This window comes from Diadema antillarum, unplaced genomic scaffold, assembly GCF_040938485.1.
Source record: "Diadema antillarum isolate AM-2024a unplaced genomic scaffold, OU_Dant_1.0 seq00000251_RagTag, whole genome shotgun sequence".
NCBI lineage: Eukaryota > Metazoa > Echinodermata > Echinoidea > Diadematoida > Diadematidae > Diadema > Diadema antillarum.
In genome coordinates, this window is record NW_027271295.1 from 87828 (window position 1) to 232006 (window position 144179).

Consider the following 144179-nt stretch of genomic DNA (forward strand, 5'->3'; position numbering starts at 1 on the left):
CAAATACTATACAATTCTTTACAGTTTATATAACAAGGGGTAAAGGCCAAGCACCGTTCGGAAATGTCACTATCCGTCTTCGTGGTTACTGGACTATCTGTTTTCTTTCTTTTTGTCCCCAGTACAACACAAAAAACAAAATCAGGCAGACAAAAATAAGCCACCTTTGAATGTGATTACCAAAATGAAAATAAAAACAAAAACAAAAACACCATTCATTCACCATAAGGTTTGGAAGCCTTCGGTTACGTGAAATATTGTTGAACTCGCTGCTTATCACGTGTTTAACGTAATTTGCAAAAATCTCCTTGGCTTATAAACAGAATTCTATTCACTTGAATCAGAGAGGTGAGAAGAGAATTTAGGACAGCATGTCCCTTGACACAAACTTGCTTTCTTCTGTTACACAACAACCCCAATTCTTTCGGATGAGAGTCCCTCACCCCTTCTTCATTCTCACTGACCAGAATAATCTCATCAGCGAAATCTACCGTATAATTCTTTTTTCTTTATCTTGATAACAGATAATCAACCCATAGGGAGTTAGAACATCTTATCAGTAAAACGCGATCCATCCTGCAATGTCATGCTACGATACCACATTTCCACTGCTTCTTTATCTCTAAGATTATGTATCAGAATCACTGTAAAACATTCTTAGACTATGTGTCTTCAGTACAAATCCCCCTCAAAAAACACAAAGCTTCATTTGTTGTCTTTGTAACACATGGTGTTCATATCGCGCTGACACTGACACCTGTGACAATTGAACCACGTTCCGTGTACTATTCTTATCAAAATATTCCTAAAACAGACTAAATGCGAAAACACTGGTCTTCTCATACATTAAATTTTGAGCAATATCAAAGAAGTGTTAACCAACGATAAGAGAATAATGAGAAAAAAAATTAGCCCGAAGAGTGAATTAAGAAAACATACCACTCAAATGTGTTAAAAAAATTGTACCCATTAAATCAATATTACCGTCCGCGTATCAAACAGCCTATTCTTCCAAGAACTTATATAAGATGTAATTTTCTCAGAACATGATAATTATCGTATAATAAAAACCAAAAAAAAATAAAAAAAGGGGGACCTTTCTCAGCTTTTTATCTTGACGCAGTGGCTACAATGTACTCGACAGATGTTGTGTATCACAAATAGGGGGGGGGGGGGGTCAGAAACACCTCATCAGGTGTGTGATTCTCACATGAATATATCGCACCCATAACCTCATCTTTTTCACTTCATCTTAAAGTATTTACATTACAGTTTCTTCCTTTAACTTACTTATTATAGGTTTCCTTTGGTCTATACACCTTGCTTTTGACCATGCCTCTACACAGTCGAATATATAAAAGATTGTCATTTTTTCTCTGCATAAGGATACAAGGCAGTAATTGATTTTGAGAATGACTCAACTTTCAAAGTATCATATGATCAATAACAACAGCATTTTGATATCTACACCATTATGCATGTACACGTGTAACAGTAATGTAATGCATTCGCCTTTTTTTGTTAACGCAAACATATTCTGTTGATTACTTATAAATCTAACATAATCAAAGTGAATATTTAAAATATTTCTTTTTTTTTCTTCTTCTTCTATCTGTTCTTTTCATGGAAACAGTACTTATCGCGTTTCTTAGATAAACACTATCACATTTTCCCATAATATCATTATACTCTTTCCATTAACAGTAATATACTTATTTATTGAAAACATAAATTCATGCAATTATCTGACAATGAAACACTCTGATGGAACACAGCATTTTGCCAAAACAAATAGGGTTATGTGCAAACTCTGTTGTTTTCCATCAAATAAGCAGCACTATCTGTCTTGATTACCATTCTTTGACTCTTTTGTGGTTTGTTTTCCCTCTTCTCTTTCTCTCTCTCCTCCGAGGTATATGTGATAACTTCTATCTCATTTTTACTTACTAATCTTCCTCCTCGTAGGTCCATGCTGGTATAAATGTATCGGACAGTTGATACTCTCCTTCGTTGCAATTTTTTTCCTTCTTTGGCGTTAGCTTTCTCAACTTTTCACGCATCCTCGGTTTAACTCATGTCTCCATGGCCAGCGGTTTTCGGGTATCTTTCGGTCTCACCGCTGCTGCTTCTCCTCTCCCTGTTTGGTTTCCCCGTCTCGGAGCTGCCTGCGCAGCACCTGAAGTCGTGGATGGTTGTGCTCGGTTTTGGTTTCCTTCTCTTTCCATCATTTCCACAAACTTCCGTTGGTCCTTCTGCTGCATCCAGACCGAGTCTACGAAGAGTTTCGTCGGCTCTGTTCTTGAGAAGAAGGCTCTTTTCCCCGCTCTCCTTGCAGCCTTCAGTGCCGGCAGCTGCTCTTGTCTTGCTTCACGCACTCGACGAGGAAAATCATCTGATATGAAAATGTTTGTTCCTTTCAGTGCTTTTGAATGCTGTTGAATGAGCATTTTGTCTTTGAACCGCAGAAATCGTGCCTTTATTGGTCGTGGATGAGCCTTGGCAGGCACTCGATGGGCACGTTGGTACTCTATGTTCTCAACTTGCTCTGGTGTCAGCTTCAGTTTTTCGATGTACAGTTTTTTCAAAGTTTTCTCAACTTCTTCTACCCCGTTGACGTTTGGCCCTTCTGGAACGTTCAAGAAAACCAGGTTTTCCCGGGCAACGTACACTTCCAGTCTCTCCAGTTCGGCGTTGCAGTCCCTCTTCATAGCTTGTGCTTTTTCACTGATTTGAGTTATTTCCTCTCGCAATTCTTCCGTCTCGCCGGCATTAAAGTTCACAGCCTTTTTTAGTTCTTCAAATTTATGGTCCAAATCCTTCAGTTTATCATGGATGCATTTTTCTAGCTCACCAAGGCTGTTGCGGAAGTGATCTGTTTGTTTGTCAATCATTTGCTGGATCGAGGACAACAATTCGCTTGGCAGTAGAGAGCTCAGTTCCCGGTTTTCAGCTGCAGCTGGGTTACCAGAGGGAGGTGTCCGTGAAGGGCGGGAACGTTTGGCGATGCTCATGGCCATGGTCTCGTTACGTAATTCTGAACCTGGGGGTATTTCTCTCAAAACAGATTCTCCATAAGGTTAACACACGCGGGGGCACTGACGCAGATAGTGCGTCTTACTCGAACGGCAGCATAGTTAGGGGTTATCCCAGTTAACCGTCAGTATTAGCCAATAAGAAAGGGGTATTTACATTAAGAAATCATTTTATTACTTTTCATATCCGCTCGACCTACTCGTAGCATTCTGACATCAATTTTCTAATCTTTTTTCCTCCTCTCCTATTTTTTAAATCCTTCTTTTATCTTGAGCGCAATGGTAATGCAACCGAATAAAGTTGGTTTTATTTTCGGCAATCAAGACAGTATTCATTTCTTTGAACATTAACTATTAGGACTATGTACAATCATTTATTTTATTAGAGAAAAATAAGATCTTTCAAACATAAGTCCTCCTCAGATGCGTTTCTGTAGGGCCGGCAGAGCGTTCTCAAAAGTGTGGGGGCCACTTCCGGGTTTAATGAGTAACAAGCAAAAAAAAAAAAAAAAAAAAAAAAAAAAAAAAAAAAAAAAAAAAAAAAGTCGTCAGCTCATCTCTCCCCTTTCATTTCAGCTGACAAAATCTTTAGTGGGAATATTTAGTGCCAGTTACGTACTTCCGGGTTTAAAAAAAAGTGTGGGGGCCCAAAGTGATGACACCTTATGTATCCCTTTGTATGGTGCACAAAAAGTGTGGGGGCCCGAGCCCCCACGGCCCCCACGGCCCCCACGGTTCCGCCGGCCATGTTTACCATAAAGTGTTAATAACATAACCATTGCTTTTATTCTTTCCTTCTTTTATACCCGCTCTTCTGCAATCTTACCAATATGATTATGTAAACGGTATTCTTTGCACTATGATAACTATTCAATCCACTTTGAATCATTATCATAACTCGTACGGCATCATGGAATCTAGTCTGCCTGTGTCCACGATGGCACGCGTGTTGTGTTATAGTTTTTTTTTTCTTTTTCTTTTTTTTCTTGTCCTTCCTAATCTGCCGATTTAATCGTGTCAGTTGACATTGTTTCGGTTGATTTTGTTGTAATCCTTATAGTTTCTTTATTTCATATTATTTGCTTTCTTATCTGAGGATTCCATATCGTACACAGCGGCTTTGCTTTTTAAAGTGGGACCCTCCTCCATTTCCATTCCCGTCCTTATTTAATAACATGTGTTATGCATGTTATTAAGTATTAAAAATGCAATTAGGCCTATGTTTCATTCAGTTTACTCATTTTCAAGTGTATTTTGATAATACAATATGCTGAGCCTATATACATTGTATATAACTTCTCTATTTACTTGATAGAGATGAAAAAAAATGAACTTTGAACTTTGAAGTTTGAAACAGCCCTCGTATAGTTAATGGCGGTTTTACGCCGAGAAAATTTGCAATTTACCTAATTTAGGATCTCAAAACAGTGAAATAGCTTCAAAGTTTAAAAGGGCATCACTCTTTCCCATAATAGTTCAAGTAAATCAACTTTGTACAAAGTATAGCTATATCAATCCGGTTTTGTGTGTGTGTGTGTGTGTGTGTGTGTGTGTGTGTGTGTGCATTCATTTCAAGGAACACGCCAAGCATATTCGAGTGGGTCCCGCTTAGCGTGTTCCTTGAAATGAATGCACACACACCAAAAAAAAAAAAAACTTTGTACGAAATATAGCTATATCAATCCGTATTTTTGTTTAAATGTTATCAATTTCATCATTGATCATCATTGACGTCGATCATAATCACTCATAGGGCTATTGTTATAATATATTTATCATTCTTATTAGACGTTGTTTTACCATCATCATCGTCACCACCACCACAACCACCACATCACTTTTTAAATCACCATCATCATCATTATCATCATTAACGGCAGCAGCAGCACTGCTCAGCATCACTGGTTGAAATAATTAGTTCTGTCAGCTATTCAACCGTGTGTAAAAAGTAATAAACAGTGTCAAGCACTGTGGATGGGTGGATGTATCAACGCGATCGTCTAGAGTATACTGTACTTTAGGCTAATCATGATATTTGATTTTGCAACCAAGGAAGAGGTCAGTTGTCTTTGGCAAGTTGTATTTCTCAAGAATTATATATTCAAGAAATTGCACCATTAATTTCCACGGAACTATAGTGGGGCAGATATGTGAAAAAGATGCTCATATCCGGCGGAAAGTATGAAATTTTGCATATAGGGGTATTTTGGGGCGCTGATTTCAAAAATTGCCGGATCCAAGAGATCTGGCCACGGGGTCGGCCGCCATTTTGAATTCCAATATGGCCGCCGTCAAAGATCCCTATCTTCAGTTTTGAATGACATAAGCCATTGGAATTTGATACATAAAAGCATGGTGATATGATGACTTCAATAACAGACTTATTTGATATGTCTGACAAGCTGCACGGCAGCCAATTTGAATTCTTATACATAGTTGCCACGTTGGAGTGTTGAAAATCTCCATCTCGGGTTTGTAAATTAGGCTACCTGATTGAGCGCGCGTTTGTAACTGATTGAGTGCGTGCTGTGACGTCAGTGAAAGGTGCATTATGCTTCCTTTTTACTGCACTTTTTGACATGCTCGTGAATGTTAGTTGTGGTGTTTGTCTTCGTAGCCACATTGGAATGCAAAATAGCAGGCATTGCGTTTGTCAGACACATCACATTAGTAAGTGCTTTTACTCAGTATGTTAAAATACTTGTTTACCCTACACCTAATTTCAGCGTCAGCTTGCACTCACCACTTATAGAAATCGAGATAGGGATTTTGAATATTTCGTCGAGGCGGCCATATTGGAATTCAAAATGGCGACCATTCGATGTTTGTCAGATACTTCAAATCAATCTGTCATCGAATTCAATATGTCAAAACGCTCATGTGTACCAAATTTTGGTGCCACAGGTCATTCAGAACTGAAGATAGGGATCTTTAAATTTGTTTTGTAATGGCGGCCATATTGGAATTCAAAATGGCGGCCGATCCCGTGGTCAGATCTCTGTGATCTCTTGGATCCGGCAATATTTGAAATCAGCGACCCAAAATACCCCATAGACAAAATTTCATACTTTCCGCCGGATGTGAGCAGCTCGACCAAATTTTGTTACATATCTGCCCTACTTTCAAGTCGTCTGCTGCGCGAAAATCGTATACTGAGTAATACACACTCCATGTAGTACAGCATGCACGCGCGCTGCAAGCAAGTCGTGGTGCGCATTTAGCGCAATTAATTTATTCATTGGGAAAGTTCAGTCGATCACAGTCAAACATGCCAAGCGCACGCAGTGTGAGAAGCGCACTATACTTGATCTACTGTACAGTCAGCAGGCCAGCCAGAGCAGAGTCAGTAGTAAGTAGATTCTGTAAATCCGATGCTCCTGGTTATTGGAATACGACTATCAGTTCTTATTAAAATTTGTCGGCTCCGTGCAGTAATAAGAGTAATCTAGCTGTTTTTTTTTTATAGATCTAGAACTAGACCACTACCTGCTTTTTAATTGCGATGAGCCTCTTTGTCGAGAACATTAACATAGCCCCACCCGTTGAAATACAGGTTGGTCCATCTTTCGATTTTTGTTTGTTTGTTTGTAACCAGAACTACAGTTCTAGGATAGGATGATCTTCATCATCATCATCTTCTTCTTCTTCTTCTTCCTTCTTCTTCTTCTTCTTCTTCTTCTTCTTCTTCTTCTTCTTTCTTCTTCTTCTTCTTCTTCTTCTTCTTCTTCCTCCTCCTCTTCTTCCTCTTCTTCCTCCTCTGGTTAGTGATTCTGCGTCCTTCTTCAGACATTGATGAAGATAATTTGACTTTTACTAGAGTCTAGGCCTCAATTTACACCTATATATTCATAGGCGTGATTCATGTGCTGTGTGTGCTGTAATGTGCATTTGTAAAAAAAAAAAATAGGGAAGGAGTTCCTTTTGTCCCCCCCCCCCCCACTAGTTTGCGCAAACAAAAGATTGCTATTTTTTTAATTTTTTTTTTCACTAAATGGACTGAATAAAGGTTATGCCATTTATGCTATTATGCCTTGGAAGACTTCCCATAGGTATAACTGATATTTAGTTTATTATTAGTATAGTATGAGGAATGGTGGTTTGTTTATTTTGTGCAAGTTGGTGGGGGGGGGGGGGGGGGAAACATACGGAACTCTTTCCAAAAAGAGGCCTAACACAAGTCTTTTTAAAGGTCGGCTGGTGCAAAGTATAAAAAAATCGTCAACAACTGTCTGTGTCAACAGTCTACTGGCAAAACTGCTGGTTACTTTATAGTTATGTGTAGGCCTACGGACTGCATGCTAACGTTAGATAGCTTGCCATCATGCCATCAGGCATCAGCTTCAGTCGGAAGGGTTCCATTGATGGGCTGATAATAGTGATATGATGTCAGGGCAGGGGGCAGTGAGTTCCAAGTCCACACACAGTGTGTGGGAAGAAGGACGACTGCGATGACATTCATTTCTTGAGAGTGGCAGAGGATGGTGATTGGTAGGGTAGGTCTGCTGGTTCCTTTGTGGACTGGTGTGATCATAGTGATGTAGGGTGCAGTGCTGAATTCTGTTACTGTATACGCTATATATTTCGCAGGGGTTTTATTTTCGCGAATTTCGCGAGTCGGGAGCTATTCGCGAAATTAACAACACGTGAAAATATTACCTTCCAAAATGAATCCCTTGCCTTGATGATACGAACATTTCAGTACTAGTATCCATGTCACGGCTTACCGAACAGACCATACTGGCTATGCGCTAAGCTTGTTTACGCACGTCCACGTCTACTTACGAATACTGTAGAGAGCCAATCCATTATCACAAGGGGACCACTCGTCAGAAATCTAGCGCGATGGACTTAACCACTTCAAAAATGTTGAATTCTAACCTCCTAGTTCGCAGAGTTTGATAAGTTTTTTTTCATGCAGTGTATAACTAGTATCATTCTTATTTGCTAGTAAGTTGAAAATTCACACTTTCTTTGCCACTTCATATTTTCTCTGGTCCCCCAATCGCGAATTTAACCACTCGCGAAAATGTGTGATAGCGGCAATACGCGAAAATTTATGTACGCGAAAATTACAGCGTATACAGTACTTCTTCCATTGTAAAGACCGTATCCCTCTAATAGTAGAGTATAGTCGTACTGATATTTTAGTCATGTTATTTAAATGTATGATACCAAAGAACCGACCTATGACTACCTGGTGTATGAGCAAACTACAAATCTTATGGAACAATGAGCCAGTTTCATGAAGATTTAGTCCAGTCAAAATATGAAATGACCCCCAACTAATTGCAACAGAAACGATTCCACTTGCATTTGACCTGGAAGGGCAACTAAAATAACATATTAAAAGTTCCCTAAAATTCGAGTGGTGGATCAGTGTCTAATTTGCATAAATTCAAAATGGCCGCCATACAACCTATTTATGCCTATATCTCGGGATATATAACCCACAGAAAGTAAATTCCGGTGTCTAAACCTATGTTTTTTAGGTCAAGGAATACAATTTTGTTATCTGTAGCAACTTTCAAGCATCCCTTTATATAGTTTTTGCATATATTTGCATATAATTACATGCAAAATGGCCGCCATATTGCCTGTGCAAGCCCGTATCTTCGTATACCATTAATGTAGTACACTCAGGAATAAGTCGCTATATATCTGGACATGAAACCCGCAGAAAATAGATTCTGGTGTCTAATCCTATGTTTTTTTAGGTCGGGAAATACAATTTTGATATAAGCAGTAAATTTCAAACTTCCCTTTATACATTTTTTGCATATATTTGCATACAATTAGATGCAAAATGGCCGCCATAATGCCACTACAGGCTTATATTTCTATCTGTAAAAGGTACCTAGTGATGGTGTCTGTGGTCTTAATTTTACTGCTTAGAATCACTGATGTAGAATACGTTCCACTCAGGAATAAATACCTATATTTCACTAAAAATTTGCATATATTTATACATAAATCTATTCAAATTACTACCGAGAATATAATTTCAGATATACGAATATGAGCTGCAGAACGTTAATTGTACTGTAATGTATACATCCAAGATTTCAAGGGAAATTGTTATACCATTCACAACCTTGATGATTATCCTTACACCTAGTGTTTATATTCTTGCATTGATTAAAAGTATTGTATTACATTGTACTCACATTTTCTTGACATAAAGCCTCAGAACAGAAAACAATTGTAAGTAGCATCGAATAGAACATATCTTTCTTTATTAATAACTGTAATCTCAACTTAGCTTCCAAAGTGTGCTCAATAGGTACACAAATATTAAAGTCTCAAATTATGTAGTAGGAATCGTTAAAATATTTCATGTATATTCAATGTATTATATTTTGTAATTTGCCCTCATGTTTACTGCTTATACTTGTGTCTATGTTGCAATTCATTATTTATTCCTTCTTTTTTTTTGCCAAAGGGGGAGGAGGGGGGCATGTCATCAAGTTCATGATTATCAGTAAGCTACTCTACAAAAGTTTCATGAGTTTGGACATATTATCTCATATAGCTTTCAAAGTGTGCGATGATTTGTATCCATGTTTAGTCGATACTTGTGTCTTTTGTTGCAAAACTTTTGGTAAAGGCATGTTTATCTATGTGCAACATATTATGACACTGATAATTTGTATGGAAGTGGATTTTGTCATATTTTTGCGCGGTTTCACCAGGTGACCCAGTGACTTACTGAAAATGTAAAACATTGTGATTTACAGCCAGATTTAAAAAAAAAAGAAAAAAAGGAAATGCCTTAACATTTCTATTACTATTACTCTGGATTCATCAGTCAATCAATACAAACAGCATCCTTCTCACCGGCTTCAAGCTCGTACAACACGTATGAATTCTTATACGTTTACTTATACCATTTTTTCGCGTTGTACGTGCATCTCCAGCTTTATTAAAAGAAATGTTTCCTATTGCATTGAGGCTTCGCACTAATAGCATTTTCATCAACACACTGACTTTTTTTTTTCGTTAATGCGAGCAGCATGAAGACTGAATTCAATTTGCTGGCAAAAAAGCAGTCTTAAGTCAGATTAAAAAACAAAACAAAATACATAACATCATTTTCCGTTCCTGTTCCAAAAGTTCCCTTCCCTCCACTTCAGCAGCAACAGCTTTTCTTCATGTTAAACAGTAGAAGGGAAATGACATACAATCATTGGAATTTGGATGATTTGAGGAAGATGTTTAATCAAAAATATGTTCTGATCACTACAGACAAAGCTGCAGCTATTATGGAACTCCTGAAGGAAGTCTGATGCAATTGCAAGACAGGCTTTTAGCGACTGGCAGTGTATAGTTGCAGGGCAAACAGATTTGACTGCACACAACCCATACCAGTGGCAGATGTGGGCCATTCCGATTATATCAGACACTTGTAATGTTGTGTTTCTTAAATATGTGAGGAGTCAGGGGGCATTTCATGAAGCGATTTGGTCAGATATTTTTCTTACAAACTGTTACAAGCTACTAAAATCCTTGCATCTGTTTGGCTGAGAGCAAATTTGTCCGACAACTTTGTCGGACAAAATGCTTCATGAAATGCCCCCCCCAGATGATGCTGTTCTAATTGGTGACTAGGAATAAGAAGCATTCTCAAAAGACATCGACACAGCTTACAACAAACGTGAGACTTACCACGCTTCAGTATGAAATGGAGTCGAGATCCTGTTTGCTTTAAAGTTAATCAACTGCAATTTCACACTATCCTAGTCCAGAATTTGTGGTAAACGCATAGAACACTGTGAGTGTAAGCGAGTTGTGTGTGCTTGTTTTACACTTTTATCATTGATCTATATTTTCAGTGATCACATTACATACCTTGAGTATCTGTACTATAAGGTAGAAAATGAAAATAATGTACTGGAAATGAAAGAAAGTTTTCTTGAAATTAAGTGACTTTGATTCATGAGATTTTAAACTTATCTTAGCCAAAGGTTGAAGACAGCAAAAAAAAAAAAAAAAAAAAAAAAAGGTTCAAGCTAATATTGCAAATAGTCATCATTTATCTTCTGCCGTCCGGTCGTCAGTCATGCATAAATTTTCAAAAATCATTTTCAGATTCTCTTTAAAAACCCCATGTAATGACAGACTTTCAACAAACTAGGCAAGAAGCATCCCAAGGATGATAGACTTTCAAGGTGTTCAAATAGACACCATATCCAAAAGGTCCCAGAACCCCGAAATTAAGGAATCTATCATTAAAAAAAAAATCCCCCTCACACACACACACACACACACACACACAAACACACACACACACACAAAGTAGAACCAGGTGTAACAGAGCTAGGTATAATGTACAAGGTTGAATATCTTGGAGACTGCATAATTATATAGTTTTAAGTTTACTTTCGCAATTTTATCTTCTTTTCGAAATATTACACATTATATATGTATATATATACATATCATATATATATATATATATATATATGTATATATACATATCATATATATATATATATATATACACATATATATATATATATATATATATATATATATATATGAATATGATACTTGTAGTCTGCGTGTTGGTACCAGTACAGAAAAGATGACGAAGTAGAGTGGTAATGCATTTCAGTCCAACAGTGCTATTTAGCCAGACCAAATTTTCGACGATCTTTCTTCACAATTGTCATTGTCGACCCTGAGGAAGAGGAATGTATCCGTCGAAAATTTGATCTGAATAAATAGCACTTTTGGACTAAAATGCATTACCACCCTACTTCGTGTTATATATACATATTATATATACATGTATATATATATATATATATATATATCCCTAGTTGGCACCTTAGGGAGACATATTGGGGGGAAGTGTCTTCATTAGGGAGACAACTGGTCATTAAGGAGACAATTTTCGTGTCTCCATTGCGTAAATTGCCATTGAACATGTATTTTAAAATTTGCATATAAAACAAATGGAAATGTCTTCCAAATGACCCATCTAGGAGTATATATATATATATATATATATATATATATGTGTGTATATATACAGTGTATATGATATATTACGTGTGGGCACTATGTCCCCCTCTGAATTTAGAGTTGCTTCTTTTATAAAACATGCAGAGCATTGAGTAAATACATCAGTGAGTGTATAAGCATACTTTCAATATACTCATACTTGGGGCTAGAGCCAAATAGAAACCAATTTTCACACGTTCATCTTCACAAAAGGTGTGTTCAATTTGTTACCAAACTTGGCTAGTAGAATATTGGTAAAATGGGTACCATCTACCCCCCCCCCCCCCCCCCCCCCCCCCCCCCCCGATCACAGGATGCCCAAAGGCACCTAAAATCTGATCTAGGTGCGGCAGCCTTGGGGCTGGGACCAAATTATTGGGGACCAATTTTGATTTTTGATCCTCTTTTTGAAAACACATGGTCAAATTAATTATCAACAAACTTAGTATTGTAGGTGCATTTATCGCTAGTGTCATGTATATCATGAACATCATGCCTCCCTGGGCCCTGGAAGTCCCTAAAGTCTTCCAGATATGGCCCTAGGGGTTCCCAAAGTCTTCAAATTTCCTCTCTCCCAAGTAATAGTTTGTAAGAATGCATGGAAGGTGAACTTGAGATACTCGGGTGAGGGATGGACCCCTGGGTCCTTTATTCAGAAAGTGAGTGAGTGACATGGTACCCTGATATGACAAGAACATTCTGTAAACAAAATGTCCAAACTCATGAAACTTTTGTAGAGTAGCTTATGGATATAAGCTACTCTTAATTTGAATAGATTTATGTATAAATACATTGTGCAAATGTTTGGTGAAATATAGGTAATTATTCCTGATTGGAACGTATTCTATATCAGTGATTCTCAGCAGTAAAATTAAGACCACAGACACCGTCACAGGGTACCTTTTACAGATAGAGATATAAGCCTGTAGAGGCATAATGGCGGCCATTTTGCATTTAAATAAATGCAAATATATAAAAAAAATGTATAAAGGGAAGCTTGAAAGTTATTGTTTATATCATAATTCTATTCCCTGACCTAAAAAAAAAGGTTTAGACACCAGAATCTATTTTCTGCGGGTTTTATGTCCAGATATAGGGACTTATTCCTGAGTGTATATTAATGGTATACGAAGATACGGCTAGCACAGGCAATATGGCGGCCATTTTGCATGTAATTATATGCAAATATATGCAAAAACTATATAAAAGGGTGCTTGAAAGTTGCTACAGATAACATAATTGTATTGCTTGACCTAAAAAACATAGGATTAGACACCGGAATTTACTTTCTGTGGGTTATATATCCCGAGATATAGGTACAAATACGTTGTATGGCGGCCATTTGAATTTATGCAAATTAGACACTGATCCACCACTCGAATTTTAGGGAACTTTTAATATGTTATTTTAATAGCTCTTTCGGGTCAAATGCAAGTGGAATCGTTTCTGTTGCAATTAGTTGTGGGTTGACCCCCTTTTTGTCGTATTTTGACTGGACTAATTCGACTCTTCACCACTTTATGTGCCATGATGGAAACCCCGCCCGTGTGTGCCACATTATTCTGAGTACACCAACGTATAGTACTGCTTTGGGAAACATTCCGTTTTCCAAATCTATATTACTTTGATATAGAGATTTCTGTTTCAAAAGCTTGATACAATGTATGTAGTGAGAAATATAGAGAAAATGCCAAGCTTTGTTTGTTGTAAATTGAATGTCATCTCTTTGATTGTTTTTCATTCAAATGACCGGCAGCTACATTTTATTGCAAAGGCATGACTTTTGCACACGAAACAGTTACAAAAACTTAAAATTTGCAAGCAAATTCAGTAGGGAACACCGCTTTCTGGAAAATCACCACATAAAATGCAAACTATATGTGAGAGGAACGGAATCACAAGAAACACTTTCATTGCAGTGTAACATTTGGCCATTTATCTATCGGTTTGGGTGGGTTTGTGCTTTTGAGCAGAATATGCAAAGTTGGCAAGCCATCAACTGAGTCAGGCTTGTGAACATGGCACATAAAGAGTGAACTACTTGCATTGCGTAGCAATAGTAAATGAAAAACAAACAATTCAACAAACAAAGAAGACTCATACTGTGTGTATATGGAGAGAGGAATTCTTCCACACTTGTCTCTAGGTCCTTGTCCCAGGTCTGGTGCACCAGTTTCTTTCATTCTTGGTTGATTCCTGTTGTGTAATACTGGGAGGATTACTGTATAAAAGTAAAAATTTTCATGGGCAATGGGAGCTGCTTTCAATGCACAAGCGAGTTAAATGCTACACATTCCTGTCACATTGGAACTACAGTATGCCACTCTTGATATGCTTGTGAGGCAATTGTGAGACTCTGTAAACCACCAAGCTCTCGCAACTGAAGTTTTGGACATGTTCAAAACTTGATGGCAACCATGGTGATGGTAGCAATGATGGAGAAGATTTGAAGCAATCAATGTATACGTACTGTGTTTGTCTTTGTGTGTGTGTGTGTGTGTTTAGGTTTAGCGAGATTGAGGTATTTAGGTATGAGTACACACAGAGCCGAAAATCTCGTAGTCAAATGCGACAATTAGCATTTCTTCAATGCATATTTTCTGTGCTGACAGGTGCTGTTTGTGGTTTTCAAATGTACACAGGTGGGCAGCTATTAGATCAGACCACCCATTAATCCCAATGCTGTCGAGTCTTTAAAAGACATGTTGAATTAATTTTAGTGTAGTAATCGCAGAAATATGTAGTTTTCTATTCCAGTATCCAGACATCTATCTATCATGATCATAGCAACAGCAACTTACAAGGGTATACAGGGTGGTAATAAAACAGGTATACATATTAGATTTATATTTATATAATATATATATATATATATTAATATAAATCTTGTATATAATAAATATGTATATTTTGTTGGATAGATTGCCTTTTGAAAGATGGAAAGAAAAGATGAGGATGATACTTCTTACTGGACAGATGGAGAGGAAGAAGATGACACAAAATCTCACGATCTGGCAGAAAAAGTGGATGCTCGCGACGACCTCTACATGTCCAGCGACTTGTCCTCGGATGACAACAATGACGATGACACCGAAGACCCTTTACCACCGAAGTCACCAGACCTCGCATCCAAAGATTTGAAAGGTGGGAATGAGTTCATGTTTTACTTGTTTGAATGAAGCATCTCAGTTTTTTTTTTTTCGTTTTTTTTTTCTTTTTAGTAACCCTGGCATACACTGGATATTGTGTAGCAATCAAGTTGTATGTAATAAAGTTGTGATTTGATGTGACCCTTATTGCCCATTTTCAATTCTGACTTAGGTATTTTTTGATGTGGAAAGGTTCCACTTAATAAAAAATAATGCACAGCATTAAAATGTTAGCCTTTTTTAACAGCAGCTTTTTTATTAACTTTCTGATTCAACAGGTTATCAATGGTAACTACATCTGTAATAAAAATCTATTAAACATTTTAGCACCATGCTGTATTTTTCCAATCATGAAGGGGGATGTAACTGTCTTTATACTAACAGTATAATTATACCCCCGCCAAACGAAGTTTGAAGGGGGTATATAGGAATCAGCGGACGGTCGGTCGGGCGGTCGGTCGGGCGGTCGGTCCGTTGCAAATCTTGCGTCGCGAACTACTTCCTCAGTTTTTCAACCGATTCCCATAAAACTTGGCACAGATGTGTGCCTTGGGTTGTAGATGTGCAAGACGTATTTTTTTACAGTACCCAAAAGTACGTTGCCATGGTAACGGCATATTATGGGCAAAAATGGGTACAAATCTTGCGTCGCGAACTACTTCCTCAGTTTTCAACTGATTCCCATAAAACTTGGCACAGATGTGTGCCTTGGGTTGTAGATGTGCAAGACGTATTTTTTGACAGTACCCAAAAGTACGTTGCCATGGTAACGGCATATTATGGGCAAAAATGGGTACAAATCTTGCGTTGCGAACTCCTCCCACAGTTTTTGATCAATTTTTATGAAATTAGGTACAGATGTTCATCTGAATATGTTAATGTGCAAGACACATATTTCCGCAGTGGCAAAAAGTGCGTTGCCATGGTAACGGCATGTTATTGGTAAAATATAGGGCAAAATGCTTCATGGCAAAACTGCTTCATCAGTGTTCTTCCAATTCTCATGGAATTCATATTGAATGTTTGTCTTAGGATATAGGTCAGCATGATACATTTCTTGACAGTGACAAAAAGTATGTTGCCATGGTAACAGCTCACATATTATGAGCCAAAATGATGGAAAATTTTGTGTTGCAAACTACTTCCTCAGTTTTTGCCCAATTTCCATGAAACTTGGTACAGATGTGTGCCTTTGGTTGTAGATGTGCAAGACGCATTTTTCGACAGTACCGGAAAGTACGTTGCCATGGTAATGGCATATTAATGGCAGAAGATCAAGGAAAGATCTTGCGGATTTAACTACTTCCTCAGTTTTTTGACCAAAGCTTATCAAATGTTGTTTTGACCAAAACTTATGAAATGTTGTTTGGCGGGGGTATAACCAGTCGCTGTAGCGACATTTCTAGTTTGAGTAACTTTCATTAATTATTTTTTTTTAAAGGAGGAATGAAGTTTTTATGTATTTAAAGGACAAGTTCACCTTCATAAACATAAGGATTGAGAGAATGTAGCAATATTAGTAGAACACATCATTGAAAGTTTGAGGAAAATCAGGCAATCCGTTCAAAAGTTATGAATTTTTGAAGTTTTTGTGCAGTACCCGCTGGATGAGAAGACTACTGCTGTGTATGAATAACTTAGACGTCACATGCGTACAACAATATAAGGAAAATATAAAGAGAATTTCACAAAATTCCATCTTTTGAAAAAAGTACACATTACCCTGACTCCTTACCGACACATGTTATTGGTAATATTATTCCCCCTGCCTTTAGAAAGAGGCAAGTCAAGTGCTCTTTTATTATGCGAAAAAAGTGAAAATATGTTGAAGTTTCTTTTACATTTTCTTTATACTGTTGTACGCGTATGACTCACAAGCTGTCGTAGTCTCCTCATCCAGCGGTTCCAACACAAAAATTAAAAAAATTCATAACTTTTGCATCGATTGTCCAATTTTCCTCAAACTTTCACTGATGTGTTCTACTAATATTGTTGCATTTTCTCAATCCTTATGTTTATGAAGGTGAACTTGTCCTTTAAAGTCTGTGCCTGCCCTTTTCCTTCACTCACATGTACACAGGCTGGTAGTATAGTGTGGGAGATTGATGAGATTCCAGTATCAAATTACCTCCATTGTGACAATTTAAATCCATTTAAATGTAAACAGCACTTCAGACTTTTTTTTTCATAGGTTTAATTTTTCAGATTCTTCTTCTTCTTCTTTTTTGCAAGTACTCTCACAACCCTGGTTATTTTGAGTGAGGTACAGCTGTACTTTTATAGTGAATCTGATTTTTTTCCTTTTTTTTGCAATTTTCTTTCTGCTAGTTTTTGATTGTTTCACATACAGTAAGTTCACACAGTCAGGATGTATCCTTCAAACTTTGTGTATTCCACAAAAACAATCATGGGGCATCAATTCCACTGTTTGTTTTTGTATTCAAGTCTCTTTCCTCTCTGTGAAGCAAGATGTGTTCCAGATGATGAAACATTGTTTTTGAAGTTAAAGATGCTTCAAGCTATTATAAATTGAGAAGGTACCAATGTACTCTAGAATGGCCAATAGCACGCAGCTGTATACTGGTTAATATATCTTATTGAAATTGTTAATGAGGAATTTGGACAGTTCCTCGGAACAAGCAAATTTGCACAAGTGGTCAATTGCTGTGGGACAAAGAGTCTGCGTAGCCCCTACATGTTTATAATATGAGTTAAGTGTACTATCTTTTGTCATGTGTGTATACATATCCTCACAATGTGTCTACTTCGAAATGTTTCAGGGGGATATCCTATTCATTTTGTTTGCCTTCCCTGTCCCCTCCCCCCCCCCCCCACACACAGAGGAAGAAGGCAATGATGTTGACAACGATGACGATGATGACGATGATGATGACAATGCTCCCCCGACAAAGCGCTTGAAAATGGAAGACATCGATACACTGTCTTCCCCGTCTTCATCCCCTCCCCTCTCGCCAACCGGTAGTTTTTCTCCCGGTACGGCTTCCCAGGAGCACACCGCCAGTCCCTCTTCTCCAAGATCTGCAGATGTCAAGGTAGCCTCTAACTCAAGGGTTGAAGCCCAGTGCCCACTGGGCAACCTGAGCTTGCGAGCTAATGCGAGCTGTATGGGGCGCCAAGTGTCGTATCACCTATTTCGTTACGGAATCAGTCATTTTGTAACGAAATGATCATTTCGTTTTCCCTTCCTGTTTGTCATTTTGCCTCTGACGAAGATTCTGGTAGGATCGAAAGCTCAGGCCCCTGTTGACTCCATTTTACTCCATTGGCTCGCCACTATTGGATAAGCAGTTTTCAGCAACTTTTTTTGCTTAGATGAACATTTTATTGACGAAATGGTCATTTCGTTTACGAAATGACTGATTTCGAAACTAAATAGGCCATGCAACACTTGGCGCCCCATAAAGCTCACATTACAACGTAGCTTGCCACCAGCTCGCAGGCTTAGGTTGCACAGTGGGCATTGGGCTGTAGTCTGAGTTATACACACTCATTGACACTGAAGTTATCAACATTTTCAGTGCATCAGAGCCTGTTTAACCTCTTGCAAGGACTAGTAGAATTGTATTTTTTATTTATTTTTTTTTTTATTTTTTTTTTTCCAGGGAGAACTGTCACTTGCTTGTTCACTTCCAAAATTACAGCCAATATCAAATGAATCAAACTATGAATCTTTGCACTTGTAAATTTTGACAAATGCACAAGTTTCTATTAAAATCTAGCGCACCTATTTCCTTCTGGTTAGAAGAAAAAAAAATGATTTTTGCATTTTGAGCACACTCCTACTTTCACAATCTGGTAATTCTCTTTGTGTATAAATGGTTACTTTTGTTTCTCCATACTGTGTAAAGTGTTATGACAAAGCCTCTTTTGGGAATAACAGTATAAAGACACGATGATTGTTCCATGGATCGTGTGATTGCAATTTTATTACAGGCGACATCATGATGTACATTTTGTATGTGTTATTTAATGTACTCATCTAACTGGAGTTTTGAATAAGATTGACTTATGTTGTATTAAAGTCAAGCAAGGGTATCTGTGATAATCTGGATGGGTGAAAAGCTGCAGTAACATTGAAAGATGGGAAGGGGGATCATGCCCTCCGTACAGAGGAAGAACTGTTTGTAATCTAATATCTTCCTTTTTTTAAAGTGATCTACATGATCTCCTTGACAAATACTTTCACAGTAGTGCTAGAATGTTGGATGTCAAAGACTGGTACTAGATTCTTAATTTCTTGATAACTGTTTGTTGCTTCTCCTCTGGCAAAACCTTGACGTCAGGACGAAACTTCAGACGTGAAGCTGGATGCGACGAGTCAAGAGGGGGAATCCAGTGATGGACAGAACGTGGAAGAGTCCGGTGCAGAGAAGAAGCCGGAGGAGGAAGAAGAAGAGGGCAAAGAGGAGAAGGAGCACGGTGACGTGCAGCTGCCCCTCTTCAGCGGCATTGGTGGGAGCCTGGAGGACTCCATCGGGAGGTCCACGTTGCGCGGCAGCCTGGAGGAGGATGAGGGGTCGTCAAGGTTACGGGCTGGAAGTGAAGCTTCTCTGGAAGGCGGTGGAGGCAAATGCTCTATGAACACATGATACTGATTTGTATGCATAAAAGATAGAGTCAAGTAGGTCCATTAAGTCTACTCAAGGGAGACAGATATTGTGGCCTTCCTTGAGAGATACTGTAAAACGAGGAATGTTCATTTGCATTTTAATTTCACAAATTTCATGAGAGCCAAGATTTTCAAAATGAAAATGCACACAAAAGTTATTGTCTACACTATTTGCATTGAATGCCAGAGTCAATTCGCGAAGATTTAATGCCGCGAAAAAGACCATCGTCTCCTATTAGCAAAAATTTCTTGCCACAAAAATATCCTGCTTTACAGTAGTCCTAACCCTAACCAGGCTAGGCTTTTTTGGGTGTTCTGTGGCCGAAACATTTCCAATGTTTCATTGTAACAGTTGTTACAAATTTATCGTTAAACAACTGTATATCTGTTCATCATTGAATCTGTCCACTATTACAACAGCATGTCATGTCTATCAATTAGGTACACAGTGTATGGGAATTGCTTTGCCCATTGAGGACGAGTAGATTTTCATATAACACACAGTTCCTGTAGACACCTGCCTGAATGTACTTGGGACTAGTCTTCTATGGGTTCCGGTTAACTATGTATTCTGAGATCCTTCTTGTAGAGTTCAGTGTTTCATCATTTGTTGCATTGTAATACAGATGGTAGCGGGCCTTCGGGCGAGGGGAAAGGTCAGGGGTCGAGGAAGACTGGCGACGAGGCTGACCAGGCGTCGGGTTCCGCATCAACATCGAGGGCACAGCCCGACAACTCCCACATCGAAGCGCTGAGGAGGAAACGGCAGCTGGATGCAGAGGAGAGACAGAAGATGCAGTGAGTATAAATTGATATGATTTGTTCTCCCTTCTGTTCTGTGTTGATTCACTGACTGTTTATTGCAAAATTCTGCACAAGCGCTGAAAAATACAGTTGAACCTCTCATATCCGGACAAGTCGGGACCGGGGCTCATCCGGATAAGGGATTTGGCCGGATACGGGAGACTCAATGCTTTATACATAATTATGTACATAATATACATACACATGTATACAGTAGCCCATTGTAGTACCACATGTAGTAATGTGTATACTGCAACCTTTTCATTGTTACACTCAGTAACAGACCCCAAAATAGAGGTTCGTGTTTGCAAGAATGAAATCATTTTCTTTTATAAATTCTTGGGATTATTTACCTAAATAACTATTAAGAAATGTATCAAGTATATGTAATTCATGTGTGTTTGTGTAGGAGTTCTCAAGGAGTTGGGAATCCCCCTTTCCTCCGGTAATTATTAAAAAAAAAATCACGGCGAGATTGCGACAGTATAATAGAGAGATCCGGATAAAGGGAGGCCGGATAAGAGAGGTTCAACTGTACATACATTTCCTGCATACCTTGACAGATTAACATTCACTTCTTGTTTTCTCTCTCTCTCTTTTTCTCATGCATGCATTTGCTTGTTTGTACTGATTACGTTCACATTTGCTACCTACTCTTACAAGATCTTAACTCCATTTACATGGACTCTATGCATATTGGGTTTTTTTTTTCAGTTTCTGTTTTTATGCCTCCGCCACGAAGTGTCGCCGGAGGCATTATGTTTTCGGGTTGTCCGTCCGTCCGTCCATCCATCCGTCCGTCCGTCCTTCCGTCCGTAATCAATTTTATGGGCAGCATATCTAAAAAAAACGTTAGAGGTATCCTAATGAAACTTGGCATGTATGTGTATGAGTGGGCGAAGTTGTGCCTATCAACTTTTAGGTGCACCTGCTCAAGGTCAAAGGTCAAAAGGTCAAGGTCAAATGCACAAAATTTTACTATTTCCCCTATATCTCTGCAATACCTGGAGGTATTTTCTTGAAACTTGGTGTATACATGAACTGTCAAATAAAGATTCCCCAGAGAGAGTTTTGGGTCATGAGGTCAAAGGTCAAGGGTCAAAGGTCAAGTGAAAATCTTAACATTTCACTTTTTTTTCCATATCTCACAAATATTTCAAGATATCTTTGTGGAACTTAGTATATATGCATGTACTGACTGGCAGTTATCATGTAGGGAATTGAGGGGTCACAGGTCAAAGGTAAGGGGCAAAGGTAGAGGTCAACTCATCAAAATGTCATTATTTCCCTCTTATCTGTGCAATGCCTGCAGGATTTTTTCTTTAAACTTGGTGTATGCATCTATTACCCAATACAGATTCTCTTGGAAGTTTCTTGTCATAAGGTCAAAGGCCAAAAGGTCAAAGGTCAAGTAAAAGTGCTAATTTTCACTTCTTTAAACTTATGAAAGGGTCAAAAGTTTGGTACAACCCCCCCAATACCTGCACTCCTATTAGACAGTATAGCCATTCATCCAAATAAACCTAGTTCAAGGAAAGTTTCAATCAATGCATTTGTGACAAACCTGTCATTTTGATATTTTGCCAGTTATATGAAACTGTCGTCACACATTGTCAAGACATTGTGCTATAGACCTATTCGGAGAACCATGCATTATGGCGGAGGCATACCAGTTGCCATAGCGACATTTCTAGTTTGTCATTTATTTTTTCTATATCACCTTCATTTTTCATGCCTTTTTATTTTGATTGATTTCTGTTAGATTCACAAAATCTACCCACTGTAATATTAGCTTGACTTATCAACTCTGCATTTTATGGGTTATTTTTTCTTAATTTTGTATTAATGCCATCTTCATTTAGATTGAGAAAAGTTTGAGACATTGAAACTTTCCACCAATAACTTTTAATTCAATGCCTTTGATATTGACTTTTAATTCAGTACTTTTGGTGACATTTAAGTGCAGTTATTTTCAGAACTGAAAAGAGTGTCACATCTTGCTCATGATTTGTGATTTTGTTGGGTTCTTTGCTGAGGTCATTCATGGTCATACATGATATCTTAAAATTTGTTTCTTTGGGTGGTGGCAAATTGTGCAAGATGGTCAAAATGTACATTGTAATATTAGAATGACTTCACCCTTGCTTCCTTAATAAATTTTGGTTTTGCATGTTTCATTTGGTAGAAAATGAAAACTGGGGAGATTCTACACTGAATTGATCTTTCATTAAAACCCATCATGGTTAACATTTCTTCCTGTCTCTGTTTGCATTGATAGAATCCTTGTGTCGGCATTCTCCGAGGAGCAGCTGAACCGCTACGAGATGTTCCGGCGCTCCTCGTTCCCCAAGGCCGCCATCAAGCGCTTCATGCAGTCCATCATCAGCAGCACGGTGTCGCAGAACGTCGTCATCGCGATGTCAGGCATCGCCAAGGTGTACGTCGGGGAGATCGTGGAGCACGCCCTGGACGTGATGGAGCAGTGGGGCGACACCCCGCCCCTCCAACCAAAGCACATCCGGGAGGCGGTGCGGAGGATGACCAACGAGGGGAAAGTACCCTCTTCCCGGAGGACTAGAACCCTGTTCTCATGATGATGACCTCACTGACTCCAGCGATCGAGGAGGAGTCCGTGGATGTTGTAATTGCACTTCACACTGATCTGAAATAGCAGGTTTATTGCAGACCTGGTGTGCATGCAGAAAACGGTGCTTTTCAAAGAAAAATTACCACTTCCTCTCGTCATGGATTCCTTTAGAGGAGGGCATCATGACTGCTGGAAATGGTTGAATGTTCCACATGCATACAACAACCCTTCATAAAAGACCAAGGGTTGTCGCTTTTGAAGGGAGTGATGCAAATTTCCTTCTTAGGCAGGAACATTTCTAAGGAGTAGGTGTAGATCACCCAGCTCACATCACCAGACTGGATGGGCAACTCAGCTACATCCCACATGTCATTAAATCTATGTACAGAAGAAGAGAAAGGGAGTGCAGCCCTGTAGATAGGAGTGGCGTTTGTACAAATGACCTCATTCTGAAAGACATTCCTTTCAATGCGACAGAATTGCACAGGAGTAAGAATCGTATCATAGTGCTGTGCCCTGCTAGGGTGCTAGATTTGATAACCCACCTTTACTACTTCAGAGGCCATAGGAGTTAATTTTGTTGTTTTTGTTGTTGAATATCTGTGCAGATTTTTTCATACAATGTTATAGATATTGAATGCCTAGAACACTCCTTCTGCCGAGGAATTAACGGTATGTGCTAGATGACTGTAGGTACGTAAAATGCATTCATTGATTTCCATTTAAAAATTGTGTTTCATGATTGTGATAGTGCTCTGCTCTATTACCTACCTGTCGTGTGTTCAAATAGTATTACAAGCTGTATCACTCATGCATCAGTCTTTAGTTGATCTCGTAAAAGCCTAAATACTCTTCCCTGTAGGACTGAGTTCTTTGTCAACCTAAGGGGTGCATATATTGTAATTTTTTCTTTATACATCCCTTCTCGTCATCTGCAAGTATAGAGAAAAAAACACACCAATGTTTGTGAATTGCTTCAGGGACATTGCGGAGAACATTTGGTGCCATGATTTGAAGCATTTGATTTTGAATCTCAGGCGACACATATTAGCTTCTCCTTCCCTCAAGCCACTCATTCATCTTTGGGTTACATCATGCTCTTAGCCTGAAACGTTAATTGAAATTTGAATTTTCTTCTTTGTTTCGGAATCTCCTCACATGGCTAAACCCTGCTAAATAGTGTCTCCCTTCATCTTGTATTTTGTAGTACCTTGGCAATTAATGCACAGCCTACATATCATATCATTGGCAGGTAGCATTCCTAGGGGGATAGGGTCTCAATATGCTCAAATGAGCACCATACTCCCCTTCGGGCCTCCCAAATTAAGGAATATCCATAAATAGAAGCAGAAGTGATAGTCTAGCTTTTTCTATGTATAGTGTATTGGCAGGTATTTTTACGGGTGTGATGTGGAATATGCAAATGGACACCCTGCCCCCAGCTCTCAAAGTTGCCTTCACTTATGCCTCGACTTATTTTCCTGACATTATAATCCATATAACCAATTCTGTATAGAATAAAAAAGAGAAAAATTGATGACAACAATAATGAATGAATAAATTTTTAAAAATGAATAAATAAATAAATAAATAGATAAATAAGTAAATAAATTGATTAATAAATACTGTAAATAGATAATACATCCCCTTCCTGATGGAAAAAAAAAATTGCTGGTCATTAATTAACTGACATCTTGCCCCTTTTAGGCTTGCAAGATTTTCCTTGAGCTTTTCCACCAACCAGAAAAACTAATACATTGTATCTCAAAGAAATGTGTCGTCATGCTTGACACTCACATTAAAATCTCCAGTTGAAATAATTATCCTCTGTGTCAGCTCTATGATCTGTATTTATCTACGACTGACGATAAGTCTGGTTCTGCTATGAGATACACTGTAATTAATACACTTCAACACTTCGTGAGTTTACTGAACAAAAAATGCAGCTCTTATGCTATCTATTTTTCCAACAAGACTTCAAAAAAAATATATATATTTTTACAATACTTTCCCACAAAAAAAAAAAAACCTATTACAATTGCGTTCGTATTTACACCACAGAAATTATAGAAACGTTCAGGAGCAATCCAATGAGATAATATAATATGCTAATAAATCCTTTCCTCATGTAAACACATCCTAGACTAATCTTATAAACACATCCTAGACCCGGGTTGAATAAAATACCTGTGGCTCAATACTTTACTGTGCGCACGTGTGGTTTCAATGTATACTGTCCGACGGGAATGGGGGGGGGGGGGGGTGGTGTGAACTAGTCTGTGCGGTAATGCAGAAGTTGCCCGGATAATCGCGATGTCGAGGATGTCGTCCGGCTGGCGGGAGTTGTCGTCGTGTCGACCGAGATGCCACCGCTTGCACCGGAGGACTACCAAGGTACGGGAATTCTGTCAGGGTAGCGGGAATTGCCCTCACGCTAACCGAGATGCCGTTGAGCTAATGGTGATGCCGTCAATATGATGCCGTTGAGTTACCTGACGGTGATTCCGCCGAGCGTATTTGCTATGCCGTCGAGATAACGATGGTTCCGTCGAGCCCAGCTCGTCGGTGTCGATCTATATGGGGATATTATAACCACCTCTCATAACATTATATATTCACAGGGTAATCTCAAACATGAACCACAGTTCAATATTTCCTTATACTTAACCAATAATGCTCCTGTATACTTCCACCATGACAAACAGACCTATATATACATACTACAGAAATAAACCATCGCCATGTATATACTCATAACTCACTTAACATATAAACATGACAAATCATCTCATATAAACTATCTCAATCAAAAACCAGCTAAACTGTATTCTCTTAACATATATCCCTTTCTCATTATAACTAACCTTTAAATCCTTCAGCAACCAAAATTACATTTTAACTTATCACTTAACAAACTTCTAACTTCATTCACTTTAATTATGAACAACAAAACCTGGATTGTATTTTCCTGATACAACCATAGAAAACCAAAATATACTGTATCCACAAATATCGCTGTAAATTTAAACATTCCACCTATAACATTCACCTGCTGACTTGGCCTGCCTTCTTGCCAAACTAAAACAAATCCTATTTCATCATTATACAACCTTATTATCCAATCTGACATACAACATAATCTTTACTTTAACATCATTAATCCACATATTATAGTGAACCAGCGAACATAACATAAATCTCTATATACAAATATATATATATATATATATATATATATATATATATATATATATAACAAGAATGACGAACTCAGAATATTGCAAAAACAACTTAATACAGCTACAAAACTACTTACGTCTGATTTGGTGTTCAGACCCTGAAGTAATGGTGAGTAGGAGACTTCAGCTGTTGTCAGTGCAGCATGTCTTGCGCGTGCCCTGCCCTAATGCGTGGGGCTGCTGTGCCATGACTCTCCTGCCTGAAATGCAGCGCTGCGTTGTAGGCCGATCAGCTACCTCTCTACTCCTATCACCAGTGAGTTAGAAGAGCATGTCTTGCTCTGACAGATGTTGAGGTCCAACTGATTTTCCCTCCAAATTTACTTTCCTTGTCGCCTCTAATATAACTCCACCCTCTACTGTGCTTAAACTGGTTCCAACTAGCTTTCCCCTTTTTATTACATGTCCCTTTTCTTTCCAACTAATTCCTCCTTTTGGCTTTAAACCTATCTATCCCAACTATCTCCCCCTAACTAAATACCTATTCTCTCCTACCAACTCTCCCTTTCTACATTAGCCATTCTACCCTGACTCCACTGAGCCTCCCTCTTTCTTCCACACTGTCCTTTCTCCCTAACCACTTCTCTCCACCTGGCTTGCCCGATTCTAACTTTCTATGCTGTTTACGCCTGCTGTCCCCATTTCCCACCTGATGGCTTGCCTGAACAAAGGAATCTCACACATTCCACACTCGCACTCTCAGTCACATCGTGACATATCACCCCCTACTTCAAGAAATTAGTCATATCTAATTTTCTAATAACTTGTCGGTGATATGACACTTCTGAACATTTCTCAACAAACACACATCTAGACAGCATATCCTACAGCTACTAAATCATCACTCATGAGCTATTACTCGGTGAGAATGACAACAGTGTGACACTTGCACACCAAATTGTTGATACCTGAAATATATGCAACATCCTACCTATCTGCAAAATAATTCATGACTCGGGTAGTCGACTCAGATAGTCTGCGCCGACATTTTCACTACCTTTGACTGCAGTGATAAAGAAACTGAAGTTGATCGTCATCCAGCTCTGGTCCTATCTGTACGTCTCGAACCGTTTCTGATGAGGTGAGAGGTGGGAGGTGTACCAGCTCGCCGTTTGGTACTGAGCTGACTCTGTCCTCCTCCTCATCTTCACTCTCATCCATGCTGTCATCAACTACTGGCGTGCAGGCAATGTCTAGGACTCCTGCACGTTCCTGCCGTCTGAAGAACTGCTTCAGGAGGTTTGCATGGAAGGTTTTTACCTTGCCCCCTACATCAATCTTGTAGTCCATCTGACCTACCTTTCCAACCACTTTGAAAGGCCCTTTCCACTGCATGAGCAATTTGTTGCCATCAGTGGGAAGGAGGAGCAGTACTTCGTCGTCAATTTCAAACTTCCTGGCCTTGGCTTTCTTGTTGTACTGTCTCCGATACTTCTCTGCTGCTCTCGATAGGTTCTGCTGAGCTAGGTTGCAAGTTGCCTCTAGTCGGTCTTTTAGGTCCAGCACATATTGGTAGGTCGTCTTCGTTTCTGGCTCCTCACATCACTTGTCCATAGCTCCTTGAGAATGGTTAGTGGACCTCTAACCACCCGTCCATAGAGGAGCTCGAAGGGAGAGAATCCCGTACTCTCTTGCACTGCCTCTCTATACGCAAACAGAAGGGGATTGAGGTACCTGTCCCAATCTTTCGGTCTCTCCTCACACATCTTGCGGAGCATTGACTTGAGTGTGCCATTAAAACGTTCAACTAACCCGTTACAGGCAGGGTGGTAGGGTGTCGTCGTAAACTGGCGAATAGACAGGAGTCGCGAGATCTCCTTCATCATCTCCGAGGTAAATTGGCTACCCCTGTCAGTCAGCACTTCTCTTGGTATCCCCACTCTTGAGTAGATACCCATCAGTGCTTCTGCAATGGTTTGAGTGTCAATCCGCCGCAATGGTATGGCCTCTGGGTATCTAGTTGCGTAGTCGACAACTGTCAGAATGAAACGATGTCCATGACTAGTTGCTGGCTCGATTGGTCCTACCAGATCCATAGCCACACGCCGAAATGGTTCATCAATCAGTGGTGTAGATCCGAGTGGTACTTTTGTGACCTTCCCTTTTGGTGTTGTCCGCTGACATACCTCACACGACCTACAGTAGCGCACTACGTCTGCGTGCATCCCTGACCAGAAGAAATGAGTCTGAATCTTCTCACTTGTTTTCTTTGCCCCTAAGTGACCTCCTAGAATCGACTCATGAGCCAGTTTCAAAACTCTATCACGAAGCTTACCCGGCACAACTACTTGCAGCACAGTGTCAGACCCTGGCGTTGCCTCGACATACTCTCGATAGAGCACTCCCTTCTTATACAGTAGACGCGAAGAACTACCGTGGCGTCTCACCTTGACCTCTCCCGTCTCTGCTAATCTCTTCATGGGGGCTAATGAAGTATCGTCAACCTGCGCCTTGATAAGGTCGTCCACACTAACCACATCCTCCACTGGTTTGGGTACGATAAGTGGTGGCTGAGTTCTCCTTGCTCGCTCCTTCTGTCCTCTTGTCTCCACTGCGTGTGCCTGAAGCTCTGGAGGTGTCCACGATTGGTCGGGATTGGTTGGCTCCTTCACACCCGGTATGTTTCCGAGGATGACGTCATACACAGGCCTGGTCATGCATAGTGCCTCCACCTGTCCTCTGAAGTAGGGCGTATCAAGCTCTACGCGGGCTACTTGGAAGCTCTTGACAGTCCCGTCAATAAGAACACACGTCCTCTCCTCTGAGGTGAGTTGCTCATCTTTCACAAGGCCCTGTCTCACTACCACAGTCGAACATCCCGTGTCTCGCAGCACGTCCACTCGCTTGCCATTGACCCTGCCCTTGCAGACTGGCATCCTTCCTTCACTGGTACCACACGCGACCGCAGAGAGCACAGGTAGTGTACCTCCACAGGCCAATTTCACTTCGCTTCCGTCTTTGGTGAGATTTCGCTCAACAACCGGCGACCTATGTACCACAATACACATCGCACCTTGGTCATGGTGAGTTGACGAACTCCCCTTTCTAGTTGCCGGTGACTCCCCACCTGCCTCCTTAGGTGGGTCTCCCCTCGGTGAGTCTTCGAGGGATGCAGCCTTCTCTAGCCGCACTCGTCTTGCTCTGCAGTCCCTGGAGAAATGTCCGGCTTTCCCACAGTTGAAGCACACCTTCCCTGGTGCAGCATTTCCCTCGCTGGGTGCTTTGCCTTTCACAGGTGCATCTCCTTTTGGACTGCTACTATCCGACGGCTGGGCTCCATTTGGACGTTTCTCTTTCATGCGTCGGAGTCTCGGGTCTGCATGCGCTTCCCGGTACTGTTCCGCCAGACACAACAACTCTGGAAGCTTTTGCGGTCCCCGCTCTCGTAGAAACATCAGTAAATCTTTACTGCATGTCTCTAGAATCTGTTCCTGCAGAAAGAGATTCTTTAATCCAACAGCATCATCACTATATGGGCTAAGTTCAACCCATCGATCCAAATATTTCTCGATTCTATCGGCAAATTGACTGTACATTTCCCCATGATGTATCTTTGCATTCCTAAATTTCAACCTGTACCCTTCTTCAGTGAGGTCGTATCCCTTGAGTAACGCCTTCTTGACAGCCTCATACTGCATAGATTCTGATGCCGTAAGTCGAGACACAATACTCAGAGCTTTACCTGTCAACAGGGCTGATATAGCTATCCCCCAATCTGACTGCTCCCATCCTACACTGGTAGCGTGTCTTTCGAACCTACACAGATACGCGTCTATGTCGTCCTTTCCATCTTGGAACACCGGAAGAGGAGGAACACTTGGCCTGTGTGTGACACGAGTCGCACTGCTAGACGTTCCTATCTCATTCCTAAGTTCCTCGAGTTGAATTTGTTTGGCTATCAAATCAGTTTCTGATTGCTTCAAAGCCGCCTCTGCAGCTCTAGCTGCCGCTCTCTCATCTCGCGCTTCTCGCACACACGTGTCTACATACTCCTTTAATTTCATCCCTCTAAGTCCAAACTCTTTACCCTGTTCTATAAACCTGTCCCTATCCATTATGTTAACCCCAGCAATAAACTCACCCAACGCAGCACAGCGGTATCAGGCAGGCACAGGAGTACTGGCAACGGTGCTTGTATCAAAACTGGAAATGGCACTGCAGCAGTCGAAGTCTCCGTGCACCCTGTAACTATTTCTTGGTGAGAACATGCAAAACTGGGTTAACATAAGACAATGGAACACATACCAAATCTATATAATTAACAGTTTCTCAATCTAACCTAACCTATCAATGAAAGAAAAAAAAAATGTCCCTTCGTGGTCGCCATTTATGTCAGCTCTATGATCTGTATTTATCTACGACTGACGATAAGTCTGGTTCTGCTATGAGATACACTGTAATTAATACACTTCAACACTTCGTGAGTTTACTGAACAAAAAATGCAGCTCTTATGCTATTTATTTTTCCAACAAGACTTCAAAAAAATATATATATATTTTTACAATACTTTCCCACAAAAAAAAAACCTATTACAATTGCGTTCGTATTTACACCACAGAAATTATAGAAACGTTCAGGAGCAATCCAATGAGATAATATAATATGCTAATAAATCCTTTCCTCATGTAAACACATCCTAGACTAATCTTATAAACACATCCTAGACCCGGGTTGAATAAAATACCTGTGGCTCAATACTTTACTGTGCGCACGTGTGGTTTCAATGTATACTGTCCGACGGGAATGGGGGGGGGGGGGGTGGTGTGAACTAGTCTGTGCGGTAATGCAGAAGTTGCCCGGATAATCGCGATGTCGAGGATGTCGTCCGGCTGGCGGGAGTTGTCGTCGTGTCGACCGAGATGCCACCGCTTGCACCGGAGGACTACCAAGGTACGGGAATTCTGTCAGGGTAGCGGGAATTGCCCTCACGCTAACCGAGATGCCGTTGAGCTAATGGTGATGCCGTCAATATGATGCCGTTGAGTTACCTGACGGTGATTCCGCCGAGCGTATTTGCTATGCCGTCGAGATAACGATGGTTCCGTCGAGCCCAGCTCGTCGGTGTCGATCTATATGGGGATATTATAACCACCTCTCATAACATTATATATTCACAGGGTAATCTCAAACATGAACCACAGTTCAATATTTCCTTATACTTAACCAATAATGCTCCTGTATACTTCCACCATGACAAACAGACCTATATATACATACTACAGAAATAAACCATCGCCATGTATATACTCATAACTCACTTAACATATAAACATGACAAATCATCTCATATAAACTATCTCAATCAAAAACCAGCTAAACTGTATTCTCTTAACATATATCCCTTTCTCATTATAACTAACCTTTAAATCCTTCAGCAACCAAAATTACATTTTAACTTATCACTTAACAAACTTCTAATAGTGGGGTGGCTTAGTGAAATTATCGTGACACGGCGGACAAAAGCATGATTTTTTCACCAAAGGTACTTCATGATGTACCTTCTCAAAAAATAGGGTGCTCCAAGAAAATTGATGCTGGGAAGGAGGTTAGAGGTCAAAGGTCAATGACCTTTATTTGTGAAATAGGTTTTTTGGCTATTTCTCAGGTCAGGAATATCCAATCTGGATAAAACTTGGCAGGAAGAATATTGAGAACAAGTAAAATATTTTGATTGAATTTGGGGTGAAATTTCCAAAGGCCAAAGGTCAAAGGTCAATGAACTTTTTCTAAAAATCATGTTTTTGTTTATTTCTCCAGGTAGGAAGATTCAATTTTCACAAAATTTGATATGAACGTTGTATAGAAGGTACCAAGAGTATAAACCAGGGGTCAAATATAATTGTTGATTTGTGCGTTGCCATGGCAACCCAAAACTAGGGTTTTTAATTGAAGTTAGTTACAGGAGGCTATTTTCCAGTTTGGAAGAGATTCCATTTGAATAGGTACAACTGATCAACGGGATGTATAGAGGTTTGAAATACTTTTCATTAGTGTTAAGTGGTATGTTGCCATGGCAACTACATATATAGATTTTGGTTAAACTTAAAGGAGACTTCAGAACTTATGAATTTGAAGAGATTTCCATCAGGGTTGGTATTATTGATCAACAAAAAAGTCGCCAGACAAAGATTTGTCACCTTTATAGCATGTGGGTTGAGTGAATGCAGCAACAATAGTAGAACACATCAGTGAGAGTTTGAGGAAAATTGGACAATCCGTTCTAAAGTTATGAATTTTTGAAGTTTCTGCTCATGCAGTCGAGGCTGGATGAGAAGACTACTATACCTTGTAATATCACATGTGTACAACGATATAAAGAATGAATAAAGAAAATTCAACATAAATTATTTTCGCTTACAAAAGGATACTCGACTTCTCTTTCAGAAGGCAGGGGGAATAATATTACCCTTGACATACGTCACTAGCAAGTCAAAGAAACTATGTGAACTTTATTCAAAAAGTATGGTTTTGTGAAATTCTCATTTCATTTTCCTTAGAATGTGCGCATGTGACATCATACACTGTGGTAGTCTTTTCATCCAGCCGCGACTGTGCAGATACCTTAAAAAATCATAACTTTTGAACGGATTGTACGATTTTTTCCAAGCTTTCTGTGATGTGTCCTACTAATATTGTTGTATTCACTGAATCCACGTGCGCATGAAGGTGGACTTGTCCTTTAAGGACAGATTCTGAAAGAGCAGACTGTAAGCTTTAAAATGATGTATCACACAATTCAAAGGGATTCCCCTAACCTATCTAAATAATAATACCGGTACTGGAAAGAAAGCACACACTCTGGATAAGTATAAACTGAGAAAAGAGGCTGCATTGTCTATTTTAGCGTTTAATCTTTACCAAGCTGTCTCATGTCATTATGTTCATCTTTTCTTCCCCCCTCCAATTTTCATTTGAGTTTGTCATTATTAATTTTTGATGATAAGAACGATGCCACAAGGCATTGTTTCTTAAAAATGCTTCAACTGCTCCTTCAGGTCCAAAATCTACATCAATATATATTATTTTCCTGATCTCCTCAACATTTTCCAAAAATAAAGCATACACCTTTTATGCATTGAGTCCTCCTTTTTGTGGATAATTAAAGGCAAAAACCCAAAATTAGTGCTTGAAAATTATTCTTAAGTGTGAGTTACGGATAGAAAGAACCTCTGTAAAAAAAAAAATGAATCTGTATAATCAATGTTAAGTATTGTTAATAACACAAAATGTGAACAATATTTCTATGATAACATGTTTCCAGACTAAACCGTCCGCATTTATGCTTTAATGAGAAAAATACTGATATCTCTTTATATGTTTGCTTTGATTGCAAAAACTGTATATGGTAGGATGTCTTGTGATACAACAGGGGGGCATTTCATGAAGCAGTTTGGTCAGATATTTTTCTGACAAACTGTTACAAACTACAGAAATCCTTGCATCTGATTGGCAGAGAGCAAATTTGTCCGACAACTTGTCGGACAAAATGCTTCATGAAATGCCCCCAGACCTACACATATTATGCATAAAATGTGATATCCTGAACATTTTTTTCAAGTCACTCTCCCAAAAGTGTATATATAGGACCTTTAAGTTTTTCTTGTGTTTGTTCCTGGCAGATTACTAGTACACAAATGCTCCAATCCATGATGACCTAACGGAAATTAAGGAAATTAAAATGAATATACTGAAAACCAAAACTACAGATACTAATAACTTACTTCATTCTTCTCTCCCCACCCCACCCCTTCTTTTTGGTTTCTTGATATACTAGTAGATCTACCTGACTTTGATAATTGTCATTATGTAACATCATCTTCAATTGACAAGGCGATAAAACTTAACAATCATTTCATTATGCTGCTGGACTAATGGGGTTAGTTGAACTATATTGTTTTTAATGTGCTATACTTTTTCCTCCTATCAATCACATGTATTTTTGGGTGGAATGTATTTTGACATAAAGCATCATAGAATCAACCGCCTTTGGGGTCGGGAATTTTGTCATATCATATTGTGATTTAGATTCTGCTCTATGCCGATTTTGTTTTATTTCTATCAACTTTTTAAACTTCCCCATAGACTTTGTTCACCAGCCAACTACATCCCACCCTCTTTGGATAATGTGAACCAATCAAACATTGCTTTTACTTTTTAATAACATGTCTATACATAGCTATCAGACCAAAAATATTCAAACCGCTTTAAGTCTTTATGAGTGAAATTACAAATATCAATATATCTTTAAAAATATTCAAATTGTCTAAATTCAACTTTATCTATGAAAGCAGACTTTTAACTTTTTAAACATTTGAATAACCCCCATAAGAAATAAGAAACATATAAAGAGGGGAGGTGCGGACTATAAAAATTGCTTACGGGAACCAGGTAATCCCTGCGCTAAACCTATGGAATTCACACAATCTTGGAGGAAACGGGTTAAATTTGTTAGGAAATATGTAGGGCAATACCCAAAACCTTAAGTTCTCAATGGAATATGCAGCTCTTCTACTGGTAAACTAGTAGTTCTGGGAGAAAAAATGAACTGTGACATAGTCCTACACCTGGCTCAGTCATTGCCCAAGATTTAAAGTATCTGAGCCAGAGTCACATGTCACTCTTTGCCATTTCTCTACAGGAGGTAGACAGTACTAAAAAAATCCTTTACCAGAAATTATATGAAATTATTCAATGAAAAGGTGCTTAAGAAAACTGGACTATTCCAACACACCTCCCTCAGGTCTGCAACACAGACTAACCACCTGTTACCATAGGAAAACCAGTAAAAATGGTGTATTACTGTAAACATGCACATAATATGTCGTATTATGGGTCTGAATTTTAAGACTAGCAACCATGTACATTGCATTGCATTGTACAGAAACCTGGCGAATGCCCTGTGTATAGTCTTTGAATTCAGACATTATTGTTATGTACAAATTAAGGGCATTTTCTCATTTTTTCTGTTAGCGGATTTCTTGGAGCACCCCCTAATTTTGATCCTCATATATATACCAATGTCTGAGGAAAAAATGACACTTTTGTCCGGCGTGTCACGATTATCAGTATATTTGTCACTAAGCCACCCCACTATAACTTCATTCACTTTAATTATGAACAACAAAACCTGGATTGTATTTTCCTGATACAACCATAGAAAACCAAAATATACTGTATCCACAAATATCGCTGTAAATTTAAACATTCCACCTATAACATTCACCTGCTGACTTGGCCTGCCTTCTTGCCAAACTAAAACAAATCCTATTTCATCATTATACAACCTTATTATCCAATCTGACATACAACATAATCTTTACTTTAACATCATTAATCCACATATTATAGTGAACCAGCGAACATAACATAAATCTCTATATACAAATATATATATATATATATATATATATATATATATATATATATATATATATATATATATAACAAGAATGACGAACTCAGAATATTGCAAAAACAACTTAATACAGCTACAAAACTACTTACGTCTGATTTGGTGTTCAGACCCTGAAGTAATGGTGAGTAGGAGACTTCAGCTGTTGTCAGTGCAGCATGTCTTGCGCGTGCCCTGCCCTAATGCGCGGGGCTGCTGTGCCATGACTCTCCTGCCTGAAATGCAGCGCTGCGTTGTAGGCCGATCAGCTACCTCTCTACTCCTATCACCAGTGAGTTAGAAGAGCATGTCTTGCTCTGACAGATGTTGAGGTCCAACTGATTTTCCCTCCAAATTTACTTTCCTGGTCGCCTCTAATATAACTCCACCCTCTACTGTGCTTAAACTGGTTCCAACTAGCTTTCCCCTTTTTATTACATGTCCCTTTTCTTTCCAACTAATTCCTCCTTTTGGCTTTAAACCTATCTATCCCAACTATCTCCCCCTAACTAAATACCTATTCTCTCCTACCAACTCTCCCTTTCTACATTAGCCATTCTACCCTGACTCCACTGAGCCTCCCTCTTTCTTCCACACTGTCCTTTCTCCCTAACCACTTCTCTCCACCTGGCTTGCCCGATTCTAACTTTCTATGCTGTTTACGCCTGCTGTCCCCATTTCCCACCTGATGGCTTGCCTGAACAAAGGAATCTCACACATTCCACACTCGCACTCTCAGTCACATCGTGACACTCTGGTAGATAAAGATTGTATGCAATTTTCAGGCGTCTATACGGTCTCTCATCACTCGTTACTATCTCACACTGGGCGTCTGGATTTGACAAATGGGGGAAAGGAGTTTATCCATGCTGTCTGCATCGGCCTGAGTGATGTACAGGAACACCTAGCATGGAACCAATTTTATTCTGAGATCCATCGCATTCAATCATCAGTTTGCTATTGCCTGGTTAATGACAACTGCATTGTAACTCCTGCCCGCTGTTTTCCTGGTGCTGTAGTGGTGGCTGCGATTATGGTGTCTACTGACACCATTGTGCAGACTTATACCATATGGTGTGCTGACCCTTCACCTAAATGGACTACTCAGTATTATGCCTTATTCAAGTCTTAAGAAATTACCTCGTCAAAAGAAAATAAATGATGGGGTAAATTCTGTAGGATAGGGCTGCACAGAATTCTGTGGAGGCAAATTTTATCACCCACCAGATGCCGTAACTCAGTAACACCATTTCTTTTTAAGGAACTACTGTAGTACAGTATTGTATTTATTAAACCATGCAACTGTATCATGACTGTCTATCATGAACAAATCATTCCACATCATTTTTTTTCTTTTTCAACATACTTTGGTGCATTGTCTATACACTTGTTTGCGTTTCATTTTTAGCAGTTCTTGAAAAGCCTCAATATGCTGTGTTTATATTACTTTGTACTTATGTAAAGATGAAGCCAGTAAACTTTTGAAAGCATTAAAGTTTATATAAATGAATCACAAAATGTACTGACTCCAGTGTTCTTATTCGTTCATTCATTCATTCATTCATTCCAGCAGAAATATATTAAATAATTTGTAGAAGTTTAATGCATAAATTTGTTATAGAATGATACAGAGATTTTTAGTGGAAGAGCAAAGGATGAACAAACAAAACAAATGTTATTTGTGTATAGGATAGCGCCAAGTTGGTCTTCAAATTGCTCTTTCTACGCATGGCCTTGAGAGACACAGTTGTTAAAGTGGTTCTCTACCTATAAACCTATAACGGCTCTCTGTGAATGAAGATTATACGAGACTTACGTTGTTATTTCAAGTGTGTATCTGCTATATGCACATTATGTGAGTGTTATGGAGGGTGCATATTGTTTGATGATGTGTGTGGTGTAATATTTTGATGTTTGCATGGATGCCATATGATAGATTTAGCTAGACCTATATACCACAAGTGACAATACTTGCAAATGTTATTGATATGAACAGGGTAAGCGATTTCAACATCCACTCATTATTATATGCCACATAGAGGCCTACACATTGCTATTCTTTGTCAACTCTCTTTGTCAACAAAACAGTCAAAAGACGTGTACGCCAGTAGGCCTACATATTAATGTAAAACAAGGAATATTCACGTGCATTTTGATTTCGCAAATTTTGCTAGCGCCAAGATTCACGAAATTAGAATGCATGTGGAAGTTCTTGTCTACACTATATGCATTGAACGCCAGTATCGATTCTCGAACGTTTATACCACTAAAAAGGTAGTCGGCTCCAATTCGCGAAATTTCATGCCGCCAATATATCATGTATTACAGCACATGTACCGTTCATCCATGTAGGGCCTAGCTATAAGAAATGTATCTATCTACGCAACGTTCTTTAGCATAGACACGGATATAAAATCTCAGTGTACACAAGCGTGTAGGGTATCATACAATTTTTATTTTTCATTTACATTTTTTTAACCACACAAGTTGGAAAAATATTCACTCTATTTTAATTCTTCTCTCCTCTCTTTCTCTCTCTCTCTCTCTCTCTCTCTCTCTTACTTTCGATCTATATCAAATATAAGGCCTGTAAAACTGGCATCGATTGTTTTACATAATTAGGTAACTGCATCATAACTAGTAAGACCTATAATACAATCCTGTATCACATTGTGTTTTATGGGGTGTTAATTGTGTGGGTATAATGTTGAAGTTAACTTTAAGTGTGCGCGTGTGTGTCTTGTATCCTTGTTTTCTGGCTGTTGTTTTTAGCTGCTTTGGTCATTTGCATGAGAATATAAAATTTCCTGCAGACACTATATGCTCTTATATTATTCTTTCAGTAGTTTTGTTTCTCCCAAATGATTTGTACGTGGAATTTAAAATGATCAAGTAGCATTAACCGAAAAATGCAGTTTCTCTTCTTCCTACCAAATCGACTTTTGACTCAATCGAGAGCCGCAAATCCTTTCTCAATAAATGTTATGTTCACAAATAATGTCAAATATAACTCTGGACTATACAGTGTAATCTGTGCATTTGTCCGAAACCATAGTGATATATTCTCAGTATATTACATGTATGAGTAAATTCGAATCTCAACGTATAAAACCCATTTTGAGTGGCGGTATAGGCCTACTACTCAGTAGTTCTGTATTTGTTGGGCATGTGCTGTACCAGTAATCAAGGAGCTTCTTCGCTCAGCAAAAAAAAAAAAAAAAGAAAGCAAACACTTTTTCAAGCTCATATTTCTAATAGAATATCAGCCTAAATATTGATGTGTTGGTATATATACCATATGTTAAGCAATTTAATTGGCTGTCAACCTAGTAGGTCAATTAAAAGGGAAACTTTATGCATGAGTGAACACAATTGTTTTTCTCTTCCAAGGAACAAGAGTAGAAATTGCAAAAATAGACAAATTCTCATTCATGGGTATGTGCTCGTCCATATAACAATAAGAACAATTAAAAGACAGGTCCCACACTATTAGAAACAGAAATTAGTTTGGAAAAATTTCCCATTGATCTCTGTAATGTCTTTGTAGTCCCCAAAGATAAAGGAAGGTGAAAAATAATGGAGTAAATTAAGAATCATTTGTCAAATCCAAAATCAAATATGATGGCATTAGAGAAGAGGCAATATTAACGAATATGGTAGAAATTTGAAATGTTATTTGGAATTATGCACATTGAAAATGATTTTTTCGTAGTTCTTGATTTTTTTCTCATGAATTATTAAATTCCTTAATCAAAAGAATGAAAAAAAAGTCCATTTACCACCGTCCTTTGGATGTAATACTCCCTGAGATTTTTACTTTTGTGCCTTCAAAGACAAGTAGAATAAACGAGTGTGTTCACTCATGCGGAAAATTTCCCCTTTTACTATCCTTCTAATAGGTCGATAGCTAATTATAAAAAATAACCTTTAATATGGTATATGAAAAAGGTTTTATCAAAAAACTCCTGTGAAAAATATGCACTGGAAAATGTGTTTACTTTCTGTTTTTTTGCTGAGTGTATCAAAGCTCCTTTCTGCAATACATCTATAGGCCTACAGCGACCAATCCCTATGCACTTCTCGATCGTCGCTAACCAACGGTATACAATATGGCGGGCAGAGTGAAATATGCGACGGACTTGGACAAGACAGTTCTCGTGGGTAATTTCGACAAGAGAGGTTGGGTCCAAGTTGGCGGAGAAGATGACTGGAACTTTTACTGGTAAGAATTCTTGGGTAGATTACCCTCTTATCAAAATAGAGAGAGAGTGATAAGCGTGGCAAGGAAGGGGTAAGATTTGTTGACAAATTGATGACACCGGCGACAAGCATCTACTACTACGGGCGATCAAGCGAACAACCCCCGGGCCGGCCCGGGCAGGGACTCGGGGGAAGTAAAGAGAGAAGGGTATCGCGCTGCGCTGTACCGGGCCGAGGTAGAACACTATACAGTCCACCAACCACACATGACGCGTGGTCTGAAGCCACATATTGTACAGTAGCTATGCCCTACCGTTACACAAAGGTAAATTCTTAATTGTCAAAGTGATACACAACAAATGAGTAGCCAATAAATGCATTCCTGTGCTGTGTGAGCTGGTGTAGAATGCTGTTTATGCTCTGCCTCTGATGCAGGCTCGATCACCTATCCTACGTAACCCCGTCGCGGGGCGCTGTAACATAGTTTGTCCGTATGGGGTTGCTGCTGCAGTTACACCTAGCCTAGCCCTAAACTGTAGTGTTAACTGAGTGTTAGGAGGCTATTAAAGCAGGGGGAAACAAAAATTGAACAAATGCACTTGCATGCATGTAGGGGGGGGGGGGGGGGGGGAATGCAACCAAGCAGTATAACACTGACAACAGAGAATCTAACGTTGGGGTTTCTATTTATTATAGCTTGACCAGACGCCTTGACTTGCTGTGCATCGACAGGGCATCATGCAAGATCTTTGTCATTTTATAGTTAAGTTATCTAACGAGTAACGGTTACACTCAGACAGACAAAGAATATTGGTACAATAGACAGGTTTTTTTGTCATTGTAGTTTTTGTAGATCATCAGCATCAGTACCAGTGTACAGAAGTAGAATCTAGTAGGTAGTTGTTTTGTCGAGACTTTTGGTCGTTCCTTTGGGTTTTACATGATCCTACCTAAAACTTGGTGTATGTGCGTCATCTACACATATGTTGTGGGGGGGGGGGGGTAGTCTATATGATGCTCATTGTTTCACACTTAACAGCAATTTATAATGGCATTGCAATTTCTATGCTTCCTCTCTTTTCCTCCATGGCATGGATTCTAAAGGAGTACAGTGCAGACCACCCGAAACATTTTCAATGTTGACAGCGGCTACCGACTGCAGGACGATCAGTAAGTGTTGCGGGGTGAATAGTCCAAGTACAGCTCACTCATTTGCTATAAAACTTCACATGAATCTTCAAACAGATGTTTCTATTCGACTCCACTACATGTTCAAAGTTGACTGCAATGAAGAGTAGAACACAATGGAAGACTGGTAGAAGTTGTAGGAATTAAAATGAATAGCTTCTACAGAATATAAGAAAATTTTCACGAAACAGCAAAACTGTTCACAAGTTCTATTTCAAATTGGTTCTATTACTTCTGTGTCATCTGAACTTTACCAACACACAATTCAACTCTAAATCTGCGAGAAGAGTTTGCAATTAGTGGAGAGATGGGAAGACTGCTGTCTCGTTTTTGTTTTTGTTTTGTTTTTTTGGCGGGGGGGGGGGGGGGGTGTTAGGTTTGTTACTTAGCCCTTTGCTCTTTAGAGACAGGTTTGTACCGTCTGCAGATCAGACATATCAAATTCAGATTATTTACTTGCAAAAGAACAGAAAAAACACATCTTTCGTGATGAGATTGTATTATATCTATGGGAATTAAAGAAAACTTATTTTTCTAGTCATATCTGAAGATGGTGTATTACATACCATCAGACAAAATTTCCGAAATATTTCAATTTTGTAAACACAAAGTAGAATAATCTATATTGTTATAATGAGTTTTATTGACAATTATTCTCCTTCACTTTACAATTTGCAGGGTCCTTAATCACTTTCCCAATCACTACGAGTTGACCCGTAAAGACCTCATGGTGAAAAACATCAAACGTTACCGCAAGGAGCTGGAGAAGGAAGGGAGCCCTCTAGCGGAGAAGGATGAACAGGGAAAATACTTACACTTGGGTACGATGTCAAACCATTGTGTGTGTGTAGAAGTATGTCATCATGTATCTGTCGTTTGAAATTAGAGCCATGTGCCTGCATGTTGGTATTTTCACCTTAACAAGACCACACTTGAAAGACAATTTATTACTACTCAAGGGAAAACCTTGACTGCTGCTCTCTCTTGTCAAAGTACTTTAGATTCAAAGTTTAAAAATTGTGGATGAAACCACTAAATTGGAACAAAGGAGGCAGATATATGTTCTTCTCGGCACATTTACTTATTGGGCCATAAATCAGATTAATATTTAGAAAGACAATTTCTTAAGTTATTTTCATAAACTTATTTTGTGTGCAAAAAGAAGAAGAATTGTCCACAACTTGTTCCAACCTGAACCTACCCACTGCTGGTGGCTGCATCAAAAATCTTTCAGACGCATTTGTACGTAAGGATGCAGGAAAGAACTGAGAAAAATGTTAAAACATAATATATATGTGACCCGCTACAACAAAAGGATCGTAGAGTCGCTGACGGCTGAGCCGAGAAAATTGGGTGTGAAGTCACATCAAAATTGGTCAAAACAATCGCATATCTGTTTTTGACATGGTTTTGTAGTCTAATGTTTTGTCTACCATCTGCCGAAATTTGGAAGCTAAATGATCAAACAAAAGGCAAGAAATTAGCGTTTTTCTGGACCATGATTTTCCGACTTTCAACGTAACAGAAGCATGTCCGAAGATTTGGATTTAGCGCCACAATTAGACTCGGCCCCTAGCATAGAGGGAGTGATCTTATTGGTCAGTGCGTGGCATCCTGATTACTGATTGGTCATGCGTAGACCGGTGGCGCTAAGCTGGAATGAACATCGCGGAGGTGGCTAGGAGCATGCCTTTTATTGTCAAGCGGTGAAAACTGCCTTGCCTCCCCTTGATCATCAAGGCGTTTTTCTCAAAACTGATTTCCTCAACCATTTGACATGCGCTAATGAAATCAATGATATCTCCGCAACCTGGTACTTTTATGAGTTGTGTTATATATGAAATTAAAGTAGAAGAGTAAGGAAATAATGTGATGTCTTTTTCAGAAAATTGTCCTCTCCCGACTTTCGGATCCTTTTTTTGTAGCAGGTCACTTATGATACATATTTTCATGAAATATTTAGTGATTTGGTTGTACAAACTAAAAGGCATTAATAGAGGTCAACATACATTTGGATTGCAGGGACCCTTTAAGCTGATTGTTGTTTAGAGAAAAGTAAGTGATATCAGGTTACTTGGTCTTGTTGCCAAGGTTACACAGAGTGTATTCTTCATTTTAGTGGATTTGACCCTTGTGTGATTGGACTCATGCTTTGGTGACATACCCCTGTTTTATACTTTCCATTTCTTCCACTGCATAGACTTCATCCCAGTCACTTTCTTGCTGCCTGCTGACTACAATCTGTTTGTGGAAGAATTCAGGAAAAACCCCTCTAGCACCTGGATCATGAAGCCTACGGGAAAAGGTGGCATTTTTTTTTCTCTAATTCTCATTGTTCAGCTCTCTCTCTGTCTCTCTCTCTCTTTCTCTCTCTCTTTGAAGAATCTTGAGATTTCAGATTTGTAAATTGAAACAAACATGTAGAAGTGATTACAATATATAAGTAGATAAATTAAATAAGATATGTCAAATATTCCTTTATGATATCAGAGGCAGTAAAAATCCCAAGAACTGTAACATGTGAGCCTATGTACTTTTCCCCTTCTGTTTCAGTCTTTCATCTAAGTGTCTGTGTAGCTGTGTTTAGTTCAGCATGTAGCTGAGTTTGCATGAATGTGTCACTTTTTATTGTAGTCATGTATGGCTGTTATGATTAACAATACAAAAGTATAGAGTCAGACAAAGGTGCATAATTAGCAAAATGAAATAAAACAATGGTTAGGACAAGCAGTTATTACATGCTACTCGCACAATCTGTATAAGGTTAAGAAAAGAGTATTATGAGTACACATTAGAAGGGCTGCAAAAGTTGGCCTGTGCTAATATTGCGCAAGTAATTTGAAAGAGAAAAGAATTGATGGTGACCACTGTTTTCACTAACCGTTCTTTTTTTAATGAAGTTTGTGTTTCCATTTCTTGATGGCATGTTGTTTTTTTATGTCATTTTTATTATAAGTGTTACAATACTCAATTTTATTTTGTTTTTTGTTTCACATCAATGCAGCAAGGGGCATTGGGATTTTTCTCATAAACCGACTGTCACAGATCAAGAAGTGGTCCAGGGACAGTAAGACGTCATCGTAAGTTTGTGTCAGTGTGTGATTTAAGATTTATTCAAGATTTCATGCGTGTTCACAAAATAGGAATGCATACAAATGTATGCAAGTACATCTCATATAGCCAAGACAGAATATATACAATAACTATACATTGATAAGAAGCAGTTACAGGATAGTATACAATTCCACTAAGAGAGCTACATTATTCAAGGTAACGAACACGCAAAGGAATTGCAACATAAGCTTAAAGCTTGAAAATCGTTGCAACCCCCGTGCACACAATCTATATGCTTGCAAATAGTTTAAATGATACTTGATAGGAGTTGGGGGGGGGGGGGGGGGGGGTATTTACAAAGAGAGCATGGGAACATGAGGGGGAAAGAAGAAATGCATGTGTGGTGCCTATTTGTCCTGTCAGACATTGACAAGAGAGAGCAAGAAAAAGTCTAAAGTGTCAAGTCATTATAAACAAATTGTACTGATTAAATTGATTAAATTTCTCATAAATCCCAATCAAGTGTCGATTTCAGGGGAAATATATGATCACAGCAAGTTTAGTAGTTGATAGTATCCAGGAGTTCAGCGTGAAGCTGATAATAGAGTATGTTTGATCGACCTTTTGAAAGTAACTATTTTTTGTAAATTACGAACATGCTGAGGTAGCGCATTCCAGACATCAGGACCGCTGTGTCTGACTGATTTATGGGCTAGTGCAGTACCAGGGTTCACTAAATGTATCTGATGCTTGTCTCATGGGATACGAGTGAACTGCACTGTTAAGTTGAAACATTGTCGAAAAAGAGACAGGTAATAGGTCTTGCTTAAAACGAAACATGAAGAGGGCAGTCTGTAGGAAATGTATATCATCTACTTTTAAACATTTTAATTTCAAGAACAATGGGTCTGCATGTTCTAGGAAACCAGACCCTGTACATATGCGAATAGCTTTCTTTTGCAACAAAAGGATATTATCTGTCAAACTCTTTGACGTTGCCCACAGAATATTGCAATACGAAATATAGGGTAAGATAAGAGTGTTATATAACATCAAAAGCACTTTGTCAGAAACAAAACTTTTTACTTTATATAATATACCAATATTGCGGGATATCGGTGTAGCGATATGATTCACATGGTCACTCCAATTAAGTTTATCATTAATATATACGCCAAGAAACTTTGTACATGTTTTCCTTTCAATGCGGGTACCATCTAGATTGACATTAATTTGTTGAGCACCTGAGCATTTCCTCCCTTTAAAGTGAATGAAATTAGTCTTCTGCACATTCAGAGATAGTATGTTACTTCTGAACCATGATGTTAGCTTTGGTAATTCTGAATTAATAGTGAGTTCAAGGGTTCGAAAAAGCATTATGAGCTGAAGGAGATGTGTTTATGATATTCTGTTGATCCACAGGTTTTCACTCTCTCCCCGCACATTCTAGTCAATGTTGAGGTAAAAGTCAGTGTTTTTGGATGTTTTACTAGGAATTTGTTAAAACTGTTTTGAGCTTCAATGTCAGATGATTCTCAAGAAACAGCTTTGCACAGGAACTTTCTGCTTACTGTTTGGGTGGAAGAAATGTCATGTTTCATATATTTGGTAGTAATAAAGCATAAGTGTCACTGAATAAAAGTAACGCATCTTGCTTCATCTGTTCTCATGGGCAGACTGATTTTTATTACAAAAAAAAAATAAAGAAATAACAAACAGACAGTTTGATTGATAGTCGAACACATGCTTCTTTTTCTTCCAGGTGTTTTGAAGGTTTAGATTTATAATCAGATTTTCCAATCCATTATGAAAACCAAATTTTTAGCCTTTACAGTTCAGTACATACCTATCTGCAAGGAGATCTTAAAAAAAAAGCAACATAAAAAAAAGACATTATTTTCTGTCTGTAGAACTTTCTCAAATCAAAAGAAGCCAAAATGTGGTTGATTTGTTTGTTAGTCTGTGTCCCATCTAACATGTTACGACGCTAACCCGATTTTTTCTTCCTCCGGACTCAGATTCCAGGCGCCGTCCGCCAAGGATGCGTACGTGATCTCAAAGTACATTGACAATCCGCTGCTCATCGGAGGGAAGAAGTTTGATCTCCGCATCTATGTGCTGGTCACATCCTACAGGCCCCTGAAGTGTTATCTGTAAGCATTGAAGTTTGAAATATAATCACTTGTCACCATGGAAACTATAAAAAAAAGAATTATCTCCCTCAAGGGAAAAAAAAAGATCTGTGAGTCACAGACATTGTTAAACAGTTTCATAAAATAGGTTTTGAAAACTGCAATTTCATCGATGGAGAGCCGTTTGTTGATTTTCACTGACTGGCTGTTTGTGGTCACAATGTACTCATGAGATTACTGGCATAGAAATCATCGTAATTATGTTGGGTACACACAGAAAAATGTAAGACTTCATTCAAATCTAAATATTGAATGAAAGGGTCACTTATCCCCATTCCAGAGGTTGTGCAGTAGCACTCTCCAATCGAATGTGTCAGTCTCCTTTGCTACCTGGAGGTTATCTCAAGAGCCAGGAAACTGTAATGGAATTTGGTGTTGTTGTTTTTATTTTTGTTTCTCATTAAATGCATTCAGCAGCGTTTTACTGCAGTCTTGTGGGACGAGCTCCTAAACTTTCATTACTGTTGTCACTGTCTTTCATTCTGTTTGCTGCCTCTATCAGCTACCGCCAAGGCTTCTGCAGGTTCTGCACAGTGAAGTACAGCGCCAACGTGAACGAGCTGGACAACATGTTCATCCACCTCACCAACGTGTCCATCCAGAAACATGGGGTGGGTATTTTGCAGTATTGAGCGCCTACTTAATAACTATCCTATGTTTTGCTTTATATGGAAACTGCCTAATCTCCCTGATTCTGCAGGCTTCCTGAAGACTTTCATGTTTCACATTGTCCACATAGAATACGGAAAGCTCCCTGATTTGGTAAGGGTTTTTGCCCATTGAGATACGTGTATTAACTGTAACACACAAGCATCTCTCTGTTTTCTCTTTGGAATCTCCCCGATTCTCAGCGAGGGACTGTTGATAGCTCTGTAATATGCATGTGATGTGTTTTAATAGTGTACCTTCCAAAAGATATTCTTGTGTGTATAGAATATCATTATAGCACACATGTGACATGTTTCAGTTCCATGCAATCTTCAAAATACACCATAGATTTATAGAGATTAAAGTATGGGGGCACTGTGGTATAGTGGATAAGACTCACGACTTTCAAACACAGGTCCTAAGTTCGAACCCTGCCGAGTGCTTACGTCTTTGGTCAAGATAATTTTACCCATGATGTCCCTCTCGACCCAGGTGTAAAAATGAGCACCTTGTAATGCTAGGGTCATGACGCAAATCTCTCGTTTGAAGAGGCTACACCCCAGTAAATAATGCCAGTGCGTATCTTGGCAATCAATGACTTAAAGTCAAAGATATAAAACACCTGTTTCTTGACCCTGGCCTAATCTAAGCATCAGTCATCGCCACAGCGCCACAGGAGGGGGGGGGGGCACCGCGAGAGGAGGAGATTGTTTTGGTTTTGGCATGGGCCATGTAGCTCCATGGTGCGTGTGTGTGTGTGTACGTGTGTGTGTGTGAGTGTAGACATTCAGCGTATGCAGACAGAGCATGCCTGTACTGTAGTGACCGGAACTATTGTCATTCCATTTTGCTCTCCCCTTCTCCCTCCCCCATCTCTCCCCCCTCTCCCTCCCTCTCTCCCCCTCGCTCCCCCCCCCCTCTCTCTCTCTCTCTCTCTCTCCCTCTCTCTCTCTCTTTCTCAATGATCCAGTCAGCAGGCTGATTGTAACCAGGGAGGTAGTCTCACCTCCCCGTTGTAACTCACTGCCAAATAGCACATTGTCAGCACCGGCAAACTGGCAATGCTCTCCTTCTTATTCCTGTATTTTCGTTATTTACGGGTCGATTTTTTTCGTTCGAAATGTAAAATGGATGACCATAGAATTTCTCAATAGAATATAAAATTGAAAACTTTAGAAAGGATAGAGAAAATTGAGTTCACTTTGAATGGTCTGCCACAGGCAGATATCCTTATCATGCTCTTACGTAATACGACAGCTGCTTTCTCAAAGATCCAGTCAGCAGGCTGATTGTAACCAGGGAGGTAGTCTCACCTCCCCGTTGTAACTCACTGCCAAATAGCACATTGTCAGCACCGGCAAACTAGCAATGCTCTCCTTCTTATTCCTGTATTTTCGTTATTTACGGGTCAATTTTTTTCGTTCGAAATGTAAAATGGATGACCATAGAATTTCTCAATAGAATATAAAATTGAAAACTTTAGAAAGGATAGAGAAAATTGAGTTCACTTTGAATGGTCTGCCACAGGCAGATATCCTTATCATGCTCTTACGTAATACGACAGCTGCTGGAGTCATCAAACCCTGGCTTGGCCTCCAGGTTTGTCACGCCTGAGCAGAAAGTTTATTTGCAATGGACAAGTCCTTCGACTCCCAACTCCCAAACGACAAATATACGCACCCCACTTTGGGTATGCCCCAGTTGGGGACTCGCCTCAAACGAGGGATTGACGGCATGGTAATGAAAATGGCAGGGCCCTCTGGAAGAACAGTACTAATACCAAAGAGGCTACCCATGGTAGAATATACATGTGCAGCACACACTATTTCATTGTTGTTGTTGTTGTTATTATTATTATTGGTATCAATAATAATAATAATGATGACGATGATGATGATAATCATCATCATCATAATAATTATAATAATAATGATTATAATAAAAATAATAATTTTGATTTGATTTATTGGTTTCTGTATTATTTTATATGCACATACATGTACAATGTACATGTATTATGCATACATTAACATAAGTTGTTCATAGAATATTTTTTCTTCATTGCCTTTACACAATGTACAGCAAAACATGAGCAATACTACAGTGAATAATACAGTGGGGTTACAGCATAAGCGTGGCTTGATTTGCATAATAATGATAATATTAATGATAATAATAATGACAATAATAATAATAATAATGATTATAATGATGATGATGATGATGATAATAATAATAATGATAATAATAATGATGATAATGATAATAACAATATTATTATTATTGATATTATTGTTATCATTAGTATTTTTCATCATCATCATTATTATCATTATTATCATCATCATCATTGTATTGTTAGTATTGAAAAGCTCAAACTTACAGAATCATATTTATTACGCTTTGATGAAACCGTGAATAGCCATTTTGTGTATGTACTCTAAACTTTCCCCCCGTAGGATGAGTACAACTCACATCATGGAGGCAAGTGGACGGTGGAAAACCTCAAGCTTTACCTTGAAGGGACCAGGGGGAAAGAGGTGAGGGATCTAGTCTTATTTTCCAGTCACTTCACTGACTAGATCTGTGTGCACAACTTTTGATACTCCATTAACTTCAATAGAGTTAAATAATTACCCTGTACCAAGTCTCCTGCCAAATGTGTGTTGCCTGAATATCAAATTACCTCTGGTTTGTATGGTAACTTCAAATCAAATCCAAGAAACTATTAAAAGATGGCTATGGTCTACTCCTCTGTCATCTTATTACATGTCTGATTATTAATTTTCATTGTTTTAGTATTTCATGAAGTGGACTGAGGGAAAATCTATCATTTGAACCCTGTGTTGCTGCTCATATTATGTAAATATTTGTTTCAGATATAGAACTTTTGAAAGCTTCTCAATTGCTTCATTCATGTGATTCTGAAAATAGCAACATGTCAGAAGAAGATTACTGTAAAACATGATGTATTTGCAGCATGAATTTTTCGCGAATGGGAACCGACGGCCTTTTTTGCGGCATGAAATTTTCGCGAAATGCCACTGGCATTCAATGCATATAGTGTAGACAAGAACTTTTGCGTGCATTTTAATTTGGCGCTCGCAAAATTCGTGAAATTAAAATGCTCGCGAACATTCCTCATTTTACAGTATAGTTCTAATTCTTCTCTCAATTTATTATGAATTACTTAACCTACACTTAGTCAAATTTTGTTCAAAATCAATTTGGCAGTCTTGACAATTGTTTTGTTTGTTTGTTTGTTTGTTTTATACCTTGTAGTTTGTAGCATCACTCACTTATTCTGTATGCAGACAAAATATTTGATGTTTATTGATGGTATAATGTCCACCCCACCTTCAGGTTACAGACAAACTCTATGATGAGATGAACTGGCTGATAGTGCATTCCCTGAGAGCTGTGTCAGTAAGTCCACTCTTTAACATACTGACCCTTCAGCTGCCATAGATTTCATGACTCTTCTTTGCCCAAGTTATTGCTACACAGCCTCTTCAGAGGGGATCATCTGTGCGTGCAACAACTTTCTCTTCTTAGCATTTATTTCCAGTTCAGTGTAATGCAAAATCATGCTATTATTTCAACCCAACAAAAGATATTGCATAATACAAAGTGTACATTTGACAAATTATATCGTACATTGTATAGCAATTTATAAGAAGTACGAGTCATAAAGTGTAATACTTATGTATGAATGAATGTAATGAATAATAAGAGAAATGGTGCATACCTTGCAATGGGAAAAAAGTAAATATAGCAAAGGAAAAGGGTGATCTACTGAAAAGTGGAATTTTCCTATGAAGTAGATTACATGGATTTTTTTTTTCTCATCAGCATTAATATAAAAGTATTTCTCAATTCTGTTCCTTTTTTTTTTTTTTTTTTACTAAAGTGCAGATACCACACAGACTCTTCCATAAGCTCATTAGACAAAAGTGAGCTAATGCAATCAGCGTTTGTCAGATAACCATAGTGTGTTGTACAATGCCCGTTACTATTTCCTATTTTTTCCCATTTTTGATTCATATTGTCTGCAGCAGATGGTCGTAATTTCATTATACTTGGCAGAAATCCTTCTTGGAGGCAGTAGTTGGCAACACGTTTAACCCTCTGAGGACGAGTCCCGAATACACTCGGGCAGGTGTCTATGGGAAATGCATGTTGTAGCAAAATCAGTCTATCCTCAATGGGATAAGCAGTACACTAACGACAGGGGCAAGATTGTTTTTATAGATTTAAATCACTTCATCTCATACGAATACTGAAATAGTAAAATCAAGTTGTACTGCAGTTAGATACTTTTTACTCCAAGGGGAACATTTTACTGTACAGACGTACCAAATTCAAGCACATAGAATGTTTCACTGTTTCCCCATCAATCAATGTAGGAAAAGAGATCTGATGTGACCCATCTTTTCATTGGTGTATCTTGATGTACAATGGGTAATTTCAAGTTTGGTGCTAGTGCTAGTGCTAGTGCTATCTCAGCACTAGCACCGGCAATAAAACCGAACTTAAAATCAGTCAGTGTTAGGAGGTTGACTTCGAAATTATGACGCATTTCCAGTAGGTAGTGCTGGGCCCGGTGTTGAATGTCCTCAGCTGAACCGAGCTCCACTGTTTGTGTTAGCGATTTACATGCTTTTCGTTAATCTGTCCATTGGTGTTGGATCTCGATTTAAGGCAGTCATTTGGAGCTAGCACTAGCACTAGCACTAGCATTGAACTTGAAATCACCCAGTGTATCTCATTATGTTCCTTGTCCTTCCTGTAAACCCACAGACAGTGATGGCCAACGACAGGCACTGCTTTGAGTGCTACGGCTACGACATCATCATCGACGACAACCTGAAGCCGTGGTTGATTGAGGTGAGGTCAGAGGTCAACCTTAAGAATTGGCCTCTTTCATCTTTCTTCATACATAATAGCTTTTTCTTTAGATAAGTTGACGGTCAAAGCAATATGCTAGTGTTACTCTTGTTGACTTTGTCAATGGCAGAATGTTACAAAAATCTTTGATCATTACATTTGGTTTCTTCTTTGATAGATCATTTGAATAAAAAGTTATTGTTTGTTTGTTTTTTATGCGAAGCACTGGGCCACGCAAATGTATAGGGTTGAGTACATACTGCTTTCAAATGCTTTACACTTATATGTTGCAGTGCACTCAAACATGCTTATCTGCCATCTTTACTCAGAGAGTATTTATTCAAAGCAGTAAATTCACTTTGAAGGAAATCCTCCACTAATGTGTACATCAGGTCAAAATTGTCAATCTAAGACGTGCATTTTGAAAGAGACTTAGAACTTCTTCCATTAAATGGGATGTATCCTTGGATTGCATTCATTTCACTTGCCAATTTTCTTGAACATGCAGGTAAATGCAATCTTGTTATTTAGGTAAATTTTCTTTTTACAATGTGCTTCATGTCAAATTCATTGATCTTGGCATTGATCTTACAAGCCTGTAACTTTGCTTCTTGCGATAGACTTTAAAAAGAAAAAATCTTCCAGTAAAAATGGTGTGTTATCTCATTGCTTTGATTGTACTTTATACAGTGCAGGCTGTAGTCCTTGTATGTGCTAAATGCATCGCTTAAGCCTTTTTATCTTTTTGTTGTTCATGAAAAAAATTGTGTGCCCTGCCATCACATAACAATTTTCCTCTTGATTTATCATGTACATCACTCTATGTGAGACGATTTTTGCAAATATCACTGAATCAAATGAGGTGAAATTCATTCCTTGGGGTATGTAGGTAAATGCGTCGCCCTCTCTGACCTCCACGACGGCCAACGACCGCATCATGAAACACAACCTGATCAACGACACCATCAATATTGTCATGCCTCACGGCGACGTGCCAGAGTGAGTTATAGAGGAAGATTCCCTGGGGATGTTGAGATGATGATGATGATGATGATGATGATGATGATGATGATGATGATGATGATGATGATGATGATGGTGATGATGGTGATGATGATGATGATGGTGATGATAATGATGATGATGATGATGGTGGTGGTGGTGGTGATGGTGATTATGATGATGGTGATGATGGTAATGATTATCATGATTATTGTTGTGATGGTGATGATGAGGATGATAATGATAATGGTGATGATGAGGATGATAATGATAATGGTGATGACGATTGTGATGATGAAGTTGGTGATGATGAGGAAGAGGATGGGGATGATACTGATTACATTGATGGTGATGATATTGATGATGGTGGTGATAGTAGTGATAATGATAATAATGATAGTGATGATGATGTGGTTGCTTATGATGATAGTGATGACCATGATTTTCATGGTGGTCATGGTGGTAGTGGTGGTGATGATTACTATTGTAACACCTTTATTATGTAGTGTTGATGTTATCCTTCGATGGCGTACGATAGGCGGTGTTACATTGGTAAAGTTTCTCGACACTCGACGACAGCACACAGAAGAGACCACGATGACAATTTATATACCTCTACAATCCGGGTTCTTTATTTAATCACAGTAGGATATAACGCTTTGCAGGGATATCAATTAACAGGTACTCCCCATCAAGCGGCCATATATTGCCCCTAAAGAGGGATGGCAAGGGAGACCAACGCTTTGTGTGTCTCTACCCGAAGAGGGTGAAAGAGAGAACTCTTGACCAAAGCACATGGTCACTTTTATAATACATCTATACTCGAAGGAGGGGCTTAATAATGAGGGGCTTAATAATAAGGGGGTTAATAATGACCACTGTCAATCCATGGGTCACTGACACCAGTGACTCACATTTTACATGATGGGGATGATGGAAGAGAAACTTAGCACTGGTAGACAGTGGGGAGACAAGTTATCCAGAAATGTTTATGGGAGAGGTTAGGCTCCTAGGGAGGTAGGGTGTGTGGACTGACCACAGGATGTGATGACCAGTCGGGTTGGACAAAATTCTGGGAATAACAATGAAGGAGTTTTCCCTCATGTCTGTAGTGGTTGAAGCTCGGGTTTGTAGCAACAACACTCCTATATTTGATATATTACATTACTTCCATCTTTCAAAATGAAACGTCCTCGTTTCAAGGAGGTTTATTACAGTGGGACAGGTGACCTAAGAAAACCCAATTGAGAACATTCTCCAGTGAGAAAATGGGAGAGGGGACTGGATATAAAATGTAACGTATGTGTACACAATAATAAAACATACAGAATAATACAGCATGACCAAAGGAATGAAAGAAAGTGGAAAGAGGTAGAAGGAAACAAAAGAACATAGAAATATCAAATTCAACATGGTGTTAACATTACGACAAAAACATAAAGTGAAATCATAGTTAAAAGGCAATGAGCACATGGGAAAAATCATGAAACATTTTCCTGTTTCCGTGTTGCAATACTGAAAATTGTAAAACCTAGGCAAAAATCAAAGAATCGCATAAATACTGATTCAAACTATGAGGAAAAAATGTGTGCACAGTGAATTTAAACAACTTAACAAAAAACAGCTTCATCTGAACAATACTAAAAACTACAGTGTTGAACTTATTGATCCAAAACAATTAACTCATGTGTAATAGGGTGTAACACATGAAAAGGAATAAAAAGTTCCAACAAAATTGAATAATAACCAGGAAAAAAGTGATTGCGTTGGTCACTCAAATTCAGCGAATAAAAAGGTCAATAAAATAAACACATCTTGGTAATATAATGAGGTTCATGTTCCGAATCAGCATAAAAAAATTAAGCCAAATTTAAGAAATGGGAATGACAATGCAGTAATCTTGCATTTTAAAAATTATGGAATGAAAAACCTAAAATCAAAATATTGTTAGCATAACGTAATTAAAAAAACACACATTCAAACAGATATTAGAAATAGGCCAATCTATGGCGATAAGTTATAGAGACATGACTGTGTGAAATATGGAGATCTTACAAAAATGTGCTAAGAAAGCTTAGTAATTGGTCCACATGACGCTGTGGACAGGCAGAAATATGTTGAAAGCATCATGTGAAATGAAATAGAGCGGGGAGGAGATTCAAAAGCTGAGGAGTCAGAGAACAGGCAGAACATAAGAAAAATCAAAGCAATAGAAAGTCAATTATTAAAACTTAAACTACATAACACTCGTGTGGGACATGAGCAAGACATCGATGGTTTAAAAGATAATCACACATGAAATTATAGCAAATACGAATGTTAAGGCATTATAAATCGGTAGGAACTACACTTGTCTATAAACATAAATCATGACCTGCTTTAACTGTTGATGGTCATGAAAAAAATTATATACAAAGGAATGGCATTAGGAGGCAATACCTTCTTACTTTGCATTCAGAAATCAGACATCAGAAACATAAGTGAACATTAGCCAAATGACGCGATAAACTTCAAAATGGCAACAATCCTTAATAAAGGTTGTCTGAAAGTCAAATTAACCAAGGCCTAACGAGAGAAAGAGGTGAAATCTGAGGAGATGGGGTTACCATAATAATCAGGAGGGTGTACAATCCGGCCGCTTCGAGTGCGGTTCGGAGGATCATGGTTACGTGCATGAGCGTCATGGGATGGTGAGGGAGGATGGGGAGGCGCGTTGGGGTGACTGGGAGGGGACGCAACAGGTTGGACAGGTGGGGAGGGAGGTGGGACAAGCCATATATTAGTAGAGAGTGATGGTGGGGGTACTGGTGGGGTGAGGACATCGAGGGAAGGTGGTGGACTTGTCGGGGATGACAGAGGCAGGGGAGTGTCGAGATAGGGCTTTAGCCGATTGTAGTGAATTACTTTCGGCTGTGAAGAAGGGGAGGATGGGTCAATGAGATGGTATTGAATACCTTTTTCATCTCGTTTAGTGACACGATACGGGCCTTTCCACTGTGGGGCCAGCTTATCACGTGACACAGTAGGGTCATTCATCCAAACTACATCATTGACATTGTATGGGACAAAGCGTGTATGTCGATCATAATGGTACTTTTGCGTCTCATGAGCATGATCGGCCTTGGTGGCCGTCTGTGTGAAAGCAAAATCAAGGCGACTGAGTAAATCAGCAGCATAATCACCAGCAGAGGAGGATGGGAGGGTGGGGTTAGAGGCAGTAAGGAGGGAGAGGGGAAGGCGGGCTTCGCGACCGTGTACAAGGAAAAATGGGGTGTATCCTGTAGAGGAGTGAGGTGTCGTGTTATAGGACAACTCAACCTGGCCGAGAATCCGGTCCCATTCACAGCCAGCTTGAGGTAAACGCTTACCGAGCTCTCGTTTGAGGGTGCGGTTGAAGCGTTCTACCATACCATTTGATGAGGGATGATATGGGGTCGTTCTTGTTTTGGTAATCCCCATCTCTACACACAATGTCTGAACCAACTGGGCCTCAAATTGGCGTCCCTGGTCTGTGTGGATCGATTCTGGGATACCATGCTGACGCACATACTTGTCAAAAAGACATGTGGCAACAGTGGTAGCCTTCTGGTCGGGCAGAGGGAAGAGATTTACATATTTCGTGAAATAGTCCATTACAACAAGAACATAGCGGTTGCCTTGTGAGGTGAGGGGTAATTCGGTCAGGTCAGCGGCAATGCGTTCAAAGGGACGAGAAGAGGTAATGGGTTGAAGGGGGGCACGGAGAGCGGGAATGGGATTGCGACGTGCTTGGCACGGGGCACAGCGGAGACAAAAATCTGTAATGTCCCGGCGCATAGACTGCCAATAGCAAACCTTGTCAGCTTTCTGGATAGTTTTAGCAGCACCAAAATGTCCAGAAAATGGGGAACCATGCAAAATAGCCAATACATTAGGAACGAGAGAGTGCGGTATGACAACCTGACGATCGAGGGAACCATTTGAAGCACGTCTTAATCTACAAAGCAAGCCATCATGGAGCACTAGGCGATCACGTTCTGAGTGAAATTTGCGAAGAGCAGACTCATAACGAGGGATAGATGATTTGTGGGGAAATTTTCCAGATCTAACCCAGGACCGAACCTCACGAATGATGGGGTCCTGGTGTTGTGCTTGATGTAATCTGAAACCTTCATTAACTAACAAGAAACAGAGGTCATTACTATCTTCCGGGGTATGGAAATCTGGGTCATGAGTATCACAGGTAGACACAGGTGAAAAAGGAGGGATACTATCACTGTCAGATACTGAAGAAGTGAGGGGAGAAGTAGGAGGGGGTGGAGGATGAGGTTGGGGAGGTGGAGGGGGCGGTGGATGAAGTGGAGGAGGTTTTGGAGGTGGTGGCGGACGAAGTGGAGGTTGGGGTGGTGGAGGAGGTGGCGGATGAAATGGAGGAGGTGGTGAAGGTGGTGGAGGATGATGTGGAGGAGGAGGTGGCGGATGAAGAGAACACACAGATCCACTAGGTGGTTCAGTGGGAATTCGGGAGAGGGCATCAGCATTAGCATGCTTGGCTCCATCGCGGTGTTCAATGACCCAATCGAGGGGGTCAAGTTCAAGCGCCCAGCGACTTCGACGTCCAGTCTTATCAAGGGAGACGGGTAATTTGCGGAGGCTGACAAGAGGCTTATGATCTGTGACGATAATGAACTGATTATCTGAAAGATAATGCCTGAAATGACGCACTGCCCAGACAATGGCCCAAAGCTCTCTATCATACGTAGACCAATTTCGTTCAGCTTTGCTAAGCGCTCGGCTCGCATAGGCGATAACTCGCTCCTTACCATCAGTGAATTGTGTCAGAACAGCACCTACAGCAGAATTTGATGCATCAGTATGCAGAGTGAAAGGTTGAGAGAAAGTAGGGAAAGCCATGAGAGGGGGTGATATGAGGATATTACGCAACGTGTTAAATGCATTCTCACACTCATCAGACCAAACAAAGGGCACACCTTTATTAGTGAGATGGTTCAGGGGTCGGGCGATTTTTGCAAAATTTTGCACAAATCGGCGGTAGTAGCTGCTCAGACCGAGAAACGCACGAACATCTGTCACAGTGCGAGGGGTCGGCCAGTCTCTTACCTTCTCGATATTGGACGGATCAGGTAAGACACCATCTGGTGAGATGACATGACCGAGGAATGTAACCTTTTGTTGGAAAAAGTTACACTTTTCTGGGCGCAGTTTCAGACCTGCTGATCGGAGACGGGCGAACACTTCGCGCAAGCGCTGCAGCTTTTCATCAAACGTTTTGCCAAAAACAATTACGTCGTCAAGGTACACAAGAACCGAATCAAGGTGCAGTCCACGTAGAACAAGCTGCATCAGTCGCTGAAAGGTAGAGGGAGCATTACGTAATCCCATGGGCATGACTTTGAACTGAAACAAATCCGTACCAGTAGTGAAAGCAGTCTTGGGACTGTCGTTGGGATGCATTCCTACCTGCCAATATCCACTAGAGAGATCCATAGTGCTAAAATAGCAGTTGCCAGCAAGCGCATCAATTGTGTCATCGATGCGGGGAAGGGGATGGGAATCTGGGCGTGTCACCTTATTGAGTTTACGATAATCAACACAAAACCGATAGCCACCGGTTTTCTTCTTTACCATAACAATCGGTGAACTCCAGGGGCTTGAACTAGGTTCAATGACATCTGCTTCCAACAGGCGATCGCATTGCTCTTTTATTTCCTGCCTGATTTGGGGAGAAGGCCGATATGCACGTTGGCGAATTGGGTTTGTGTCGGGTGTGGGGATTTCATGTTGGACCAGGTCTGTACGACCATAATCATCAGCAGTGCGACTGAAAATATCAGCATACTCAGTTAGCAAATCCTGAACTTTAGCCTGTTGAGATGGTGACAGAGAAGTCGATGACAGATCAAAAGACAAGGTGTCTGAAGGGGGAGGAGTGGTAGGGGAAGAGGGGGAGGGGGCAGCAACAGCACAGTAGCCTTCACCTTGTCGGCCTATGACAGAATGAAATTCACCCAAAATCATACCAGAGTACAACGTAACATCACCTGTGGTTGGATTGCTAATCCGCACTGGGATTGTACCTTCATGCACAGAAGCTAACGTACATGCTACGACAATGGGAGTATCTGTAGATGGTTCGAGAACGCCATCATAGCTGACAGGGAGGAAAGAAAATGGTTCATTAGCGAGAGAGAGCGGTATTGTCATTTCACTCCATGCAGGCACTACAATTTGCTCCTTAACAACAGCATTACACACCAGTGGTGTGAACTCATGAGGATGCATGAAAGGAATAGTAGCATTGCCAATGATGAGGACACCTGAAGTGAGGTCAAGCTGTGCATGATAGTGAAGCAAGAAATCCCAGCCAATGATAAAAGGGGGATCAATGTCACGGGCCACCTGAAATGGAAATGTGAAACAATGAGAGGTCGTGGAAAAATTCACATCAATTGCACCTAATGTGTCAAGGGGGTCACCAGATACAGAATTAACCTTAACAGGTAATGAGTGGACAGGGCGTGTACGCAAACTAGGAATGGCTGAACGCAATTTATCACTAACAAGAGAGACAGATGCACCAGTATCTATAAGAGCAGGAATTTGCATGTTGTCAATTCTGACCAAGATACGAGGAAGGCAATCAGAGTGAGGAGAATCAGTGGGTCTATCAGGAGAGATGGATGCTGGTAGTCGACCCGCAGTACCAGCTAATACCTGTTTCCCGGCTGAGAAAAGGCATGCTGAGATCCATGGGGGCCGCCATTTTGATTGTCTGCAAATGAAACATGGCGAGAGGAAGTGGGGGTGCGGTAGTCATGGGAACGAAACGGGGAGTGAGATGGAGGGGAGCGAGCGGGACTATCAGTCCTGTATCGCATGTAATCTCGGCGTGAAAATCGCACGTCAGGTCCACCATAACTGGAAGACCGATCAGGAGAACGATATTCCCGACGGGAATACTGCCGTGAATTGTTAGGATGATATGGGGATGGGGAGCGAGTACGTGGATGGTGATAATAGGAGGATGAAGGAAGAGATCGAGTTGGTGAGTTAGAACGGGAGTACGGGGAAGGGGAACGATATGATGTATCCTGCCTGCGAGATGTAGATGAATGGGAGGGGTGTGCACGTGACAATGAGCGAGAGTATGGGGAGGGGGAACGATGTCGAGCGGCTGTATTGGGAGGGTGGTTGTGGTGCGAACGACTGTTGACAGTTTTTGCCAAATCACCTACTTGAACCTGAAGTTGAGCAAGCGACTCAACTACTGTGTTCAAAACATCTGCAGAGGGGGCAGCAACAGCAGCAACAACTGGGGATTGGGGGCGGTTATGGGGAAAGGGGAGACGAAGTGCCTCATCCGCTCTTTGGATCTGATGAGCGATGCGGAGTGCATCGTCGAGAGTTGCAGCGCCATGCTCATGGCATTTTCGCTGCAACTCCGCATCCAATCCTGCCAAAAATCGACGGAAAACTTCGTCGTCCCTCGCCTTTTCGTCAAAATTAGGGAAAGCAAGGGATGTTAATCTGGTGAGGTCTGCAACATAAACCTCAAGGGGTTCATTTTGGGCGCGGGGTCGGGCGTTCAACATTCGCTGGAATGTTGAAATTTCTGTTGTTTTAGAGAACACTTTGGACAAATGTGTCTTGCATTTTGGAAAATTACACTTGTCAGTAGCTGGCAAGGAATCCCAGACAGTGAAGGCAGAGCCTTCTAAGCGGGAGGGGAGGATTTTGGCCAGATCAATCTGACTACTGCCTGGCCATGCTTCTGCTGCTACTTCTAATCTCCTACACCACAGGGAGAAATCTTCTCTCCCATCGCCGCTGAAAGGAGGAGGGAGATCAATGCGGATGAGGGGTTGGGAGGTGGAAGGAGATGTAGATGTGGTAGGAGTGGGTTGTTCAGTAGCCATTGTTAGAAGTTAAAAGGTTTAACCAAGTCAAGAATGAGAAAGAACCAACTTAAAACTAACTTACTAGTATTGATTACACAGGAGAGAGAGAGTGAGAGAGAGAGAGAGAGAGAGAGAGAAGAGAGAAGAAAAGGGGCTGAAGACAACAAAAATATGAAGATGTGAATAAATCACCCTATGCAAACATAAAAAGGAAAAAAAAATCAGCAAACAAACTTATGCTCAATCAAGCATAAACTGACATACAAAACTAGCAATATATCATGAACCGTAATCAATGAAAGAAAAAAAAAAACAAGTAATGTCATCAACAAACAAACGCACGTCACACAATTACAATTAAATATGTAAGCCTATATCAACATGCACATAAAATGAAAGCAAAAAAAAAATGTTAAAACAACGGAGTATAATCAAGCTAATACGTACCAACACTCAGAACATCAAAAACAAATCTCATAAAACGAAGACAGGATTAAGACAAAAGAAAAAAAAACTATTTGCAAGAGAGTCTGTCTGAATTAAGTAATTAATGTTCAGTGAAAAAGAAAAAATGATATGAATAACAAGAACTCATCCAGATCCCTCGTAGATGACCGATAGCTCTGTACAGTCCATGTATGACGTCACTGGTTGATGACGACTGAACAGGAGGCACAGCCAGGTACAGCACAGGTAGACTCCCAGTAACAGCATTACACAGCACAAGTCAGCGATGGAAAAAAAAAGATCCAGGATGAAGAACCGCTCAGCACTGTAAAACAGCAAAGGTTGGTTCTCCAGCAGTGGCGAACAGCTTACATTAAAATACAGAACACTCCAGCATATAGATGATGATGCCACAATGACGACAGGATACAATCCGCTAAGGAGCACAATATCACGTCGCTTGAAGTATAAAACGGATATCAATCCACTGCTCCAAAATCCAGGAAAGTGATGAGGAATAGGTAATTCTGCAGAAGTCTGTTCACCGTGTGAAAATGCAATCTCACAGTGCAAAAATATATTGTGTCAGCAGGAGCCCTATACTGCACAAAGGCTCAAATTCAGTTCCGTAGAAGGCAGGTTAGGTCGCTGTCTCACGATGATCCACAAATAATAACATACAACAGTCCAGAAACAGCAAAATCCAAAGCGGTATGATGTGTAGATGGGATCGTTAATCCCACCGCTGCCACCAGAATGTAACACCTTTATTATGTAGTGTTGATGTTATCCTTCGATGGCGTACGATAGGCGGTGTTACATTGGTAAAGTTTCTCAACACTCGACGACAGCACACAGAAGAGACCACGATGACAATTTATATACCTCTACAATCCGGGTTCTTTATTTAATCACAGTAGGATATAACGCTTTGCAGGGATATCAATTAACAGGTACTCCCCATCAAGCGGCCATATATTGCCCCTAAAGAGGGATGGCAAGGGAGACCAACGCTTTGTGTGTCTCTACCCGAAGAGGGTGAAAGAGAGAACTCTTGACCAAAGCACATGGTCACTTTTATAATACATCTATACTCGAAGGAGGGGCTTAATCTACAATATTCAAATATTCAAAACAGAGGGATTCAGATTATAATAAAACAAAGGTGTAGGTTAATAATGACCACTGTCAATCCATGGGTCACTGACACCAGTGACTCACATTTTACATGATGGGGATGATGGAAGAGAAACTTAGCACTGGTAGACAGTGGGGAGACAAGTTATCCAGAAATGTTTATGGGAGAGGTTAGGCTCCTAGGGAGGTAGGGTGTGTGGACTGACCACAGGATGTGATGACCAGTCGGGTTGGACAAAATTCTGGGAATAACAATGAAGGAGTTTTCCCTCATGTCTGTAGTGGTTGAAGCTCGGGTTTGTAGCAACAACACTCCTATATTTGATATATTACACTATGAAATTTTTAGTGTTATAATCGTCTTTGTTATTCATTAATATTTTGTTATAATTGTCATTTTTCTTATTACAAGAATCATTAAGACAAAGACAGAAATATCACTGGAAATAATGGTAGATGATGTTTAATAGTATCATGTTGATACGTTTCTGAAGAGCTTTACATACAAAAAATATTCATATAAATGACATATATGATATATACAAAATGTGAGTTCCTGATACTGTAGTTACAGCATAGGAACACACAGGTTGTAAAAATAAATGAATAATCACATGTGTTTATTTAAAAGATATCAGTAGACTTTTGTTATACACAGCACTGATATAAAGAGAGCAGGTTTCTTTTTTCCCAAAATTCATTTTATCAGTTTCATTTTGTTTAAATTGTGGTATAACATATTTAGTTCTATATCACAGAATGATTTCACTGATCCCAGGGAGATAACTGTTACAAGAGTAGCCCCCCCCCCCCCAAGTAGATTAAAAATATGGTCTACAGACTGGACCCTCATGAATATTCATGCCACGCCTGTAATCGGTTGCCCTCATACTCTTTACCCTTGCAGCGTCAGGTGGAACAAAATACCCCCAAAAGAGGCCTACGGCTACTACGATCTGCTGTGAGTATCACTACCATTCGCACAGTACACCCAGTTTGTTGAAGAACGGTGAAGAGATTTGTGATAGCGATAATTGCATGGGAAACTCAATGGTATTGGGTCTGGTTTGTATTTTTATCTAGTTCATTTCGAGAAGTGATAGAATATATCCAGATGCAATGAGTTTGAGAGATTATGATTACAGCGAGTAGGTTTTTGTTTCATTTTGTTTGTTAACAAAGTGGTACACTTGTCAAGAGTACTATACTTATGTTCTCTTATATAAAGAAAGTACAATAAGAAGTTTCAGTCTCAGAAGAAAATGGATTTTACTACTTTGAGATTGATGTGTTAATTTTCACACATGTACTATGCATACATAAGGCAAAATGGATCTATCCTTTTGTGTTTGAATAGTTTGAAATGATCTTTGGATGTCTTTCTTCAGAACTGAATTCATCATTGACAATATAATGTTCCTGTTAATCAAAACAATAAAAAAATAAGGAGCATATAGGCTATACAATATATATACAAGAAATACAAAAGCAATTAGAATTGTAAAGGCAAACAAATAAAAACTACATGAGAAATAAGGACCCAAATAAAGATAAATTGAAAAATTAACAAATAAAAAAAAGCCATTAAAGAAATGAAACTGGTAAAAAAAAAAAATAATAATAAATGAAATACAAATGAATTTGAACCTTGACCCCCACAGGTATGATGAGGACCTGGCCCAGTCTGACCTCATGGACAGGGAGGTCAAAGGTCGGCCGGGTGCATCCACTCTCTTTGGAGGGAGGGCTCGAGACACAAAGTCAAGGACAACAACCTGGAAGTGATTTTGCAAGGTCGGAGTTCAGGAGCGATATACTGTTTGATTGAGACCAGGATTATCCAGAACACCTGGATGGTTTACCTTTTGAGGAGTAGCGAAAAGTCAGAGGGAGATGACCTACATTTGTAGTTTGGATGATGTTGTGTCCATGATGAAAAAAAGTTTGGGGTTTAAGACTTGAGACACACAAGCTGTGCACACAAGCAAAACTTTGCGAAGTTTGAATACTCGGGTTTTGCCTGTATGACAGAAAACTTCCCAAAGAAACTTCTTGTGAAATTTCTTGCAAAACTCCCAACTGAAGTTATGAAAATTTCCCTAGCTCACTCCCACAAATCTGCTTGAAGTTTGTGCATTCTGGATGCACAGAACTGAAACTTTGCGAAGTTTGCCACATGGCCAGTCCACTGCAGTGCCTCCAAAGCGCACGCTCATTGGGAATGTATGTGTGTTCATTGTTACATCACAATCATTAGCTGTCAGATGGCACGCTTTTCCATCTTTGTTGCGCTTGTACACCAGTCACCCTTATCCTGCATTTACACCATGTTCCCGGCGGCCACGGCAGCCCTGTTTGCCCGAAACTTAGTGCGCCGTGGGTAGATGAGACATTCTCCTGTTTTCACCTCTTCATATTCTAGTCTTGTTCATTTTTTTTAACAGTTTAAACATCTGACACAGCATCTGCGGCCTATCACGTTTGCCCATCCTGTCCCCCCACGTTGTCTCCCGTCCATCCCGTTTCGTCCGCGGTGGCCCGAAACGTGACTGCCGTGGCCGCCAGGAACGTGGTGTAAACACAGCATAACTTTTGAAAACTGAACTTTGATACAAATAGATGAGCAAACTTTGAAAAGAGTTCTGAAAGTTAAACTTCAAGAAGGTTTTTGCCAGTGTGACTGTGCCTGTTGATGGAGATCTCTTTATAGTTGCTCCTGTCTGCAAAACAGATGTACTTGGATCGGACCACTGGATAGTAGAATGGGGACAAGGCTTCCAGTGACTTACATCAACTACAGAATATGATGTCATCTATTTTGATATCCACTGAGGATGTTTTGTTGCTGACATTTGCTTGTTTGTTTGCCATTAGCAATATTACTCAAAAACTTTTGAACAGATTGTGATGGACTTTTCAAATACTAGTCGTACAGGTGTACTAATATATATTTGCTTTTAACCCTATTTCAACTGGGCTATTTGAGACTAAGTTTTTACGGGGGGGGGGGGGTCAATTTGACCCCCCCCCCCTTCAGATCTCGGCCGCTGATCGCGTGATTGCGGCAAAATTTTGCCTGAACATAGAGCCGGATGTCAAATACAAGATTACATGGTCATACTAAATGAACATTTTTATTTTCTATTTTTAGTAAATTAATTAAGCAAATTTACGCATGAAATCATATTTTCACCTATGACTCCATTAAAATGACTGAATGATTGCTAAATTTTTGTGTAAGAGTTCCTCAAGACACATTGAACAATTTTCTTGTAAAAAAATAGCACAATCAAAATCAGTTTCTTTTGTTTTTTATTGTTTTGTTAATTTCTTATGTGTTTCACTGTTTTTTGACCTTTTGTTTTCTATTGTTTTTTGGCCAAAATTTGTTGCAGGCACTTTTTCAAGCTTATCTACATTAAAATTGATTAATTTCAATGGTTAAAAGTTGAATTAAACTAATTTATATTAATTTTAACAAAAAACACAATTTGCATTGGATTTGCACACGATATCATGACTTTGAGCTGTTTTCGGGTTGACATGCATACGCAAAACATTACGTAACTTCAGAACGGTGTACCTGGACATCGCAAATTTGGTCTCAAAATATGCGGAAGACTTAAAAGAAAAAAGTTATGAAACGACGCGGCAAAATCTTTGCGCGTTGCGGAATCACGGTGCGAAATGTCGAGGGGGGGTCAAATTGACCCCCCCCCCCCAGTTAGAATAGGGTTAAATGATCCAGTTTGATGGCGTTATTGTGTGTAAAATCCAAACTTCGACCAACAGTTGTTCTCAGTCATCTAACAGTGTAAATTTGGCTTGTTATATGATTCAAGGCATAGATTTGCATTTACAACCAGAAAAAAACAGGCATCATTTGATGAATCCAGGAATAATGTTTCAAAATGGTTGATATCCACATCTCAACGTGTGAAATGTACAATCCAATTCTGACGATTGTCCTCCTTATGCAACGACTTCCGGATCACATTGTTATTGTACCATCAAAATCAAACACAAAGAAGGCATTAGGGCAGCCACCTCACACACACACACACACACACACACACCCTTGTTCTGGTCAAGTCTATACACTTGTATGTACCGAAAGTAAAATATCTTTATATTTCAGCTGCACATCCATAGATGACCATTTGGCCCGAATTCACGAAGGTGGTACAAATGAAACCATGGTTTAAACCATGGACAAAAACCATGGACAAAAACCATGGAGCGCCAAATGTCGCACAGAATATTTCGTCAAGAAATTGGTCATTTCGTCAACAAAATGACCGTGTCGTTAACAAAATCATCATTTCGTGGACGAAATGTTTATTTAGCTACAAAATGTCATTTCGTTACAAAATAATCATTTCATCAACAAAATGACTGATTTCGTAACGGAATATTCCATGCGACACTTGGCGCTCCATGGTTTTTGTCCATGGTTTAAACCATGGTGTCATTTGTACCACCTTCGTGAATTCGGGCCTTTGTGTACATTGAGGGTTGAGCAGTGCCTTTTGATTTGAGAGGAAAAGTAGGTGGTGCTGTTTATGTATGTCTTACAAACATCCTTTCCATTGACGTTCTACTGCATTGGGCAGTGCCTGTTGTTTGAAGCCCCCTGCAAATGTTAGTCTGCTTTTAGTGCACTGTCATTTTATCGAACACGTTTATAACAGAATACTCCTTGCAATAAAGTAAAAATTCAGGTCCTGAAATTTTCATCTGTATCTCTTTATATAATTTACTGTTTGGCTATAATGAAATGTTGATACAACAATTGAAGAAAATGCTGGTCCCAAGGACTTCCTTACAACTGGAGTTGCCTGTATACTGTACCAGCACACCAGGTCCCTGTTTCATAAAACTTGTCATCAGTGAAACTGTCACATTTCTGTGACAAATTTGCTCTCAGCCAATCAGATGCAAGGATTTCAGTAGCTTGTCACATCTATGACAACTTGTCACTGAAGACAAGTTTTATGAAACGGGGCCCCAGGTCCCTGCCTTCCAAGATTAGTAGCGATAAACGTTGTGCTGATTAAACAGCAGCACGCACAATATACAATGTACCAACACTATCTATCATTATGTGTTGCATTTTTGCCGACATAGCATCATACCATATTTATGTGTATATGTTATTTTAGAGCATTTGTCCATGTATTGTACGTTTTTTGAAAGTGTAAACTTTTCATACCATTTTGGTTGAAGTTTTATGTTGCTTTTTTCAGTCAATTAAATTTTGTCCAATATAGTGTACATACCCAAGTCTCACAGTGCAATAAAGTGCATTCAGCCTTGACAATGGCCATGTTTTTATAGCATTCATGATCTGCTTTATCCATCTGCCATATCATTGATATTATACTAATAATCCACAGTTGAGAGTGCATTATTTGAAATGCAACGCACTCAAGGGTATTTACAATGGTGAAACATGCACAAGGTGCTGCCGAGTGCATGTTGCATAGCATTGTGAATTCCAGAGAGTGAGAGCTGCATCTCTACTAACAGCAAAAATTTAAACCTGTGCATTTGTTATATAAAATGGGTCTATAAAGAACAACATTTTTATGTACCTTTATGGGTGAATACCGTTAGCTACATGTAAACAAGATGTCCATTCCAACACTCCAACACAAACTTTAAGTTGTTTACAGAAATGAGTGATTGAGAGCGTGCTAAAGTTCGCATTGTGACGTCAGTGAGCGTGCAGTTATGCTTTCAAGTGCTGTGCCATACAATAATACACCGTGCTGTTAAGCTCTTTCATTGCACATTTTGGGAACACTTGTGCATGTGGAAATCAAAAGAAAGAGTACACTTTGAGTATGACTCATTTTAGCTCTTCTGTTTGGCTACATTGCTGAACCCATTTTGTACAATTTTTTCATTGTATTCAAGCACCTCTTCAGTGTATCAAAAGTTGGATATTGTGGTTGAAAAAAGGTTACATAACCATAAATTATAATCAGACATTTTAAAGAGAGATAATTTCAAGAACACAAATCATGACACACACTTGATAGGTACACCATCACCACAATTTTATTGGGTAGAGTATATATTCACAGATGGTCAATGCATTGATGAAACCACTGAAACAGTACATTTATGTACATTTCATTGAATAATACACGAGATACAAAATGTATACTATACATTCATATGCATTACGAATGAGACACATCTGATATTTGTAAACGGTATATTGGGTATTAAAGGCATTTCACCCCCAGTAAATTAGTACTGTAATTGTACAAGATGGTTATGAAATCAACTCAACCTTTTTTCATATGTACAGAATATAAAAACTATTAAAAAAATAATCACAACCATAGATTACAAAATACAAACTGACGCAACTGGTAATGCTACACTTGAATGTATGGTTTTATGAGGCAAAATATGGCTATATGTAATGAAAACTGTTTGGCTTACAGTAAGATCAAGGAGGTTCGAGAGATGGAGTTACAACTGACTATAATTATTCAATCAGCTGTCCGTTTTCTATGGATGGACAAAAGAATTCCACAGGTGCATTTGTGCCTTTGATGTTCGATGCTTGAAGCCGCCATCTTTCTGAGCAATCTGAAGATTCATTTTTAACGCTAACATAATATCGGGTATGTGCTGCTCGTTTATATATCAAATACAATGAAATTTCACCTAATGATAAAGCATATAAAACAAAAGTCAATTCCGTTCGAAAATATGTGCAAAAGTGTAAATCTGAGCTGTATTTTGTGAAAGTGTTTGAAATTTTACCCTCATGTAAAGCCGGTTTTATCACTTTTCGTATTTCCGTGAAATGAAACTAATATGGTATCATCTTCAAGTATAGTTCTTTATAAATTGATATGTCAGATTAGCATACAGACACATACAGTCGAGTAATTTTGATATCTATTTCAGCAATATTTGAGCAATTTCATTCACGCACCCCCGTGCCTTTACCATTGTCTACCGCCCATCGTTTGTAAGTAGGGATAGCGAAAAGTAATTACCATCTTCCTTGGAAAGTGGCTGGTGATTATGCAATGAGACACGAGTCAATTGTCTTCGCACCTGAGTGGCAGATCCAGTTTGACACATACTTCAAATATTTTTGAGTGGCGGCTTCGAGCATGGGATCAAAGCGAATAAGACTGTTGTGACTCCATTTCTCGAACCTCCTTGGTAAGATCATGTTGCTCCCTATGGACCTCCTCTGTATCATCACGTTGCCTGGTAACATAGAGCCACACCCAATTAAACTGTGATAATTACTCTTCTTTCCAGGCTTGGATGGGAATGAAACCCAAGTGTATAATACAAATGGATTGAGTGAATACAGCAATACATGTATTACCGGTATTCGAACACATCAGCTTGAAGATAATCCGACAACCGATTCAAAAGTTATGAATTTTTGGAAGTTTGGTGCAGTCATTGCTGGTTGAGAAGACTGCAATACTTTATATGGTGTCATGTTTGGAAAACAACATCAAGAAAATATAAAGAAAATTCAACATATTCTGACTATTCTAGATCAATGATTGCTTTTCATAGAAATTTTGCAAAATTTCCTTTGGTTTTATCTTGATATCATATTACGTGGCGTAACAAATTGTAATAGCCTTCTCATCGAACAACGGCTGCACTGAAACTTTAAGAATTCATAACGTTTCAAAGGTTTATCAGATTTTCCTCGAACTTTGCCGATGTGTTCTACTACCCAATATTGCTACATTCACTCAATCAATGTAAAGATTTTGGTGTTCATTGCCCTCTAATTACATTCACACTACTCAGAGACACAATATGCATGGTATGTTCGACTATGCAAGTCGGTAATTGTAAGCCGAAAACATCACAAAACAGTGGTGTCTTTTTAAATGTAATTCTGGGATGATATCAGAGATGTGATGTACATTACACACTTGAGGCAATTGCTAATAATAACACTGATAGATAGATATCACCAAGCAAGTTCTACAGTGTGACGTTTTGTATTTTTAAAAATCCAAGACAGAGAAAAGAAAGGGAAATGTGAGAACAGGAGGTAAAAGAGAGAAAGAGAAAAAGGAAAAATTAAGGAAAGAAGCAGAAGCAGAAAAGATGGGCATATTAGTAGAAAAATGTGTAACAAAAAGAAAGAAAGGGAATAGGACAAAAATTATGTATATATGCATGTGTATGTATATAATACATTTCTATATACATATAGACTGTTGTTTTGATTCTGCTCCACCCCTAACCAAAGTCTTTTGCTTTAATACATTAATATGATACAAGGTGAACATCATGAATATGAAAAGATCATTTCGTGTTCTATAACTGGACAAGCGCATGTTGGGTATAATGTTGATACAAGTACAGAAGGTGCATGTACAAACATGCAAATCTCTCTGCAAAGTCAAGAATAACACATCGGAGGAAGAAAACAACATGGTTGAGGTCAGACAGCTTCCAGAATGACCACTGTACATGATTTATGGTGTTTGTGAGGTACTTATAGAACAAAGGTCTCTGGAGTTAGCAAATTGTAGTCCTAGCGCTATGAATACATAAATGGACATGATATGAGGTACTTATACAACAGAAGTATCTAGAGCGCACAAATTACTGTATAAGCTGTTATTTTTTGCGTGGTTTTAATTTTCGCGAATCACATATGGGCCGCAAATTTAACAACACGCGAAAATGTCACTGTGCGCTATAAAGGTAATACTGTAAACGTCAATATTTTCGCGCGATTAATTTTTCGCGCTGAGCGGCTCGAAAACATATTCGCGGGTTCTTAAATTCGCGCTCGGCAGCGGGTTAATACACAGTCGCTGTACAGCTGTTTTCATCCAGCGATGCCAGCGTACGATAAGCGACGTAGCGAGCGGCGCGAGTGCGAGTACAAGCGCTCAACTACGTAGTACATGTATTCTACTCGATACATGTTCTGTAGGACTAGTACCTGTAGTCGCGGGGATGTAGCACACCAATCGGCCGTGGGCTCGGTGCGTGCGGTGCGTGCGATGATACTGCTATATGCGTAAACATGTCTGTACTACGTAGCAGTTTCATCGATGAAGCGCACCAGGCCGTTCAAAATGTGCATAGAAAATTGCGAAGATATATTCGCGCGTTTTTGAATTCGCGCTAGCCGAACGTAGCGCGAAATCCGTGAAAATTAATGTACCGCGAAAATTTCCACGTTTACAGTAGTTCACATCTGAAGATCTCTGCATCAGTTCGCGAAAACAGCATCTCTCGAAAATGTCTGTGATCCTCTCATTCGCGAAAATAACAGCGTATACAGTATACTACTCTACAAATATGCTCACGAGACAAGGGAAATACCTTTGCCTACGCACTTGATATATTTACAAACACAAGAGTTCACATAGAGAGAGATATACGTATATACATTGTATATATTTACTTCACGCCGCTCTGGTTTGCTCATTATAGAATCGTAAACAATGCCACAAACCCACTGATATGGACAGCATGTAAATGCCATGAAAATGTTACAATTGATTTGTGGACGCAGCTATTATTGGCTAAATGCCAGAGGCTTCCAACAGACTTGAATGTAATGCGGACTAGCTCGACCCGTTATGCCCATAACATATCACAGCAAGAATTCTGTGCTGCTTCTGCAGTATGTATGTACACTGTACGGGTGCTGTTTGTTATTCCGAAGGTTCGCTATTCCGAAGGTTCGCTATTCCAAAGGTTCGTTATTCCGAAGGGTCGTTAATCCGAAACACGCAAATTCCCTATACCTACAGGTTCGTTAATCCGAAAATGAATACGGGTTCGTTAATCCGAAAATTTGTGGCATTATTCCGAAGGTTCGTTATTCCGAAGATTGGTTAATCCTTAAATGAAATTCGGAACAATGAACCTTCGAAATAACGAATCTTAGGAATAAAGAGCCTTCGGAACCTTCGGAATAACGAGCTGTAACCCATTGTACACGTATGTCTCAAAATAAGTCACTCCTTTATCGCAGAGGCATGAAAGCGTATCCACCTGTACACAAACATGATGTGCTTGACATGAAAAGGGATACTGTACAGCATAATTTTTTCGTGGCATGAAATTTTTTCGCGAATTGCAGCCGACGGCCTTTTTCACGGCACGAAATGTTCACGAGTTGCCTCTAACATTCAATGCGTATAGTGTAGACAAGAACTTTCACTTGCATTTTAATTTCGCAAATCTTGGCTCTTGCAAAATTCGTGAAATCAAAATACATGCTAACATTCCTTGTTTTACAGTAATTATGAAACACACATCTTTTTATAAAGAAGTAACAAGGTTCATTAATCTGCATAGACAAACTGGGCACGACTAGTAAAAATAACAACTTAGTGGATAATCAAACGGGTGATCACGGTGCTCTGATCACTCTCCATATAACAAAGGTGCAATAGCAGCTGGCACTGATTGCCTTTACTATGGGATGCCATAGCTATGTATAAAACTATTACTGTATTTGACTACTGTCCGCATAATCCTTGTACAATCTAGAGTCCATCTCGTGATATTTTGCTGGGGGTGTCATATTTTTTCCGAATAAGCATGATTTCAGTGATTTGGCAGTTTATTTCAAGCTCATACTCACTTGTGGAAGTGTCAATTATGATATAAGAGATAATAGAGGCTAAATATAAAACTGTCACACACCACACACACACACGCACACACACAAACTGACATACATTCATACATTTACCCCTCACATTCTTCATTTTTCAGGACAGTAACAGTAACATTACAGTGGAAACTCGGTATAATGATATCCTTGTAACCAAGACAATTTGTTCTTCATATAAGATATTGTTATAACCGTAATCAATAAACAATAAAGGAAATATATTCATTGGGACTAGAGAAATTTGTTTGTTACATCAGGTATTTGTTTCCACTGTAAAAACAAATAAACAGTCTGGCCGAGAATATTTACAAAGACTCACTGGTTGCATAATGGACAATATAACAAAAGAGTCGCCTACATACCAGAAAGAAACCATTCAGTATAGAGGTCAGGGCATCTACATGCATTGCTGTAGAGAGACCTTTTCTGGGTAGATCCCCACATAGGTCTTATAACCACAAAAACGTTGTTTGAATACTTTACGATCACTCACGCATTAACAGCAGTTCGATGAACAACCTCAGAGCAGAGATAAAACAAAGAGCGAGATGCTCTGCATGCAGATCACCACACATAGAGGAGGAAAAGAGAATCTTGTACTATGATGTTCATGGCTACATGCTTCAAGCAATCAAGTGAACAAGGGCAAGAGCATCTCAAAATTGAACAGAAATATTGGGAAACCACACGTGACAGGTATCAATAATACCCGCCAAAAATCGCCCCATCGCTCAAAAGATCTGCTTGAGGATATAATACAAGTACTGCTTTTCCACTACTGTGCTAACGTCAGATGCCTGGGATGCTAAACGGACGCGGCACAAGCACGAGTCTGGAGCGAGTCCGGTGTGAGCTTAACGTAAATGTCCTGTGAGATGCTCCTGAGGTTGTGCCGTGTTTACCCACGAGAAGGGAACTCTACTCTGAACGGTTGTGGGGTAGACAAAGCACACACATCCAGTGACCTGCCCCGTCCTCGCTGATATCCGCACAAGGGCGCACTTTTAACTGTGGCCCCTCTCTCAAGGAGTCACATGCGGCCACTCGTTTCCATAGAAACGTACCATGCCAACCTCACGGCAGACAAACATGAGCTTTAGAAGGGTGTCTCAGTTCTACCTTTCCTATACGTCTGGCATGTTCTTGCGAAGGTTCTCTGGGGTTCTTGGGGTATTAGGTACTCTAGGCGGGGTAACAGAGTCAAATGCTGCAGAGCCATGATTAACAACAACAACAACAACGATAATGCTATCATAAGTTAACAATGTCACTCACAAACTTACCTTTCATTCTCTCTTATATACTAATGGAAACAACTGCATTCATTCTTCTCTCTCTCTCTCTCTCTCTCTCATTCTCTATCTATCCCTCTTCCCTCCCTCACCCTAAACTTCTGGACAACAATGGAATACGACTCTTTAAAGAAATGCTGTAATCATCTTGCACAAACACAAAGTCCCTCAAAGAACGGTGTGTGCAAACACACACAGACAGTCTCTCTTTTCTCTCTCGCACGCTTTTTCTTTGCATCCTCCACTGCATGATGTATTCATAGAGTAACGGGATGCAAACTCAATATATCATTGTATTTTACAAGTTTCCTTCCAAAGGAGTATGTAGACTGTCTTTACACCAGGAAACTAAGGCAGAGTTTTTCCGTTAATACACTCTTCAAACATGTGTTACTTCTCCTCCAACCACATTGGTCCAAAGTCCCCACAATGTGTAATACCAGTTATCCAGCGGAAGCTCTGAAGGAGGCCTCCATCATTGTGACAAAAAAAGGGCTCCCTCTAGTGGTGCTCACAATTTATGCATGACGCTCCCGGAGGATGACGGGTTGCCGCGGTGACGCCGACGTCTGTGACCGCCGACCGTGCGAGGAGAGGACGTTCTGCTGGTGGGGCGGTCTGGCCGGGCTCCGCTGCGGCGGCGGCGTTGCGGCCACGCTGGTGCTTGACAGGATGCCGAGGATGTATTCGCGCTCCGATTGGTTCTCCCTACAGTGCAGCAGCGCTGGGAGCTTTTTAATGATGGCCACATCATAGACTGATATGAACCTCAAGTTCACTTCACGGTTTGCCCTGTACTCTTTCCTCATCTCTACAAACAAAGCCCTTGAGAAGGCAAACAGAAAGAACGACACCAATCAATGATTATGAGAGAAAATGGGACAAAAATTATGCAAATGACAACATACTGTAAAACGAGAAATGTTCGCGTGCATTTTAATTTCGCGAATTTCGCGAGCGCCAAGATTCGTGAAATTTCTTATCTACATTATATGCATTGAACACAAGAGGCAATTCGCGAAAATTTCGTGCCGCGAATATATCATGTTTTACAGTATGTAATCAACGGTGACATTAGAGCGTAACACTGCTGAGTATAACATATGCAAGGGCTCAACACTAACATTTTTCTCTAGTGGCCCACTCAGGCCAGAAAAATCTTTGAATCTGAACTTTTGGTGTCCTGAAAAAGATATCATCTGCTGAGAAAGATAAGGGCGTTGAGATAGCACTCACTAGTAAGACCATAGGTAATGGGAACTTTAATGCCCTTATCTTACACAACCCACGATACGTAGTGGCCTGAAATAAATGCAATGGTAATACAATGTAATCATTTATGAATCTTAGTGGCCAGATCAGGCCAACAAAAGATAACATTTCTTGAAATTTGGTGACCCAACACCAACATATATGTAGTGGGCCCGGGTCATCAATCCATCGCTAATGTCAATCCATGTATCGTTGCGTGAGAATGATAAGGGCGTTAAGTTGCCACTAAACAATAGTGTTTGAGGCCATAATGCCCTTGTAGATCATAGATACATACTAAATTTGAATTAAATTGCTCAAATACTGTGGAAGTAGCTCGCTCCACAAGGTTTTGGGAAAATTGTGGTTCACATAGCAACGCTTTCTCCGACAAACACAAAAAGCATGTTTTGCACACATATCTACACCTCAATGTTATCATGTGCCCTAAGTTTCATCTAAATTGCTTCAAAACTGTCGGAGTTCACGACGAAAGATTTGCAACAGACCGCCCAACCGACCACACGCTGACTCCCATTCCCCCGTGTAGTTATACACTTCGTGTACGCAGGGGTATAATAACAAGGTGGAGTCCTATGCCCCTCACCTCTCCCTTCCCAACAAAATGGCTAAGAGGAGTTGACACGTTAAAAAGAAGACTTACCCATTTTTGGACTGTGGGTTCCTGATTTCCCTCTCATACTCCGGTGTGTAGATCACAATCACCGATGTAACCTGGGGATCCAAACACGCAAGCACCCAAACCAATTTAAAGTCTACGACTTGCAGTAATTACTTCCGCAAAGCAATTTAGAACAGTATCACTATAATCAGTGATCATGACTCCTATAAAAATAAGAGCAACATCAGGAAAATGCACTGGAGTCTGAAGGAGAACAATTGTGGGTATGGCTGTCAGTGGGCATGTATGCTCATACAATATGTGACCGTGCACCTCAAAACGAACATAAAGTCGCACACACTGATTTTGCGTGAGGACTGAAAATAAGTGAAATGGGTCAACCTAGCCGAACTTGACTTTTTCATATTTTCGGAAAGAGCGGGTCTTCTTTTACATTATGCTAAAATTTGGTATCATAAAACGGGCAGGAAAGTGTGTTTTTTTTAGTAGCAGTATATCTCGAACATTTTTGGTAGAATAGTGTGATTAGGTGTGTCATTAGAATCCCTTTTTCATTTCTGAAAAACCTTGTCCACACTCTTCACTTTCAACTCCAATAACTTTTGAAAGAATAGTGCTACTGCTTTGAAAGTTGGCATTAATTATAGACAGAATGTGTTAATGAGGCATGCTTAATTTCACTTTAATTTGATAATCCCTTCATTGTTTTTACTCCGGTGGTTTACTTCCTGTTTTTTGTCCCATTCATCGCACAGCCAACACGGTTTGGTAAAGATTAAGCGCTTGAATAGACACTGTACTTCAGAGCCTCTTTTCTCAGTTCACACTTTTCCTGAGTTTGTGCTTTCTTTCCAATATTTAGATAGGCTAGGAGAGTCCATTTGATTTGAGTTAAATACATCATTTTAAAGCTTAAAGTCTGCTCTTTCAGAATATGGTCTTAACTAAAAATTCATGTCTGGCGACTTTTTGTTTGTTTTGAGGTGCAGGGTCACATATGTAAAGAAGTGGCCTGGCAAGGGTTTCACGCTATTGGCGATTCAACTCAAAGTTTGACAATTGATTTTTATCAATTTTATATCAATGTTAAAAGATGAAAATGTTGGGCATTCTTTGATAATAGCTGGTAACTCATTCCTGCATTTCCCTCCAACATATCCAATTGTAGTTGTTAAAAACTGTATATCTGTAAAGATATTGACTCTGTTACTGTCAATCTGTTTTTCCTGCAGCGCACAAGAAATAAAACAAAACAAAAACAAAAATCATCAATTCTGAACCCATCGATCAATACAGTACATTTCGTCGGGTGCCTGTGCATTGGCCGTTAACGCAATACAAATTGTATTGCATTAACGGCCAATGCACGGGCACCCGACGATTTGTACAGATATTGACTTTGTTATCATCAATTCAATTCAATTCAATTCAATTCAATTCAATTCATGGTCTATTCAACCATCTTCGCAGCTGAGTAGCTGAATCGCGATAATTGTGTATACATAGTAAAATGACATAAGAATAACATAATTTCATCAATTAAAACACAACATATAAAACATGGATTATACTTTTCAAATACTGTTTTAAATATAAAATCTAATGAATTCATATTACAAAATGTCATCATACCTGTAACTTTAAATGATATGAGTGCATCACGAAATAAAAACTGAATAAACTCAGAAATCCTTTCTTAAACAGAGCACAAAAGATATGAAGCAGTAACTAAAAAAAAAACAAAAAAAATTATCAATTCTGAGCGCCGATTGATCGATACAGCACCTTGTCAAACACAGGGACCCAGTTGACAAGACAGTGAAGGGAGTGAGTCTGGAGACCAGCCCTGGTGAGGATCCTAACCAGTTTGAAGCTCAAGTCCTTGTCCTCTGCACTGGTGGATGACACGACCAGGTACTCTCTCCCTGGTAGCACAGAATGCCGTCAGCAACAAACCGAAAAAAGAATAGGGCGAACAAAAAGCGCAGAACACATTGAAAACATGAGGGGGCTGAAAGTGTCAATTTGCTGCGTTTTCACTCAAACACGAAGGGGGTGGGAAGAGGGTAGGTGGAACAAACAAAGGACAATATTGAAGAAGGCTAATATCACAATTACAGGAGAATGAAATTTGGACTGAGCAAACACAGCAGCAGAAACACACAATCAAAGAGTTTTCAAAACAAAAAACAACCAGTCCATTGACACATTATGAATCTTTAAAATTTCAGTGCAGCCACACTGAGTACGAGACTTCTACAGTTTTTGGCATAACAAGAGCAAATGTGAACACTACGCTAAGGAGCATTGTGATCATTTTAGTCATTTTGTCCTCCCCCCCCCCCAATATTCCCACTGAAGCAGAATAAAATAGATAGCATGTGCACAGAGACTACTGTACGAGCTGAAATTTTCACGGACAGATATTTTCGCGAATTGCTATTTGGAGGACATTTTCGCGAGTTGTTAATTTCGCAGTTGCGAGGGTCTAACTGAACTAAGTTATTTGCGCGTTGTTATTTTCGCGGGTCAAAGGCAATTCGCGAAATTCGCAAAAATAAAACCACCGCAAAATTTGCAAATATAAAACCAACGCGAAAATTTCAGCTCGTACAGTATATGACAAACACTGAGTGCCCTCTTGTTTCTGTTCTGAAAGGTAATTAAGCACAATTTACTAGGCAGTGTATGCATGTAAATCAAGCTACATTGTAGATCTGTAAAAACTAAAGGCTGCTTTCACAGGTACTGAGTCTGCTTAATCTTAATGCTGCCTTACAAACACCACTGCAATTACGAGTCAAATCATTGTTCGTTCATATGACCGGGGAAGGCTTCACAGATTCTGCAGTTTTCAATTTCAGAGTGAGGAGGAGAGGTTCGGTTTTACTTCCAAGGTCCCATCAATCACTCTTAAACCGTCTTTCTGCGGGAGTGACTGGAAGGTCACCATAATATCCACCTCCCAAAACATGATTGGAGTTTCGTTTCCTTCACACAGTCATTTCGTTGCTTAAATCAGGCAAAACGTGATCGAAAAACACCTCGGACAGTCATTTGAAACACGACTGGAATTAAGTTTCAAATCACCCTCCATGATTTCAGTTTGCATTCACAGGGCAAGAATGCTTAATGATTTCAAACACAATTCCAGTGTTCCTTCCCTACAATCATGTTTCAAAGAAAGCAATCTTAGTAGCTGTGTGAAAGCTAGGTCGTTCGGCAGAGGACCATCCAACATGACAGAGCTTTAAAAATACAATGGAGGCAAGGTTGTTCTACGCTATCTGGGCCCCGTTGCAAGAAAGTTGCAATCAATTGCAAATAATTGCTAATTTTGAAACAACCATTCTGATTGGCTCAGGGTCTGCCCTATTAAGAAGACATGCATGCAACAATGATTTTGATTGGCCAGTGACGATCAGTTGTAAGTTGCGTTTAAACGCAAAGTTTCTGGCAACGGGGCCCTGGGCTATGGCTCCCATGTGCCGCTACTCACTCATTGGGATGGGGCCGGGGTTCGCGGACGCCTGGTTACCACCGTTTTGAAAGACGCCCGAGACGGAATGGAGAGAATGGAATTGGGCTGTGTGCTGGTAGGTCTCTGAATCCTCCTGGCTCCTGTCCCTCTCCTCCCTCTCTCTGGGCCTGGCACCCTGGGCTTCCTTTCCAATCTGCGGATAAGAAGTGAAGAGTTTACATTATGAAAACAACTTGGCAATTGAAAAGACAAGAATATATTCACCGAGCTCAACATGGCCTCATTTAAAGCAGTGAAAGAGTATTTTGTGATCCCTGGAAAAGGGCACAAACTTTTTGTCTCTTTTATTATAGTCAAAAGGGAAAGGTACATGTTGTACATTCACACCTACATATGCATAGGTAGAGAAGGACAAAACTTTTTCAAGGTGCATTATAAAATGGGCTTTAGAATCTCTGCAATCTGATTGGTCAATCATCTTGCATTGAATTTTTTACTGTTCCACACCGAGCCACGGGTCCGGTTAAAATCCAAACGCATGGCTCAAGCCTTGAACAGTGTTGTAGGTTTACCAAACGCAAGATGGGGGGAAAAAAAAGGTGAATTTCATGAATTTATGGGCCCATTTTAAAACACAAATGATGTACAAGCCTGTTTCGTGGATCAATGAGATTTGGATGCTCTCGTTTAACTTTGATATTCTGTCTAAAACCCACTTGCTGCACTCGTGGGATTTAATGGTTCCAAAGTTAAACTCGCCCATTCAATTCTCATAGATAAACTCTGTGCTGTGCATCATTTGTATAATAAAGTACCATTTTCAAGTTGGCCTACATTAAAAAAAAAAAAGAATAGAAATCAGATGAATAGAGCAGAGATATTTTCATCAACATCAGACCTACAATAATGTAGACATTGAATTCCAGAGCATCACATATAGTCAGGAAGGACCTATGGTAGTCGCAACCACATACCGTATGCAAACCAAAGGTTGTCATGTAAATCACCTCACAAACTTCCTATTGGTACATACATGTAGATTTAATAAGAAATCACTAGATTGGGTCAATACAAGTTTAATTCAGCTACTAAAGCCCACCGCAATCTATTCGATCAGACTGATCACACAACTAGGGAGGCAGGCCAGGTCATAGATGTACACTGTATGACCAGTCGCACAACTCTACACCACACACTATACGACTACACAGCTAGGCTTTCAACCGTTCTGGCTTCAGTACATATAATGCAGCGCGATGGGCAGAAAGCCCACAAAAATTCGACATAGTATGTCAAATCTCTACAACTGGCAACTAGCAAGGCTGGTGACATCACACTTCCACTCTTAAAGGACAAGTCCACCTTCATATACACTGTACATAAGGATTGAGAGAATGCAGCAATATTAGTAGAACACATCAGTGAAAGTTTGAGGAAAATTGGACAATCCGTTCAAAAGTTACGAATATTTTAAGTATCTGTGCAGTTACTGCTGGAAGAGAAGACTACTACAGTGTATGATGTCACATGCGTACAACTACATAAGGAAAATAAAAGGAGAATTTCACAAAACTTTACTTTTTAAATAAAGTGCACATTTCTTCGACTTGCTACTGACTTATGTTAAGGGTAATATTATTCCCCCTGCCTTCTGAAAGAGAGAAGTCGAGTGTTCTTTTGTTATGTGAGAAAAATGCAAATATATGTTGAATTTTTTCTTTATTCTTTCTTTATGTCGTTGTACTCATGTGACATCACAAGCTTTAGTCTTTTCATCCAGCCGTGACTGAGCAGATACTTAAAAAATTCATAACTTTTGAACGGATAGACCGATTTTGCTCAAACTCTCACTGATGTGTTCTACTAATATTGCTGCATTCACTCAACCCACATGTCTATGAAAGTGAACTTGTCCTTTAACAGGTCGTATAGTGTACAGCATGTACATGTACGACTGTTCAATCGCGGCAAAGTTGTGTAGTGTGCAATAACTTTCAAGCCCCTCTCCCCCCAAAAGTCACCATTACTAGGTTTGCTATCAAAACACTACATGGTGTAAAAAAACGGACACAATCTATTCTTTTAAATTGATGACGTGTAATATGAAGACTTCAAATGATGACATATGGTTAAGATTTGTGCGCAGGTCGACAGACATATAATAGGTGATCACATCACCCTATGGAAAATATGTATGTCAATGTGACCCAATGCTACGTGTGCTCACTTGAATACTCAACCAGTGGCACAATGTAACCAGTGTCAGATTGACTCTATGAGACTCAAAACCTGTGGTTGATGCATTCATGCAAAGGGGGTTATCACACACACAAAAAAGGAAATAAAATTCAATGGCAAGTGAATACTTTGGTGGGGGGCTATACAAACGATGCATTCAACCATGCATGTATACACAGTGTGTACCTTTCTGTACAATGCAATCTATGAAGGTCAAAGGGCATAGACAATGCATGTCAACTACATTGTACTTGTACCAGGAAACGCGAACACTGCATGCCGCAGTGTGTGGATAAATATGGAATATGACAATCTGCCCTGCAATTGTACATGTACCATAGATGTGCATTAATACATTGTATACCAGGTATTGTTGTATCCATGTACTTGCTCATTAATACGTGGCAAGTGAGGGGTTAAACTTTGGAATTCAATTCTTTTTCAACTTATCTGACTTGAATATGATAAGAGAGCACATACAATGTACCGTACAATACTTTATGTCATCTAATTTGTGTGTTATCCCCACTGACATACTTTCTGAGACAAAGTACAGATTTCCAAGGGATGTTCTGATGTAAAGTCCATTGTATACTGATATTTGCATTTACACGCGAGTGTAGAACTTTGATTCACCACACTTCACAATGCAAACATATCCCCTTCAATATAGGGCAAACAAACCTCATATGCTGCATTTGATCATGATGCCACAATGGGCAGACAGGACTGCTTTGAGCAGGAAATTCACCGCAAATATGTCTGATTGTGGATTCAGATAATGAAGACCGAAAAATCACCAGTACACTCAAATCACGTTTAAGGAAAATTGGCTAACCCGTTCAAATGTTACCACATTTTAAAGATGATGACAAATACATGGTACAATCATTGCTGAATAAGAAGACTACAAGATTTTTTTGTTTGTATTTTGTTTGTTTGTTTTTTTGGTCACCTTAGGACAAAACGCTCAAAAGATGGCAGAAAAATTCTTTTCAAACATACTTGTAGGAGCTGGGAATCACCCAATCTCAACAAATTGAAATGAATGTTTTGTTGTCAGATCTATCAATTAATACAACAGTTGGTTCCCTGTCCACACTTGGAATATGATGCTCAAACCGCAAGCAAACAGCACCAACTTTATTAGGCATTGAAAAGAGAATACCTTCACATGTTTCAATCGGCAAACTCCAGACATGCCTCAAGGTAAATGCATGCCCATCGGTGGTGTAATGTAGAACATGATCCTGCTTTTCTCAGGTCATTCAAAGACAAATACCAGGAAAATGTAAAGTACCTAGTGCACGCATAAATGCAGGTACAGTATGTACATGTATTAAATGCAATCTTGGACAGCAGGCAACTCTACTAACTCACAACACTGTCTGTTATTAAAGTGCTACAAGTACGTTTTGCTGGCCTTGGTTACGTAGTTTTAAAGGGGAATTCCATCCTGATATCATATACATGTATATTGCTTTGTTTGAAAGGAGAAAAATCAAAGAAGATGATCAGTGAAAAAAAGCCACCCCCCCCCCCCCCCTTAGCCCCAACGTTGGTACGGAACTAAGCAAAAATGTGCAAGTGTAAAAAGCGCTTTATTACAATTAATTTTTACCAAGAACAGATCTACAAAAAAAACATTTCTTGTGATAAAAATGAACATTTGTGACTTTGTGTTGAAGTACAAATGAAATGGAGAGCTGTTCAACATCTACATACATGTCACACACAGTTGCAAATTTGTCTCTAATACTCTCTTAATCTTATCAGAACTGTTCATAACTTTTTTGTGCCTCCGATATTTTCCCCAAATTTTCACCAATCTACATGTACTTTTCTTATTTTTTTTTTTTCCGAATGCAACATAATAGACAGGATTGCATTCCCCTTTAAATACAAGCAACCCAGAAACACTGGCAATTCCACATTAAAACCTTTTTGATACATAATGTACACTGGGTTTAAAGGGAGAGGCAGTACAGAGACAATGTGCATCATGATACATGTAAGTTTTGCTTAAAATATCTTTAAAACTTTTGCTCTCTTTCCCCTTATTTTCTTGTGTTTTGTTTTGTTTTTTGTCCGTGAATTCACACAACCCACGGGACATAAAGGTCAAGAACAGATCCCTCTATTTCGTAACAGTAACTACATACAAGTACAAGTATGTACAGTTGTGCATTGGGGCATTACAGCTGTTACTGCACAGAAGTACAAAGTGCAAACTAGTTTGAAGCATGGCACTGCAATCAAAGGTACCTACGGTAGACTGAGCAAATGTCAAGTTGCGCTGTCAGATGTCATTCTCTGTTAAGGCCCCTCTGCTCTTTTTTTTTTTCTTTTCTTTTTTTTTTTTGCATACAGTACAAATATGTGCTTTAACCCTAAAAAGGCCGGGGGGGTTGAATCAACCCCCCCTCGACATTTTTCGCAACTTCTCCGCCGCGTGAAATTTTTTGACCGTGTCGTTCGCTGACTTTCTACTTTCAAGTCTCGCGCATCTTTTGACACCATTTTCGCGAAAATCGTGCATACCGTTACGACGCTGCATAACGTTTTATACATGCCTGTCAGATCGAAAATGGCTCAAAAACGTGATTTTGTGTACAAGGCCAAGTAAAAAAAGAAAGTAGTTTCTCATCCGGGTTTTTTGAGCAAGGCAATGAGGGAGGTCCTTACTATTTAATATCTTACTATTTTTTCGAGGATTGTCAAAATGAAAGTAACATGTGTTTCTCGTCCGGTAATTCTGAGAAAGGTAACGAGAGAGGGCTTTACTATTTTCTACATCCAATTTATGAAATGAAATATCACTCTGGTATGCGGTAGCTGTGTTATGAGAGACCAGGTCCCAAGTGTATGTCTTGCCAGCACTCTGTGCATTTTCAAACAAATAGATATAAATATGTACCATACTTGAAATGAAACTTCATGCATGCAGAAATACATTTGCTTTTCCTTTCCACTACAGATGTCAAGGGAAAATGACCATCTTAATACTGGTATTTAGTGTTGTAATGGTATTTCTGATACCAGTGTACTTGCAATTCTGATGTATTGTGGTATTAATTGAAACAGGTATAAAACACTATCAACAAAATAAAATGTACGACTGAAATAAATTCTATGATATTCAAAACCTGTTTTATTTATCATTGGTGTTTATGACTTTTTGTGTCCACACAGCTGCGCTGTAGGCCTATCTGCATCTCTTCACAGTACAATTGTAGCACATTCAACTGGAAACTGGCTGGTACATGGATGTCAAAATGATACTGATATGACATTATAGCATTAAACATTTAAAAATGTTTCTTCATGTTCTAAAAAGACATTTGATAATCACTCATCATTTGGATGATGAATGATTCAATCACACTACAGGTGAGATATGACTCACGGCCGTGTCCATTAATTTACATTGTAAAGAAAAGTATCCCGCAGAAATACGAGACAAACCAGAATCTGTGGAAAAGCGCATTCATTCTCTTCAAAATAGAATACTAGTATATCGCCGTCAGATGCAACGTTACAGAGCAGAGTGTTTGGGCCTCTACACATTCGAATGTGTTCATGCGTGCGTGCAGACAGCTGACAGACCAGGGGGATGGGAACCCTGACAGCTACAGACACGCATACGCGGCCGGCACGGCCACTGCACTGGCACCGTACCTTCCGACACTGCACACACATGCACATAGTCACAATGACACGAAAATGTATACATACAAACTCGGTACAATCCTCACAAGCATTTGCACAGCACAATTCATCCGCTTAAAATATGAGAAACGGGGGAAAATACGAACAATGCGCGAAATATGCTTGGAATATCAGCGATTGTTCGAAAAAAATGTTGCCGCTATCGCGTCCACAACGTACCGAGTGCGCTGTACATACAGCCCAGGCCCGCCCGCCGCGCGCCCATCCAACTACAGTTCGACTGCTTTGTGGGTCATTCCTTCTTGCCGAGCTCGCAGTGTGAAATGCATGCGTTATTTTACATACCCACTACAGAAGCTACAGCTGTACTAAGTAGAGGATGCAAGGAGTATTTAGCAATGAGAAATCACGATTGGTAGGTGAATTGTCGATATCTTTTTTTCTTTTCTTTTTTTCGGCGGCCGAAAAAATAGTAAATATAAAAAAAGTCGAGGCGGCAACTGAAATTCGATGCGGGCGGGGAACGGGCTGGGACGAGAATTATGAATTTCTTGGTACAATACATATTTTCAGCGCCATTTTGAAAATAGTAAATAGTAAAAAAATCGATGCGGCGGCCAAAATCGATGCGCGCGAGGACGAGAAACTGGTTTCTTTTTTTACTTGGCCTAAAGTCTATGCAAATGGAGTTTTCTCTTCATATCCATAAAGATCTGATTATTTTCACTTTTATAGGCTGAAACTAATTAATTCTAGCATAATTATGCTTGATATAGGTTCTGTCATAAATTTTGCGGAAAAAAATGATAAAACAAAAGGTCGAAAAACAAAGAAATACATAAGAAATTCATAAAACAATAAAATACATAAGAAATTGATTTTGATACCAATTTTTTTTTCAAGTACATTGTTAGGAATGCTACAAAGAATGTTTTCACCAAAAATTAGGATTCTAAGAGCTTTAATTTCTGATTTAGAGCAAAATGTATGATTTTATGCATATATTAGCATAATTAATCATTTAAACAAAAATTTCCATTTTCTTTTGTATAGCTTGGTAGATTACGCCACAGGTAATGCGCATGCCAAATTTCATGGCGATTGCGCGATCGACGGCCGAGATTTCGGGGGGGGGGGGGGGGGGGTTGAATCAACCCCTCCCCGGCCACAAAACACCCAAAAAAAGCCCGGCCTGGTTAGGGTTAAGTTGATTCACGTCCAACACACAACAAAACTAGAAATGTCGCTATGGCGACTGGTATGCCTCCGCCATAATGCATGATTCTCCTAATAGGTGTATAGTACATGTGGACAATGTGTGATTACATTTTCACAAAATTGGCAAAATATCAAAATGACATGTTTGTCACAAATGTATCGAATGTTCACCTTCCTTGACCTATGTTTAATTGGATGAATAGGAGAGCATGTATTTCGGGATTTAAGAACTTTAACTTCGACTTTGACCCTTGCATAAGTTTACGCACTTGAGTAATTGTCAAGGTATAAATTGTATGGAGAAAAAGTGCAATTTCTGTATTGAACAATAAATTGTTATCATTTTCATCTGGCCTTTGATTCATAAGAGAATCAATGTCAGGCAGAACATACATAATTATGTACTAAGTTTAAAGATAACTTGAGCCACTTCCGAGATATGGAGAAAGAAGTAAGTTCAGCACTTTCACTTGATCTTTGACCTTTTGACCTTTGACCTTCTTGGCAAAAAAAAAGAAGAAAATCCCAGAGAATCTCTAGTGGGTTATACATGCATACATCAAGTTTTTAAAAAAATAATCCTGCTGGCATTGCATAAATATAAGGAAAATAGTAAAATTTTGAAGTATTGCCCTTGACCTTTGACCCCTGACCTTTGACCACATGAACCCCAAATTCCCTAGATAACCACTGCCAGTCAGTACATGCATATATACTTTGTTCCATAAAGATACCTTGAACAATTTCCAAGATACAGAGAAAAAAGTACAATTTTAACATTTTACTTGACCTTTTGACCTTTGAACTTTTGACCTCATGACTTCAAACTTTCACCAGAGAATCTTAATTGGGTAATACATGTATACATTAAGTTTCAAGAAAATATCTTCAGGCATTGCATAGATATGGGGGAAAAAGTAAAATTTTAAGTATTTGACCTTGACCTTTTGACCTTTGACCTTAAGCATGTGCGCCCAAAAGTTGATAGGCACAACTTCACCTCCTAATACACATACATGCCAAGTTTCATTAGGATGCCTCAAAAGGTTTTGATAGTTACCCTGTCCACAAAATTCATTACGGACGGACGGAAGGACGGACGGACGGACGGACAGACGGACAGACGGACAACCCGAAAACATAATGCCTCCGGCACCACTTCATGGCGGAGGCATAAAAAACAAACATACTTTCAGATTTCCAGCCCACCATCTCTCATATATACAATTTTGCAATAAATTATTGAAATAAAAAATTAACATTTCCTCCTCTTTTTCCAATGTGTCTGAAATTCTTTCACATCATGAACAAATGTAAGTACCAGTATTAGTCTTTAGCATTATATCTAATCTTATTTTATCTAAAAAAAAAAAAAAATCTCCTTTTCTATGGCACAAAAAAAAGCCAAGGTTTTTGTAACAAAGGTAAACAGAGGGTAATATAATGGATGATTTCAGTTCTTGTTATTTCAGTCGCACGGCCGACCTGCGCTTCCCATTCGTGATTTGATGACAAGGACTGCGGTGACAATACAATGTACATGTACACCAGTGCTTCCTTTAGGTGAAATCTTGGTCAGACCTTGGGAGGGCACACAATAGCAGAGTATGGGTAACATTACGAATGCAATGTACACAAAGAGACTGCCTGCTAATAGACAGTCACAGGAATGTACCATCGTGGACTTTGCACCGCCCACAATGCGGCTGGATCGTTGGCGAAGAAATGATGCTCGCAACAATCAGGGAGACTGACAATACAATAGGCTGGTGGTTTGCTTCGTTATCTGTGTATATCACTCCTACACGTTTGAACAAACAAGCGCACACAGAAGCTTCCTGAGCACAGAAAAGCTTTTCACACACTCTTTTAGTACCACAGCATGGTCAAAATATGTGAATTCTTGTTGAGACTTTCATCTATTAAACAACCCTCAGCCCTATCAACAACAAAAAGATGGTCAATAAAACATAAAACATGACTGCCTGTGGTATTAATTCAACAGCAGGTTCAAAGCGATTCTATAATAAAATAAATTCCATTTACTTCAATAGCAGCAGCAGAGTGTAATTCAGCTGTGCAATCCAAAACAACTGACTTTATTCATTCGCTATAAAGTCTTTTCCTTTCACATTGTAACAAAAAGTCACATGCACTCGCATGCACTAATTGGCCTGGCAGGCTAGAATGCATGCACATATAAACCATACTAGTGTAAACATTGCCACGTTTAGCTGGTTGCACATTTTGGCGGCTAGGAGAAATTGCACAACAAGCTTTCCATTATTTTCTATGGTTTGGGTTCCTGCTAGGAATTTGTGACGGTCAACTTTGAAAACGGAAGTGTGGAAACTTGTGTTGTTGCTTTTCTTTTTTCTGCTGTTTTAGGTGTTTTTCAGCATAGTTGCCCAGCATTTTTCAACGTGATGTCATTTTCCAGAGGCGGTGCAGAGCATTACCCTATTAACCCACAATTGTCTGAAAGTTACCAACTGATTGAACCTCTTACCTCACAATCAAATGTTAGGTAGTCAAGTGAAGGGTCATAGATCTAGCTTGACCATCTGGACAAAGAAGAAAATAATGTCCATAGGGCATAGATAGATAGACAGAGATAGAGAGATAGACTGATAGAATGACAGGTAGACAGATACAGTGTAGCTATGCAATCTACAGTACATATTGTTACAGATGATGCAGGAATAGACATTCAAGATAACATACCATGATCTCCGACGTGCTGCTCGTCATATTCCTGGGTTGTTCTTGCGGTAAGGGGTCGCTATACCTCTGTTGGGCATTTGGCGAGGGCGATTTCCGTTTGACGGGGTCAGACTTCGGCACTGCCTGCTGGAATGCATCTCTGACCGGTTGAACACTTGGAGTTAACAGGCCTGTGGTGGACGTGACCTTGTCGTCAACTTGACACGAGAACGGAGGTCTGTAGGGCTCCAGGAGCTTACCAGCTGCAAACGAGGCGAGACCAAAATTGATCATGGGGGACCAATTGGTACCAACCATAGCTGCCTATGATTCCTACATACCACTAGTTTGGTTTGAGTTTATATCATACAATAAATGCTTTTAAGAACACAAAAATATGATTGTCTATACACAACACACAACAAACTACATTGTACACGGGACAGACATATTCACAGATGAAATTTTCTACAAAATTGTAGTTCCACATCACATTTTCTTTGAGCGATGTTGCAATTTTATAATGCAAATTACAAGAGGTATAAAGAAATAACGAGTTGTCATTTGCACCCCCTCCCCCCTCCCTTCAATCCTTGATCTACAAAAAAATGGCCTGTGGCCCCATTCAAAATTATCAGGGAGGTTAATATGCTCTGGCACTGTTCTACTCCTGGTACAAACCTTCGTATTTCTCCTCGGTCCAGATGTCCGTGACAATGTCCCGGCGGCCGATGGTCAGGAGGTGACTCCTGAACTCTTCAAAGTTCACTCCGCCATTCTTCCGCTGGTAGATAAGCAGCAGGTCTGATGCTGGGGTGTGCCCTTCCTTCTGTTGAGCCACTCTCAGTGACTGTAGAACAGGAAAGTCACAGAGGATTATACTGTACACTGTACGTACTCTCATGGTTGGGTGTACATTTTATGCATCACTTCTGGCATACACATTGTAGTTGGAGTGGAAATAAACAGCTCGCCTGTACAGTACGTCCCCCCCCCCCCCCAAAAAAAAAAATATATATATATATATATTATGTATATGTATATATGTATAATCGGATTCTCACATTGACAACTTCCAATATGATTAAATTGTCTGAATGGTGTACTTCAAGGTCTTAAAATATAACATCTTTCTTTAGCTATATTTTGCAGAATACTCCATTCAATTTGGTTTATTAGTGGTCACAGAGAAATGTGGATATTTGTAAAGCACATGTTATTGGTCTGATTCTTCCAAGTTGGTAATAGCACTTGGATGCTCTTGGAACTGCATAATGTGTGAACACAATAGACAGAACTTGGAGGGAAGGGATTCCAGACATGCTCTACGAAACTCCTCATTTCTCTTTGACCACTGCTTGTCAGCTGAAGAAACCCAGAAGTGGCACCCTACAGAAACTACAGAAGTTGTGCCGAAGATCTTTTTTTTTTTTTTTTTTTTGCTGGTTAGCTGATGAAACCCGTAAGTGGCACCAGAAGTCTGAAGTGCCCCCACTTTTGATAATGTGGTGCCGACCATGCAATGAGCCTTCCCGTTGATGCACCTTTCACCAACTGGTGCCATTCATGTTTTTTTTTTAACATACCCCACTGGGTATTGAATGAATTGGACAATCCATGAATACCCATGCTACCCGGTCTTTTTCAAAAGGTCACTACTGGCCATGACCGGTAGAAGTATAAACTAGAAAATCTAGGGAGCTTGTACTGTATATTAAGTTTGAAGACAAAAACAGAGATTTTCCCTGCTTCTTCATAGATTTGCATTGTTGCACACATATTTTTCTTCAGGAACGTGGTCTATCGTACGTACAGTAAGATATTACATTTCCTGACACAGTATGTTCACTGAGTAGGCCCTAGATATCAAGGTATGACATAGCAACATATCCTAAAACAACCATGGTAACTTTTAATGGCAGGCAAAGAAACACCAATCAAATCAATGTTGGTGAAAGTCACAACATTGCTTTTAGGTACAATGTAAATAGATTTTGGCCTTGATGCCCCCCTATTAAAACTCTACCGTCATTCCTCCTTATCGATAAATCTCAAGCACATATTAAGAGAGTACAGTGGCTCTTTGTTGCTGGGTGTACATGCTGTGTGTAAGAAATATGACATTGTGTGTACCTACATAGTACTACTACCAGTAGTTGTTTCTGTGTGTTGGCCCTAGTGGGAATGTTATGCTTACCAGTACACATGTGTACATGCCATACATTGTTGATCTATCTTGATACTTGCACTGCACTGAATACTACAAGTTAACCTAGCCCTGGTGTCAAATTGTGATAAAATCTCGCAAAAATGCATGTGCCCTCCTCATTCGCAAAAATATATGTACTAGATATGTAAAAATAACAGCTTTTACAGAAAATGGGTGTACCACTTCATGGGATCAGAAATATTGCCCCTAACCCCATCCAAATGTAGCACCGAGTTTATTATACAACTGTACTTACCGCCACCTCGTTACCATTGAAGTCCAACTCTCCAGCCAGGTTCCGCCAGTTTCCCGGGATGTCCCCGTTCCCGAGAGCGATCGACAGCTCCTCCAGTACGCGCACGGTGAAGTAGAGGCCACCGCCGCTCCCTTCGAGTGACGCAGCCATCTCGGCAACTCAACTGTGAGGGTGCGGTACGGCAATGATGCCCATCTGTAAGCAGGAAGGAGACAAAGAAGTCAGAAGGTTCTGACATCCTGGCCATATATATGTTGTCATGGCAACAGCTACAGTATATCACATTATTATGGTAAGCCATACTAGCAACCCAAAGACAAAGCACAGACATTTGACCTTTTGTATCTACCATACATGTACAAACAATCTAAGTTTTTATTCATTTCTTTCGTATACTTGTACGAAGGTACAATATACCATTCAACATTCAAGACTGCAATTATGGATCCATCTTCCATCATACAAGACATACGGCAAAGTTCTGACCTATATGTAGAACTGTTTGTCATACCATTACAATGTCATGCAATTGTCTATACAATGTAGATGTACAATGTACAGTGTACTGTAAAAGTGGTTTCTTTCGCGTACAGAAACTTTCGCGGTTTCCATCGGTGCGGACTTTTGTGTTTAAATTCGCGGTCGGTAATGATAGCATTGTACAAGCGACGAGTTCAAAACATTTTCGCGTGATGTTAAATTCGCGGTTCAACCTCACAGCGCGAAAAGCGCGAAAATAAAACCACCGCGAAAGAAACCACTTTTACAGTATACCTATTATCCTTCCTAGGACATGATTTGAAGCAAATGTTCAATGACCTTCGATTCATGTCTGAACTTCAGGGACTTTCCTCTCAAATTCACTATCCCACATATGCTTTAATCGACATTGACAGAGTATCAAAACATCCATCAGATATCCCCCCCCCCCCCCCCCCCCCCTCTTCTGGACAACAGTGCAGCATAAAGGATGGACAACCAAAAAACGTAATACCATCAGCATCCAACAGGGAAGAGGCATCATTTACCACCACTTTCCACCAAGGAGGTAATTCTTTTGTCGGCATTGGCTTGTTTGTCCGATTGCAAAAGATCTCCAGAAGTTGTGTTCAAACGGATTTGGATGAAACTTACTGGAAAAGTTGATACAAATGACACACAAGGAACCGATGATTGAATTTTGGTAGTGATCGAGAAATAAATAAATCTTTCAAGGATTTTTTTTTTCTATTAGCAAATGGGTCAGTGAACTTCAAATTTCAAGTTGCGCGTATTTGAGGTTTGCATGTACAGTACATGTATGCGCACTATCAAAAACACATACTCTACTTGGGGCACCATGCAGCAGGAAGCTGATGAGGGAAACATTTCTAAGACTTCTTTTAATCATTGACATGGGAAATTGGCCTATGACTCAGTGGAAATGGGCTGCTTGGTGGAGGTCTGCACTCTCAGAGTGCTTTTCTAGTTTAAAATCAAACACGAAACAAACACCAAAAGTACAGTACCGGTATATAAAAACTAGCCTGAATGTCTTTTTTCTCTCAAGTCTGTTGAACAATGTACTATTCTTTTCAACAGTGATTAGTTACATCTTGTATTTGAGTTACAATAATCATCAAAACAATCAGTATAATCTATACAAAATTTTGTAAATCACATATAGGATACTAAAAAATCATGTACAAGTCAATTCTGTATGAGTCAATTGTATGGGTGGCATACATGTACATGTACATGTACATGTACACTTTTTATTGATAGCTATTGAGGACACACATTTATTGCACTTTGATCAACTAAAAACATACAGACGTGCAGCATTTCATTTGAAGTTACGGGTTTGTTTGTTCTACAGTACTTGCTTTCTGAGAACTGATTTTGTTCAGATTTACACAAGTGACTGAAAATTTAAAGAGCTCTACCCTGTAGCCATAGGCTGTGACTTTGGTGCAATTTGGTTAGCTGGATTGCCTGGAATTCGAGATCTGACTACACTTGTGGTACAAAGTATGTGAATACAAATGTACAATTGTACATCGTAGTGCTCAGAAAAATACATTGTAGGGTCTAGAGATGTTTATTTGTGCCAATCAATCTTGTGTCTAAATGCCAGATTGTACATTGGATTTCCTAGTCATACAACACATCAAACATGTAAACTTTTCTGATTTTCTTACAAGACTTCTTTAACCCTAATCCAACTGGGTTTTTTGAGGGACTTGAAAATAGGGGGGAGGCTCTTTTGGCCCCCCCTTCAGATATCGGTTGTGGATCGCGCAATCCTCGCAAAAATTTGCACTATAAAGGTACATTGTAGAGGCCAACGTAATCTACAAGACAGTATGGCCTTTTTTACGATCAGTGGTGTAACTTTTGTACTCGGAGGGTCAAAATTTCAAACAAAATATTTTTTCATATTTCTGTTTGATTCCTGTTGGAAAGTATTCAAATTTTTGAAAAAATAACATTTCAGACCTTAAAGCTGAAGAGTTATTGGTGTAATTTAAGGAAAACCCTGGCACCTGAAGTAAATTTAAGCAAAATTTTGTTTTCATGAATTGCACCATAATGACAAAACTCTGTAGTCAAACTTCACCATGCAAAGTTTATATGGTTAACAACAATATATAGTTTGTGAATCAAAACTATTTGGGGGTTGAATATAAAGTGAATTTTTAAAAAAATACATGAGATTTATAAATTTTTGGTAAAAATACCAATTGACATGCAATTTTTAAGATTTTAACTATTATTGGAGGGCAAGCCAGGTCAAACTCTATACTATAACAAGTCTTTAAGAAGGGCTACCTTCCTATGTAGGTTAAATGAAATTCCAATCATTTCTTTAAATCGTGGATTTTTCACACATGGATGTTTCGGAGGTGACAGTTAACATAATAGAATGTTTCGGAGGTGACATTAATATTAACACTCAGTTTTTTTTAGAACAAGTGACAATAACACAAAACTTCTTCTTTTTATCAATGTTTTTAATAATTATAACTCGAGAACAAGAAATTAACTCCTGTTTCAAGCAGATAAACCACACAGAACAAGTGTTTTTTTACACTTCATTAATTAGCGTGGGTACCGGTAGTTTGCCATCCATTTGGACGAAGGTTGTAAGCTAAATATTGTAATCTGAAGAAACATGGCAATCCATTTTCTACCTTAAATTGAGATAAGGGTGTGAGATCATTTTAGTAATGTTTCTTTGCTCTCAGAACATTTTATTCCGCAACACCAGGGAAGAATCACTTCGTTTCGGAGGTGACATTCAATGTTAACATTGTGTTGAAATATTCATTTACAGTATAGAATATGACGGACATAAGCTAGATATTGTAACCTGAAGAAACATGGCATTCCATTTTCTACCTTAAATTGAGATAAGGGTGTGAGATCATTTTAGTAATGTTTCTTTGCTCCCAGAACATTTTATTCCACAACACCAGGGAAGAATAACTTTGTTTCGGAGGTGACATTCAATGTTAACATTGTGTTCAAGTATTCATATAGTATGATTAAATCAGCTAAAATCTACTTTGGGGTCTTAAATCATAACATCTTAGCTCTATTTTGCAGAAAGCCCCAGTCAATTTGGTTAAGTGGTCTCAAAGAAATGTGGATTGTTATAAAGGATGTCAGGAGTCTGATTCTTCCAAGTTTAGCACTTGGATGCTCTTGGAACTGCATATTAATGTGTAAACACAATATACAGAACTTGGAGGGAAGGGATTCCTGACATGCTCTACAAAAATCCTCATTTCTCTTTGACCTCTGAAGCAAATTGAATGGGGTTTTCTGTAAGGTGTGGGCAATGAGTTATAGTTTCAATCCCTCAAATTGTATTTTAGATTGATTCACTATCTTTAAAGTTATCATTGCGGAAAGTATCATTGTAATGTTTTGGTGGGGACATACGTTCTGAATGCCAAAAGCAAAAATTCTTATTTGACTTTTGCTGTATTATGTTTTTGTTTGCACATAGTATTATAAATAGATTATTTCAAGGATGTTCATGAATTCTTCATCATTCTTGATAGCCACCATACAAATGTTATAATACTGGTGAAAGGTGTTTGGTTCATCTGGGATAAATTTTCTACATACCAGATTCATTTAAACTGTTGACATTACTAAAATATATTTTATGTATCTTTCTGAATTGCTTGAAAATTACCTGCAAATCATATATATTAGTCACTTTTGAGAGTAAAAAGTATAAGATAAGAAAAAATCATTTTATTGTTTTGGAGGTGACACAACACAGAGACAACCCAACTTCTCAGGTGTTAACTAATAATATATTGTGAACATTCATGTCTTTCCTCATGGCTTTAATTTTCAAATATAAGCTCTTTCTTTCAGTTCTTACTTGTTATTTTGTTTAGTTATTCTCTTTCATGATAGTGGATACCAGCTCATATTTTGTTTTAGATTGTAATTCATACTAATCTTTAGCAAGTTTTTACAGTTTGGTTAAGACAACAGTTTGTGTTTCCCAGCTGAAGAGAGCAGCATAATGCTTTTGTTTGAACTTATGGGGATTTTTTTTTTGTTCAGTAATTTTCCCCATCAACTTCACAGAAGGTCCCGGACACAAACTGGTCTCAAATAACCCTATAAGGGACCGAAAAAGGACAAGTTCACCTCAATAGACATGAGGGTTGAGTAAATACAGCAATATTAGTAAAACACATCAGTGAGAGTTTGAGGAAAATAAGGCAATCCGTTCCAGAGTTATGAATTTTTGAAGTTTCTGCTCAGTCAAAGCTGAATGAGAAGACTTCTATAGCTTGTGATGTCACACGTGTACAAGGATATAGAGAAAGTATCAAGAAAATTCAACATATTTTCACTTTTCTTGCATAACAAAAGAACACTTGACTTCTCTCTTTTGGAAGGCAGGGTGAATAATATTGCCCTAACATACATCAGTAGCAAGTTGAAGAAATGTGCACTTTTTTCAAAAAGTAAAGTTTTGTGAAATTCACTTATATTTTCTTTATATCGTTGTATGCATGCGACATCATACACTGTCGTAGTCGTCTCATCCAGCAGTGATTGCATAGATACTTTAAATAAAAAAAACCATAAATTTTGAATGGATTGTCCAATTTCCCAAACTTTCAATGATGTGTTCTACTAATGTTGTTGCATTCACTCAATCCACATGTATATGAAGGCGGACTTGTCCTTTAAGAAACCATTTTCTTTTCCTTGAAATTCCAGTACTTAAAGCCAAATTCTAAGATAAAACATAATAACAAAACAAGGTAAACACGTCATCAAAATTATATTGAGATAGAACTACAAATCTTGTTTTTGGATCTTTCCCTTTCCAGTCCTGGTGACTTGTTCCTCTGTTCACTTTAGTTGTCAGAGAACTTCAATAATCTTAAAAAATACAATGTCATAAACAGTTGGTTCAACTTGGAAAATGTAATAATTATTGTCATATTTAAAAAAAAATCACATAATTTTGTTTATGATTACCACGTTGTACATGGAAAAACAACAACTAAGAATTCAAGAACAAGTTGTGCACCAGCTATAGGCATGTGGGCTTTTTGTGGAGTTTGATTATTTTATGATTTTTTTAAGATTGTGGACTAGGGCATGCATGAACTGCCACATGTATCACTTTGGTATCAAGGGAATTCTGGTGAGCTAGGTATACAAAAGTCCCTTCTATTGTGATGATTTTGTAGATATTAAATGTATTTGAAAATGTTGATAGATAGTGAAAAGGAACTGAAGTCTTGCCTTTCACTATCACATAACAATATGGTGTTAACAAACAATGTCACCTCCGAAACACAAGAAAAAGCAACCTACATGGAAAGCTGTGATTGGTAAATCTTCACAACTAAATTGCTTAAATTGGAAATCAAGCTTCTAAGATGAAAGCATCTATATGTTTACTTCACTAAAGCAGAAGAATTGATCTTGATTACAATATTACAAATACAACAGATGGGTGTATTTTGTGCATTCTCTTTGTCAAAAAAGCGAAAAAATGTAAATTTGCCCTAAAACCTACAGTATAGTAATAAAAACAAGAGTGAGAGTGTGTTAGTTGATTTCTCCACTTTGAGACTTATGTTAATGAAATAAATGAGACCATTGGTGTACATAATATGGTTTCTCTTCAATAGAAATGAGCAAAAACTCTTGTTAACAGTGTTTTGTCACCTCCGAAACAGTAATTTTTAGTTTTTATTAGATCTTTTATTAATATCTAGAAAATTCTTACTTCCTGTTGCCATATTACAATTTTCATCCAAAAGAGATTCCTGTCAATTGGACAGAATCAAACAAAATTGCTTTGTCTTCGAGAAATTATCAAATATAATATGCTTGCTGTTTCGGAGGTGACGATTGTTTCGGAGGTGACAAGTGTTAACGGAAAATTGTAAATTGCTCCGAAATGAAAACAACAGGCTATATTTCTACTACCTTCCTTCAGAGATAATGTGAGGGGATATGTTACATTTTTGTAAATGTAATGTATAACTGATGTCAAGAATAAAAAAATCAAATACATAAATCTGTTGTCTCGGAGGTGACAGAAAAGTTAACGGAAAAGTTGCATAAATTTATAAACACTCACCAAAAAATGATAAGCTATTTGAATCAAATAATCTTTGGATCGAAGTCAAGTCAGATTGATTACTATTTTGTTTTGATGGAAATTAGCAAAGTTGAATTTTATAATTGTGAGCAAGAGCTAACTCAAAAGAGGGGTTAATTGTTAACGGAAAATGTCACCTCCGAAACATAAAGTTTAGACAATTTCAGTCTTTAAAGAAGACAAAGCAGAACCTGGTAAACATAATAGTTCTTAATGTTGGATACCTGTCTATCACCACAACAACAAAAATAATGAAAAGGAATAAACAATTTAATATGCTAGGTCTGACAAAAAAACCATGTCAGAGTGCATACACCAAAAGTGTTGGATTTCAAGCATGTAAGTGCATGCCACATCTGAAAGAAAAAGAGAGGAAAGTTCATTAAGGTACCCAAGGTAGACACTGCGGGTGGTAAGTTTATGAGAAAAAATAATGCATATCTGTCAGTGTATAAGAAAGTTGTACACCAATTAGTGCCAAAACCGTGTTTTACACCACTGATTGTAAAAATGGCCGTATAGTTACATTGTAGATTTTTCACATTTCAATTTATGTATCTTATATTAATTGATTTATGCTACTTTATGCAAAAATATTTTTTTTTTGCCTATAAATAAAAAAAACAAAGCTCCAAGACTTCTAATTTTTGGTGAGCATATTCTTTTCAATATCCTTAACAATAATATTGAAGCAAAAATTCAGCTTCATAATCATTTCTTATGTATTTTACTGTTTATTGAATTTCTTACGTATTTCTTTGTTTTTTACTTTTTGTTTTTGTTGTTTTTTTCGCCAAAATTTGTCGCAGAAACTTTTTAAAGCATAATCAGGCTAAAATAAATCGTTATCAGCCATTGAAAGTAAAAATATTAATTTTTATATGAATTAATTGCAAAAACACATTGGATTTGTACACAAAATCATGTTTTTGAGCAATTTTAGGGTCGACGAATTTTTGTCAAGGGGGCGTCGCTTCAAAATAGTGTTCCCGGGAGCGACAAATTTGGTCTCAAAAAGTTGCGCTATACTCGAAAGAAAAAAGTCATTAAATGTCGCGGCGAGAGCATCACGCGTTGCGGAATAATTACGCGAAACGTCGAGGGGGGTCAAAATGTCCCCCCGGTGGAAATAGGGTTAAAACTGAAATGAAGACTCGATGATGCATCCAAAAATAGGAAATGTACACAGCTCTGTTGCTGTTCTCACATAGTCTATAGTGTAGGTCCGGTCCTACTGGACCTGCTGCTGCAGAGAACAGAAAGTCAACGAGTAGCACAGTAGTCACAGATAAGTATGTTGGTAGCTAGTCCACAACCAACCACCACTGTCCCTGCGTTGTGACTAGTTTCCCTTTCGACAATGTTGGCAGACATTCAAAATTCAGAATTCCTCAGCCTAGGAGCTCTCCTCTTTTGACAGAACACGTGGCCTAGATACAGTACATGTACTGTAAAACATGATATATTCGCGGCATGAAATTTTCGCGAATTGGAGCCGACGACCTTTTTCGCGGCAAGAAATTTTCGCGAATTGCCTCTTGCGTTCAATGCATATAGTGTAGATAAGAAATTTCGCGTGCATTTTAATTTCGCGAATCTTGGCGCTCGCGAAATTCGCGAAATTAAAATGCACGCGAACATTTCTCGTTTTACAGTAATACTTATAAATGTACATGTACTTTGCAGAGTCTACTCTTCACCTTAATCAGCATACCTACTTGTAAACTACTTAGCAGTGGCGGATCAAGAGGAAGTGCATCGAGCGCATGCTCCCTCTTTAAAAACAGAAGAAATGCGTTGTGACTAGTTTCCCTTTCGACAATGTTGGCAGACATTCAAAATTCAGAATTCCTCAGCCTAGGAGCTCTCCTCTTTTGACAGAACACGTGGCCTAGATACAGTACATGTAATACTTATATATGAACATGTACTTTGCAGAGTCTACTCTTCACCTTAATCAGCATACCTACTTGTAAACTACTTAGCAGTGGCGGATCAAGAGGAAGTGCATCGAGCGCATGCTCGCTCCCTCTTTAAAAGCAGAAGAAATAAAAAGAAAAAAATGGGGGGAGGCAGCAGCCGCCCCCATTATCAGCGCCTCCCCTTTACGGAATTTTTGAATCTGCCCCTGCTTTATTATAGAGACAGACGAACAGTCTACCAACTACCTTGTTCTTGAAAAGTCTGTTTTATTGTTAGATTTTACATTAATAAAAATGTTTTACATGTATAGTGAGGTACCCGCACCCCGTCACGGGCCCTAATATTGACACCCTTGGTAAAATCTCTACAAGCGCACTGAACAAAAATGTACGCCCGGGACTGTGTTCAATTGTTCAATGCGCTTGAACTTTGCAGGGTTACCACAATCAAGCAAACTGAGGTGAAAACCAAACATTTTTTTCTTGAAAATCTTGAATGTAAAATTTTTATTTTCAAAAGAGAATTTCACAAAACTTCACTTTTTGAATAAAGTGCACATGTCTTTGACTTGTTACTGACATATGATTAGGGTAATATTATTCCCCCTGCCTTCTGAAAGAGAGAAGTCAAGTGTTCTTTTGTTATGCGAGAAAAGTGAAAATATATTAAATTTTCTTTATTCTTTTTTTATATCGTTGTACACATGTGACATCACAAGTTATAGTAGTCTTCTCATCTACACCTAGCCTTGACTGACCAGAAACTTCAAAAATTCATAACTTTTAAACCGATTGTCCGATTTTCCTCAAACTCTCACTGATGTGTTGTACTAATATTGCTGCATTCATGCAATCCACATGTCTATGAAGGTGAACTTGTCCTTTCATGAACAGCGAATTTTCTCGTTTTCCCCATACATCCTCATCAACAGTCAAAGCCAATCTATTTTTATGTGCTCTGCGCACAGTGAAGTGCGTACTAAGCGTTCTGTGCGCCAATACTACGCGGTCGGTTTCAATAAGGACGGTCGATATGTAGTAGGGTTACCATACACGCTGTAGGCCCCTAGATATGATATCGACAGTAACGTTGTTAAACAGTATCACTATCAGTAAACATGGCATGGCAATAAAAGAGAGATTTAGACTCAAACGTTACACTGTATGTTACATATATCTAATAGAATGTCTTTATCCCATCTCGTAGTCATATTCAAAGAGTGCGACAACCAGATTAGAGCGACATTCACCACTCATCTCCGGTCCTAACCGTGTTAGACAGAAAGATCCGTCTGTCCAGAGCCGCGGAGGAGTCTTTTTTTTTTTTTTTCGGGGGGCGGGGGCCGGGGCATTCCGTAAAGTCAGACGCAGTCTCGTCTCCGCGGAACATGTACATTGTATCCCCGATGACCAGATACAGACCAATCTTTCGGTCAACTCCGGTCCCTGCCCGAGTGCAGTATGCATATATATAAATTTACAGGAGACATAGTGGTTAATTAGTATCTAGGGAACAATCACATGCATGCTTGATGTTAAGTTAGTAGAAATCTACAATTTACCTGCACGTATGTGACTGTGAGCTGCGTGAGCTGTGCTGACTTTTTACGAGAAACGCCTTCACAGCATGAAGCGTATACACCACACACGTAACAGGTTACACGGTTCGTCGCGACTTTTTGAGCCACAAATGAAAGATAGGTCACGCTGATTCGCAGGATGCTAGAGGAGACCGAGAAGGCAAAAATCGTCCGAATCGTCCTCCATCTAGCTAGGGGCTGGTGCAGAGCGAGTTAAATTCACGAGAAATTCTCCCGTGAACGTCGAACCTTGCACCAGAGTCCGGAAACCGGAGTGGTTAGGCCTCCTTCCAAGAGCTAGCTAGCTAATCGGTCGGTATGTATCTGTGTGAGTTGAGTAGGGCCAGTTGAGTATATTTTACGTGGTAGCAGTAGTACGTATGTGTGCATCATAACACTATACACACAGTAGCCTTGCGGATGATGGCGTGAGCTGTTGATTTTTGTCACTTACTTCCGGCCGCACTAGCCCTACGTATGAAGACAAACATAGAGGGCGCTACGAGGTTCGAAAGGACAGTGCCGTATATTAAGAGAGTCTGGCCAACTCATAAATTGGACGCCATGTCGTTACCCAGCGTACAGTGCGCTTAAAGGGACTGGGGAGGAGTGTTGGAACCCAAAATGCAAAAGTGCTATTTCATGAAGTGAAACAGGCAAAAACAAGGACCAATGTCTATCAAAGGACTAAGCAATGAAAAAGAATCGATGAAAAATACGGCATTATGAAGATATCTATGATTTTTTGAAGAGCGTTACATGTAACGCTTGTCAAAATCACGGGGGGTCGGCTTAGAGGCTCTCCGTTCAAGTGTTGTTTTTGCCTCCCTCTTTTGTCCGATTTTGGCACAGCGTTAATGTATTGCCTTCTCCTCCGCGAAAAGTAAGCCCAAGATATCGCCCCTATTGCGAGGCGAAACCCGGGTGCCTGTTCACTGGCTAGCGAGCGTTATCGGTGCATTTCCCGGGATCCGCCCGGCAGCTTGTAGCTGGCACGGGTCGCCCGCTTGAACTCTAATCTGCTGGCTGCGTATAAATACAATGTACCATCCACACTAACAATGGAGCCGCAGGTGGAGAGCGAGAGATCTGTCTCCAAGAAGAGGAAGACCATGAAAACCAGTGACAGAGTATGGAGATGGTGACAGAAAAATAAAATGTAGAGTCCCAATTCCCCTCAAGACACTAGAAGATAAGGGGCTGAACGACAGAGATGTCATTTCACTTCGGCTGGATCGGTAATAAATTTGTGAAACTCGGAAGCATAGTCATACTAGTTCAGTGTGAGTAGGACCTATAACAACTGTTACAGTGTTTAGTGTTGTTAGTGTAACATTAATTGATAGAGATGTCACTTAGAGGATCTACACACACTATTGGCCTACTATTTAGTAATACTGATAGTAGGCCTAGATTAGTAATTTTGTTAGGTGTCCTATGCCACACCCTAACATTTTTCTATTAAACTAAAAGATATACTTATACTAGGCCTATCAGAGTTTGCCTGAGATTTTTAATACTCACATATGTGGAGAAAGGCTACATGCAGATTCACAAGAAGGTGTATTCAGAATGCGATTGAGGTATGGTAGGTATCTTAGACCTATGTATTTTGAGACCCATAATTTAATGACATAAAAGTAGAATAGGGCAACATAATCCAGAATACGGTAAAATAGGAATTCGCGTATTATCTACATGCAAAACACTTTATTAGCGTGCCATTTCTTAATGTGAACAGCGATTTATGTGTAATTAATAGAGAAGCACATTTCAAAAAGGAGAAATGTTGAGCCAAATTTGGGATGTCATTCATAGGCAAAAAAATGTCCAGTTATGGTAACTATACACAGCCCAGTCGCTGTACGTACGTAGCGACAGGATTCGCACAGTGTACTTACAGCGTGTGGTCGGGCTACAGCTATAATGGCAGAGAAAAAGGGCCTCGGACTAGGAGTGGTAGACGCTGTAAGTACGGTACGCTGTGCGAATCCTGTCGCTATATGTACCTACGTACAGCAACTGGGCTGTGTATAGTTACCATAAGTTAACATGGAAATTTTTTTGCCTATGAATGACATCCCAAATTTGGCTCAACATTTCTCCTTTTTGAAATGTGCTTCTCTATTACACATAAATCGCTGTTCACAGTAAGAAATGGCACGCTATTTGTGTTTTGCATGTAAATACGCGAATTCCTATTTTACCGTATTCTGGATTATGTTGCCCTATTCTACCTTCATGTCAAATTATGGGTCTCAAAATGTCAAAATAAGAAAGTTACGACACTCATCAGAACTGACGTTTGTTACAAATTGGCGATAGGCGAGAAATCCAATTTTACGAAACGACACTGAATGAATGAAAGTGTCAGCAAATCTGGTAACTCTCGGTTTTTACAAAATACTTTGTGGAGACTCAACTGTGTATATGTTGTCATCACAGCTATGATCGGACCAAAAACGTGAATTCACATGTTTGGTAAGGTACCAGTACCTTGTTATTGTCTCCGGTACACATGGCATTGCAAAAATGTTGATTGAAGTGTATCTATTGTTTGACATACATAAGTGGCTAATGGCGTATATGCATTGTAGCGCAATTCACTCAGTCTCTATAGTGTAGTGGTTAATGGTGTATGCTTTGTAGCACAGTAGGTGCTAATTGTTGAGAAAGGTCTGTCAGATATTATTGTGGGTATCTTTTGTAGAGCAACAGCCAGCATCGCATTCAAGGACCATCCTGACTAGGCAGCTCAGTGAAGCCAGTGACAGCCCCTCTGGTCAGTTGAGACCAGCCCTCCCAGCTACCCAGCTTGATGAAGCCAGTGAAATTCCCTCTCGTCAGTTTTGACCAGCTACCCAGCTCGGTGAAGCCAGTGACATCCCCTCTCATCAATTGAGACCAGCCCTCCTAGCTAACCAGCTTGATGAAGCCAGTGACATTCCCTCTCGTCAGTTTCGACCAGCTAGCCTATACCCGGCTTGGTGAAGCCAGTGATGTCCCGCCCTCTCATCAGTCGAGACCAGCCCTCCCAGCTTGATGAAGCCAGTGACATCCCCTCTTGCCCATTGAGACCAGCCCTTCCGTTGGTACAAAAGGTTTGTACAAACTAACTTTAATTACCTGGTACTATTTTAGTACACCTAGATCCAACAACTGTTTTGAACCTGCAAATGAAAGTTAATGTTGATATTTAGTACACAAAACATCAATAAATTGAATAGATAACTCTGTGTTCTCAAACGATGCTGTTCTTATTCTTGCTGTAATTTAACTTATAACATTTTTTTTTTTTAACCCAAAGCTGTGGTAGTGGTTAATAAGATTATGGTTGTCTTGATCATTACTTTTAGGGTTACAAGTTACATAGTTTGTATATTGCAGCCACATATAGGCCTACTATATGATTGTATGTGGAATTATACAGACCCCCAAATCCCTTGCATGTGGCTGGATTGAAAGACATCATAGGCCCGATATGAGGTTGTATACACAACATATAAATAAATAGGGCCTACTTTGTAGATGGGTAATTCCATGAAGTTGGGGCAGTGTCCATGTATGTAGCATCGTGATATTGACAAAATACATGTCAGCATAACTCAATATCAATTATGCTATACATTTATTGTTTGTAGGCTTTACATTTGCATTGAGGCCACACATTTTCCTGGAAATTTTGTGCCATTCAGACTCAATTTTAATGAAGTTATTAAACAATATGTAACACTGTGTCCTGGAGCATCGTGACGTGTCCACGTAGCATCGTGATATTTTAAAATTTGGTCCAAAGAGACAAATTATGGCAATGAGCTTGACCAAAATTTGATGCAATATGCATATTTACAAGGTATGAATAAGATAGCTAAATATCTCAAATTTCCTGTACACAGTTTCAATTTTAAAAGAAAATTACAAAATGTATCACGATGCTATGCGGTGTCCTTTTTTGTGTAAAACTGTGGAAAGGAGAGTTAAGATATTTAGCTATCTAACTAATCTAGTAATTATGCATATTATATCAAATTTTGGTCAAGCTAATTGCCTTAATTTGTCTTTTAGGACCAAATGTTTACTATCACGATGCTACATGGACACGTCACGATGCTACAGGACACCATTACATATCGTTTTAATAATTTCATCAAAATTGAGTCGGAATGGCACAAAATTTCCAGGAAAATGTATGGTCTCAATACAACTGCAAAGCCTATAAACAATACATATATAGCATAATTAGTATTGAGTTATGCTAAAATGTCACACTTCGTGCCCCAACTTCACAGAATTACCCAGATGCACAATGAGAGGCTGAGGTCATCCCGACGTCATGTGCAGTGTCAACTCATCAAAAATTTGGCTAGGGTCTCTGTAGGTCTTATTTTCCTTTTTGCTATTTAAGTTCTACAGTAGACAGTCTATTTCTAACATATTTCATGGAGTTTTCTCTGTTGCATGTATGTGAGCACTACAAGATAAAGCTACCTGGTAGACTCTACACTGAAATACATGGGATAGCAAGTTCTGTGACTAAATTTACAGATTGGTGAAGAACTAACGGGACTATCCTAATTGCAAGTCCGTGTTAATGCCTTTCATTGTGTCTGATATACAGATGAACTCCAGTCCAGATGCCCCTGTGAAATGGAAAAAGGACAAGTTCATGAATGCCGTTGCCTTCTCCAATTAGTTGTGGAGGAAAATGCTACTCTGAGGAAAGGACTTGGGTCAAATTGAAGTGGATCAAAACCTGGTGAGAGTGCTGACAGATATTGATTTTATCAGAGCCTGGGCAGATGTAAGGAGATAACAGGTTACTGTAAAAGTGGATATTTTAGCGCGACTAATTTTTTGCGGTCGGCGGGGTAAGAAGAGCTTCGCATGTTTATAGTTCCGCGGAATCAAGACATCAACTACTTGAACAAATGGCGAGCAAAAATATTCGCATGCTTTTATTTTTGTGCTAGTTTCGGCTTATGCGAAATGCGTGAAAATTTCAACCAACACCGCAAGAAATTTCCACTTTTACAGTAGATGATGAAGACGTCCCTTTGGCATGCATATTAGGGAATTTTTATGTAAATATCATAAATAAAATGAGCTATTTTCATTGGACTTTCAGCATATAACATAATTGCTTTCATCAGTACTAAACTTGTCATTGCTTGAATGATAGTCTTTAAAGAGAATATTTACTATGTGTATTACTGAATAGTTAATTGAGTCTATATGAGTAGTAAAATAATTTTTCATTGTAAATGTGTAGTAGTTACTTTATTACCAACATTCAGTCATTAGATGAGAGATCAATAGAATGTGCTTGTTGGCCTCTATTGCAGTGGAACAGCTAGCATCACATCCAAGTGCCATCACAGATATCCAGGTTCTTGAAGCCAGTGACACCCCCTCTCGCCAAATAAGACTGCCTCTTCTAGGCTACGCAGCTCGGTGAGACCTGTGACATCCATCTCGCCAGTGGAAACCAGCCCTCTCTGCCACCAAGCTCAGTGAATCCAGTGACATCCCCTCTCATCAATCAGAACCAGCCCTCCCAACTACTTAGCTCCATGAAGCCAGTGACATCCCCTCTCATGTTCTTCTTTGTGGCTAGCAAATGTTTGAAAACTGAACTTGGATGACTTCAATATCATAATTATGTTGAGTGCATCCAAGTGATGGCAATGATAATAGCTCTGACACCAGTTCTTCCTGTAGGCCTACTGTCAATTTATGCCTTCATTGTGTATTATAGCAAAAGACATGTTAGTAATGAAAAAGCTGCACCTTTGTACCAGGATTGTTGGGGATTCTGATAAATGCACATTGAACATGAATAACATCAATTCCAATCATAGACTACATTCATGTGATGGCAGTGATAACTGATATGACACTACATTTATATCTCTGAACTCTCTATTTCTGTCTTTCCTGTGAGGTAACAACAAACATGTTAGTACTCAAATGTGTGAATCAGAATGAAACAGTGAATTGATTGCCTGGAAAATTTGTTCTTGCCCCATGTAGCAAGTAGGGAAAATAAATCCTGTAAACTCCTAAACTGCATGTGCGTTAAACTGTTACTGGAAACTGAAAGGGCTGCAATATCCAGGCACAAAGTGTTTTGTCCTTTTTTAGCTCACCTGAGCCGAAGGCTCAAGTGAGCTATTGCGATCGCTCTTCGTCCGGCGTCCGTCGTGCGTAAACTTTTTACATTTTCATCTTCTTCTCGAGAACCCCATGACCGATTTTCACCAAACTTGGCAGGTAGCATCCCTAGGGGAATAGGATCTCAATTTGTTCAAATGGGCACCATGGCCCACCTGGGGGGCCCCAGGGGGGCCCAGGGGGGCCCAAACACCCTAAAATTAAGGAATCTTTAAAAATCTTCTTCTCTAGAACCAGAAGTGATAGGGCTTAATTGATGCTATGAGTAAGTACATTGATGACTGTAGTTTCAAGTTTGTTCATGGGGGAATCAGGGGTGCCCCCCTTGGGACCCAGGGGAGGGGGGTGGGGAGGAGTCCTAATGGGGCCTAAATTGTACATTTTCATCTTCACTTTGAGATCGCCATGTCTGATTTTCACCAAACTTGGTAGGTAGCATCCCTAGGGGGATAGGATCTCAATTTGTTCAAATGGGCACCATTGCCCACCTGGGGGTCCCTAGGGGGCCAAACCCCCTAAAATTAAGGAACCTTTAAAAATCTTCTCTAGAACCAGAAATGATAGGGCTTAGATGATACTATATATGAGTTAGTACATTGATGACTGTAGTTTCAAGTTTTTATTCATGGGGTTGGCGGATTCATTCCCCACCCCCCCCCCCCCCCCCCCCCCCCACGCCCTTAGGACCCAGGAGAGGGCTGGGGAGAAGTCCAACACTTGTAATGGAGCCTGAATTGTACATGTTCATCTTCTTCTTGAAAACCTCAAGATGAATTTTGACCAAACTTAGCAGGTAGCATCCCTAGGGGGATAGAATCTCAATTCCTTCAAATGGGCACCATGTCCCTCTTGGGGGCCCCCTAGGGGGCCCACCCCCCCCCCCCCCCCCCCACATTGAGGAATATTTAAAATCTTCTGCTCTAGAACCAGAAATGATAAAGCAAAGTTAATACCATGAGTTTGAACATTGATGACTTTAGTTCCAAGTTTGTTAATTGCAGATTCAGATCCAGGACTGCCTGCCCCTCCCCCCCCCCTACCCCCCCCCCACCCCCCCCCCCCCCCCCCGAGTTGAGGGGGGGGGGGGGGGAGGGATCCATATGCAGACCTAAAGTTTCCAAAGTTCTCAGGTAAGAGTGTGCAAGAATGCATGGAAGGTGAAATTGCGATACTCAGGTGAGCGCGTGACCCGCGGGTCTCTTGTTTTTCATTTGGTCTTTTTTCCCCCTGTGTTTCCCAGGTGTTTCAGAGGTGAAAAACTACAATTACTCCGTTACGATAAAATATTGCATCAGTGTTTTAAAGTGAACTTAAGCAGGGCTGTCATGCACAACAGTGTATATCACTGAAGGGCCTTTCACACATTTCATTATTGCTCTAACTATTATTATTATTACTACTACTACTATTGTTGTTGCTAATTTTTTATTACTATCATCATCTTCATAATGATTATTATCCTCATCATTTATGTGATCACTGATATCATGCCATGTGTTACATTCAAGTGGCACAGCAGGTCCTACACAGTAGCATTGTCCATCAGCATTTTGGAAGACACTTTTTCAGCACAAAATTTTGTGATAACTCTATCAAATCACATTATTATGAGGACAATATTTTTGTGGTAAATGGAGTTTGTGCCCTTGTAATATTCATTGCATCTATATTTTGTGGCCAAAAAAAAAAGTATGAATTTTGACAAACAAATGTGTTGGAAGTGCTTCAAACAAGATGTTCAGTTTTCATTCACATAGATATACAAATACATTGTAATATACATTTTGGTAGGTCCCTACATGATGTTCTACTGATATAATTGTATATGCTCAAACCCTAAACCAATTGTGTTTTGACAATGCAATATGTAGAAGGTCTCCACACTGAAATAGTATAGTGTTCTTTGTACTTGAAGTCATTAACCCTGTGACATTGATTCTTGGACTTTCACTTCAATATTTTTTCCCTGCAAATGTGCAAGTTATTTGAAAGTGGTTGCATTTGTAAGGTTCTTTAATTTACATGTTATAGTATTATTATCATAATTGTTCAATATGATAGGAGTATAATGTGTAGATGCCCAAATTGACTAATGACAGAATGCTGAGCAGTTTCTTTTTTCTTTTTTTTTTCTGCAAATGATTACCTTACCTGTGTCAATTGGCAATCTTTGCTTTACAACTATTTCTATTATGACATTTTATATTTAAAAGATATAGGCCTACATGCAAGTAGCCAGCACAGATTTGTTAGATGTATCTCTACATTGTATATCACATCACATTACTGTGAGAGCAGTTTCTAAATACATGTAGCACATTTGCAATTAGAACCTGTGCTCATGATGCAACACCAAATGCAAATGTATGCAAAGATAAAAGAAAATGTAAGGTCAGTGTACCCTGGTACACACAACTTCTAATGTAAGTCCCATGTACACATGCAATTTATATGTGCACATGAAATTTGTATTAATGCATGGTAGTATAACGTAAGTGTAGGGATTTATTTTGAACCTTTTATTATAAGTGTATCCCCCCTTCTGTTATTACAGGTACCACCCCTCTACACATAAATACGTCAACCCACACATACAGTACCGGTACCGGTATTCACATCCACAGGCATCCGCACACCCCACCTACAATTGTATCACAGACACACCACATATCACATGACATTTTCCACTCTTTCACTTCTCACCCATTGTTCCCTGTAATACTGAAATCATGCCTAAATCACCCAAGCCTGCACATCATTTACATATTATTATGAATATTTAGTTTTAACCTTTGTTTCTTTATTTGCATGTTCTGTTATGTTGATTTTGTGTATGCATATTTATGTAACAACCCACATTTACATGTAAACCCATGCCAAATTATGTGAAGAATAAACTGGCTACAAGTTAGTTAGCCAGGGGACTCCTTCCAAGTAAGACATGTGTGCTGCCCTAGTTTGCTTTTAGTGTGATGAGTGCTAGAGAGCTAAGTGAACCCTAGCCCTACATAAGTAATGTGTTAGATTTAGATTCACTGAAATATCACAACGAGATATTACCTGTGTATACAGGCCTAATTGTTAAGCATCAATTTACCAATGAGAAAAAAATGTGTTTGATGATAGAAACCTAATCAGGGTTCTAGATAAAAACTGAGTGAATGTTGTTGACCTATGTGGAAATAATTGACTTGAACAGATTATTCCTTGTGTCTTGATTTTCTCCTTGTATAGGTGAACAAGACATTGCATCATGCATGGTTGCATTGTACAATGTGTATGATAAATAAGAAAATGTATAAGATAGCCTCAGAAATTGTTGGATTGGTTATTAGACTATTACAGGTATCACATTATTCAGTCTAGAAGACTGAAAATGATCTGATTCCCAACATTTTTGTGTGTATCTGTGAAATAATTCCAATTAACCCTATTTATACAGAAAATAGGTAGGCCTAAGCCATACCAATGACCAACTTTCTAACCTAGTATGTGCATGTGTCAATTGTGAAGAAAATCATCCACAATAAATGTTACAACTATTAAAGTCACATGAAATTACAAATACATGACAAGTTGTACCGGTAATAAAAATGAACTATTGGTTAGTTCCAATGCAAGTTTAGATATAACATTGTACCGGATACTTCGAATTCTCTGGCCTACTCGGTACTTGTGTTTCAAATCTTTGAAGAAAAAAAAAAATGGGTTTGCCATGAAGATTGCATTGAATTGCATGTACATGTAATAACACAACCCGTTTGTGTTTCATGTAATAATTACATGAATTGTAAATTATTGTAAATTGAGATTTCGTTGATTTTTTTTTCTACGTAGCCCGACCAGACGCCGTGCGAAGCACGGCAGTTACTGCGTACAAGGTACCGACCTAGCGCTGGGCCGGCTGTGTCCGTCCTTACCCGGAAAAGTTTCTATGTACGTACACTCACAGCCCAGTCGCTGTACATATAGCCCGCCCGGCGTCTGGTCGGGCTACGTATTACTTTACCGCATTCACCTATCCCGCTTTCGGTACTTCTCAACGAAGAATCTTGTAATAAATGGAGTTTGATGGCTTTTAGGATACGTAGCCTACCGAGTCTTCTGACGATAGAACTAGCTCTCATAATATCTTGGAAGAAGGACATGTGAATCTGAAAAGGAGGAGTCCTTTGATTTTAGGTTAGCGCTCTCATGAAATGAAAACACGCAAGATCGTACAGCAGCTCGAGCTTAGAAGCACTAGCACTGGACTCTGTGTATGATGATGCGATCGAGTTATGGCAAGTGAAGTGCGGCCAGCGCTCGCCGCGCCCATAGCACAGCCAGCCGTAGAGCTAGCCACAATTGCTCTACGTATAACTACTAGTAGTTCCGCAGCTCACTCGGCATGTTGGCTTGATTTCGCTGTAAGTTGGCTTGATGTTCGCAGTCAACAAGCAGTATTCCGCAATTCAAATACGTATCGCCATCGTATCGAAGGGTCTTTTTCCAGAAAAGTATGTTTTGTTTTTCGCTTTTTAAAACATTTGAGAAGATTCCGATTTCCAAGATATTTTCACACATGTTAAGTTACATATCTACCTTTCATTTTATACCCAAAGCACCTTCTCTTTCGCATGTTTTGCACAACCGAACACTCATCCCCAGTCCCTTTAAGGTTTTAGCGTGTGCGCTTGGGGGTTAGCGTTACGCGCAGGCGTCCCAAAGGCGCAAGGCACTGTATTGCTTGACTTTTTTTTTTTATTATAGAGAGAGAGGGAGAGACACACAGAGAGAAAGGGTGTAGGTTGGGGGAGGGACATTCTTTCATTCCATCCATGTTGAACAAAGCCAACAATCGTCAATCATTTTACACATTTGAATAGACCATTGCAGACACAAGCACCCAGGTATAGGGAAGCTGTCTAAAGGACATAATTCTTGAATATAAATATATATTTTTTTTTGCTGTAAAAGTAAAAGAAGAATTCACAGTATGCCGTGTCATACACTTTCACTAGATTGTATGCTATATTATATTAGCAAGCTGTCCAGGGAACAAGAATATTGTACAACATGATAAATAAATTTACAATTCTAGCAGTGCACAGGCAATAGACGAATTCCACAGTTATTAACTTATTACTGTTTAGCACGTAAATAACCCTCAATTACCATCCTATTTAGTACCATATAGTTATGTATGAAACAGACATGAAGGCCTTCTAGGTAATCCAAAAGGAAAACGCCTATGTACAATGTACAACATGAAACGTCATCGGCAAGTGCTTATTATTTGAGATCATTTCATATACCTTAAAGGTATGTAAAATGATCTCAAATTGTTTAGAAATAGTTTTTAAAAAGACCTGTAATTGAACGAAAGCACAAATACCTGGATAACATATGATGATTAGGGATATCCTCAGTGACATCCGTACCAAATATAAACTACACGTTCAGGATCATTTAACATAGATATAGTTTAAAAACAAATAAAATTGTCCAAATGGCTACCGGCGTATACCTCAGCCATAGCAGGTGTACAGTATATCCCCCCCCCCCCCCCCCCCACCAAAAAAAAAAAAAAAAAAAAAAAAATTACAATAAGATTTTCGCATTGATAACACCCAATAGGATTAATCTGTTTAAATGCTACTTCAGAGTCTTAAAATACAATATCTTAGCTCTCAATTTGGTAAAGCGGTCACAGAGAAAAGTGGATTGTTGTAAAGCATGTCATGAGTCTGATTCTTACGATGCTCTTGTGTGAGAATACAATATACAGAACTTGGAGGGAAGAGATTTCTGACATCTTCTACAAAACCCCTCATTTTTCTTTGACCACTGAAGCAAATCGAATGGGGTTTTCTGTAAATAATGTGGGCAATGAGTTATAGTTTCATACCATGAATTTGTATTTAGATTGATTGACTATTCTTAAAGATATCAATGCGGAGAGTCCCGTTGTAATTTCTTTTTCTTTTTTTTGGTACATACGGTAGAGTACGTTTTGACAATGTTACACGTCAGTTTCATAATTGACAGAAAAAAAAATGGCATGTTTGTCATAAGATATAATACGTCGAGTGTTTACTTTCCTTGAACTAAGTGTGAATGGATGACTTTTATTGTTTAAGAGAGCAAGTATTAAGGATATTGAGAATTTTTTACTCGTCAGTTGACCTATCTATACTTCATGGCAATACCTTGAGTGGTTATTTTAAAAAATATGTGGAAAATCTTGTCATTTTACTATTTTCACTTGACCTCTGACCATCATGGCCACAATCTTTCCCTATAAATATACGCGTAACTGTGTAGTAATGATGGCATGCGAATACCGTGTTTGGTTTTAAGTTTTTGCATTGGGTAATCTCCAAGGTACGGAGGAACTGGGTAATAATATCCTAACAATAGATACTAGAATTTTAACATTTTACCTGACATTGATCCTTGACCTTTGGCCCCCTCCCATGACCCCCACCCCTACCCCCCCCCCCAATAAATGAATAAATAAATAAATAAATCACAAGAGAATCATAGTCGCCGCAGTAAGTTTTGTCTGGAAATACATGTATACTCACCTTCAAAAATTGCATGTAGATATGTGGGAAATAGTAATATTGTTTTAAGAATTTAACCATTATGTACATGATTTTGACCTTTCACTTTCACACAAAAGTTTATAAGCTAAAGACAAAACTTCGTCCACTCACACATAATTATACATCTTATGTCAAACAGTTTCATTACAAACGGTGTCCAAAAATGATTACGGAGTGAAGGACAGACAGAAGGACGGACGGACGACCAAAACAGATGCCTCAGGCTACACTTCGTACGTTATGGCGGTGGCATACAAATGTAAATCAAAACTTGGATAGTCTGAAAGACACCGTGAGGAATCCAAAGAAAACATATCATACAGTTTTCCCGTCGCACACTGATTTCTCATCTTTTTTTTTTTCCTTCGTTTTTGGATCTGTCGGAAAGCGGTGCATCATTACACATGAGTCAGGTGGTTCAAGCAACGCCATGCTGGGCAGGAATTTAGGCATGACAAATCTTCAGTTTTTTCGCAGAAACATATCAAAATAACTTTAAAATCATATATTATATACCTTCTACTTCAATAAAGTAGACAACGGCAATGACAATTCATTATCCCCACTGCACCGTGACTGATATTGGGGATTTCCCAAAGGCAAACAAAATTAGCGCGTAGCTGCGCGTAATGAACAATGGGCACTGCGTATGAGCTTTGCTCGCGCCCGCGTGATTGACTTTGGTAACGACATGGCGCCTGTAGATCACGGGACCAGCTTTTGACCAATCACAGGCTTCAAAATACATAAGCCAAAAACCGAGTTGGCCAGACTCTCTTAATATACGGCACTGCGAAAGGACAGTGCCGAACTCATAAATTGAACGCCATGTCGTTACCCAGCGACATTAGAAACATTAGAAACCAGGGGCGTCACCAGCTTTTTTTCAAGGGGGGTGCGTTTTGACCCTAATGTAACGATTTTTTTTTTTTTGACAGACATTTGGAATATATAGGAAGCTCTCAATCCCTAGACTTTTACTGTTTTTGAGGGAAACCAAGCGGGGAAAGGGCACTGGCGTAGCTAGGATTTCATCTGGGGGGGGGGGGGGTGTTAGTATGCGAGGGAGCGAGCAAGGGGGGGGGGGAGAGGGTGTGGAAGTGCCTGTTGTCCCCCCCCCCCCCCCCCCACGGTGAGAACTTTTTGCATTTTGATGTTGTAAATGGTGCAATTTGATGCAGGCTCTTTGCGTGTTTTTATCGACTTGAAACAGTCCCACTTGTTTAAGGTAGCAGTACATTTTGATGGAATTTGTTGTTGAACAATGTGCCTATAAACTATATCATTTCAATAAACTTCTTGCATTGATTCTTACAGCTACACTAAAATGTCATGAACGCGACCGAGCCCGAGCAAGCGGAGAGAGCGAGGGGGATTTGATGCATGTTTTGCTTGTTTTATTGACTTGAAACAGTCCCACTTGTTTAAAGTAAAGCAGTATATTTTGATGTAGATTATTATCATCGAACAATTTGCCTATAAAATGGTATCATCCAAACAAACTTCTTGTTTTGATATTTACACTGAATATCATGAACGCGGCCAAGCAAGAGCGAGAGGAGTGAGCGAGGGGGAGGATGTGGGAGGGAGTGTCCTCCTCCCACGGTGAGCACTTTTTGCATTTTGATGTTGTAAATGGTGCAATTTGATGCAGGTATTTTGCGTGTTTTATCGACTTGAAACAGTCCCACTTGCTTAAGGTATCAGTACATTTTGAAGTAAATTGTTATTTAACAATTTGCCTATAAAAGGTATAATTCAAATAAACTTCTAGTAATAATTCTTACACTGATGTCATGAACGCGACCGAGCCCGAACAAGCGGAACGAGCAAGGGGGAGGTTGTGGGAGGGGTTTGGCCCCTATAAATGGATTATGGAATGACGGTGTGAAACTACAAATTACTGGCAGCAATATCGGGAGAATGGCTTAACGATTACATGCGAGCGAGCGGAGCGAGCGAGCTTTAAAATTGTGACATTTTACAGTCCCAAAACTGCCGTTTGTAGCCATATTTTTTTGCTTTGGAAATTAAGGGGGGGGCGCACCGGGCGCAACTGCTGGCAATTACTGGCAGCAACATCAGGTGAATGGCATAACGATTAAATGCGCGTAAGCGAAGAGAGCGAGCTTGAAAATTTGTGACATTTTTACAGTAAAAAAAAAAACTACCATTTGGAGCTATATTTTTTCGCTTTGGAAATAAAGGGGGAGGGCGCACCGGGCGCAACTGCCGGCAGTTACTGGCAGCAACATCGGGAGAAAGGCATAACAATTAAATGCAAGCGAGCTTGAATATTTTGACATTTTACAGTAAAAAAAAAAAAAAAAAAAAAACCTGCCGTTTGTTGCTATATTTTTTCGCTTTGGAATTTAAGGGGGCGCATCGGGCGCAACTCCTAGCAATTACTGGCAGCAATATCAGGAGAGCATAAAGATTACATGCGAGCGAGCGGAGCGAGCGAGCTTGAAAATTTTACATTTTACAGTCAAAAAGCTGCCGTTCTTAGCCATATTTTTTCGCTTTGGAAATCAAGGGAGGGGGGCGCACCGGGCGGAACTGCTGGCAATTACTGGCAGCAACATCAGGTGAATTGCATAACGATTAAATGCGAGCGAGCGAAGAGAGCGAGCTTGAAAATTTTGACATTTTACAGTAGAAAACCTGCCGTTTGTTGCTATATTTTTTCGCTTTGGCATTTTAAGGGGGTGCATCGGGCGCAACTCCTAGCAATATCAGGAGAGCATAACGATTACATGCGAGCGAGCGGAGCGAGCGAGCTTGAAAATTTTACATTTTACAGTCCAAAAGCTGCCGTTCTTAGCCATATTTTTTCGCTTTGGAAATCAAGGGAGGGGGGCGCACCGGGCGCAACTGCAGACAATTACTGGCAGTAACATCAGGGGAATTGCATAAAGATTAAATGCGAGCGAGCTTGAAAATTTTGACATTTTACAGTCCAAAAACTGCCGTTTGAAGCTACAAAATGTATATCTTTTTTGCTTTCGAAATTAAGGGGGCGCACCAGGCACAACTGCTGGCAATTACTGGCAGCAATATCAGGAGAATTTAAATGCGAGCGAGCGGAGCGAGCGAGCTTGAAAATTGTGACATTTTACAGTCCAAAAACCGCCGTTTGTATATTATAGCTATATATTTTTTTTTTTTTGCATTAAGGGGGGGGGGGGGGGCGCACCGGCTGGAACCGGCTGGAACCGGCTGCAATTACTGGCAGCAACTTCAGGAGAATGGCATTACGACTAAATGCCAGCGAGCGGAGCGAGCGACCTTGAAAATTTCGACATTTTACAGTCCAAAAACTGCCGTTTGTAGCTATACTTTTTTCGCTTTAGAAATTAAGAGGGGTCGGGGGGCGGGGGGGGGGGGGACGCCCGGTGCGCCCCTCCCCCTGGATCCACCACTGGTAGTCAGGGGTGTCGGTTTATGTTCATGACTGGGGGAGGTATGACCAGCGAGATGGCGTCGAAGTGACCAAGCATGGGAAGGATGTCCAAAATCTATCTAAATAGTAAACACTGTATAGAATACACCAACTTGTACGAGTAGATATGTATAAAATCAGTGCTGCCAGAACCAGGGTTGCGAATTGTTTTTGCCCACGATTTTTTTTGTTTTTTTTTTTTGTTTGTTTTTTTTTTTTTTTTGTTTTTGTCCCGGATGCAAAAAAAAAAAAAAAAAAAAAAAAGATAGATATTAATTATCATTTAAGGTCCGGCGTTGAGGTCGCTCGCAGACTGATTTTTTTTTTTTTTTTTTTTTTTTTTTTTTTTTTTTTTTTTTTTTTTTAGGGTCTGAAGGGGGTTGCGTTCGCACCCAACGCACCCCCCCTGGTGACGCCCATGGAAACGGTGTACATTAGAAACGGTGCAACATTTCCTCTTAGAATGTCCGGGTTATAAAGAATACAGAAATCAGTTGCAAAGTTATCTAGGAGTAAGTAATCTTACTATAGGTAATATATTGAATCATCCTCAACAAAAATATATCATATGTTTTGTTAGATGCACTGGTAAATATTGGATATTATAGTTTGTATTGATATGTTAACACTAGTTGATTATGGAATAGCATACATAATGATAAAAGTGCCCGGTGTGTATGCCTCAAAACCAAAATCTGTTTCAGGTTGACAGCAATTTGTTTTAATTAACCACAAATATAAAGTTATTTATGCTAATACAAAGAAATAAAATATTTGCCGGGAGCTGTTGCGCAGCAAGGACACAGAATAAAGAGCGCCATCAAACGACTTCAACCAGCAGTGACGACGTGACACACACGAACCAGGGGGGTGTTTCATAAAGCTGTTCGTAAAGTTACGAACAACTTACAAGCGACTGGTGATCAGTTCTGATGTGCTATACTTATATAGCACATCAATACTTATTTCAATAATTCAGCACAAGAACTGATCACCAGTCGCTCGTAAGTCATTCGTAACTTTACGAACAGCTTTATGAAACAGGGCCCAGGACTCGACAAGCCAACCCATACACCCACCACCCCCAGCCTCAGCCCAGTCAGTTAGCCACTGTACAAGTACAGCTGCAAACGCACCGTACAGAGTGGCGTAAATAGTCAAGTCTGACTGAAAAACGCCAATAAACTCAACAACAACAACAACAACAATACCCAGCGTACAGTGCGCTTATGGTTTCAGCGTGTGCGCTTATGGTTTTAGCGTGTGCGCTTTGGGCTTAGCGCAGGCGTCCCAAAGGCGCAAGGCACTGTGTTGCTTGACTTTCTCTCTCTCTCTCTCTCTCTCCCTCTCTCTCTCTCTCTCTCTCTCTCTCTCTCTCTCTCTCTATATATATATATATATATATATATATATATATATACATATATATATATATATATATATATATATATATATATAGAGAGAGAGAGAGAGAGAGAGAGAGAGAGAAAGGGTGTAGGTTGGGGGAGGGACATTCATTCATTCCATCCATGTTGAACAAAGCCAACAATCAATCATTTTTACACATTCAAATAGACACAAGCACACAGGTATATAAACAATAGAGAAGCTGTTTAAAGGACATAATTCCTGGATATGATAAATTATTGCTGTATACATAAAAGAAGAATTCACAGTATGTCGTGTCGTAAACTTTCACTAGACTGTAGGCCCCTATGCTATATTGTATATTTAGCAAGCTGTCCAGGGAACAAGAATATTGTATAACAAAATGATATAATGTATATATATTTACAATTCTAGCTGTACTGTGCACAGACGATAGACGAATTTCATAGTTTTACTGTTTCGCACTTAAATAACCATCAATTACCATCCTATTTAGTACCATAAACTGACATGAAGGCCTACTAGTATAAGTAGGCCCTAATTCAAGAGGAATACACCTATGTACAATGTATCAATTGATTACAACATGAAACGTCATCGGCAAGTGCATAGTATTATATTGGTATGTAAAATGATCTCAAATTGTTTACAAATAATAAAAAAAAGACCTGTAATTGAACAATTGAACAAGCACACGTGCCTGGATAACATAATAATCATGAGGAATATCCTCAGTGACATCCGTACCAAATATAAACTATGACCAGGACCATTGAATGGATATGAAATGAGTTTTAAAAAATGAAAATGTCCAAATGGCGACCGGTATACCTCCGCCATATTACATTGTTCTTAGCAGATGTATAGAGTACGCCTTGACAATGTTACACGACAGTTTCACATAAAAATGGCAGAAAAATTTGTCACAAAATTTAATGCGTCGAGTGTTTACTTTCCTTGAACTATACAGGTGTATAAATGGATGAGTTTTATTTAAAAGAGAAGTATTAAGGAATTTGAGCATTTTTTACTTGTAAGTTGACCAATCTATTTTCATGGCAATACTTTAAGGGTTATTTTACAAATCTGCGGAAATTACTGTCATTTTAGTATTTTCACTTGACCTTTGACCATCATGGCCAAAATCTTTCCCTATGCGTCATTGTGTAATGGTGGCATGCAAATACCGCGTTTGGTTTTAAGTTTGTGCATTGGGTATAATCTCCAAGGTATAGATGAACTGGGTAATAATATTTCAACAATAGATAGCAGAATTTTAACATTTTACCTGACATCGATCCTTGACCTTTGCCACCTCCCATGACCCCCAACCCCAACCCCTTAACCCCCCCCCCCCCAAAAAAAAAAAAAAAAAAAAAATCACAAGAGAATTACGGTCGGGCAGTAAGTTTCGTCTGGAAATACATGTACTCACCTTCAGAAATTGTATACAGATATGGGGGAAATGCAGTATTTTAAGATTTTAACCATTATGACTTTGACCGTTCACTTTGAGCATGTTTACACAAATGTTATTATGCTAAAAAAAAACTTCGTCCACTCCCACATGCACACAATCATGTCAAGTTTCATGGCCAACGGTTTCAACAAAATTGATTACGAATGAAGGACAGACAAATGCCTCAGGCGACACTTCGTACGTTATAGCGGTGACATACAATCTTAATGTGAATCAAAACTTGGGTAGTCTGAAAGACACCGCGAGGAATCCAAAGAAAAAAAAATCATATAGTTTTCCCGTCACACTCTAATTTCCTACTTCTTTCCTTCGTTTTGGATCTGTCGGAAAGCGGTGCATCATTACACTTGAGCCAGGTCGGTTAGCGCAACGCCATGCTGCGCAGGAAAGGCATGATGAATTTTCAGTTAAATCGCAGTAAGATATCAAAATATCTTTCGTATACTTCAATGAAATAGACAACGGCAAGGACGCTGCACCGTGACTGATATTGGGGATGTCCCAAAGGCAAGCAATATTAACGCGTACCTGCGCATGTTCAACAATGGGCACTGCGTATGAACTCTGCTCACGCCCGCGTGATTGACTTTGGTAACGACATGGCGCCTATAGATCACGGGACCAGCTTTTGACCAATCACAGGCTTCAAAACACATAAGCCGAAAACAGAGTTGGCCAGACTCTCTTAATATACGGCACTGCGAAAGGATACGGCGCTGCGAAAGGACTCGACGTGAGCAAAGAGATTTTTCTCCTCCCCACCCATCACGTCTGGGGAAAATCTCTTTGCTCGTGAGCCAGATTAGAAGCTTGTAGCTGCAGTAACGTAAGCACTGTTGGGGCACCCATCCCGCTTCATCATGAATATCAATGCTATCATCTATACCATCGGTACGTAATACCGTTGAAATACACGATTTTTACATTTCCCGGCAGCGTTTTTACATTTCCGGCAAAACTGAACATTTTTCCATCTCCCGACGAGACGTTTTTACATTCCCCGTTGATACAATTTTTCGAGATTTTTACATTTCCCGTCGATACGTTTTTACATTCATCAATGTTCTTATGGCACCAGCCTAGCTATCCAGCGTTGTGGACACTTATCTTACTGCCTGATGAATATTCATGATGAAGAGGGACGGGTGCCCAAACAGTGCTTACCCAGTGAAACCTATCTTAGATAGTAAAATGAAATAATAGATAATTTGTGATCGACCTCTGCTGCATTTCTCGAAATAAACAAATCCGTTACGCTTACAGTATATTTACATGCATGTATCGCTGTGTAAAATGTAGGGGCCTACTGATTACATTGTCAAAAGACCTTCCGTTAGTTTTCACGAGTTCATTGTACATCGATTGGCCTATCTTAGCTAGCTGACTGGAATTATCATAAGGTCTCTGTCAGGAGGGCGAAGAGAGGATAAGTTGCCCCCCCCCCCCCAAAAAAAAAAAAAAAATCAAACCACAACCTGTTTCTTTATACTCGGATGTAAGTTTAAATTTGATCAGTATACTGAGAAATCTTGTAGTTTTTTCTTGTATTTCCTGTTTTTGGTAATTACATTTCTCGCCTCTCTTATCTCAGTTCGACACATTATCGAGATATCCTATTTGTTACTATCAGTGATATTATGATCGCCATATGCACATATGCACCTCCGCGTTAACTACAGGAAAGACATAGGTGTCACGCGGAACAAGATGTGACAGATTCCACGAAAGCCAATCATATTGTCCTTCGATATGTGTTTTTCTCACTTTTTTTAATGAAAATTTTCTGAGAATGTCACTAAAAGTGTGCACCACGGATGATTAAATTACAATTCTAAAATGCAAAGGTTCCAGCTCGTGTCGGAGGGGGAACCCTCTCTACTCCCCCTGCCTTTTAACATGTTTAACATATAGCATGCAGTGAGTGAGGCACATTATGACGATTATTAAGCAGGAAAAAAACACGATTTAATAGGCACTCACGTTGTCCTGAATATTCTATTCCTCGATAGTAATTTTGTCTTACCCATATTTCCCTAAAAGTGTGTACCACATCGTTGAAATCAAGTCTAAAAATACAGAATTTTAGCTTCCTCGTGTGGAAGGGGAGATAACACCTCCCCCCCCCCCCTCCATATCCAAAGACTGATATTATGCTATTAGTTACAGTGAAAACGCAGACGCGGAAAAAGAGGTGACAGATACCATAATATCACATATTCACATATTTCTTCGGAGTAGTCATTCTTCTTACTATTTGATTGACAATTTAAAAAAAAAAATTCTAGACTGTGCACCAGATCGTTGAAGTTAAAGGGTGTGTACAGTTCTGGTCGAGGTGAAGATTTAGCTTTTAACGTTTTGTGAGATATTCAGAAACCACTCTATGAGATGTCAAAGAGCATGCGATTCTAAGGGGTATCAAAAGTTTATTCGATGAAAATCGGTTTTGAAATGGCTGAGATATCCCAAAACAAGGTGAAACAAAGAGTTACTAATAAAGTTGGGGCATGTCGCCTTTTATTATTAGCACTTTTTTGGATATCTCAGCCATTTGAAAACCAATTTTCATCAAATAAACATTGAATCCTTCTTGAAATTACATGATCTTTCATATTTCATGAGAGGCTTTTCATTATCTCACTTAGGAATGTTCAAAACATGAATCCCTACCTCAACCAGTACTGTACAGTCCCTTTAAGTTCTAAAAGTGCAAACGCTCTTTTGATATCATGCGTATACGGGAGGGAGATACCCCTCGCTCTTATATCTCAGTAGACTGACTCATTTCAAACAGAAAACATACAGGCGGAAAACGAGGTGACAGATACTAGGCCTAGGTTCACATTCACATTGTTCTTGAACATTCAGTTTCCGAGGTTGTTGGACATTTTGCGAGAACCTTCTGATCGAAAACCATTTTAGAGCTAACGAGAGCCATTTAAAGGTCCTGTTTACCATTGGGAGCAGTGATTTATAAAATGTTCAAATACACGTATCACATTTTGATGCATATGACAGGATTTTGTAGGTCAGTTGTTTCACAAAACATTCTGCCATATAAGAATTTTGCAATGAAGCCTAAAATATAAGGAGGTATCACTATTTTTCTCAATAAACCATAACTGTTGATATAGACTGTTTAGTCTAGAAACATTTTTATTATGAATATCGTTCACATTTTGTATATTAAACAATACTTGATATTGATTATACATATTTTTTACATTGGTTGACTCTCTCCCTAACTCCCATTTTAAAACTATTTCGTAGTATTAATGCCGGGTTTTTCTTTCATCTGCAAATGGTAAATTATGCCTTTACGAACTTTTTTTCTTAGAGTGTAAGTTATCAGTATGACAGTAGTTATTGGCGGTATTATTTAAAGTTGTAATAATTACAATCAGAAATTACGAGTTGATAGAGGCAATGACCAATTTCATTTTCTATGTATTTATTTATTTATTTATTTTACTTTATTTATTTTATTACTATTTTCTTTTTCTTTTTTTGTAGAGGTGATAATTTATTGATGCCTTGCTCTTCTTGCAATCTAAGGGAAGAACTATAGTTTGACGATACTTGTTCTTCGCTGGTGCTGGTGCTGGTAACATCATCCGACCGTGCACTAAATCCTGGGTCAGAGCGCATGCGCGAGTGTCTGCTTCAAAACAAGCGACCTTTCACCAAGGAAGAGCTGATGATCTTGACCAATGACCTCTGTGAAGCCGCTGGCCACGTGATTGAAGGAAAACTATTCAGGCAGACTACTCAAGGGGTTTTATTGAACTTGGACTCGGTTGCTGTTCAAACGGTGAGCACGTAGGCCTAAGCCATGTTAAGAATGTAATTTTCTTTGGTATTGGATTTTAGTGCATGTGCAAATTTAGACAGAATGATCCGTCTGTCCGGAGGAGTTTTTTATTTTTATTGACGTTATCACTCTAAAGCCAGACGCAGTCTCCGCGGAACATATCCCCGACGACCAGATACAGACCGATCTTTCGGTCAAGTGCAAATTATGCCGTCATTTGTGTACTATTTGTCAGTATGGTTGTAAAGCGGCGCAATCGCAAATGCATGCATAGACATAAATGAATATGTTTGTATGTCTCTCTCAACATGATAATAAACTGTATATGATATGAGTATCCTCTAACATGAAAAATAATAACAATAATTCATGGAAGCCTATACCTCCTTCTATTTGCCTATAGGATGCTTCTGATTTCACCCCACGTGCATTCCTGGTCGTAGACCTAAAATAGGCCACCAGTATGCAGTAGCTGCAGAGCTGACCTTATGCAGCCAGCAGAAGTCCATTGACGAGGAGTAGAAGGAGGCAAAGACGATTCGACCATCAAAATAGCCTCTGAGGGGCGTTCAGTTGTCTTGGAACACTATGGGTGTGGTGGCAACTTAACGCCCTTCTCATTCTCACTCGACGTCTTCATTGGAGAAAACTAGTAACGTTAAGCGCACTTGAAAGGGAGGTTGCGCTCGTCATACTCGTTGAAAAGTTCATAGTTGTTATTGGACTTAAAAGCAATTTTCCACTATAGTAGTATGTCTGGTCTCCAATATCAGTTCAAACACAAAGTGTAAGTCCAGCGAAGGAGAGAAATTAGGCACTCGGTTACAAAGTCCCATTTTCCAGTGCCCACGAGCATGCTTTAATATCAAAGGTAGCGTATTAGTGGAAAATTAATCAAAGAGAATGGGATTCCATCGGGATGGAATGATCCCGATGGATCAGATGATCCCGATGGAATCCCATTTTCTTTGCTCAGTTTTCCACTAATAATTGATATTCATTTCCGGTCAGTTTTTCTCTTTGCGTTTGTTAAAGTAGCGTATGTGACATACATTTTCCGTCCAATTCACACTACTATTGATAGGTCATTCAATTTTACATTTAGTATATGAAAACGTATAAATAGGTGATTCAAATTCGCTTAAAGGCAACCAAATTTATCCAATCGGCATGAATAGAGTTAGAGCGAAATCAACTTGTTCAAATTTATGCAGCTCTCATTCTGAACTGTAAAAAGTCACTCGGAGCGATCTTCCACACTCTTAAAACATCCGAGTCAGAACTGACCCGGAACTGGGTCCGTTGGGGTCATACACCGTTCCGGGTCAGAAATGGCAAGGAATGGGGTCAGATATGACCCATTCAGAGTCATGAATTGGGTCAGGGTGATCCTATTCGGGGTCTTCATGACCAAATTCCAAGTCATTTTTGACCCGGAATGGTGTATGACCCCAACGGACCCAGTTCCGGGTCAGTTCTGACTCGGATGTTTTAAGAGTGCAGAATATTATAGCGAGCAGCAACAATGGAAAAGGTCCCCTGCTTTTATTTACGTGCGTTGAGGGTGGATGGACTGGAAAACCACTGATTTTATCGATTTGTTATTTACTTTTACTTTTATTTCATCAATTGATTATACAGTTGAATCATGAACAAATGAATTCACACTTTATGTTTGAGTAAGAAAGTAATACACCAGATAATGTAGACAGATAAATCACGCATGCATGCATAATATACATCTTTCATAATGATCAGACGATCACACCTAGCTAAAACACTCGAATTTGCAGTATATAGCTACTACAGACACACACACACACACACAAACACACACACACATTATGATTATATATATTTGTTTATTTATTCATATACATTATTCTCTCTTTCTATATCTATCTATACGGTGTATATCATCATACATGTATATAATAGGGGCATTTATAATGCCCTTAACCACTCAGTTTTGATACTGAAAGGGCATGATATGGATATAATATATATATATATATGTATATATATATATATATATATATATAATCATATATATAGTTTCTCATGACCGACTAGCATGACCAATGTGTGTGACAAATACTATTATTTTTATCTTATATGCTTAAGTGTTTTTCTTTATCTAATTACAGATTCATAATACATTTGTATCTTTAAACCGGGACATTTCGTTCATTTTTCCTGATATCTAACATGCCTGCTTCTTAAGAAAGCCCTATATCATGCATTTTTATAGTACATGCAAAGTACACAGATATAAAATAAAACACACAAGAAACGCAGTTCACACATTATTTGCAAATACGCTTCACAGCTTTATTAACAAAGATAAATTGGTATACTCTCGTGAGTTAATGTGTGCCAGCGCATAAATATTATTTTGTAAACAGACGCAGTGACAGAAAAACAAAGACATTTTAATCGTGTTTAAAAAACTTTTATAGGGTATGCAATAATAGTCTACAGCGTTTTTTAAAAGGGGTAAAAAAGCATTGTTTTGACACGGAAGAGTAATAGAGGAGCATTGGATCACTGTAATAAGAAAAGCTAAAGCTTGGTCGTTTGCATGTTTGTATCTATTTTTTATGTTAATCCCAGGAACAAACAAGTACCAGGTGTTTGAATGCCTGTTAACGTAATAGATATTTCCCTGTGTGATAAGACGAATGGTGCAAATCTACTCAAAATTTTAATGACCACAACTCAATATTGGAATTTATCCTGTCATCAATATTTTACCGGTTTAATATATTGCTTATCATAGTATCATAGTGTGTTATTATAACATACTAAATCATAATTGCTTTCCATTGAAAATAGTGAATACATTAATTTTATTTTGCATTGTTTACAATACAAGTTTTATTCTAACACAATTTAGAGATAATATAGGCCTACTCGTGATCAATGATAAAGGTATACAAAAGGTTTGTTTATTATACAGTCAGTAATATCTCAGATGTCAGTATTATGCAGTTACTGTTTAGTCATAACACAATGTTATCAAAGAAAGTATTCGTTTGCTTTATTAATAATATATAGTTACATTTCAGATATTCAAAACCAACCATTCATTATAGCTTCTTTCTACTCTGCCGAGACCCACTGGCATTCTTCAGCAGATGTTTGATATGGAGCATGCGTGATAACCTGATAGCCTGATAGTTAGTTGTAAGCGATTTTGAAAATATTTACTGAGCTCTGTTACCCAGCTCTGGACGTTTGATGACAACGATGATGTCCGCCGGATCATCCAGGATGCACCTCCCCATCCCATCTCTGGTTACCAAGGATTTGAGGGAGGCGAGGGTGCTTTGGAGGAGATCCGGAGAAGCCGAGTTCCGGAAACCTACGACCTCGGTCAAGATGTCCAGCAACTTGGAGCCGTCGGCTGAGTGGTCATCGAAGACCGAAGTTACGTCCAGGGTTGTCGAGAGGGAGAAACGCTTGACCACGTAGCTATAACCTTCCAGGTATTTCAGTATGCTTTCGGACACGACAGACGGGTATTTGGTCCGTGGTATTTCTCTCAGAAATTCTTCTGCTTTGTTTGACGCTGCAAAATAATCACAAAAAAGATCATCCAATGTGTAAAAGTGTACAGGAATTCGTGGTGATAACAATGTATAAAATAGTGCACCCTAATACATTTTGTGCAATGTTTGTACGGTGATCTTTGAAGTACAGGATAAACATTGAAAGATAAGTTGATACAATATGATTGGATTATAGTAACGTACGCCTCCAAATTCTGAACAAAAATAGGGGCGAGGAAATCAAAAGAGAACTTTATATTCTTCTTATCACAGGTACAAAACATAATGAAAACGCCTCGATCGTCATAAGGTATTTAAAAAGATCACTTTTTGACATGGCCTATCAAAGCACTGCGCTACAATCGATAATTGATAAAAATTAACTACGTGGCAAACCACTCAATTCTGCGTTTAATCGTTGATATTCCTTGATGGTTATCTCAGATTCTTAATGGGTGTAGGACTTATTACGTTCCTCGCTGTTTTACAGTGTACGTTTTCTTTTCTTGCACAACGATTTACAGAAAGTAAGATAATTTTACGAATTTCATGCTTGATTTTTTTTAGATGAAAAGTAGATTATCCCTCTTTATATCGACATGCTGAAGGTAATAATAATTTCGCCAGTTATGAAAAAGGTAATTCAAGTTTTGTTTTGTTTTTTCATTCTACTAAAACAAAAATATATATTGAATTTTCGTTTTATTTAGTTATTGCTGTTCACTTTGTAGTAAATCACAATTTTGTGGATGATAGCAGCAGAGCTCAGGTTGCCAATAGACTAGAGTGTGTAAACTTCCTGCATGAAATTACAAAGTTGGTATAAAGCTTTTTATTAATTGTCTGTATTGTTAGTGAAGTTCACTCATGGATTTGCACTGTTTCTTGGATTTATCAGGGTAGGCAATTAAGTTGTGTTCCCAGCCGAATTAAGTAGCTTTTGTAGGTGTGTTTAGAGGGATCTACAGCGCTTTTGTATCTTGGGTGGGTCATGAACGTTTCTATGTGCACAGGTTGGGGGTTGCATTGTTTTGAATCGAATGACCACCCAGGGGCGTCACCAGCATTTTTTTCAAGGGGGGTGCGTTTTGACAGTAAATGTAAACTGTAAGATTTTTTTTTTATTTGATTTATTGGCTCCTGTGTCATCATGTACATTTACACATACTCTATATATTGTACATATTTTATACATGTGATTGTATACATACACGAATCTTTCGCTATGAAGGACTATACGGTGGTACATTACGTGACGGTGTGAGATCCTCGGCGATGATCCATTCCGCTCCTTCAGTGCGGAGGGTGTGGAGGGGATACCCCATCCCACGGTAGGAACTTTTTGTAAAAACAAGAGTGTAAGAGTCGCGTTTACAGAGCATAGTAACAATAGAAATACTACGAAGGACTATTACGGGGGTACATTATGTGACGGTGTGAGATCCTCGGCGAGGGAGCGAAGCAACCGAGCGGGAGAGGGTGTAGGAGGGGGATACCCCTCCCACGGAGGGACTTTTTGTAAAAAGAAAAAAAAAAGGAGAATTGCATAACAATATTATTACATGCGAGCGAGCGGAGCGAGCGAACTTGAAAATTTTGATATCTTACAATCCCAAACTGCGGTTTGTAACTATATTTTTTCGCTTTGGAAATGAAGGGGGGCCCACCGGGCGCAACTGCTGGCAATTACTGGCAGCAACATGAGGATAATGGCATGAGTAAATACGAGCGAGCGGAGAGAGAGAGCTTGAAAATTTTGACATTTTACAGTCCAAAAACTGCCGTTTTTTAGCTCTATCTTTTCGCTTTGGGGATTAAAGGGGGGTGGCGCGCCGGGCGCAACTGCTGGCAATTACTGGCAGCAACGTCAGGAGAATGGCACAATGACTAAATGAGAGCGAGCGAAGCGAGCGAGCTCGAAAATTTTGGCATTTTACAGTTTAAAAAAATGTCGGTTTTAGCTACATCTCTTCGCTTTGAAACATCCAAGGGGGGGGGGGGGAGCGCGCACCGGGCGCAACTGCTGGCAATTATTGGCAGTAACATCAGGAGAATGGCAAAGCGATTAAATGCGAGCGACCTTGAAAAAGTTGACATTTTACAGTAAAAAAATTACCGTTTGTAGCTATATTTCTTCGCTTTGGAAATTAAGGGGGGCGCACCGGACGCAGCTGCTGGCAATTACTGGCAGTAACATCAGGAGAATGGCAGAACAATTAAATGCGATCGAGCGGAACGAGTGAGCTTGAAAATTTTGACATAGTCAAAAAACTGCCGTTTGTAGCTATATTATTTTTTTCGTTTTCGAAATTAAGGGGGGGGCGCACCGGGTGCAACGTTACTGCTGGCAATTACTGGCAGCAACATCAGGAGAATGGCATAACGATTATATCGTTTGTATCACTTCAGTCCATCAATTTTCCTTACAACGTTTTTGTTACCCCAAGGTTCCACAATTATGTTTTCTCAATTTACTTTGTTTTGATTATGCAACCTTGTTCTATGTTACCAAAGAAAGTGAAATGTTTATGTTCTTTTCGAAAAATGAAATAAAGTTTGAATTGAATTGAATTGAATAAAATGCGAGTGAGCGGAGCGAACGAGCTTGAAAATTTTGACATCTTACAGTCTAAAAACTGCCGTTTGTAGCTATTCCTTTTCGCTTTGGAAATTAAGGAGGGGGCGCACCGGGTGCAACTGCTGGCAATTTAATACTGGCAGCAACATCAGGAGAATGGCATAGCGATTAAATACGAGCGAGCGGAGCGAGCCATCGTTAAAATTTTGACATTTTACAGTCCAAAAACTGCCGTTTGTAGCTATGTTTTTTTTTTCGCTTTGGAAATTAAGGGGGGGCGGTGCGCCACTGGTAGTCAAGGATGTCGGTTTATGTTCATGATTGGGGGATGTATGACCAGCGAGGGGGCGTCGAAGTGACCAAGCGGGAGAAGGATGTCCAAAATCTGCACTTTAGAGCATCCCCTAATTGTTTTTGTTTGTGTGTGTGTGTGTGTTTTATACATGGAAAAGTTGGAAAATAGCCCAGGTCAAGTCTTATTATTGGCAATGCAAGGCATTTTAATATAGACTATAGTATGTAAAGCAACACTCAATGATCTAGCTTTGATAGAACGAAGTGTACAGAGGTGTACATTCTACATCACATTGCGCAACATTGCAGCGACTCTTTGCCGTTCGGATGTTCTGAGTACACTGCTCCATCCTGCTTATCATTCAGAATGCCAACCAGGAATCACGCTGAATCACAATCTTTTATCGGCTCCGGGCTTTTTGAACAATGTTATACATAATTGATGCCTCTTTAATTATGGTTAAAAGAAATCTTAGAGAAAAAAATTCTTGCTCACCCTTTCATGTTAATTTCAAAAACAGTTTACCAACCCTTGAAAAACCATTTTGATTTTTTTTTAACCAGCGGATGGGGGGGGGGGGGGCACGTGCCCCCCCCCCCCCCCCCCACAGTTACGCCACTGATTGGAGACCTATACTGGGGGAGGGTGTGGGCGGGGTATCTCCCTCCCATGCAACGGAGCTTTTGCATCCGTTGCACAATGAATGAAATATACCTTACGTATACAGTACGGGCGATAGATAGTAAACACGTGATGTATGTATAGCATCAGTGCTGCCAGAGCCGGGGTGCGATTTTTTTTTGTTTTTTGTATTTTTTTTTTTTGCTTTGTTTTTGATTTATTTTATTTTTTGTTTTTTTCCTCCTGGTGCAAAATTAAAAAAATAACAAGAAAAATGTAAAAAAAAGAACAATTATTTAGCGTCCGACGTTGAGGTCGCTCGCAGACTGAAGCGTGTTTTTTTCTTTTTTTTTTAGGGTTCTGAAGGGGGGTGCGTTCGCACCCAGCGCACCCCCCCCCCCCCCCCCCCCCCCCTGGTGACGCCCATGCAACCCTAAATGTAATTTGCTCTGTACATACACTTGTAGCGGGGATTAACTCTATGGGAATGAACTTTGTCTGTAGTATCTTTTGAGTTGTTGTGGGTTAGCTTTCTTGGAGGAAGGGGGAGTCTAAACCTGGAGTTTGAGGAGGTCAGATGCATGGGCTAGCTTGTAGCTCTGATTTTTGGTTAGATATAATGGAGTTTGAAATTGAAGTTGAAGGAGTGCGGACATGGGCTAGTTTGCAGCTCCCGCAGTGTATATTTTGGATACAGAGAGTCTGAACTTGGACTTCATGAAGTGTATAGACATAGGATAGATAGCTCTACCCCCAGATGACTTTATAGTCAGTGTTGTGGAGTGTACTAGTACTCGTTTTGTGGAAGCTTGTGCTGCAATAAAAGCTGCAAGGCATGTTATATATACACACATGTTGAATCTCCCATTTTATTTTTTGATATGCGTGAGGACTCGATAAACTGAGATTGAAGAGAAAAGAAAGTGAAAAAGAACCTGCGCGGCGCATATCACAACAACATTATGACGTCACAAAAAAATCATATTTTCTTCGGCCAGGAATGGTGGCACCGAAACTTCTCAAACGCGGTTGTGAACGGATCGTCCGGTTTTCCTCAAACTTCATTTATATGTTATGATAATATTCCTGCATTCGCTTTCGTTTACATATTAATCATAATTACACACTCGGTATCATTCTCCTGTAAATGGAAACATTTACCACGTACCACGTAAAATACACTATTTGTATATTCCATGATTTCGAAATGATTCAAGTACATTATTTTCAAGAACAAAGTACATGTGGAAAAAAAAAAAACCAATGATGATATATACCTGTATTCATTCCAATGAGAAGTATACCGCCCTCTTCAAGGCTATCGAGTAAGAAATCCATCGTGGAGTCGATGTCATGAACGTAGTACAATGATTGGACTGCGATGATGAACGCAAACCTTTGTCGTTGGGAAGCTAACAAAGATTTCTTCATGTAGCTGTCGAGCGTAATCTGGTGCCATTCAAAGGTCAGGACGTTGTCGGCGTCAGCTATGCGATTCTCACGGAGCTCGGCAAGTCGCTGGAATTCACGAATCACGCCGGCAGGCTCGACGACACTGACCCGGACGCGTTTGAAACACTTCCGGAGGGAGTCGAGCATCGGCATTTCTTTGCGGCCTGTATGTGGGATGCAAGGGGTGAGACTTTGCACGGTAAGTAAATTTATGTGAAGACATAATAATAATAACAATTACGATGATACTAGTAATGAAAATAATAATGATGATAATAATGATAATAATAATAATATCAATAATGATAATAATAATAATATCAATAATAATAATAATAATAATAAAAATGATCATAATCATAATCATAATCATAATCATAATAATGACTATATTTCTAATTGAGCGATTTTACAGGACCTGATCAAAGCGCTGTGCAATCAACATACGACATTCACAAAATATAGAAACAACCTAATTACAATTGAAACAGTTCAGTGTTAAGTTTCCTTCAATGAAAAGAACATTTCTTCTAAAACACAAAGGCGGAATTGTTTCGGTATAAAGTGTTCCACAAAACATATCCAACATCTGAAAATGTACACTCAAAAGCTTTGGCTTTTGCTTATGGGATTTGTAAGATTGTTTTATCATTTTGACATAGAAAATCAAATGCTTCATATCACTTCTAACACTCTAAATTCCTTGGAGTTAAAATCAGTCTTCAAGATTTATTTGTAACTCTAAAGATATCCATCATTAGGGACATAACGACCTCGATTAAAAATCACTCTAGAGCTACATTGAAATTCTTAATCTTTGTTCAATTACTCATAGCTTTAAAAGAAAAATCTAAAAAGGATTTAAACTTACGCCAACGTTACTAGAATTTTTAATCTAAACGTTTGGGTATTGTCGTGGATTAAAAAGTTAATCGTAGGGCCTAAGGATTACAAAAGTCAGAGTCAAAAGTCCTCAAACGTCATAGTCATAATTATAGTCAAAAGTCATGAATCATACAATATATTTCGATCAAAAAACCATCTAACATTCACTAATACCTATATCTGTCATACACTGATCCCCAATCACATGCAGTATACTCACATCATCATTTTATACAAGATATCAATTATAAACCCCTCAAAAAAAGTTTGGAAATCTGAGTTTGATCAATCATTTCTCATTTTTCTTTAGAAATAATTTATTAGTGCTTAATGCCACACAAAGATTGTTTGATTTTCTTTCAAATGATACCATATTTGTTATGATTATCGTATACACGGAGGTGCATTGCTTACAAAATGAGGTAAAGTCAGAATCTAAAAGTTGCAAAATGGCCCAATTTTTGATATCCGTAATGGAGTTTCCTCGTTATATGAGTGAGTTCACCATTGTTTCTTTGGTGTTCATTTACTGTAACATCAGCATTGTTATGGAGTAAAACATGTATGCGTTCAACCAAACAGATAAACAAATACAGACACACACACACACACACACACACACGCACAGCATAAGCACACACACAAACGATCATGACTCAAACCATTTTATCTCACAGAACCTCGCCACATTAACTACAACAAAGACATAAAGAAGTGAAATGGCATGTCTTGGTTTTATTGGAGTTTCATCTTTATTTTGTCTTCATTTTGTCAGTATTTTATAATTCTTTTTTCTATTTTCTTATATTTCTTACAATTTTCTTTTTATATTTTTTCAAAATTTCATTTTTTACAATTTTTCTATTTTTAGAATTTTCTTTTTTTCTCTTTTATTTTTTCTTTCCTTTTCTTTTTTCTTTTTCTTTTTTATAATTTGTTATAATTCTTTTTTATAATTCTTTTATAATTCTTTCAGATATGACTAATCATTTTCCAATAATGACTTATTTTACTCTTAAGACACCATCTAATATCAAACCTCCTTCATTTCCTTTGTTTAGTCGTAGAGTTTTACCTGAAAAGTTAGCTAGTTTTGATGTGGCTCTCGAGAATGCTGACTGGTCAGGAGTGTTTGGCAGCGATGATATCAATATAGGGCCTATCTTTTCATATTCTTATGGAAATTTTCAATCATCATTTAGATGATGAACAGATGTAGAACAGATGTAGAACAGATTACAAAAAACGCAGGTTACCTTGGATCTCAAGATCAATCCTTCGTTCAATTAATAGGAAAAATCGTTTGTATTATAAATATAAGTTGGAAAAACTGAGCGATCGAAGAATAGATATACATCATACAAAAATACTTTGACAATGATTTTTACGTACTGAAAAGCAAAGATATTATTTCAAGCAATTCTCGATATATAAGTTTGATATGAAAAATACTGGGAAAGTCTTAAAACAGGCCATCAGTAAAAACTCTGACATTGACAAAATTAAAATGAATGATGAATTGATTGATTATTCTCTTTATATTGCAAATAATTCTTATTTTTCCAAATATAGGTGAAAATTACGGTCAAAATATTCCTGCAACAGAAACTCATTTTACTGAATTTTTGGCCAGCGCAACTCTGATTCCATATTTTTTACACCAATAGACTTGAAATTATTGATATAGTTTCCTCTTTTGAGAACAAACGAAGTTCTGGCTATGATGAAATAGACAATATTATACTTAAGGGTGTTATTTCCTCGATTGCTGATCCACTTGTTCATATATCTAATTTGTCAATCAATAACGGCGTGTTTCCCGATTAAATTAAATTGACTGAAGTATTCCCAATATTCAAGAAAGGCGATAAACTTGAAGTCAGTAATTATCGCCCAATTTCATTATTATCCTCACTGTCTAAGGTTTTAGAAAAACGTATTTACAAGAAAATGATCAATTTTTTGAAGGTACATGAAGTTTTTACGAATCCTATTTGGTTCTCGTGAAAAACATTGATAATCACTCTCATTTAGTTAGTATTTTCTTGGACTTCTCCAAGGCCTCCGACACCATCAATCATGACATTTTACTTATTTTATAAGTTATCGCATTATAGAATACGTGGGAGGGCCTTGGAGTGGTTCAAGAGTTATTCATTTGATAGAAAACAATTTGTTACAATTAAAAATAATGATTCAGTTACGGTTATCAGAGAGGTTAATGTGGCGTCCCACAGGGAAGTCTTTTAGGTCCGATGTTGTTCATTATCTATAAAATAAATAATTTTTGTGACCTATCTGATGATCTCTCTTTCATTCATTTTGCAGATGATACAAATGTATTTTTCCCCCATAATGATATTAATTTTCTTGTTCAAAAAATCAATATTGAGTTGAATAAAGTGACATACTGGGCCAGAGCTAACAAATTATCACTCAATGTTCCAAAAAACGAACTATATATTATTTTTAGTAATACTGTTGACATTTTAACACAATATAGTTTTAGATGATTTTCATCTGCAAAGAGTATCAAATATAAAATTCTTGGGGGTCATTGTAGATGATAAACTTTCCTGAAAACCACATGGTAATGTTTGTAACATAATATTGCGTAATATGAGTGTTATAAATAGATTGAAATTTCATGTTCCACAAAAATCATCACCTATGTTATATTCGTTGTTGATATTGCCTCATTTGAATTATGGAGTTTTAGTTTGGGGCAACACGCATCAGAATTTACTTGAAAGAGTGTCCCTCTTGCAAAAGAAAGCCCTCCGCGTTATCTGTCATTCCGCTGTACATTCTCATACAAATACTTTGTTTGCCTCTAACAAGCTCTTAAAAATTAAAGATCTGTTTTTATACAATTTAGGGCAATTTACGTACAAGTACAGCAACAATTTGCTTCCGTCTATTTTTTATTCTATGTTCCTCAAAAATCAACCATTTCATGAATATCCCACTAGGCGTTCCAATGAATTTCATTTACCCCTTTTACGAACGATCCGTGCTAAAAACACACTTATTTATATAGGCCCAAATTATTGGAACTCTTTGAATCATGAAATGAAAAACGCCCTATCCATACATTCTTTCAAGAGGAGACTGAAGTTCTTTCTATTGAAATCGTATGACTCTACAGTATACTGAACTAGCCATTTGGCCTTCTTTCTCACATATACTGACTTACTCACTTTTTCTCCTCTTTGAAGAATTAATTGTATAATTTGTTAGATATTTGATGTCATCTATGCTATTTCCCAAAGCGTCTAAGAGTTCTAAGAGTTAAATTTCCGTCTGTTACTCCTGTTCATACTTCCCTCTATTTCCTTGTTTTTCTCTTTTCAGGCGTTACAATATCACTTTTTTTCTCTCCACAACTATCATCTGTTTCTCTTGACATGCTTCTGCTGAAGATCGCTGTCTCCGTTGTGCGTTTTTGTTTGCTATTTTGTCTTGTCCATTCTGTTTTGTCCCGTACAGCATTTTCGTCAGTAATTATTTTGTTGTCTAGTCTTGTTTCATGTTTGTTCGCGTTTGTCAGTCTTGTCCATTCCGTTTTGTCCCGTACAGCATTTTCTTCAGTAGTTGTTCTTTGGTCTAGTCTTATTGTTTCATGTTTGTTCGCGTCTATGAAAGTAAGTACATTTTTCTGTGAATCTAATTCTCAGTGGGCTTCCAGACTTCCTCCTCTTTTTTTTTTATTTGTGATGCTTCAATTAATCTTCCCATCTTTTTTTCTTTTTTTTTCCGAAGGGGCCCACATTCTACAAGCTCTGTCTTTTTAGTGGGTCTCTCCATTTTTTCGCACTTTAAGCAAGGTTATACATGTACTTCGTTTCGACCACTAACTGTTTCTTTTTTACTACAATGTACAACTAGATGTATAATTACTTTAAGGTCCTCAATTATTGTACAGTCTTACATAATGTTCTGTTTACCTTATTCTCTGTTATCAAAGGAAGTGAAACATGTTTTGTCGAAAAAAATGAAATAAACTTTTGAATTGAAAATTGGAATTGAATTGTTATTTTGTCTTTACTTTGTGTTTACTTCGTCTTTATAATTGTCAATGAACATGATCGGGGCTCAGTATCAGGTGGACGACCCAAGTGCTTACACCACCGCCTGACACCGTGTCCACATGCTGTTGATTAGCTTCGTGATTCGCTGCTGAGGAATGGCTTTCCACTCGTCAACCAGTAAATAGAGTCCTGCCAATGTCGTTGCATTTGTGACCCTTTTTCCCACAACTCGGCCAAGTTGATCCATGATGTTCTACATGGGGTTGAGGTCGGGGCTGCATGCAGGCCAGTCCATTCTAGTGATGCCCCCTCTCTCTCGAGAGAGAAAGTTGCGCACAAGTCTCGCTCTATACGTGGTCTTGCGTTGTCATCTTTTTGAAGCATCTCAGCATCAATTTGCCCTATGGCGCGGGCTTTTTGAACATTTTTAATGCTTAATACACGTGACATGATGTACAACCATAAAATTTGATGAGCTATCAAAATTGCCTGGCATGGCACCACTGAAAACTTGAATGTAAAGTTAAGATGTTTATTGAAATATGCCTTCATGGCTGACCAATTGAGAACAAAAGACATAATACAAAAAAACATGTTCTCTATTTACTCTTCACGACCATTCTCATTCATACGAACCGTTCTTGTTCATTTTGCAGCTTTTCAATGCAGACCTTGTCAGACACTTTTTGAGTACAGCCCTTTACTTGATAGCATAATCATAATGAGTAGGATATCATATCAAAGACAATTTAATGATATTTCCATTGATATCAATCATGTATTGTATAGTGCTTACAAACTGGAGAAATTTACAACTTAAATCAGATTTCCAAACTTTTTTGAAGAGTTTATCAATATAGTGGGATAAAAGAATAAAACACTCCTGCAAATGATGATTCTTAGTTCCTTCGTAAAATGATTTAATGCATGATACCTATCAACAGAAAAGTCAATTGCAGCGTTGCCTGTCAGCTTCGAAGAAGCAATAAAGCTTCCAATTTCTTTGTAGGTCACAATTCGTGCAATTAGGCAAATTTCTTTCGGGTAAATTCAAATTAAGGTCTACCAATCAGAGAGAAGCTTTACTTCTAGTCAGGGATGACAATCTACGGCTATGTTTTTAGTTTTGATTCACACTGCAGTAAAACGATTTTCACTTTCATCCTTTTGCTAGAGAGTGCAGCATTAGGCGTTTTCACATCAGCCCGATGTTTCGAAATAGCGCGCTATTTTGCTGACTATTTTTCAAATACATGGAAATCCAGAATGCTCCATATAGTAAATTTCATCAGAAAAAAAAAAAATCCTTCCTTGGAAAATTATATAAAGATAATTGACTTTGGTGGTGGTACTTTTATTTTGAAAATATTGTCTTTCTAATTATTCTCTATAGTATAATTTCATGATTACACATCATCATGAAAGGCATTGAAGTGTCGCATTGATTCCATTGAGCCACCATCCTATCTGTCAAAGAGGGTACAATAAGGATAATTATAAGGAACTTGCTACAGCACATCAGTCAAACATTTTTGATGGAATTAAAACGGTTATAGGGTAAATTAACCCATTACATCCATGAAATAACTTGACAAATTTGGGCCAATGTGTACACTTGCATGTGTATACATGCATTTTAAAGTATTACACAGCTGCCAGGATTAAGCAGCATTTCTTGACGATGATGTCCCATGCTTGCTATCAATGAAATGCACTCAGATGAATCAGTTACTCAAAATAATGGCAGATGATCTTAAACAATATACTGTTTGACTAAGTATTCTGAAGTGGATTACAAAATCTAATCAGAAATTAGAATTTTCTCAGAGGGCTAATCAGGAAGTTATTGTTGCAATTTCAATTACACTTGGATGTATTCAAGATTAAATTGGTGAAAAACAGTCAATCCACAATAAGACATGATAGCAGACAAGCATGTAGCTGACATAGTGTATTTGAGAGTAGTGCCTTCCCATCACAGCTCATTTGTTATGAAGAGTGGGTACTAGTAATTTAACAGTGATGACGAAATTTCTATCTGGTGCTGAAATGTCTCTTAAACCAGCGATCACGAAGAGGAGGCCGAGCTTGTGTTCATTAGCAAAACTCATTCCTTCTATCTGAATATGGTATCTACTGCAAAACGTTAAGCCATTTTGCTGAGAGACAGTGACAGGGCATGCTTGCATGCTTCTTTGAGTCCGACTCCCTGGCTTATGCTGTAGATGTTCAATGCAACACACCCTGGGGATTATGGACCACTGCAGTATACTCCACTACAAAGGAAAAGTTGCTCCTGAAGACTGCTCCGGGAACAGTATCTCCTGCTGATAGCACTTCTACCTTATCCAGTGGTGAACAAGGAGAATTGTTCCGGATTTTTGGTATCTCCAATCCTCAGAATTCTATTTCCTCCTGTACTCGTGATGTTAATGAGTTGCCTCTCCTTTAACGCTGGTTCCAGCATATGGGAAGGGGGTGACATTCATTTATAAGGGAAGTTGAATCCTTCACGATGCGTGATGATTAGCAGGCCACAGAAGTCTCCTGAAATAAAAAGAAAGACAAGCAAACAAACCAGCAGCCTGAAAGTTATGAAACAAAGTGAAATAATGCACAAAAATAACACTGCTCAACGGCCCTGTTTCGTGAGTCCTGTGAAAGGGGGACCGATTGATATACCTACCAATATGAATGTTTCCACAAATACATTAATAATATATAATACATACATACTCCTATCCGAGGGACAGAGTGTTTTGCCTCTAACTACAGTGTATATAGAAGGGACGGTATGATTACAAAGAACATTGCTCAGTGGGACTCGGGAATCGAACCCGGGTCCTTTTGATCGTGAGACAGACGCGCTACCGACTGACTTTATACTCACTGACTCCAGAAAGATTACTGTGTAGGGGAAAACTCACAGTTTGCAGTTCGACGTGAAATATATTCCTGTGCCAGATCCTCCTGGAACTTTTCTTATACATCTTGAATTGTAGAAGAATAGACACCTGAATTGATACTTTCGTTATTGTCATTCTCTCCATACTCCGAGATCAACTCCTTGGTGTGTTTTCTTTTTTTGTGGTGATGCTTTTATCCCGAAAGTTAGACTAGCATCTCATTAAGACTCTATCCGACTGGTCAGGGAAGTCAAGTTCAAAGTTAATGTCAATCTTCATAGCTTATAGACATTTGAAAGTGAATTGAATACAACATGTGTACCAATTTCATAATTCAATTCAATTCAATTCAATTCAATTTATTTTCATACTTCTCAATGAAGGAATGTACATCAAATATAATAAAAACATAGTGAATCATAATATCCGGCTTGGATGTACAGTAAATTAATGTAAGAATATAAAACATATAATGGTCAATCATCGTACGTTTGGTTCTATGTATAACGCTAAAGAAATATGACGGAACCTACTTAAAAGCGAGCTTGTTAAGCGTAATAATGCCACATACATTGGGTGATGTATTGCCTGGATAAGTTTTATGGTACGAAGAGAGTTTTACAGGCTTTGAAATAAATATTTACTGATGAAGAATCTTAAGAATTGTGATTTGTCACTCATTCTAATGCAGCATTAATTCAAGCAAAGTTGCTAATGTTTGGATGAAGAAAGAAGTATTCTTCTTCTTGTTTGGTCGGCACGTGGTGGGCAATGCACTGCCGGACTACAGCCCACACGATTGAAAGTTGTTTCTTTTTTTTTATTCAATATTCATTGGTCAAAAATAAATGGCATTTACAGCAAAGAATAAAAGATCAAGTGCATTACAAAATCACATAATAAAGGAATACATGCACCATAACAAAATGGATACATAAAACATTACAATTCAAATTTAACAAATATACCTTGTAGGAAAACACGATTGAAAGTTCTCAGACATTGTCGTGTTTATAATCACAATTCGAGAGAATTACATCTACAATGAGAAGCGAGAGTACCTATGAATGGTGGGAAAAATAAACAACAGGTGTTGGATTTGGATTTATCGTACAAATATATATATACCGGGTGTCCCAAAAAAAGCGAAACGGTGGATTTTCAGTACCTTGCGTTCTAAAAGTGATATATTTTTGACATCATTAGAAAGAGCATCTTCCGCAGAAGACCATGACACCAAAATCATTAAATTTGGTTGAGTGCTTTTTATTCTACGCCAATTTCTGTAAATGCAGTCATTTTCAATTTTTTGCGACTTATGAGATAATTTGGGTGCGACACGCGTTCCATACGGTGAATTGTGTAAGCTCGTTGATCCACGTCAACAAAAGATAACGCTTTCAAAATCCACCGTTCCGCTTTTTTTGAGACACCCGGTATATATATATATATATATATATATATATATATATATATATATATATATTTATATAGGCCCTATATATTATATGTGTGTGTGTGTATATGCGTGGGTGTGTGTGTGTGTGCGACACATTATGCTTATTATGTTTATGTATCATATTGTATGGGTGGCAAAGAGTTATTCTGCTATGAGGTTGTGGATGTGGATTTTGTTTCGTTCTAATAGCATGAAGGGGGGGGGGGAATAAAAACGAGAAAATGAAGCTAGGCTTTCTCTGAGTTTGATAATGACCTTTGTCATGTTCTTGTACTGAGCAACCCAAGTGGCATCAAGGAATGATGTGATGATCATGGTGGTCGGGTACTTTCTACCCCTGTCCGTGTTATGATATCCATGAAGCTCCTTGATTATTATCGAAAGTCTGTGGTAGTGATGATGTACTAGGTGTTTCAAAAAACATTTCCCACTTTTGATCTTTAATAGCTCAAAAACCATTCATCCGATAAAACTGTCATTGATATAAATGATAGCTGAATAGTGTACAATTTGGTTGAAGGTAATTTGAATGTGAAAGCATAAATCAGTTTCATTAAATCTAAGATTGATTTTGAAGTAAGGTTTCAGATTTTGGTCAATTTTTAACCCTCTGTACAAAAATGAACTTGCCACAGGAACCAATGATGTGTATGTGAGTGTGTGCTGACAATGGCCCTGAACAATAGACATGCCTGAACCACCTGTTGACTAGGCACATGAATGCTTAATCAATAATTCATGTGGATTGCCCTGGGCACTGCTAGTCTGGATTCATGCACGGTAAAGGGTAAACTGCATGCACATGGAAAGAGGAAGCGCACGTTTCCATGTGCTTGCAAACACCACATTCCATTCCATCTGGCAATCATTTTCAATTTTTGCTTCACATATCACTAAATTTGGGATGTAAATAAGCATAAATGATCTAAAGTTCCTCATTTTAATACAACTGTCTACTAATTACATAGTCTGACAAAAAAGAAATCATTTTTGGTTAAGAGTTCAGCAGCATTTATCATTGGGGCGATATGTTTCACACTAGATTTATTTAAGGCTCCATTCACACAAGTGTATACTCTAATTGATTTTCTTTGCTTCCTGTCACCATGTTTACGATAGAACAGAAGGTATTCATTGTAATTTCATTTTTCAGAAGTAGGGAGAGCACTGTCGAGACCCAACGACAGTATCGGCAGGCGTTTGACTTTACACGGATACTGCCAGAGGCTGAATAAAGACTAGTTGTGATAGTGGAATTTCTCATGAATAA

At 38.9% G+C, this 144179-nt stretch overlaps 5 protein-coding genes and 1 long non-coding RNA gene across 6 annotated transcripts in view; 3 read left to right on the plus strand and 3 right to left on the minus strand.

The window, feature by feature from the left end:
- Positions 1–14971: 14971 nt before the first annotated feature.
- LOC139729716 (uncharacterized) lies at positions 14972–23760 on the plus strand. Its single transcript, XM_071640644.1, has 5 exons — positions 14972–15179; positions 18026–18237; positions 19489–19771; positions 20441–20612; positions 22897–23760. Exons 1-5 carry the CDS (start codon positions 14972–14974, stop codon positions 23210–23212), a joined length of 1191 nt encoding a protein of 396 aa, XP_071496745.1. The 3' UTR covers positions 23213–23760.
- Positions 23761–27437: 3677 nt separating this feature from the next.
- Positions 27438–30499, minus strand: LOC139729717 (uncharacterized). Its single transcript, XM_071640646.1, has 2 exons — positions 27991–30499; positions 27438–27934 (listed from the first exon to the last, which is right to left on the minus strand). Exons 1-2 carry the CDS (start codon positions 30497–30499, stop codon positions 27438–27440), a joined length of 3006 nt encoding a protein of 1001 aa, XP_071496747.1.
- Positions 30500–39945: 9446 nt separating this feature from the next.
- LOC139729713 (polyglutamylase complex subunit TTLL1-like) lies at positions 39946–64274 on the plus strand. Its single transcript, XM_071640642.1, has 13 exons — positions 39946–40058; positions 41141–41206; positions 41903–42045; positions 43425–43529; positions 44229–44304; positions 46297–46431; positions 46973–47081; positions 49578–49658; positions 50482–50544; positions 51919–52005; positions 52895–53004; positions 63397–63450; positions 64151–64274. Exons 1-13 carry the CDS (start codon positions 39946–39948, stop codon positions 64272–64274), a joined length of 1266 nt encoding a protein of 421 aa, XP_071496743.1.
- A 9240-nt stretch (positions 64275–73514) lies between these two features.
- On the minus strand, positions 73515–102341 carry LOC139729714 (uncharacterized). Its single transcript, XM_071640643.1, has 8 exons — positions 102231–102341; positions 92107–92301; positions 90323–90491; positions 89663–89904; positions 79832–80006; positions 78118–78257; positions 76354–76424; positions 73515–75263 (listed from the first exon to the last, which is right to left on the minus strand). Exons 2-8 carry the CDS (start codon positions 92254–92256, stop codon positions 74957–74959), a joined length of 1254 nt encoding a protein of 417 aa, XP_071496744.1. The 5' UTR covers positions 92257–92301; positions 102231–102341; the 3' UTR covers positions 73515–74956.
- Positions 102342–102921: 580 nt separating this feature from the next.
- Positions 102922–108552, plus strand: LOC139729715 (uncharacterized). The gene is made up of 4 exons (XR_011710881.1): positions 102922–103486; positions 104959–105349; positions 106867–107004; positions 107591–108552. It is a non-coding gene; the product is annotated as an uncharacterized lncRNA (long non-coding RNA).
- A 19785-nt stretch (positions 108553–128337) lies between these two features.
- LOC139729718 (histamine N-methyltransferase-like) overlaps positions 128338–144179 on the minus strand; it is a 20003-nt gene continuing 4161 nt past the window's right edge. Inside the window, exons 2-3 of the mRNA XM_071640647.1 lie at positions 133454–133792; positions 128338–128702 (exon numbers count right to left, since the gene is read on the minus strand). Of these exons, the coding sequence (XP_071496748.1) occupies positions 128338–128702; positions 133454–133792 (704 nt within the window). The remainder of the gene's footprint in view (positions 128703–133453; positions 133793–144179) is intronic.

Excerpts from the sequence above, each read along its gene's own strand:
- LOC139729716 (XM_071640644.1), top strand. The coding sequence starts at position 14,972 with ATGGAAAGAAAAGATGAGGATGATACTTCTTACTGGACAGATGGAGAG. Across the intron at positions 15,180-18,025 it reads CGCATCCAAAGATTTGAAAG|AGGAAGAAGGCAATGATGTT; the intron begins GTGGGAATGAGT and ends CCCCACACACAG. Across the intron at positions 18,238-19,488 it reads CAAGATCTGCAGATGTCAAG|GACGAAACTTCAGACGTGAA; the intron begins GTAGCCTCTAAC and ends CCTTGACGTCAG.
- LOC139729717 (XM_071640646.1), bottom strand. The coding sequence starts at position 30,499 with ATGGATAGGGACAGGTTTATAGAACAGGGTAAAGAGTTTGGACTTAGA. Across the intron at positions 27,935-27,990 it reads TCTCAAGGAGCTATGGACAA|ACCGACTAGAGGCAACTTGC; the intron begins GTGATGTGAGGA and ends TGGACCTAAAAG.
- LOC139729713 (XM_071640642.1), top strand. The coding sequence starts at position 39,946 with ATGGCGGGCAGAGTGAAATATGCGACGGACTTGGACAAGACAGTTCTC. Across the intron at positions 41,207-41,902 it reads TACCGACTGCAGGACGATCA|GGTCCTTAATCACTTTCCCA; the intron begins GTAAGTGTTGCG and ends TACAATTTGCAG. Across the intron at positions 42,046-43,424 it reads GGGAAAATACTTACACTTGG|ACTTCATCCCAGTCACTTTC; the intron begins GTACGATGTCAA and ends TCCACTGCATAG.
- LOC139729714 (XM_071640643.1), bottom strand. The coding sequence starts at position 92,256 with ATGGCTGCGTCACTCGAAGGGAGCGGCGGTGGCCTCTACTTCACCGTG. Across the intron at positions 89,905-90,322 it reads GACCGAGGAGAAATACGAAG|CTGGTAAGCTCCTGGAGCCC; the intron begins GTTTGTACCAGG and ends CCTCGTTTGCAG. Across the intron at positions 75,264-76,353 it reads AACCCACAGTCCAAAAATGG|GGCTTTGTTTGTAGAGATGA; the intron begins GTAAGTCTTCTT and ends TGCCTTCTCAAG.